Here is a 141,434-nt window from a genome sequence, read left to right as displayed (position 1 = left end):
AAAATGTATTTACTAAATAAAAAATGTCAGTACACTGGGGTTTAGTATCACTGTAATAGTCTCAGTGTGAGGAGCACAAGGGTCTCAGTTGTATAACAATAGGATGGGTTTTTATAAAGTTTTTAGAAACCTGGGAGAATATTGTCTCTACTTCAGTCTGGAGACACAAAAGGCGAACTCAGGATCGGATCATTTCTCCTTCCTAAGGTCCTCAGATGTGTTAATGCGCCATCCATGCAAATTTCCATAAGGCCAGTAACTTCTTTGTTTTGGATGGGTATTTAAGGGAGAGAGTCAAAGTTGTGTACTGAGCTTTTTCTGTATACAGAACTCCCACACATATCCCTGTGTGTAGTCACTCTTGCCAGGCAAGATAAATCTTTAACTTTTGGTTTTACTTTGTATTATCGTTACTTGCATTAAATCTTTATGCTTTTATTTCTAATTTTTTCTAGTGTTTTGTGGTTTGAATATTTCATTGGATTTATACAGTAATTTGTTTATTCCTGGCATTATAATAAATTGTTCACTGTTAATCCATAGTATTGCCTCTTTTGAAGTTACTAATTTCATTCGCCACAAGGAGTTTGAGTATCAGGCAACAGGTAAACAGGATTAATCCTACATCTCAGCAGAGCTCGGTGATGGTCTAAAACACACAAGCCTCTGACCATGCTAGACTAATCACCTGGTTAGTATAACTAGTATAGTTATACTGAACAGGTTACTCCCCCGGTCTCTGACCTAAACTAGTATAGTTATACTGAACAGGTTATTCCCAAAAGTCTCTGACCTAAACTAGTATAGTTATACTGAACAGGTTATTCCCAAAAGTCTCTGACCTAAACTAGTATAGTTATACTGAACAGGTTATTCCCCCGGTCTCTGACCTAAACTAGTATAGTTATACTGAACAGGTTACTCCCCCGGTTTCTGACCTAAACTACTATAGTTATACTGAACAGGTTATTCCCAAAAGTCTCTGACCTAAACTAGTATAGTTATACTGAAGAGATTATTCCCAAAAGTCTCTGACCTAAACTAGTATAGTTATACTGAACAGGTTACTCCCCCGGTTTCTGACCTAAACTACTATAGTTATACTGAACAGGTTATTCCCAAAAGTCTCTGACCTAAACTAGTATAGTTATACTGAACAGTTTACTCCCCCAGTCTCTGACCTAAACTAGTATAGTTATACTGAACAGGTTACTCCCCCGGTCTCTGACCTAAACTACTATAGTTATACTGAACAGGTTATTCCCCTGGTCTCTGACCTAAACTAGTATAGTTATACTGAACAGGTTATTCCCCCGGTCTCTGACCTAAACTAGTATAGTTATACTGAACAGGTTATTCCCAAAAGTCTCTGACCTAAACTAGTATAGTTATACTGAACAGGTTATTCCCAAAAGTCTCTGACCTAAACTAGTATAGTTATACTGAACAGGTTATTCCCAAAAGTCTCTGACCTAAACTAGTATAGTTATACTGAACAGGTTATTCCCAAAAGTCTCTGACCTAAACTAGTATAGTTATACTGAACAGGTTACTCCCCCGGTCTCTGACCTAAACTAGTATAGTTATACTGAACAGGTTATTCCCAGAAGTCTCTGACCTAAACTAGTATAGTTATACTGAACAGGTTATTCCCAAAAGTCTCTGACCTAAACTAGTATAGTTATACTGAACAGGTTACTCCCCCGGTCCCTGAACTAAACTGATTGGCCATCCTTCAGTCTCTCAACTAAACAGACTACTGGCAGGTTGCATAAATGCAGACCAGTCCTTGGCGAACAAGTAGTAAATTGACAAAGAGGCATAACATTATTTATATTGCTTTGATCAGTTTTAGCTGATAAATAATACTAAATGGAGTCAGATTAGTTGAGAGGTTGTTATAAGCATTCTCAGCAGGACGCTGGATAAGGCAGTCACACATTAAACCTTCGGCCGTAAGATTGGCTACCGTCTTCGGGCCAGCAGCGCTTTCCCTACACGAGTATTTTAAGTAAGAGCGATTTAGAGATAAGTTGAGAACAATATGAGTGCATAAAGGAGCTGAAGCAGTGAGATCATATGAGGAGAAAGAACATATGAAGCAAATTTGTTAGATTAAGGACACTGAGAATACAGTATTGTTAGAATAGATTTAAATGATATATACAGCAATGAGGTGAATGTGTCTATGAAAGCTAGTGGAGTTTTTTCAGTGTTTCTGTGACTATGTGATGCTTGGTCTTAGGGTTAGACTTGGACTCCTTACTGACAGCTGTGATTTGGTGAGACATTATGAATGAGTTTTGTCCTTTCATACCTTACAAAAACAATGAAAGATTATCTGTTTATTAACAAAATTTTGACTTTCATGTCAGTCTCCATTACTTGTTGTCAAATAACTCACAATCTTTCTGTTATTGTTTTTTTGTTTGTTTTTGTTTTGAGAAAACACTCTCGTGCATTCTTTCAGTAATGAGAGACAGGCATACATACAGTGTGCCGTCAGTACTACTAACCCTATGAGAACTAAAGAAGTTTTTCTTTTCTCACATATATACATATGTGTGTGTGTGTGTGTGTGTGTGTGCGTGTGTGTGTGTGTGTGTTTGCCATAATGCAAGCAGCATTGTCTCTGCAGCTCACAGAAACACACACACAGGCCTTTTAACTGAACTATCTGTCCTAAATATAGCAGCAGCTTGGCTTGGATGACAGGAGTCTGGAGTCTGGAGTGTGGAGTCTGGAGTGTGGAATCTGGAGTGTGGAGTCTGGAGTGTGGAGTCTGGAGTGTGGAGTGTGGAATCTGGAGTGTGGAGTCTGGAGTGTGGAGTCTGTAGTGTGGAATCTGGAGTGTGGAGTCTGGAGTGTGGAGTCTGGAGTGTGGAGTGTGGAATCTGGAGTGTGGAGTCTGGAGTGTGGAATCTGGAGTGTGGAATCTGGAGTGTGGAGTCTGGAGTGTGGAGTCTGTAGTGTGGAGTCTGGAGTGTGGAATCTGGAGTGTGGAGTCTGGAGTGTGGAGTCTGTAGTGTGGAGTCTGGAGTGTGGAATCTGGAGTGTGGAGTCTGGAGTGTGGAGTCTGGAGTGTGGAGTCTGGAGTGTGGAGTCTGGAGTGTGGAATCTGGAGTGTGGAGTCTGGAGTGTGGAGTCTGGAGTGTGGAATCTGGAGTCTGGAGTGTGGAGTGTGGAGTCTGGAGTGTGGAATCTGGAGTGTGGAGTCTGGAGTCTGGAGTCTGGAGTGTGGAGTCTGGAGTGTGGAATCTGTGAGGATTCAAACAGGATGAAAGGCCTTTGATCTCAAGCAGGTGTGCACAACAGCCCAGCCCAGCTCACAGATCTGTTACATCATCACATGAGGAAAGGCAGATATCTCAACAAGCATAGAGGCACCATGTACAGGGACTGGGTTTCACTTTTCACCTCAATTTCACCATGCAAAGTGCGTGCAGGCATGCATATGATGTGTGTGTGTGTGTGTGTGTGTGTGTATGTGTTTGTGTGTGCTTGAGTGTATGAACAGAGCAAAGAATATACTCTCTCTCTCTCTACAATTATATCTCCGATTTGTGCTATGTTTCTTATCTGGTGCATGTAGTCCAGCTGCGGGTGACTCTGCAGTGTCTGTGAACCCCGTAACCAGCCACCTGCTCCAGGCCAGTGGAGTGCTAAGGCCCTGCTGATGGGCTATACAGGCAGCACCCAGATAAGACCAGTAACATGATCTCTTTCTCTCCTTTTGATGTGTCCCACAACAAGGACCAAGGGGATTCTTTTGTATTGCACTCTGAGTTTTGAAAGACAAGCAGAAAAAAAAAGAATGGAAAAGACTTCAGTTTTACAGGGCGTAAACTTTTCTCCAGTAATCAGGCTATTTTATGAGTGCAGTTTTGGCCAACCCAGTTGATTATAATGCTTAGAATACTTACCGTTGGTCTCACTCAGTCAAATGCAAAAGTGAAAAAATGTTTGCGATACATCTTGTGCTATTAATCATATCAATCCAAACTCTGAGCACAGCCCAGGTTTTCCCTTAAACGCGAACAAACTGCATAAATAATTGTCTTTAATATAAAGAGCTTTTTCCTGTGGTAACAGCTGGGGAGGTGCAGATGACATTTGTTCAGATATAAGCCTCCTGGCAGTGGCTGAGTGGTTGAAAGGAGGGTTCTGTCATGATGAGGAAAATGACTCAGATAGAGGCCGTGGGCTGTGGATCATTTCTCTGGCTCTTGCCTCAGGGTTATTAAACACTAGCCTGCGGTGCTGACGGCTGCTGCTGACAGAACAGATCAACAGCCCTACAACCACTGCATAATGTAGCTCTGCCACATGCTTACTGTAGAGACAGCGCTGAGCGTCTGCTTCCCCCTGCTGATCTGTCTGGGTAATGCAGTCCGATAGAAAAAAAACACACACACACATTTACTCTCTGGCGTTTCCACATGCAGCCATCCCAGTCATACTCTGATTTGTTTTCAGGATTATTGTCTTGTTTCATAAAGTTTAGAATAGAACAATGTTTTCCCCAGGCATATTCATCTTATTCTCTGCATTTACTGAAAGATGGGCCTTTCCCCTTTATTCAGGACTGGCACATACTTGAATTCTTCAGTAAACTGGGGAGTATAGAAGATTCATGTCATTAACAGAACTGAACTAAACACTGCAGCTGAAGTAAAATCTTAGGATTCATAGAGTCCATGTGAACTCCATTCCCTGGGGATTTTTTCTGTCCAAATTGTTATTTATTTCATGATATATCAAAGATACCTCCAAAAGCAGCTTCTTAATAAAACCGTCCCTTTCTACTGATAATTAAAGCCCCTCAGCGGTGCAGTCTGCAGAGGTGGACAAAGTAAACAACTCCATTACTTGAGTCAAAGTATAGATACTCCTGGTCAAATATAACTCCACTACAAGTAAAAGTTGTTCATTTCAATTTTTACTTGAGTTAAAGTACTGGAGTACTTGCTTTTAAAAATACTTAAGTATTCAAAAGTACATTTTCTTTTTAATGTCATCGCATTGTTGCAACAATGCATTTACAGAGCCTAATGACTCTGAAACAACCTACTGAATGCACTGACTTGCTTGTAGAACCTGTGGAATAAAAAGCTTGTGGAATATGCTACAAAGCCTATAGAAACACAGTTGAACCAAATGCTTCCTCTATGAAAGACAGTGTATTGCTTCAGTTAAACAGGCACTAGGTTAACTCAGATTGGCCTTAAAAGGATAAACACGTCATAATGTTGCAGGCTAGGTTAATTTTACTTCTACTACATTGCATTGTCTGAAATGTGAAACAGCTGGATGACCATCATCACCGCTTGATTCCCGCCCCCCTCATCTTATTGGGACCGGGTCCTACGTGAATCCGCTGACCTTACAAATATTACTGTGTTTACCTGACAAGATTAAAACATATCTTTCTGAAAGGATTTTTGTCAGTAACGTTAACTCGGCATTTTCACTAGATAACTATTAGTAAGCGTCAGCAGTGGATTCACACAGGACCCGGTGTTATGCCCCAAATGGTTTTCAAGCCAACTGGTTTCCATACGTGTTCACAGACTGTGTTAACAGTAGAAGTTGTGGTCTGCCTCTATCACCAGATTCGTCACACATTCACAAACATATAAATCGCAATTTTCAGGTCACACCTCATATCTACTGTGGCAAATGACTGTAAGTTTTAGGCGAACACAGCGCGTGAAACACATACGGGAAGCAATTAGCTTTGAAACCAGTTGATTTCAAAAATCTCAGACATGGACTTAAGATATGGCCATGGCTGCTCTGGTGAGGAACCTTTATCTTCATCATCTTTATCTTCTATTGTAGTAGCCATCAGTAAAACCGCCAAGTTCAGCTATTAATAAAAATGCAGCACGCACTTGACTGACAGCATTGGAGCAGTTTACTGTGATTGGTTTTTCCCCTGTGATAAACACAATATGGCCTATCGCATTTTAGAAAAGAAAATTCGTCCGCTGACAAGCTATGCGTTAAAGTAACGAGTAACGAGAACCTTCATAGAAATGTAGTGGAGTGAAAAGTACAATATTTGTATTTCAAATGTAGTGGAGTAAAAGTCATAAGTTTCCAAAAAAAATAACACTCAAGTAAAGTACAGATACTTGAAAAATGTACTTAAGTACAGTACTCAAGTAAATGTACTTCGTTACTGGCCACCCCTGGCAGTCGGTCATGATCATTTTGACTGGAATACATGTCTTTTGAATGATGGATTCAATCAGAGATTTACTGGTACAATTCATGATCTTAAGCTTACACTGAACAGTTTTACCCAGATTTGTATCCTACTGTGACCAGACGTCACAGTGTACTTTGCAAAATTCATCTTTCAGAACTAAGTAGTCAGTCTAGTCAAGTGGTACAATGGGATTCACTCTTTCAACCACTAGGTGGCAAGCTCTCCCTGGCAGTGATTTATCCCCTCTGTCAACAGGCTCGGAATGCTTTAGAACAGGCGGCTGATAAGGTGCAGGAGAAGAGGGCAGTTTAATTTGGATAACATAATGCAGTGGACATATTTTTGTCCTCTATGTATTCTGGGTCTTTCCTGACGTACATATTTACGGTCCATGGTTTAAATACAAGCATGTTTAAATAAGACTAAAATAAAGTGTAGACAAATGGCACCACTGGATCAGACATAATTAAACTAAAAACTGCCACACACACAGAGCCATCAGGTCAGGTTTGTTCCCATTTCAGACGCTATGGGATGTTAGTTTCTCCCTCTGTGGCTACAAGAGATTCTGTCAGTGTTCAGCTCCTAATGAGATGAATACACAGAGAGACCACTCAGAATATTCTACAGAGGAAAATAACATGTTCTGTCTGAGGTCAGTCTAGCATGTCACACTGCACATTTCATATTGTAGAGGCATGTGTCTGACTTTGTTATACTAATGTTTTGAGAGGTAGAATGCTTTAATAAAACAGTGCTGAACATTTCAGTTTGAGTATGTTTTTCTCTGAGAGAATGTAGTGGGAGTCAGTTCTGTTTTAATCCCCCATTTTAACTGGGGAGAAAGTAGAAGAGAAAACTCTTCTTTGTTGTTGATAGCATGTTTCTTTTTTCTTTTTTTGTGTCTGGTGTATCAGGCACTTGTGCACCTAGTTCTGATTAAAGTTGTATTGCTGTCTAGCATTATGCTCAAAGAAAGCTTTAATTTGTAAATTTCTGAAACCTGGGGGAGGTTGTGAGAGTGTCAGTTGTGTGGTGGTTGTGAGAGTGTCAGTTGTGTGGTGGTTGTGAGAGTGTCAGTTGTGTGACGGTTGTGAGAGTGTCAGTTGTGTGACAGTTGTGATAGTGTCAGTTGTGTGGTGGTTGTGAGAGTGTCAGTTGTGTGACGGTTGTGAGAGTGTCAGTTGTGTGACGGTTGTGAGAGTGTCAGTTATGTGACGGTTGTGAGAGTGTCAGTTGTGTTACAGTTGTGAGAGTGTCAGTTGTGTTACAGTTGTGAGAGTGTCAGTTGTGTTACGGTTGTGAGAGTGTCAGTTGTGTGACGGTTGTGAGAGTGTCAGTTGTGTGACAGTTGTGAGAGTGTCAGTTGTGTGATCCAGAGTGCCAGCACACCGATGAAGTGTACCTCTCAGAGTCTTCATGTCTCTTGTAAACTTCTCCTGTTATATAGATCAAAATGGGATTTACCTCCCTCTGCCAGCCCTGTTTAAAGCAATCAGGGTCATGCAAAGAAATGGTTCAAAGGTTTTTAACTTTAGCCCTAAATTTAGTTCTCCATTACAGTCATTGCAAAGCTCATTTTGGTGTCACTGTGATCCCAAAATCAAGTAACTGTCAATCTGATTTGATAAGCTGTGAATACAGAGCATCTCAATCCTGGACCTCACGGATGGAAACTTTAATCGTTAGTCATGTAACTTCTTCTGCCACAGCCAAACCAGACCAGTCTTTTCTCAGTGGAATCCAATTAGCAGGATCCCCTATATGTGCTCTGTTCAAAGGCAGTATTTTTATAGCTGTTCCTTGACTTATTGAACCGAACAGAACATATTAGTGGAATGGGGGTCAGCGGTTCAGCTCAAATTATCCACAGATTGTGCAGTTTAGCTGATTAAATGTAGCATGATGTGAAATGACTTTGACCCTAATTATTTCTACTCTAACCTGTGAATGGTCGTCTAATTCTTACTTTGTTACTTTCGTGATAGTCGGTGTTTTGTGATAGCCAGTATTTTGCGATAGCCGGTGTTTTGGAGACAGCAGGCCTCTGACCACCAAACAGATACTATCAGTTACCGTAGAAAACACTGTGACTGTGTCCATCAGGGCTGTCTTTGATCATCACTAGCGTTTTGAGCTTTTTTTCTGATCATATTTAACATGTTCCAGTACTTTGGGGTACTTAAAATGCATAAAAGAGGAATATAGGGACACTTCCTATATCATGTTTTTATTGCTTTAAGAATACTCTCAATAATATTTCCGGTTCTCTTTCATGTAAACGACTGGTTGCCGTTGAGACACAATGTGGAGCACGTATTTTTATCTCTTCAGGAATGAGTCGAATGTGTGATGCAGGGACGTTTTGGGAAAAGGAGGGCTATACATGGCTACTTCATTCTAAAAATGAAATCCGTCAGATCATCGGTGGTCATCAGGCTTCCTATCTATTGGTCCACGGGGATGCCATTCCACTTTTCTCCGCTCGGGGTTGGCTAATTATTCAGACAAGATAAACTAATCCCTGTTTACAGCGAGTGACTCCCGCTCACTTTTCTTGACCGCAAATCCTGTGGCTCAAGACACAGCTAAGGGCTTTCAAGACTGCATGCTCCGTCTGTATTTCCGACAGGGGTTACCGAAAGTGAACCGCCTCCCAGAATCTATCCACTACTGTCAGCGCATCTGTTCCTACCAACCCGTCCCATCTGCATCGCAAATGGAGTTGCAACCCTGATTTGATTCATTTACGCTACAGCGGGATCTTCCACCCCGGACGTGAAAGACAGCTTGCACAGCCTGTGGCGTTTAGGTAGCTAACAGCAGATATGGGGACAGTGCTGTCTATATCCCCTACATCAAGAAAGGGGGCTATTTTGGACGAAGGAGCAGAATGTAGACATGAGAACAGCGGGAAGATAGAGAAAGGCCTTAAGAAACAGTCGGTGGTGGTATCGACACTTACATGGAGGAGGCTAGTAACTGCATCAGCAAAGAAGAAGAGTGCCAAGAAAGTTAACCCGAATCCTCCAGTGCCTCAGACCAGGGACAGCCGTGTTGACCAGCTGAATAATGAAAATCTGAAGAAATCTCTGCTGCCGACTGCAGACCGGAAAGCAAAAGCGGTACCTCTCGCTGTTCCAATACCTACAGTTCCAGCACAGAGCCTTCAGCCTGATAAAACACGGACAGCTTCACCAGACGCAAAGCAGCTCGTATCTGTCCAAAGGCAGTCAAGCAGCAGATCACTGATCTCTCCGAGGCGCGTTATTGTTCAGGCTTCAACCGGAGAGCTGTTGCGTTGCCTCGGGGAATTCATTTGTCGGCGATGCTTCAAACTGAAAGAGCTCAGTCCTAATGAAGTTATTCTTTGGTTCCGGAACGTGGATCGGAGCCTCCTTTTGCAAGGCTGGCAGGACCAGGGTTTCATTACTCCAGCTAATTTGGTGTTCGTGTACTTGCTTTGTAGGGACACAGTCACCGATGATATCGAAAATCAACGTGAACTCCATGGCATCTTCCTGACCTGCCTCTATTTGGCTTACTCTTACATGGGTAACGAAATTTCGTATCCGCTGAAGCCTTTCATGGTAGAAGCAAATAAGGAAGTGTTTTGGGAGCAGTCCTTAGATGTGATTGATAAAATGAGTTGTAAAATGTTGCAGATTAATACTGATCCACACTTTTTCACCGAGGTTTTCCAGGACCTCAAAAATGAAGGACAATCGAAGAAAGATGCAAATGATGTGGAGCGTTAAATCAATAGCACTCCCTGAATGGTGGTCTGAATGTAAAAAGCTCATTGCACGGAGATACCCACTGATGCTGGTTTATCTGTTTAGATGTTATTCGCTTTTCAATGGGTTATAGTCATTGTAGCAGTATTAAACACGTATTGCTATACTGTGAATCACAGTAGGTTATATGGGATTACGGGTATTGAGGCAGTAACAATGCATGCTGAATGTAATGTATTTGTACATTCACTTGAACTCTGAAGCATATCGTGGTCATACTGAAACTGTCAGTATTTATTTGACGGTCTTTTACGTGTAGAATTTACAAATTTTGATTGTCCTGGATGTTTTCAAGATACAGTGAATGGAACTATCCAAGGTGCTGACTGTTCGCTGGACGCTTTTGCACAAAGACTTCTATGGGCCTCGAATGCAAATCCCTTGAACAAATTCAGTATTTAAGAAGTTTCGTGCCAATCGACGTGTGATAATAGGCTAATACGTAGAGTTTTATATGTGATTACAGCAAATCGGACGTTTTGTATATGTGTCGTAGGCTTCTTTGACTTTTTCTAAGCCAAAAAAAAGCTAAAGTTAAAACGAGCCAATCGTATTTTCTTCAGAGTAAAGTTTCAGTCACTGGCACTGTATTTTTTCAACGACCCAGATAAGTTATTTCATATTCTAAAATGCAGCAAATACATTTTAACTTGAAGCCAAACTAGTTTCCCTAAAATAGGGAACTATGTTGTTTAAAAGTTGCCTTTTGGCCCGGGAACCTGGAACCAGTGTTTGACTGCATTGCTTGTTTGCATTGCTTGTTTTTTGGCATACACAATCTCAGACCTCTTTGGTTCCCCAGTGAAAAAAAAAAGTTTATGACACTTTATAAGACACTACAGATGAATGATACGTTTTGATTGTATTTATATTCAAATAGTGGATAATGAGACAAAATGTGATTCTAATCTTACTGTGTGAACTGCTCTGTTTAGAGAAATAAAATGTCACTGCCCAGCTTACTTCATTTTGGAGATCAAATGACACAGCATATAGGACAGTGTCATTCAGCCTTCCAGGCAGAGTGCTAAGACTACACTGATCAAGTTGAAACATTATTTCAGGCACAAGGATTTTTCTACTAGCATACTCCCAGGCACTGCAGACAACATGAGTCATCAGTGTGCTTTTGCCTGAATACAACAATGAGAGGGAACCATCGAATTTATGAATAAAACAAATTGCATGAATGATCTTACAGTTGATTGGACAGAATTTGCTGCAGTCTGAGACAAGTGTAGCTCTGACGGAAGACTGCAGGGCTCAGATGCTGGGTCAGAGAACTGGGTAATTCACATCTGTTTGTGCTTGTCTTCTCCTCTCTACAGTAACTCTGGGATCACTGAATCCATTCACTTTACCTGCAGCACAGGAGACTGCTCTGCAGAGCCAACCCAGACTACAGACAAACAAACAAAGCCAATGATAGCAAAATAGTCATTATAAGGCTGTCTCCTTAAACAAACATACCAAAAGTTGAAGGGATTTGTTCTCAAAAGGCTTTTAGTGCTGTGACAAGTCACTGTAATTAGTCTGTCTTTCCATCTGTCTGTCCATGCATCTGTCCATCTTAAGCCAATCAGAAATCATTTCAATTTGAGATCAAGAGTGGCCAAATCTTAAAATGTAATTAACAATCTAATGTGCTTCAAAAATTGCAGTTATTTTTTAGGAAACAAAATGCTTACAACTTTATATACCTTTCATAATTTTTGATTGTACAATATTTACTGACTACTCATGGTAGGTTTTGGCATGATAAATTGCACAACACCTCAACTGTCTTGTGTTTCAAGAATGAAATATGGAATAAAGTGTGTACCATCTGAGATAGAGCAAACAGGGCTTCATATACTTTGTAAACAAACTAAAATGACAAAAATATATGGGTAATCACTTTTATTTTTAGTGTAACCTCTCCTTAATCTGTCAGCAGGATTACTGTAGAATGAAGCCGTAGCTCTATTAGACACTCAACCTCTGCTATATCTAGGAGATCTTACCTAACTCATCACATGAGTTTTCTCAGGACAAAGGTCAAACACTCTGGAGCCTGGACAGTGAAAGGAGGCAAATGGGTCCCCTCCTATGGCTGAGGTCTGACTAATCCTCTGAGAATGAGATCAGAACTCCATCACACTGTCATCTGTTTACAAGTCTCAGTTCTCACACTGGGAAACAAGTAGAAAGTATGGCTTCATACATGAACATCTGACTTTCACCAGGTAAAAAATGAGTGAAGACAAATGACATTATGCCTTTACAGGAGGTGTCAGATATGATTTGTCATATCGAACAATCAGGTTGACTTTTCACCAGGTCACACACTGTAATTTACTGTGGGTGTTTAAAATAAAGGCTGACACAGTCCGCTATATCAAACTGAGTCGTCACTAACAGTCTGATCTGAATTAGCCTTATGTAACTGACCTATATATAGTAATCTAATCATATGTGTTTGTTAACATGTTCCGAGTTAGGTATATACAGAACATGGACACAAAGGAACTTAAAAAGACAAATACACAAACACTCAAATGTTAGAGATATTTAAAACAGGAATGCTGTGTTCCACCGGCATAGTCCTTGTTATGTAATTTAACACAAACTGAATCCAGCTCATTGTTCCCAAAAACTATGTTTGAAAGTAGGCCAGTGGCATCGCTTCCCTCTCCCTGCGTTCATGTTTGAGGCAGCAGGATTGGAGTGAGTTATAAATAGAGTGGAGGTGGGTGTTGTGTGACTGGCTTAGTTTCACCCACTCATTTAGAGTTACTCACTGGATCCCTCTGACAGTTACTCACTGGATCCCTCTGACAGTTACTCGCTGGATCCCTCTGACAGTTACTCACTGGATCCCTCTGACAGTTACTCACTGGATCCCTCTGACAGTTACTCACTGGATCCCTCTGACAGATTCAGTGGAGCACTTCTCCTTCAGTCAGGATTTTTGGAGAGAAAACCTTTCCCTGGATATATAAAGCCCAGAGGCCCTATCATTTGCATTTGCATTTGCATTTGGAGACAAGCCAAACTTTACCCTGGATACATACAGCTCACAGTCTGTGTCATTTGCATTCAGATCCTCCCTCAAATTCTGTATCACTATTCAAAATTTCTATCTGTAGCCAGACAGGTGTGCATGTGCGCGTGCATGCGTGCGTGCATGCCTGCATGTGTGTGTGTGGTGTGTGTGTGTGTGTGTGTGTGTGTGTGCTGTGTGTGTGTGTGTGTGTGTGCGTGTGTGTGTGGAGCAGTGGAGCTGTAATGCTTCAGTGAGTCCATTTCTTAAATGCTTGTGAATTTCATTTGAGTCTTTACCATGCGGAGGCACTGACCCAAGAAGAAAATCCCCTCCCACCTGTGTGTTATGTAAGGGATGAAGAATTGTTCTTAGCACAAATAACAGTCAGATTAACTTGAATACTCACCCTCCATAGAACTCTCCATAAAGATTACAGCAAAGAGCCTTCAAAGTAGATATTAGGTTTGTCTAACACAAAACGTTGTTGTGTTTATGTGTTTACGTTTTTGCATACCTCTCTTGGTTCTCTCATATTTAGTGAATTGTAAACAACTGTTTTCCCTGTGATTAAGGGAACACACAGCAGCAGTAAACTGGGAGGTTGCAACTCGTTGGACTCACAGGATCTTTTTTAGTTTGTTCCTTCATTTTACTGAGAACATGATGTCAAGAGACAGTTTTCCAACAGTTTCATTTTGACTTTACTTGTTTTGGTTTGTCTTTTATACAGTCATCTTAAACTCAACACGCATATTCCAAAGAGATTTTCTGTGCATGTGCCAGGGTAGTGTTTATACAGTCATCTTAAACTCAACATGCATATTCCAAAGAGATTTTCTGTGCATGTGCCAGGGTAGTGTTGCCAAAAGCAGGACCCATCCTTTGACATGCTCTTGATATGCAGATCACATACACACTGCTGTTTTTTCTCAGTCTCCACACAATGTTCAACCAGTTACAGCTAGCCTGAAGCCAATACCAGGTTTCATACAGAATATTACACACTCTTTAGAAATGAAGAAACTTTAGTGTAACTGATGCTTCTGTATTCATCATGGGTGAACTGATCATGGGTACATAGCTTGGGAATGGGTAACTACTGAAGCATTTGCTTTCATGTACTGCTATGCATTCAGCTAAAGTGATGGATAGCAATGGCTGAAGTGATTATCCTTGGGTTATGATGCTCCCATGTGGTAGAAACTAAACATTGCACTTAAGTGATCCTCATATTGAAAAACAGCTTATTTGCCAAACAGTGACACTGTTAAATACAGTTATACTGAACGCTGGGTACTGTTTACTTTTCTAAGACTGGCAGATGGTTTTTTGCCAAGTATCAAACTGTTTGACTGTAAAGCTGAAAGACTGATTAAATAAATAAGACAATTAAAGAATTCTACTTTCGGAAAAAGCACTATTTTGAAAAACAGATATCATAGAAAATTTAGTCGATGCAATTGACCAGACATTTAAATAAGGCAAAAAAACATTTTTACATAAAGCTGAATTTTAAAAGCAATATTATATGGTCTATGTCGTTTTTTTTCTGACGTTATCCACCTGCTTTTTTTCATGTATCCTACACGTTTTTCAGAATCTACATGGATTCCTAGTATACATGTGATCATCTCATAGGGGACGTGAAGCATTCTTAGTAAGCGCGTGACAGCATTATAGGCGAACATATAGACTGACAAATCGTTTTTTCATAAAATACTCAAAAGTCCGTTCATTTTGTTAATGGGTTGCCACAAACCACAGCCTTACTGTATACAGTACAAATGAGACAAACCAGCGCACAGATAGTTTCACTAACAAAGTAGGCCATTAGAACAGCGGGTCATTCAGAAAACATCAGCGTGAGTAAGAACGACTAGCTCATTCGCTCTGGGATTTGATTGGTGTAAGTAAATACACCCGTCGGCCTAAAGGTTTATTTGTTAGTGTGCAATCGGTTCATGCATTCACAGATTTACAAATCGGTCCTTTTGGTGGGGGGGCGGGGGCGGGGGGTTACAGTAGCCTAGCTCTGCAGGGAATTAGTGTGTCGTTCACTTTTTCGTCAAATAAATTTGAATGAGACAAAGGCCTCATGGTGTGAAACAATGGTGCGTTTAGTTACGTGGTAGAAGCTAAATTAAATGAATCGGTCATTTTGAGCTAACTCGAAATAAATTAGTGATTTCGGTCTACTTGGAACATGAAGCTTATTTTGCAAGTTTACAAGTTTACAATGGTAGAAAATAGGTCAACCAATGATCATCAAGAATATAGACCGTGTCGTCTTAGTCTAAGGCCTGTCGATTTAGAAATGCACAACTAGCCTACAGACTTTTTTCCTCTGCGCCTCAAAAATCAAATGATTAGGAGGCAGATTTTTAAAAATGCTAAGATATGGATGTTTAACATTAGCTTTATATTCACCATAATTTAATATATTTTACTGCCGTTTTATTATTTTTATTACCATTAGGGGAGACCGCGTTGCTAGTCAAAAGTGTTCAATTCCAGTGTTTGTTATAAGATTGCTTAAACATTATGGTAAAGCGTCAGTTCGTCTGTAGAGATGGCTATCACTCTCATCCTCACAGCTTGCTTCAGCTAAAAGTTCTTAACAATTAAAACACTATCCACTTATGCTGAGCTGATTTTGTTATTATTATTATTATTATTATTATTATTTCTTTTTTAGTTAACTGTAAATGATAGATTAACTGTCTCCACGAAGCTTAGTGCTCTCCGATAGTATTTTTGCTTTTTAATTTGAACAGGTTAGCCCACCATTACTATTTTCACGCTATATATTCCTTGTGCAATATTAATTTGAATAGTAAACAACGGTAGGGAAATTGGAGTGAAACAGAGAAACAGAGATTTCCTCTCATGACTATAATATCGTATAGTTCAAAATACTGAGAAATATCATTCAGACTTAAATAAGCAATATTTGGGCATATATCCTGTAAAATTCACCATCAGCCATGGAAAGTCATGGAAATCAGCCGGGTTTAAAACGGGTGAACTTCATTTCCGTTAGGAAACCATTCGTAATTAGTATAACATCAAAACTGTGTCACAGCTAAGGCCCGAAGCAATGAGACAAGCGTTCCAAGCGGACATGTTGTTGTTCATTTTTTGCTATCTACTAGTTTCTATGGCTTAAAGTAGCGACTCATCAGTAGGTTTAAATAAAACTATTCCGGTCCCATTTTCAGTCAGTGTAGACGCTTATGGTGACACTTAACATACATTTGTTGAAATAGATTTTATGCAGACATTTATTTGGGAAAAAAGAACAAATACGAAAAATTAATCTGGCCCACGAAAAACAAAAGTACTGGGGGTAAATCACTATTAACGTTTCTTCCATGAACTGACCGAATACATTCGCTGAAGACAAGAAGTTCTATAGTTCATTTGCAAATTTTTAGTGTAGACAGTGCCCCCGAGTAATAAGCAGTAACAAGCACTGAGACACGCGACCATTAGATAATCAACCCCGGTCTCCCCTTCAGTGAAATAATTCGGAATTCGGTACGTCACTTTGAATGAATAAATAAGTTAATCAATATTTAATAGTATCATTCTTTTTGTCAGTCTGCTTCTCTTATCTTGTTTATTTCGTATAATCACATATCACCGCTCTCATCCTGAACCGAATTTAACATTATTATATTACAGCCTGTTTCTGTGAGAGTTCATCCAGAGCACACACCAGTAATGCTGTTATCGTCCTTGTTAGTTTCCTAATTCTTCTGAGATGCAGACAGTGGGCTAAACATGTGTATGTTGTCGATACACATCTGAAATCCAACTGCTTTTCTTGGTGTGCGTTAATTTGTTTGTTAGTTTGTCAACCGTGTGATAGCGCTAAATGAGTATGTCAGCCGGAAATTGTCATAACCCGTGGTTAACTTGGAACGTTCAAAGATTTTAGGTACAAAAAGAGAACAGGGGAAAATAACAATAAAGCAGCTAAAACCCTACACGCTCTTTCGACTGGCACCAGCTGACACTAGTCTCGCGCATTCAATTCTATTCCCCACACTCTTTTAGCAGTCACTTTGGACAAGAGCGTCTTCCAAATGACCAAATGTTCATTTAAATCTGCGTGTAGCTGAGCTGGTCTCTTTTTCTTCCTCGTGTTTATTTATTTATGTATTTATTTATTTATTTATTTTGTTTGCTTGTTTATTTAGCATCCTGCATCTTTTGGATGCTCTCATCTCTATTTGATCTCCAAACATGTCAGTTGTAGTGATTATTAATGCTATTCAGATTACTTATGCTGTTGATATTGTTAACGCAACTGATGTGTGATGCAGAAACTGGGCCAAACGGCCCCGGTGGTTGGAGATTGTGGCTATGGTAAAGAGTTGGTGTGGATCCGGTCCAGTAAGAGAGCCCAGACGGTCCGACACCTGGAGCTACCAGATTAAGCTTGGAAATACCTGAGAATGGAATGGGTGCGAAATTACTCTGGAATTTATACAACGTCTGTTCTGTCGACGAAGGCTGACACACTTGCGCCAGTCCATGGAAATCAAACTTGTAGGCGTAGCGCTTTCCGTGCACCTTGGTCATAATGTTTTTGTCATAGTAGTACCGAAGTGCGCGGCTCAGTTTGTCATAGTTCATATTCGGTTTACTCTTCCTCTCTCCCCATCGCCTGGCCACCTCATCAGGATCAATCAGCTTGAATTCTCCGTTTGTCCCTTCCCATGCAATGCATGACATGTTCGAACTGTCTGACAGGAGCTCCAGCAGAAACTGCCACAGCTGAATTTGGCCGCTCCCTGACCAAAAACACAGGAGATATTTTTAACCGAGATAATGACGCGCATTAGTAACCAAGACAATCTATCTGTGTCTCGTTCAGGTTAATTTCAGTAAATGGAACTTGTTCATTTCAGGAAATGGATCACTTAAAATGAAAACTATTTATAGTAGTCGTACCTGTACTGACCGGACATACTGATATTTCAAAATAAAATTGAAAGGTTTCACTAGAACGCTCGGTGGTCTACTCAGATACTATGGTATAAACATGTAAAACCACTGACTAGTTGAATAAAGGGAAGAATGGGAAAAAATAAACATTAATTCGAATATAAAATACAAGTGAGCTGTAGAGTTTTCATGATTGAAGAACTAAAACAGTAGGTAGCTGACAGAACTGAACAGAGAAACAACATATACAGGGTTCAATGAACAAACGGGGGACGGTTAACAGCAGTAGAATAAATAGTCTTACCCTTTTGCACTCCCGCAGTGATGGGACTCCATGCAGAGCCTTTACTTTCTTTCAACAGATTTTCTGTGGGGTCTGAAATAAAAGTTTCCAGTTAGCATAGAAATAGCATTTTTCAATGATGATGAGTGACGCGACACGATTTTAAAACTATTAGTACGGAACAGTTTAAATGTGGCTGAGTGATGACACGCAGTGCAGATCTAACTGTATCCATAGTCATCCCCGTTCGAAATTCAAAGATCTTAAATGTCGGAGCGCTGTTCGTGGTGAAACGCCTTTTTCCGCACAAAGTTTTGAGGTCATGTACAGGGTTGATCGTTAGTTTAAAAGCATTAACGTTCTACAGCTGAGCTGGTATTCCTCTGCAGCTGTGCACGGATTTTCCTTTACTCTCATGCACTTCAGCGGCGAGGTCAGGAAACGCGTCCAGGAAAAAGGATATCCGATTTCCGACAAAAGAGGAGACGTGTTTCAGATTAAAAAGGCAGAGTGATCGGCAGCACCTAGTCTGGTACTCAAAGTCATATAACATCTCCCTTTTCTCTTAAAAATGAGACAAAGTGTGCAACTTTAAGTACAAACTGAACGTGTACCTGAGAGATACATGTTAAACATTAGGTTTTCCCCGGTGTGCTGTCTCATTCTGCCTGCAGCTCTGAAAGGGAACGCTTTCATTCGGGGAAAGATTTTTATTAAACTTTATCTCAAAACTGTGATCTGGAATAAATGTGAAACAGATTGAAGTTTCCAGGCAACTGTCACAAACCCCATCTCTGAGACAATATTCCGACAGCAATTTCCTCTGGTGCATTGCTTTAATTAAAAGAGCAATTTACCTCTGTCATCCCTCCCTGTCTCCACAATAAAAAGAGCCGATAGAAATTCGGCTTTATCAATCCACCATCAGGCTTTAATAAAGTTTCTACGTTAAGATCTGAGTTTCTATGGAGAATTGAAGTGTTTGACATAGAAACCAGTTCAGATCCTCTCTCTTTTCCGCCTTTTTACCTCTTTGCAAACAGAAAGGCCTGCTCCGTGTTAGAATAGAATATTTACTTTATAAGTAGCCTACGCCTCATTGCATTTTGGTAAACAAGAACATTTTATCCTGGACCTTGGTGCTTGGTTGTGTCATATGCGATCTAAATCAAACGCGACTGTAAATGTAGACGACCGTCGACAATTATTGTTTGAAAAATAGGACATTATTTAGTAGCAGAAATTATGGCTACAATAGCCTATAGGCTATTTTATGCGCTGCTGTCTGTCGTTAATGTCCAAAAACCAGGAATGAATACATCGAAGCCTATTATTGTCTAATAATGTTGAATTAAGCATTAAAATAAATCAAGTGTGCCATGATCTTTAAAGGCTGATACTTGGAGAAAACTCTTTCAGGCAAAAACCGAGTCCATTTCACTCAAATGTTCAAGTTTCTGCGCAGGTGGGTTTTTTTTTATTTATGTATGTATTTATTTATTTATTTTCGGTCCACTAGGATGTTCATTAAGCACGACGAGGAGACAGGGTTACATGCAGTTACTTTATGAGTCAGTACAAATGGATCATCCCACGGACCACCTTCACAATGAAAATGTGAGACCTTAACGCAAAGGCAACGGCGCAACTGGGGTTATGACCAGAAGACAAATGACTCAAGAACAAATGAGTGTACAGCGAAGCGTGTTTTAATTTTTATTTATGAGTCATATTCATGTGAAAGATATATAAAGGTTCATTCAGAATGTGATTAAATTCAAGTCGCCACCCTTTGCTTATCCGTCCTCTTCTCCGGTGTCTTTATGTGTCCAGTGGTCGTATCTCCTGCCTTTATGTGTCCAGTGGTCGTGTCTCCTGCCTTTATGTGTCCAGTGGTCGTGTCTCCTGCCTTTATGTGTCCAGTGGACGTATCTCCTGCGTTCCAGACTTGCTTTAGCTGCCTGAGTCTTTAAACAGATCGCAGGCAACTTAAAACAAGCCTCGAATGCTGGACATGAAATTCCGTTTTGCTGGATTAGAAAACGTGCCCACTCACTCGCTGACTGCATATTAGGGCAGCTAAAGAAAATTCTGTCAAGGGAAGCCTTGCAAAAGCCTATATGTTCTAGATAGTTTTATAAAATGTTACAATCTTACTGAACGGAAGAATTGCATGATACGACCCACTGAGTCTAAAAACAACATTGGAATTACAGTCAGAAATAGCCTAAAGTGTGCTTTGCTTCTTGTTATTTTGAATAATTATAAGGAAAATTCTTCTCAAATCCCCTTCAGGACAATGTCACTTTCTTTGCTTTTTCTCTGAATTATTACACTTACCCCGTTTTCGATATTTTCACCTCGAAGTCGAACAGCCTAGGAGCTTCATCCGAAAGGCTCAGCTCTCTTACTACCACAACTGAGTTTATCCCGGTTGCACGGGTTTTAATCGGCAGCAACTGAAATGTGTATTTGAGAAAGGTGTGTATGGTTGAACATTTATTAGGAGTTCCTGGACTGGGTGTGGGACCTTGTTTTTTAAACAGCAACTGTACAACTAGTTCATGTCTGAGTCAACGTGTGGGTGTGTATCACCTAGTGCAATTCGAGGCCGAACGGTTTAAATCTACAAACAAAAAGACACGGAATTCAAGCAGGATGTCGCTCAGTGTTACAAAAAAGTGATCCGGCTTAAACGAGGCATGCTGCATTTATTTCCGTCAACAGTTTCAAACTCATAGCACTGCAATAAACATAGGTTTGGGTTCGTTACATTCCTGGTATGACAGCTAAATTCTGCTCTGTGGGCTCGAATTAAAACATAACTTGCTACAGTGAGGTCATAGCCGGGGGACAGCACCTTGGACAGTTCCAGGACGACGAAGCCACGACTCCATCGGCCCTTTATTTAGAAGTAAATGGCGAGGCAGTCAGGTCTGCTACCTGCTATTTTAATGATGTATAAAGTCAAGATCATTGAGAAGGCGCAGTCATTATTAGAAAGGGCCTGTAGAGCAGATTATTCTGTGTGTATTCCCTCCTCTCAACATGCACAATCTGAGGATCATGGAGACCTTCTTAAGGGGCACTTGTATATTGCATTCTGCACAGATCAATGCTGCAAGAACAAATAGTAGAAACATTAACATCAGTGATCTGGTGCTCTTGTTTATTGGGAATGAATTTACAATCTGACATGAACATTACACATCTTAAATAAACAGAATATTCTACGTATTTTTAAATATTGTATAGAAAGAACTTGACTAAGTAAAAGCAACATGTTCTTGCAAACAGACACAGAGATTAGTCTAGTCTTACAAAATGACATCCTCATATAACTGTGGGGATTCGTTTACAAGTCCGCCACAACATGGCATTTTAATTGACAAACTAGTCCATTTCTTAAGGAGGTATATTTGATTAGAAAAAGCAAGGAACTGCCACAAGGACTCTTTTTCCTTCGTTTGAACAAAGTCTTTATTGTCTATTGTAGTACATGTATTGGCATGGTAAGTACATAAGGATCTTTCCACTTAGTGCTGAATTCTGCGAATAGACTGGATCTGATTGGAGTGGGCTTGGGTACTGTATTCATTGTAGTTTCTGTACTCTCCTTGGTGTCTGTCTCTCTCCAAGATGTACTGGTATCCACGGTAACCAGGGAACTGATAGGCTACCCAGCTGTGATAGAAGATACTGATGAGTGTTGTTTACTGATGTAAGAATGCAGAGGCATTGTTTTGTTTTTCATTTGGTTAGAGCGATATGCTTTTCAAAACAGATATGAAAACAACTAAAAAGGCCATAATTTCTTATTGGTTAAAATAAATTAAAAAAAAAAATAAAAACAAACTCTCCTATTCTTGTATAACTGCTGTTTTCACATGGACCTATGTGTTGTGCAAATTACCCCAGATTGCTGGAGAGTGGTGCTAGATTATCAGATGGTTTTATACCGGAGCTTGAATTGTTTCCCACTTGTAAGTCACTTTGGATAAAAGCATCAGCCAAATAAATGTCATGTAATGTAATGTAGTTGTGATTATGGGGGATGGATAGATACAGTGGATACGTGGAGATGTGACTTACGCTCCGGAGTTGATTTTGATTGAGGGAACCTCTTTACTGCACCAGCCCATGGCTAAGAGAGAGGGATAGTCATCACAGATCTCAAAAGTTCGTCCCTGGAAGTCTTCACACTCGTACAGAGTCACCTTACTGTCACTGTGGTTCTGTCGGGAGGAAGGGACAGAGGAAGAGCCAGTAACTAAAGGTGTCCAAAGCACTGAATGAGCATGTCATAAACTGAGGCATTACTGCTCTAAGGCATCATTTATTCAGCAGACATGCGAGTGTCGGGTATCAGGTGTGTCCTTGGGGAGAAACTTACGGCACATTTAACAGGTCTGAATGACAGCAGGTGTTCAGTTCTGTAACTGCTGTTCCCACTCCAGGCTTGGTAGCATGGGTAGTCGCCCTTTTCCAAGATAAACTGCTGCCCCTGGAACTCAGGGTACTCATAACCTACCCAGCTGAGACAAAGAGAGGGGGGGGGGGGGGGGGGAGAGAGGATATGCTGACAGGAAAAAATGGCGCCCAACACCCTAAATGCTGTTGAAAGCATTGTTGATCAGGACACAAAAGCAAGAGCAAACATCGCATGCCCTGAGCTCAATAGAGCTCCAGCTGATCCATTATCTGTCACTGTGCTGCCTGCACCTGGCTTCTCCCATACTCATTACCACTGAGCCCCGCCTCTCCCACTGACTGTCATACTCATTACCACTGAGCCCCGCCTCTCCCACTGACTGTCATACTCATTACCACTGATCCCCACCTCTCCCACTCACTGTCATACTCATTACCACTGATCCCCACCTCTCCCACTCACTGTCATACTCATTACCACTGAGCCCCGCCTCTCCCACTGACTGTCATACTCATTACCACTGAGCCCCGCCTCTCCCACTGACTGTCATACTCATTACCACTGAGCCCCGCCTCTCCCACTGACTGTCATACTCATTACCACTGAGCCCCGCCTCTCCCACTCACTGTCATATTCATTACCACTGAGCCCCGCCTCTCCCACTGACTGTCATACTCATTACCACTGAGCCCCGCCTCTCCCACTCACTGTCAAATTCATTACCACTGAGCCCCGCCTCTCCCACTGACTGTCATACTCATTACCACTGAGCCCCGCTATATGAAATTATTATATATGAAATTATTATAAAAGATTACAGAGAATATCGATATCAGTGTTTATGGCTGTTTGTAAAGCTTGGACTGATGTGGACAAGATTTCAGTTTTGAAGTTTTCTTCACCCTCTAATGGAATAGGCCTCAGACAGTTTAAACTCCAGAACCTAATAACTCTCCATGAATGGAGGTTAAATAAAGGTCAAATGTAATAAAACACACACACATGTCCACATTTACATACTATAGTGATCAGTTATGTGGCAGGAATGGCCTGTTACTTATTTCATAATAAAGCTGTAAGACACAGAACAGAGGATTGTTTTGCTCATTTAAACTATTATAGTCTGTTCAATTATCTAATTTTCAGTCACAATTTTATGAATATGCATTTATTTCATAATATGGATTTGAACATGGGAGTTTGATTTTTTGTACAATTTCAAGGTGCAGTGAGATGAATAATGAAATAAATTAGATTTTTGTATATAATTTGAGGTCCACTGAGGTAAATTAGGCATTCTAGATGTGATACATTTGTAAATCATGAAAATCTCTCTTGCAAATCTGTTTGTTCTAAATGTTTGACTTAAAAGTGCTGACAGACAGTTTCAGAAATATTTTACCAATTGAAATCGCCTTAGTGAAGATTTTAGAAATTCCACAGTCACACTTACGGCCCGTTCTCCACCTTGATGGAGCGAATCTTGCAGAAGCCTCTCTCCATGATGTTCGGACACTCCATCATAAATTCACAGCGCTTACCCTGGAAGTTCTCCTCCTCCCAGACTGTGATCCTAAACTTGCCCATCTCTTCCATCTGCTGCGTGTTCATGGCTACGGCTTTCACTGTTCTCTCTACCGGGGGCACAAGCAACACCACACATAAATCACCCTGGAGCTGTTTGTATCCACAGACCTGCCCAGCTGGGCGATGTGAAAAACCGTTCCCTGGCTGAAGTGAGTACTGCACGATGGGGCGATCTCTTTTATATCGTGTGGCATTACAGTTCAAGGTGAGTCATTGTTTTTGTGCTCTTTGCTAGGGTACAAGAACTAGATGTTTTTTTTCTTTAACTAAAACAGTGGAATACTCACGTACAGAGGTGGGACAGATCCAGTATAATCAATGTCGAGGGCCAGCCTTTGCACAGTGTTTTTATAGGACAGGCTCCCGCATTTACTGCAGAATGTGCACAAGCCTTGCTCACTCAGCAAACATAATAGAAAGAGTGCATTAGTGCACACCATTGTGGAGGCTCTGCGGGTGTCATTGTCAGGTTTGGAGAACCCTGACTCATCAAAACCGCCCCCCCCCCCCCCCCCCCCATGCCGACAGCTGCCCACAATGCTAACACACTGACATGACAGTTTGATTGGAGGGTAGGATCATGGCATCATTCTGGGAGATTAAGTTCAGTGGTGGCAGTTAAAGAAGCCCCCGTGTGTGTGTCAGCCCAGGCTGTGCACTGGGCAGGGCAGCCTGGCACACTCTGGTTAGAGGCTTTGCAACATTCTCGTGAGACTTGGTGGAGAGGAGGCTTCAGTGTGAGAAAGAATTCTCCATGTCACCGTTTCAGTTCTATCTCTGGTCCCTAATGCTTGTCGAAATAAATCGTGTTCAATCAGTAAATAGAGGAGAAGTTCTGAAAAATCTTTTCCAAAGATGAGAGGTTTCGATAACATGACATCACATGAAAGTCGTCCTCCATTTTAAATTAAATAGTACTTCATATAAAATTAAAATTTCAGTAACCAATCATTCACCACCTAAATTCTCTCTCTTTCCCTCCCTCTCACTCTCTCTCTTTCCCTCTCTCTCACTCTCTTTCACTTCCTCTCACTCTCTCTCTTTCCCTCTCTCTCATTCTCTTTCCCTCCCTCTCACTCTCTCTCTTTCCCTCTCTCTCACTCTCTTTCACTTCCTCTCACTCTCTCTCTTTCCCTCTCTCTCACTCTCTTTCACTTCCTCTCACTCTCTCTCTTTCCCTCTCTCTCATTCTCTTTCACTCCCTCTCACTCTCTCCTTTCTCTCTTTCCTCTCTATCCCTGTGCCTCTCAGTTGAGTAGGTTGTGCAGAGAATATGCAAACTTTTAAAACAATTGATATTCAAACCAAGACTGAAAAATGGCAACACTGATAGTGAATTCCATTTTTCATGTCCACTACTATTTCCTATTCATGAGCTCAGTCTCTGCTCTACACTGGAACCCAAATGCTCTATTGTTTCACATGACATCTTGTGGCTTGAGGAATTATTGCATTCTTACATGTTTTACACACACACACACACACATATATATACATACATACATACATACATACATACATACAGTGTGTGTGTGTGTGTGTGTGTATACTGCACATAAACAAATCTATGTAGCTGGATGCAGCAGTGCTGTGCTTGGTGTATTTAGCATTAAGACTGTCTGTGGTGTGGAAGCAGCTGTCCAGCTGGTGGCTCAGACAGGGACTGTATCATCAGGAGATCAGGAGTGTTAAACAGGCTGACATTCACTATTTGACTTGTGTTATTTGGGCCAATCATTCTGCAGTGAGCCTGAATTAATGTGTTTGCGTTTGTGAGTGTGCTTGCAGAAACAAAATGATAGATGCTTTGATGCCTGTGTTTTTCCTGAAATATTCGTGAATCTTCTGTGATCCTTTTTTTTTCAGGCACATTTTCAAGAGTTGCGAACATTGTTTATGTCTGAAGGTTGAGAAATTATCGTGTCCTTCCAACAGCAACTGTTTGAAAGAATATTTCGTACTCAATCAATGTCTGACATTATGTACTTTTTGAAATACAATATTCAGGTCTTTTATCGTAAGGTGAAATGTGTAAGACATTGAAACTTAGTAAAATACATGGAAATCTTTTATTCTTATTTTTGTAATTATTATTATTATTATTGTTGTTGTTGTTATTATTATTATTATACTTATTATTATTATACTTATTATTATTATTATTATTACTGAGTCAGTGCCTGTGAAAAATGGATGTTCTTTTAAAAAAACCACCAGTGCCTTTTTTCAGAATCTTTGATTGGTATATTTGATTGGTATATTTGATTGGTATCTTTGATTGGTATCTTTGATTGGTATATTTGATTGGTATATTTGATTGGTATATGTGATTGGTATATTTGATTGGTATATTTAATTGGTATCTTTGATTGGTATATTTGATTGGTATATTTGATTGGTATATGTGATTGGTATATTTGGTTGGTATATTTGATTGGTATCTTTGATTGGTATATTTGGTTGGTATATTTGATTGGTATCTTTGATTGGTATATTTGATTGGTATATTTGATTGGTGTATTTGATTGGTATATTTGATTAGTATCTTTGATTGGTATATTTGATTGGTATATTTGATTGGTATATTTGATTGGTGTATTTGATTGGTATATTTGATTGGTATCTTTGATTGGTATATTTGATTGGTATCTTTGATTGGTATATTTGATTGGTATCTTTGATTGGTATATTTGATTGGTATATTTGATTGGTATATGTGATTGGTATATTTGATTGGTATATTTGATTGGTATATTTGATTGGTGTATTTGATTGGTATATTTGATTGGTATCTTTGATTGGTATATTTGATTGGTATCTTTGATTGGTATATTTGATTGGTATCTTTGATTGGTATATTTGATTGGTATCTTTGATTGGTATATTTGATTGGTATCTTTGATTGGTATATTTGATTGGTATATTTGATTGGTATATGTGATTGGTATATTTGATTGGTATATTTGATTGGTGTATTTGATTGGTATATTTGATTGGTATATTTGATTGGTATATTTGATTGGTATATTTGGTTGGTATATTCAATTGGTATATTTGATTGGTATATTTGATTGGTATATTTGATTGGTGTATTTGATTGGTATATTTGATTGGTATCTTTGATTGGTATATTTGATTGGTATCTTTGATTGGTATATTTGATTGGTATATTTGATTGGTATATGTGATTGGTATATGTGATTGGTATATTTGATTGGTATATTTGATTGGTATATGTGATTGGTATATGTGATTGGTATCTTTGATTGGTATATTTGATTGGTATATTTGATTGGTATATTTGATTGGTATATTTGGAGCAGAGAGAGGAAAACAGTGGATTTCCTAAATTACTCCCTCACTCCTCCTCTTCTCCTCTTCTCCTCTTCTCTCAGACGGCCATATTTCTCTCTGCCACAAACAGACACTAACAATAATAGCATTTAAATGAGTCATTTACATAACAGATTAAAAACTGATACCACTAGGCTATGTTACATTTACACTAGTCATTGTTATCTGTGCTTTGCATAATACAAAAACCTAATTTCATATGAAAATATATATTCCATAGATGTGCTCTTAACTATCAAAGTTAACAAGAGATTAATCTGTAATTTTAAAGTTATTTTTCTTACTTACAAATGTAAAAGGAGGCCGTTTTATTTGTTAATTTTCATTGATGCCAGAGACGACTGTGCTGTGTAAATACTTTGGTTTCCATATTTCAGTGGGTATCACTGTTTGTATAACAAACTGGTATGCAACTGTTGTTTCTCGGGTTCAACAGGAGCTTGTGCCATTAGACCAGTCAGTGAGAAAAGTGTGACCCCTTCCCCATGTTTTTTCCAGCTGCCATGGAAACTAATCTTCCTATGGACAAATGTAAACCAGTCTACACAGTGCATGCAGGTGTCAGCTCTGTGAATGTTTTATGCTACCATGGAGTTCAACAGGCAGGATCTTCTGTGACCCACAGTGCCAGCAGTCAACCAAGGCTGTTTCTGCCTAATGCACAGCCAAGGGCCAGAAAGCCCCTCTCAGTGTTTGTATGTTTCATCAGATGTGCATAGCCTACAGGGAAGTACATGTGCTCTTTTTCCAGCAGGCAGTCTGATGAGCACACCACAAAATTACAAGTGTTTAAATGGCCCTGATCTGTTGAAGTTCTTTTTTTAAAAAAAAACAAAAAAAAAACTTACACTTCACCCCATGACAGAGGAATAGGACATTTGACACTGCTGTGACTGAAATGATCCTGTCTGTTGTCTTAATAGCCTTATTCTGTTGTCTTAATACCTTTATTCCTGAAAACATAACACAAAGCTGCTTGAAAGTCATTTCTTCACTGATATGGCCGTGTTGATGGCTGAAGGCGTAACGATGGGTTTTGACAGTTAAGAGAGTAAGCAGGATCCAGGCTGTTTGATCATTCTCCTGTGCCAAAGCAAATATTTACACTTTGGCCTTCTGTTAATGATATGACACTGGTATCAAAAAAATGCGATCGCTTCCACACTTTTTCACAACACACCATGCCCTCTCCATCTTTTGTGTGGTTGTAGGCCTACCACGGGCTTCGATTACACTATGAAAACACAGAACCTAACCTCGCTGGGTACTATTAGTTCTGATACAACCCACTAAAACTATTCATACAATTGATTTATTATAGCTTAACGAAGGAAGTAATATCAAGTTCCTCTTTTAATTCAGGAAAAAGATTCCACACAATCATGTTACAGTGAAAAGTAGAGACCTATGATGACATGGATACATGAGCTGAGCCATTAGCTTTTGTGTGTCAGCTGCTATTAATCCATCATGATTTAATTATGTTTTAAAGACATGGTTGCATATGGGCGAGTTGTGGTGAAAGCGATTGTATTGATTTCTTTATCAAATGAAAGCTGTCTATATAGTTGGTCATATCCACATGTGTCTGTTGAATTAACTGAGAAACTAAACAGCGAAGTCCATTACCACTGTGTCCTTTCATAAACCGAAAAAGACCAAATTCTGCAGTATGAAACCACGTATGTGTTATTCCATAATTACTTAAAAACCTAAGACAAGATACACGCAGAACTAGTAACACTGATTCGTTATCGTGTTCTTTTCGCACAGGTAGTTGTTAATGAATATCATCTGGCAGCCTGTATCTTACAAAGTTCTAAAAATTCTTTCAGACAAAGACACCGTTCTAGGTAAAAAGCTCTTTTGCTTTATTCTTAGGACATAGGGTAGGACTATGCTGTGTTATGAGTAAGATATTAACGGGAGATCGCTAGGTACCTCAGGAATTTGCGGTCGTCATTGAGGAGCATCTGTACCTGCATAACGCGAGCCGAACGAACAAAACTTCATCCACAGGTATTGTACGTGTGGCTCAACGTAAGGCAAATACAGAAGGCCGTGCGATTTCCAGTTCAGTGCGATCCCGTGTTGCTCTTTATCCTCCGGGATAAAATAATGACAAATGTCCGAAATGTATTTTATTCCGTTGCTGAGAATACAGATTATTAGCCTACAAATATGACACAATTTAGAGGCCGGTTCAGTGAGACCTCGAATTAGGTTACCATTGGTGTGCGTGCCAGAAGAAAACTACCTGTTCTACTGGAAGGCAGTCCATGAGGAGGCAAATTTTATGTGGTTCACACCCGTAGGCCACTTTATGCCACTCTGACCATGTCGCGCCGCGCTTGCATTTATCTGTGCGCTTGGGTTTTAATTGGAGATCGTTCTGCCGTGGGCACCTGTTGTTCGGTGTAGGCTCCTGAGCCAATATTGACACAGGAGAGAGGGGGGAGGGTAAACGTCGATTATTGTGTCAGCCGTGGTCCTCCGTGCAAACTAGCCACATGTCTCTCAATAATGTCTTAGTTAAATTCGTTACAACAGCTGGGATGGGTGGGTTTCTATGTCTGCGACAGTCCCACGCCCGAGGGGTATGAAAACCAGTTTACCTTCCAGTAAAGGTAAGGCAGTTTATGTGGCGCTCGTCTCCAACACGTTATTTTGTTTGGATACGAAGTCAGATCTACTGTCCCTTTATTTGACTTGCAGAGCACGCGCCACAATGCAGGTTCATCACTAAACTAGCCATTCTCTGAAACAAAACACATCTTGAATTCTGTTCATTATTCTGTGGAAATGCTGGGGTATTACCGTCCCAGTACGTGGATTTGAAAAGTATAATGACATGGCGGTAACATGTTTGCAGTGAGTGAGACTTCTTTCATACAAAATTCCGTTAAATTATTGTTGTTAGATGAGTCTGTGTAGTATGCGGCATAAATTATTTTCAAGAACTACTGCAGATGGAGAGCGCGAGGAAAGCCCTCGGTTAGAACTAAATGACAGGATATAAGGAAATGGACTACACTGGAAAAACGCCTGCTGGTTGGACAAAGAGCATATTGGAAACACGCTGCTACTGCCGGCCTGTATACAGGCACTGTCTCGTTTAAAGTCATCCACACTTTGTTTAGAATGGCTGTTTTAGAATACATATATCCTTAAAGTTGTGATTTATGTTATGAGTCTTTGTTGAACACATCTTGTATAGCAGCGCGATTCTGAAATTGTCCCTCAAACACGTGGTTTGAAATTCGTCAGTGCATTTGTAACGCAGCTGGTGAAAACATGTGCACACAGCTCTGAACATTGACGAGGACATACATTTGATTTATTAATGCATTAGTCAGTTGAAAGTATTAATTCGCTACAACACTAGTAGGCACAATTTTTGTTTTATTCTTATTACGGAAAGTGCAAGAGAAAGCAGACATGGATGGAATATTCAAACTGGAATTTATCCTCAAGACAAGTTAAAGGGTTAGGGTTAAAGTCATCTCCTGCAAGCTCAGTAACGGACTGGAGGGAATCATCACTCATAAAAAAAACAGTCCAGGCATGACCAGCGGATCCCCGAGAGCTGTGCTTCCAGCCGGATCTCAGCGCAGCACCATATCACCTGGATGCACACTTCACATGGAACAATCGAGAACGCAGTGTCATATCACACATCAGTAAAGGCTTGGAAAGGCTAACCGCTGAAATCAGTCATTAAACAGTTAGAATGTCCAAGAGCATGGCTGGTCAACAGTGCACCAAACTGCACAGCTCTGGAGTACAGGTCCTCAGCTCTCACTGGTTGGATTCAGACAGCCTCTTCATGTAGGCTTCCCACCCTGCACATCTGTACTCCTCTGCAGCCGCTACTCTGTCTGAACTGGACAGAATACCTCGCCCAACAATGATCACATCAGAACCTTTACAGTAGATCACGCTGTATGGACTCGAATACTGTTGCCCAAGGTCATCCCCTAATACATAAAAGAATAAATAAAAACAAGATTATACATAAAGCAGGGTTTGGCATATTAGTTGAGACACAGTGACATCTTGTGGTGAAAGATAGGTAAATATTACACTGAAAGTAAAAAGGATTTATAAACACATTCTGAATCCTTTTCAGCAGGTTCTCTCTCTTCACTTAAAGCCCACAGACAAAGTGACTCTGTATGTATATATGAATATGTGTATGTGTATGTATGTATGTATGTATGTGTGTGTGTGTGTGTGTGTGTGTGTATATATATATGTGTGTGTGTGTGTGTGTGTGTGTGTGTGTGTGTGCGCGCGCGAGTGTCTCTAAACAAATGAACATGTGGATACAAAAGAGTATGTACCTCCTGACTGCATCTGGACTCCTGGTGTCATGTGTACAAACTCAGGCTTATCACTGATCTTAGAACCACAGATGAAACCAAACACAAAGTCTGAATGATCCTCTGCCATTTTCCACTGAGAAAAAATAAAAAGAATCACAAACAAGCATCTACACTGTTCAAGTTCAAGAGAGAAAATGAAGAGAGAAAATTAGAATAACATTTCAGACTAACGGCCTGGAACAAGCCACTGTGTTGGCACTTGAAATAAACAGAAGATGATGGAACTAGTTTGTAAAAGGCAGAACACACTCTGAACAGATGATTTATAGGTGCAAAGGCTTACCACAGCTTGTGTGTAGCTTCCAGTTGCTAAGGAACCTTGTGAGCTCATTTCCGCGATGAGCAAGCAGCCCCGACCCAAAGGCTTGCCAACCGCGCCTAGCCCTTTGACGACTCCAGGCCCTGGCACTGCATGGGCGTTAATTAAGTGCGCCCAAGAGGAGATCTGATAAAGCCCTCCTGAAAGAAAACAACACAAAGCAAACCTCACAAAGTCAGTCCCTCTATTCCACGTCCACCACAATACACCAATAGCATGTTCCACACTTTACAGATAACATACCCTCATACTGGTGTTTAACTGTGTTTCCAATGTCTGCAAACTTGCGATCTTCAAAGATGAGGAAACGGTGTTTGTCGGCCAGCTCCCTCAGTTTGCTAGCCACAGATGGTGTGAAGTCCTGCAGGATGTCTACATGAGTCTTCAGGATACAGATCTTTGGGCCCAGGCAGTTGGCCAGATGCAGAAGCTCTTCAGAGTTTGTCACATCTGCTGACACACACAAGTTGGTCGTCTTTTCCTCCATGATTCGGAGAAGCCGGGCAGCCAATGGATGGACGTGAGGCAGCTCAGCACGGGCAGTATAGCTCAGTTCTTTACAAACTCTCTTCGCAGCTGAAGAACCGTTCTCCGTGGTTGGTCTAAAGGTATTGTTCTCTCGGATGAACCCATGGACTCTCTGAGCAGTGTCTGTGTCTATTCTACCTGCTTTTACCAGAACATCCAGGAGTTTTGAGATGGAGATGACAGGATGTAGAGTAATGCCGTCTTCGGCTAGCCTGGCACCCCCTCCCTGTTCCCTATCCATTAACACAACTGCATCTGTAATCCGGAGACCCTCCCTCTGAAGAACCTGGGCGGTCTCCAAAACGCTACCCCCACTGGTCACCACATCCTCCACGATTAGACATGTCTCTCCAGGCCGGACCGTACCCTCTATCAGCCTTTTGGTCCCTGTAATCAAAGGAATTTAAAAGATCTCTCTCTGATCTAAGTTCAAGAATTTGCTCATGCCTGCAGACGCCTACGGAAGTTCAAGAAAACTTAAACGACTGCAGTCAAGATAAAATACATATTAAAACTAACAAACAAACATACATTGGGGTGTAACTAAACAGAAGTACACGTGATTACAAATTACCATACTCCTTGACCTCCTTTCTTCGGATCAGCATAGGAAACCCTTTCTCTGAACACATAATCGTTGCCAGTGGCAGAGCCGTGTAAGGAACGCCACACACGCAGTCAAATTTCACTCCGGCATCTTCAGCGCGCTGACACAACAGCCTGGACACCTGACCGAAACGTTGGTAGAAACTGTTTACTATGGCAACAATCCGATAAACAACAATACTAAAACATTAGTTGCAATGAGAAAGAACTACCAAGTCCTTTCTCCAATATAAATGTTGGGTATCAATCATTTGTAGAGATTAGCAACCATGACCTATGAACATCCCTTTATTATCGAAATCTCCGTCTTTAACGTGTCCTCACAGCCTCAGCCATAGCTGAATCAGATTCCACCATGCGCATCACACGTGTTGTAGCTTACCTGATTCATAAGAGAAGGCTGGGAAACAATAACTCTAAGGTCGAAATATATTGGTGAAGATAGTCCGCTCTTCAGCGTGAACGTTCCAAACTTGACGGCCTGGATGTCATATAAATCTAAGATTAATGTGTCAAGAACACTGTTGTCCATGCCTGTGTTTTATTCAAAGTCCAACTTCGAACACAACTTCAAATCCGCGCAGTGCCTGGACTACCCCGTAGCAGTGTGTGAAACTAGCGCCAATAATGGGGAAAACCGGAAGTTAGCATTTGCGGCTAAATTTAGCATGAATTTCAAAATAAAAGACATTTCAGAGCTGTTGATTTTGGAGCACCAAAAAAAAAGTGACTGAATGGACTACTCTTCAAAATTGATTACACTTCTCATACATTAAATATATATATTTTTTTCAAGAAGAACTTAAAATAAAAAGGTTTTTTTTTTAAAAAGATTTAAAATATTTAAAAAAGAACTATAGCTGGGATATTTATCATTTGCCATGTGCTCATCATGAATTTCACATAACTCAGATGAATTAATTTCCTTTCACCACAAATGTAAAGCCTACACTACGTCTACTGGGTTATTTTCTTTTCCAAACTCAGCTGCTGGGAATTCTCTGCTGATCTCCTTTCTGATTGGTGAATTACTGACATTCCTCCCGTGTGGCCTCGCTGTTGTGGATCTGTTTGACGTGCACTAGTGTTGCTTTGAGGTCCTTTTGCTTTGGGGGATTTCACTTCTTGGATCTCGTCTGTTTTTTATTATGTTAGTATTTCGTATTAGTATTATATTAGTATTTTTTATTAGTAGTAGTATTTCGTATTGCCTTTTTTGTTTTAACTTGCCTTTTCTTTATGTGGACACAGTTTTGTATTTATTTTGTTGCTCATTTAAAATGATTATTTTTTAGTTTCAGATGAGGGTGGGGCTCATTTTTTTATTTAAATTGAGAGGCCCTTTTTTTTTAATTCTAGCGCTCTTCTGTCTATAAATTATCTCCCTTATCTATAAATTATCTCCCTTATCTATAAATTATGTACCCTGTCTATAAATTATCTACCCTGTCAATAAATTATTTACCCTGTTTATAAATTATCGACCTTATCTATAAATTATCTACCCTGTCAATAAATTATCTACCTTATCTATAAATTATCTCCCTTGTCAATAAATTATCTACCCTGTCAATAAATTATCTCCCTTATTTATAAATTATCTACCCTGTCTATAAATGATCTCCCTTATCTATAAATTATCTATCCTGTCTATAAATTATCTCCCTTATCTATAAATTATCTACCTTATCTATAAATTATCTATCCTGTCTGTAAATTATCTCCCTTATCTATAAATTATCTATCCTGTCTATAAATTATCTCCCTTATCTATAAATTATCTATCCTGTCTATAAATTATCTCCCTTATCTATAAATTATGTACCCTGTCTATAAATTATGTACCCTGTCAATAAATTATTTACCCTGTCTATAAATTATCTCCCTTATCTATAAATGATCTACCCTGTCTATAAATTATCTCCCTTATCTATAAATTATCTATCCTGTCTATAAATTATCTCCCTTATCTATAAATTATCTACCTTATCTATAAATTATCTATCCTGTCAATAAATTATCTCCCTTATCTATAAATTATGTACCCTGTCTATAAATTATCTACCCTGTCAATAAATTATCTACCCTGTCTATGAATTATCTCCCTTATCTATAAATTATCTACCCTGTCAATAAATTATCTACCCCATCAATAAATTATCTCCCTTATCTATAAATTATCTACCCTGTCAATAAATTATCTACCCTGTCTATAAATTATCTCCCTTATCTATAAATTATCTACCCTGTCTATAAATTATCTACCCTGTCAATAAATTATTTACCCTTATCTATAAATTATCTACCTTATCAATAAATTATCTCCCTTATTTATAAATTATCTACCCTGTCTATAAATTATCTCCCTTATCTATAAATTATCTACCCTGTCTATAAATTATCTCCCTTATCTATAAATTATCTCCCTTATCTATAAATTATCTACCTTATCTATAAATTATTTATCCTGTCTATAAATTATCTCCCTTATCTATAAATTATCTACCTTATCTATAAATTATTTATCCTGTCTATAAATTATCTCCCTTATCCATAAATTATCTACCCTGTCTATAAATTATCTCCCTTATCTATAAATTATCTGCCTTATCTATAAATTATCTATCCTGTCAATAAATTATTTACCATTCTCTATAAATTATCTCCCTTATCTATAAATTATCTACCCTGTCTATAAATTATCTACCTTATCTATAAATTATCTACCCTGTCTATAAATTATCTACCTTATCTATAAATTATCTACCCTGTCTATGAATTATCTCCCTTATCTATAAATTATCTGCCTTATCTATAAATTATCAATCCTGTCAATAAATTATTTACCCTTATCTATAAATTATCTACCTTATCTATAAATTATCTACCCTGTCTATAAATTATCTACCTTATCTATAAATTATCTACCCTGTCTATAAATTATCTACCTTATCTATAAATGATCTACCCTGTCTATAAATTATCTATCTTATCTATAAATTATCTACCCTGTCTATAAATTATCTCCCTTATCTATAAATTATCTGCCTTATCTATAAATTATCTATCCTGTCAATAAATTATTTACCCTTATCTATAAATTATCTACCTTATCTATAAATTATCTACCCTGTCTATAAATTATCTACCTTATCTATAAATTATCTACCCTGTCTATAAATTATCTACCTTATCTATAAATTATCTACCCTGTCTATAAATTATCTCCCTTATCTATAAATTATCTACCCTGTCTATAAATTATCTACCCTGTCAATAAATTATTTACCCCGTCTATGAATTATCTCCCTTATCTATAAATTATCTGCCCTGTCAATAAATTATCTACCCTGTCTATAAATTATCTCCCTTATCTATAAATTATCTACCCTGTCAATAAAATATCTACCCTGTCTATAAATTATCTCCCTTATCTATAAATTATCTACCCTGTCTATAAATTATCTACCCTGTCAATAAATTATTTACCCTTATCTATAAATTATCTACCTTATCTATAAATTATCTACCCTGTCTATAAATTATCTACCTTATCTATAAATTATCTACCCTGTCTATAAATTATCTACCTTATCTATAAATTATCTACCCTGTCTATAAATTATCTCCCTTATCTATAAATTATCTACCTTATCTATAAATTATCTATCCTGTCTATAAATTATCTCCCTTATCTATAAATTATCTATCCTGTCTATAAATTATCTCCCATATCTATAAATGATCTATCCTGTCTATAAATTATCTACCCTGTCTATAAATGATCTACCCTGTCAATAAATGATCTACCCTGTCAATAAATTATCTACCTTATCTATAAATTATCTGGCCTGTCTATAAATTATCTACCCTGTCAATAAATTATTTACCCTTATCTATAAATTATCTACCTTATCTATAAATTATCTACCCTGTCTATAAATTATCTACCCTGTCTATAAATTATCTACCCTGTCTATAAATTATTTACCCTTATCTATAAATTATCTCCCTTATCTATAAATTATCTACCGTGTCTATAAATGATCTACCTTATCTATAAATTATCTACCCTCTCTATAAATTATGTACCCTGTCTATAAATTATCTACCCTGTCTATAAATTATTTACCCTTATCTATAAATTATCTCCCTTATCTATAAATTATCTACCGTGTCTATAAATGATCTACCTTATCTATAAATTATCTACCCTCTCTATAAATTATCTACCCTGTCTATAAATGATCTACCCTGTCAATAAATTATTTACCCTTATCTATAAATTATCTACCTTATCTATAAATTATCTCCCTTATTTATAAATTATCTACCCTGTCTATAAATTATCTACCCTGTCTATAAATTATCTACCTTATCTATAAATTATCTACCTTGTCTATAAATGATCTACCCTGTCAATAAAGTATCTCCCTTATCTATAAATTATCTACCCTGTCTGTAAATTATCTACCTTGTCTATAAATTATCTCCCTTATCTATAAATTGTCTCCCTTATCTATAAATTATCTACCTTATCTATAAATTATCTACCCTGTCAATAAAGTATCTACCTTGTCTGTAAATGATCTACCTTGTCTGTAAATCAAGTGATTTGATGTGCCTTGTCTATAAATCAAGTGATTTGATGTGCCTTGTCTATAAATCAAGTGATTTGATGTGCCTTGTCTACTCTGTAGCTTTAGAATACGATGTTTCATGAGAGCACTTCTTTTCTTTCTTACTCGCCTACCTAAAATTACACAAACGTAGTAAAGTATGTCCCTGACATCTTCCATAAAATATGAGTCTATTAACATACTGAACATTCTTCACCCTTGTGCAAATGGACACATATTCACTCACCTGTGTCAGTTCATGACCTTTATGAGCTCTTGTAATAGAATCTGAATCTGAATCTGAATCTGAATCGGGTTGAGCCGTTCCCTTAACTATTTTCCGTAACTACAGCACCTCTGTAAACAATGGTCCACACTGTCGTTATAAAACACACACTGTGAGGCCTCCAGAGGTACACCTTATCTATCACTATTAACTTGCTGGTGCTTTGTGTGTCTTGAAAAAATGTTTTCTTTTGTTGTCTCTCATTGTGTAAAGTAACAGTTCTATGGAACTTTGCGTGCATTCTTCAGTCATCATTGGAGCTATAGGTATAAAAATATTCAGTGAAGCTCCACTACAAACTGATATTTCGTAACATAGAGCAAATTTTTTTAGTGTAATCAGATTTTATGATTCCACTCTCAAAATTCACGACTTTCCCCTGCTAATTCAGTTTGAAGTCTGTGAGCAGGCAATTACTGTATGCCAGCTGTATGTTAGAGGGTCACTGTATACAAGCCCCCTGGTTATCACAAAGGCGATTCAGGCCTCAATATCTGCACATTTTCTGAAAGGTCATTTAATGTTGATTAGAAATTCCCCCTGTATTGAGGGCTCACAAGTTTTTGCTTTCCCAGCCACACAATTTGAAGTTTGTGAATAGGTGATTACTGTGGGCCTACTGCATGTTAGAGACTTGGTATATAATAGACTCTGGTGACTACATAGGCAATACGGGCCTCAATATCTGCACATTTTCTGAAAGGCAGTTTAGTGCAGATTAGGATTAACCCCCATACTGAGGGTGTTTTACCAGCCACACAATTTAAAGTTTGTGAGTAAGTGATTATCATAAGCCAACTCTATGTTGCTGGGTCAGCAGCAGTATTTTAATGAAGATTTATAATTGTCCCCATACTGCAGATACAAAAGTTATTGTTTTTCCAAGCAAGACAGCCAAACCAACTGATTTTAGAGAATTAACAGGCATAAAGTTGGTCACTCCATTGGCACGTCTTTGCCCAGGTTACCATTCAAAGGCTATTCAGGCCTCAGTGAAGAAATATTGTTTCTGATAATATTTTGATGATTTTGGTTTAATGTTATGTACTATCATATAATACAGAATTTCATATAGACATTTCATTTAATAGGCCTAAAGCAGGTTGTTATGCTGTTGGTATTAATTGGTAAAAAAAAAAAAAAAAAAAAAAAAAAAAATCATTCTTGAAACAGAGGCAATTTTTTTGCACTACATTATTTAATAGTCTTTTGTATTTCACAGCTTCGGCACATGACAGGTGTCTTTTTTATTGTTTACTGGTTGTTTATTTATTAATTTTTGAAAATTATACTCTCATAAAGCAGAAATATATACTCTACGTGTAGGCCTATATTGTTCATGCTGTACAAGTCACTGTCGATATCATTATATTTTTCACTTGATAGAGCAACCGTAATATGTCGATGAAATTATATGTCAGTGAATACTTTAACGTACCATTGTAGTAAGGGAGTTCCAGCAAAATATTCGACGAACGCCTCACTCGGACTTTTTTCCTGACGAGATTTTTCCCAGAATTCTGAGCAACCGACAACCTTATTGTGGCAAGAAACTTTTTCGCAAGCCTAACTGTACTCCACCGTGTTAACTGGTCAGATAAGGAGTGACGTGAGAAAAGGCGTGTTCAAAAATGGCTGCCGAAAGAGCCCCCCCCCCCCCCACCACCTTTTTCCTTTAATTTAAAAGTCACTTGTTAAACCGCTAGACGAAATCGTAAGAGGCAGTATAAATTGTCACCATTACTCCATCACAGTATGTGAATTTTGTGAATTCTTTGTCTGCCCCCCAAATATCTGTACCGTCCTCTGGAATTTTATTTTATAATCTTTTTCTTTCCCGAATGTTTTCGGGAAAGTTCACACACAGCCCGGCAAACTACATTTCAATGATCGCGCTTTCTGAATGTTTTAATGGCAAGGGTTTCAACAAGTGATTCCACGATCTCACTTTTATCAGTTCCTGCACTTCGCTCCTTTTTAATTAATAGGAAGTTGTGTCGTGGGTTCAAAGGGCATTTACAGGACGTCACGAACAAACTATATAGTATTTGTCAGCAAAATGAGGTAGACCTACTTTATTGTCATGTGACATAGATAACTTCTGTAGGAGTATCGGTTTCAGCAGTTCAGTCTTCTAATCTAATTCACACTCACCAAACTCATCTCTGTCAAATATGAACCGACGGCTTCTGTTAGTGTCCAATTCTACCCTTCACGGCGGAGGATATCTTCAACACTGTCAAACGCAAATTCAAGATTTTTTTGGAAAGTGAGTAAACGAATTAATTACTGAAGCTATGCATTCCAGAGAATTATTTAACATATTGATCTGCCTGTTAAACTTAGACATTTTGATAAATATGACTTTAAAAGGCAGTGAGTGTCTTAATTTTACTCATTTTCTTGTGTGTATTCTGTAGCTTCTTTACAGAAAGTTTACCAGTCGCGTCAACTAAAGCGTTAAGTACTGTTAATCTTTAACAATCATTAAATTCGCTTGAACTTTTATCTGTACAACAGGCAAGTGAAGAGGATTCTCTTCATTCCCTATGCATTGCACGACCGGGAAGCCTACGCAAAAACTGCAAGAGAGAAACTCGGGAGCTTAGGTTTGTTTCAGTCTACTGATTATTTGATGTATGAGACCAGAACGGCTGCCGTGTTCCTGCCGTGACTGTCTGAATGTGGTCTGTCAGGTTATGAGGTGAACAGTATCCATGAAGCTGCTGACCCTGTTGATGCAGTCAGGAAGGCAGAGGGAATATTCATTGGTATGAATACACTCTGATATATATCTGCTTCTGCAAACAGAAATTCAGTTCAGTTTAAATGACAGTCAGGCTTCTCTTTTCCTGTTGAATCCATTACACATTATTGTGGTTGTTAGGCGGTGGAAACACATTTCGACTACTGAAAACTCTCTATGACAACAATTTGGTGTCTGAGATCAGGAGGAGGGTTCTAGAGGTTAGTAATATTGCTATATACTACTATTACCAAATACTGTCTATAATATCTACTGTATGATTGTCTGCCGTGTAAGTGATGCATTGTACTAGGAGCACCCTCTGATCAGAGCTGTTCACACAGGATGGTGTGCCATACATGGGATCTAGTGCTGGAACCAACGTTGCCACCATTAGTATCAACACTACTAATGACATGCCCATCGTCTACCCACCCACCTTTGCTGCCATTGGACTGGTGCCTTTCAACATCAACCCCCATTACCTGGATCCTGACCCCAACAGCAAGCACATGGGGGTTGGTACTGAAATACCCAGCATGCAATTCTTTAGTACTCTCACTTTTGCCATTTCATTTAACAATCAGTGCATGCTCTTATATGCACCGTCTAACTCAGTCATTATCTTACCTCTTGGCCCCTTGTTTTCAGATAAGCCTGTCTTTGTGGTGATTTGAACTTGGTCCATGTTGTCTTCCACAGGAGACACGAGAACAGAGAATCATCCAGTATCATGAGGAGCCAAACACCCCCTGTGTGCTGGTGCGTTTGAACTGACCAACAGTATGAACTACTCTTAGTGCTATGACTTACTGATGAGTAGTTAAAAAGATGGCCCTACCTGAAGCATAGTTTTTTTCTGTTGTTTTCTTTTGTTTTAACAGGGCCTGAGAGAGGGCTCCATGCTCCTTGTGGAGGGAAACAAAGCCACACTATTAGGCAGCACCAAGGCACGGCTATTCCAAAGGTAATATCAGCAAAGACACACACACACACACACACACACACACACAGCAGGTAATATCAGCAAAGACACACACACACACACACAGCAGGTAATATCAGCAAAGACACACACACACACACACACACACACACACACACAGCAGGTAATATCAGCAAAGACACACACACACACACACAGCAGGTAATATCAGCAAAGACACACACACACACACACAGCAGGTAATATCAGCAAAGACACACACACACACACACACACAGCAGGTAATATCAGCAAAGACACACACACACACACACACACAGCAGGTAATATCAGCAAAGAGACACACACACACACACACACACACACACACACACACACACACACAGCAGGTAATATCAGCAAAGACACACACACACACACACAGCAGGTAATATCAGCAAAGACACACACACACACACACAGCAGGTAATATCAGCAAAGACACACACACACACACACACACAGCAGGTAATATCAGCAAAGAGACACACACACACACACACACACACACACAGCAGGTAATATCAGCAAAGAGACACACACACACACACACACACAGCAGGTAATATCAGCAAAGACACACACACACACACACACACACAGCAGGTAATATCAGCAAAGAGACACACACACACACACACACACACACACACAGCAGGTAATATCAGCAAAGAGACACACACACACACACACACTCACACAGCAGGTAATATCAGCAAAGAGACACACACACACACACAAACACACACACACACACACACAGCAGGTAATATCAGCAAAGACACACACACACACACACACACACAGCAGGTAATATCAGCAAAGAGACACACACACACACACACACACACACACACACACACAGCAGGTAATATCAGCAAAGAGACACACACACACACACACAGCAGGTAATATCAGCAAAGACACACACACACACACAGAAGTAATATCAGCAAAGACACACACACACAAACACACACACACAGCAGGTAATATCAGCAAAGACACACACACACACACAGCAGGTAATATCAGCAAAGAGACACACACACACACACACACACACACACAGCAGGTAATATCAGCAAAGAGACACACACACACACACACAGCAGGTAATATCAGCAAAGACACACACACACACAGAAGTAATATCAGCAAAGACACACACACACACACAGAAGTAATATCAGCAAAGACACACACACACACACACAAAGCAGGTAATATCAGCAAAGACACACGCACACACACACGCACACACACACACACACACACACAACAGGTAATATCAGCAAAGAGACACACACACACACACACACACACACAGCAGGTAATATCAGCAAAGACACACACACACACAGAAGTAATATCAGCAAAGACACACACACACACACACAGAAGTAATATCAGCAAAGACACACACACACACACACAAAGCAGGTAATATCAGCAAAGACACACGCACACACACACGCACACACACACACACACACACACACACACACAACAGGTAATATCAGCAAAGAGACACACACACACAGAGGTAATATCAGCAAAGACACACACACACACACACAAGTAATATCAGCAAAGACACACACACACACACACACACAGGTAATATCAGCAAAGACACACACACACACACACACAACAGGTAATATCAGCAAAGACACACACACACACACACACACACACACAGCAGGTAATATCAGCAAAGACACACACACACACACAGGTAATATCAGCAAAGACACACACACACACACAGGTAATATCAGCAAAGACACACACACACACACAGGTAATATCAGCAAAGATACACACACACACACAACAGGAGGTGGTGTAAGGTTTACAAAGTGTTAAACAAGCATTTTTTTTATAAGGGGGAAACAAAGCTCTGAGTATGAGCCTGGAAGTGACCTGAGTTTCTTGTTGACTGATGGACAGTGAATATCCAAGGCTTAGTGGCAGGAGGAAGGATTCGGTCTAGGTCCTGTGGAAGACTTCATTCATTTACGGTGGAAATTGGTTTATCCTTTTCTTTAATAAAGAAAAGTCGTGAGAGTTGATGATTGTGTTTGATTGTTGTTCATTATGTAGAATTTGTCACTGTGGGGGTGGCTATCCTTGTACTGGAGAAAATGACAATAAATTGTTTTGAGTGTATGTATCTGCTGCCTCTGACCAAGAAAATGACAAATGATTTATTTATTTATTTATTTTTTCAGTTTTGGATTCTGGCCCCAACTGATTTTGAAATGTCCTATATTTGAACAGAAAATTGAATTAACACAAGGTACATGGACCATAGTGACTGCTCTGTCATAGGAGTGGTCTCCCCAGCTGTGTCCCAGTAGACTGAGATGCATGATGTTTATAGCAGACTATCAGTGTTTATCTGATACAGCATGTCCAAGGTCCTCAAGTCAGACCAAAAGTCCTCCATCAAGTTGTTGTAAAATATTTGTAAAGGAATTAGAAAAAGTTTGTTAGATTTACTTACTCCTGCTTTCCAAACAGTAGAAACACAACACGATCCAAATCAATATGTCCATTTATTTCAGTAAGAGAGGGCTAAGAAACGTTAACTTACATAGCAGTGAAACCCAAAATTTACAAAGTAAATAAACTGCAAGTAATAATAAGGGTGAATGCAATAATGAAGTTGAATGCCGAACACTGGTTGGGAAAGGCAAATGACCATGCACAGTTCAGCTAGTTCAGTATGGCTGCTACAGAGACCAGTGCAAGGCATAGTTCTCCATCCTCAACACATCATAGACAATATAATGCACAGGAAAACAAACAGAAAATCTAATCTTGCATTTTATGCAAATGTGGATTGTTGACTAATTTCCAACCATTATTTACTGTGAAAAACAAACCATCTTGAGCCAATGATGGTAACCCAATATGGGTAGATTAGTTTGAGATTCTTATAATACAAAACATTGACTGTAATAACGTCCTCCAAATCAAAATGAAATCACAGCCGTCATAGTGACGTGTTTTGCAATTGCTCGAAGAGTTTTTCTCTTGGCCTCTCCTCCATTGCTAATCATCTTTAGATCCAAAGTAAATCAACCCTGCATGAATAGTGACCATAAAACTGAACTGACACAGCCAACCTGTAACTTTGAAAAGGCCGGAAATGATGCGTCTTGTTAATTAAGAGGAATTCATCTTAATTAACCAGATTAAACATCTGTGTTGAATGTGTTGGGTCTCCTGTGGAAACATAGTTTGTCATTGTGCTGGTTTTGTTAGTGACAGCACTGAGGGGAAAAGCAGGAAACTCTTAGTGGAGCCTGACAGTCCAGATGAAACAGTCTTGGGAATACTTAAGATGGCACATTCTCCACAAATCACAGCTGTCATGGTGACAACTACAGAGAAAGACGTGTGCAGGTTGGTACCTACAGCAAGAGGGCGTCTGCCCACCCAGAGGGACCACACGCATGTCCAGAGAATCGGTTTTTACACTACAATGCATTTCTCTAGTATTTCACGTGATTCCAGAAAAATGTAAATAAAGTTCATTTTTTTTCTTTTGAATACGCTGAGCTGGAAAACGAGGTTATGTACAGGTACAGGTTATGTAAAAGAAAGAGTGAAGATAAAGGTAAGAAAAAAAAAGTGGTCCAGTCAGGAATATGGTCCACGCCAACGGTTCATCCATTTATACTAACAAATTCTGTTTGTAGATTGAACACTTCACAATTTTGATCAGACTGACACTGGGTGAATTAAAACTGTAATTATGTTAGGCTTTAAGGCTTTCAGACTGAAACATGAATTAAACATGAAATGTTAATGCATATTACAATATTACTCTAATTTTTTACTTATAAACAGTACATAAAGTTACCCCACACCAGAATATTCTCTATACAGTAGAAATGGAAAAAAAAGGAATTTTTCATAATCAAAAGTTAAAACTAAAATAGCAACTCAGAGTCAAAAGTCTTACAGCGCTGGAAAAATATTGGGGGAAAAAAAGCAACAAACACCAAAAGCAATGGCAACATTTTTCACTTCAAATACTATTTTCATGCCTTGACCTAAAAGGTATGATCAACCCCTGTGCGTCTAACAGGTTGTGATGGGAGCATGGTTTTCTCTGGGTCTGAGGTGAACTGTATGGCAGTTTAATCCACAGGCCCTGTAAAGTCTCTCAGCAGAATACCACATCATATACATATTACAATATTTCATTAATGCAACAAGGACTGTAACCCTTCCTGTAATCAATTTTAATTGGACTAAATTAGAGAAGATTCAAGACTTTTACCCTCTGTGTTTTTCACACTTCTCTCAGTCTCTTTTATAGGATGTGACTTTGTAAACAACAGTTCTATAAAACAACCCTGACCCATAGTCTTCTCCTTTACGATTAGTCTCACTAAAGTCAGTGCACAAAGATGAACCAAAATTCACCAGTAGGTTTTGAAAAGTTAAAACAGTTAAAAAAGACAGGCAATAGTCCAAGAAAAATAGAGTTTAGTTCGGCAACAGAATTTCATTACGCTTTATCTGAACGTTTTCTTTGCCCCCTCCGCGGAGCTGCAGTAGTCTCTTATGTTACAGACCTCCAGACACCTCCAGTGCTAATCGTTCAACGCTTTCAGAATACGACCGAGACAGGAGAATGACTGCGTGTGAGTGTGTGTACTGACGTGATGCAAGGTGTAGAAATTCATAAGTACTGCGTGCTTTCTCTCTGTGTGGAGAAGTGCTGACATGCCCAGGAGCAGTGAGGAGAACCTCAAGCCTCTGTGTTTCTGTCTCCATTCTCCTGCGGCTGCAGCTGCTCCTTCTCTGTGTAGTCATCCTGAGGGGGGCGCACTCGCTTAAAGAAGCCCAGCTGACAGAGAGAAAGAAAGAAAAAAAAAGTGAGAGAGAGAGAGAGAGAGAGAGAGGGAGAGAGAGAAAGAGGGAGAGGGAGAGAGAGAGAGAGTGTGAGAGAGAGAGGGAGAGAAAGAATATATTCAGTCACAGTCATTATGATGTTCTGTCACACCTCAGCTAAAGCAACATGGCTGAATAGAGTCAATCTTTTCACAGTAGGAAAGGGGCTGTATTTGAACTTTTAAAATGGTTTGAGGAAAAAGAAGTGGGAGGAGACTCACCCGATACATAATAAAGACCAGCAGAGCCAGCAGCAGCAGGCCAGCCATGACAGCCAGGGCCACCACCCAACCAGGAGGAGGCTGTGTCAACTCGGAGTTCACCCAGATCACAGCAAGATTCACCTGACACACACACACACACACACACACACACACACACAGAGTTAGATACACCAGGAGGAGGCTGTGTCAACTCTGAGTTCACAGCAAGATTCACCTGACACACACACACACACACACACACACACACACGCACGCACACACACACACACACACACACACACACACGCACACACACACAAACACACACATGCAGTTAGATACACCATACACCTGACAAAAACCCACACAGTTAGATTCACCATACACCTGACACACACACATACACACACACACACACACACAGTTAGATTCACCATACACCTGACACACACACACACACACACACACAGTTACATTCACCATACACCTGACACACACACACACACACACACACACACACACAGTTAGATTCACCTGACACATGCACGCGCACACACACAGTTAGATTCACCTGACACATGCACGCGCACACACGCACACAGCATAGATCTGTGGACATGTTAAACTGAACACTGACTGATAGAAGGAATGAGACATGAAAAGTGCCAGAAACATAAGCTTATCTTCATGATGCGTAAATCTGCTGTATTTTAGAGAAAAACTACAATGATGTATGACCACATAATTAGCCAGTGTTTTGGGGTATTTCAGTCTAAGGCTATAACACACTGTATTCTTACGCTGAACTGAACTGAATTAACATCATGTCATGACAGCTGATCTGCACATTGTTGTGTTAAGTGATGGTGTAAAGTAACAGTGTTGTGCTGGTCAGTTAGGCAGAGGAGAGGTGAGCCTCACAGCAGTGCTGTTGGAGGGGAGCTCTGACACCAGGTTTTTGTAGGGCATTTCTATGACGCTGAAAGACGCCGAGGACCTCACGACATATGAGCGATTCTGACTTTCAGTCTGGAACGAAAAAAAAAACCCCACTACAGATCAAATCTGACATCATGACCCAAACCTAAGACAGCAAAACTATGCTAAACACACTTCCTGCTTAATGCTATAACATCTCAGCAAACCTACAGTCTGACAAAACATACACACAAGATCAGTTAAAATACATGGTGAAGTTGTATGATGTTTAAGATGGGGCAGGTTTGCAGTCAGGTCAAACATAAGTTATGGCATTGCTAGCATAGTTATCATCTCTGACCTTGAGGAAAGTGGCCACGCCCAGGCGGGAACGGATGAACAGGATGGCACTCTGACCCCTCTCCAGTCGGCCCACCTGACACCTTATCTTCAGGCACTGCGCTCTCTCACAGTCCTGATGCACACACACACACACACACACACACACACACACACACTTACGTCAGCGGGACAAGAGCTGTGTGTGTGGCCTACAGAAGATATGATCTAATGGCAAAAGAAAAAAGAGTCTATGCCAAGTGCCTGTGTCCTATGAGAGTTAGTGTTTAGCTGATTAGACGGATCACCATGTATTCTGTGGAAAAGTGTGGTGTTCTTTCTATGGTGATGTAATGTGAACATGAAGATGGTTTCTATGGCGATGTTTCCTGGTGATATGAGGATGGTTTCTATGGCGATGTTTCCTGGTGATATGAGGATGGTTTCTATGTGGATCTAATGGAGAAACTGAAGGCTGTTTTATCTGTGGGATGCTGGGATGTGCCATACGACAGTGTAATCTGGGCTGATCACAATACCAGAATCTCCAGGTCCTGCTCGTTTTCTTTGCTTTCCAAATCCCTGCGATGAACATGGTTCCGGTTTCTTCCCTCTGTCCTGTCGCCGCTAGATATAAACACATCTTTGTCTCCAGCCGTGGGGTTCTGGGAAAGAGAACAGAGATGTCTGCTCGTGACCACGCCCTAGCCGCACGCCTATTTCAGAGAGGAAGGCCGCGAGAGAGTCTGAATTTTCAGAGGTCGGAGCCAAAAACTCATACCGAGACGTTGAGAGGGTTGATCTCCATGTCTGTGCTGCAGTTCATGGCTCCATCCACACCATATTTGGTGATGTACAGCAGAGAGCCGTTGTTGTACCTGTACGGCCACTCAATGTCCAACATGGCCTTGCTGAAGGTGCTCGGGCCTTTGTTACGCAGCTAGAAAGCAAACAAATGCAAACATCCCAAAATCAAAATCCCATTAAGACCAGGACTGGAAACTACTCAGTGAGGAGACAAGCGGCGACGAGTCCCCACGTGGAGAGGGGTCAAGGTTAGGGTTAGGGTTAGGGTTAGCTTGGGCTGCAGCCGAGCTGACTTCACCTCATAGACGTGTAAGACGAGAGGTCCAATATCGTCCTCTGACACAGGGCTGTCTTTGGGCTGCCAGTTTGCAATGGGAAGGAAGACCTGATCAGGGGCGGAGACTCTGTAGGGAGATGGAAACAGAGTTACTCAGACAAACAAAGTTCTGAGGAGCAGAGAGAGAGAAAACGAATGAAACCACACAGCACTGAGTTCATGTGGTTAATCTTCCATCTCAATCCTATTACCCTCTTATTTCCACTTTGGCCAGAACCGCAAGGCGAGTAACACTGGACACCACACTGCTGGTATTGTTGAACTGGTTTGAGCTGGAACCCAAAATAAAAATAAGATTCAGTGGTTACAGCATATGATTATATTCATATTTAACAGATGGTGGTGCTATTGTCCAACGCTATATGTCAAAAAATAACCAAAACAAATTACAACCCCAGACCCTTGAAAAAAAACCCTCCATATATCCAATGACCACAAGTAACTGCCCTGCTCTACAACACTTATTGACACCGTGTATTAGAATCAGCAAAACACTTATTGACACCGTGTATTAGAATCAGCAAAACACTTATTGACACAGTGTATTAGAATCAGCAAAACACTTATTGACACCGTGTATTAGAATCAGCAAAACACTTATTGACACCGTGTATTAGAATCAGCAAAACACTTATTGACACCGTGTATTAGAATCAGCAAAACACTTATTGACACCGTGTATTAGAATCAGCAAAACACTTATTGACACTGTGTATTAAAATCAGCAAAACACTTATTAACACCATGTATTAGAATCAGCAAAACACTTTTTGACACCGTGTACTAAAATCAGCAAAACACTTATTGACACCGTGTATTAAAATTGACAAAACGCTTATTAACACCATGTATTAGAATCAGCAAAACACTTATTGACACTGTGTATTAAAATCAACAAAACGCTTATTAACACCATGTATTAGAATCAGCAAAACGCTTATTAACACCATGTATTAGAATCAGCCAATCACACTGCTGTGGGATTGGCCCAGTAAACATGGGAGAGGTACAGAAAGCTCAGCGGGAGAGAGAGAGAGAGTTGAGAGAGAGAGAATCTCCTCTTACATGCTTCTCCTTTAGCAGGGAGAACTTTTCTCTTTTTAAACTCGGCCAAGAGTTTACAAATTTGAACTTTACCTTATTATCTGCAGGTCAAACTTGACTGATGTGTCCTGTTCGGAGAGCTGGTGAACACTGAATCGTAGTCCAGCCAAGATCTGAAAACCATGAGATCAAAACTTCATTTCTACGTTCCTGACCCTTACATTTAAATCCCATAAAATCTTCACTTTGATGATGTTCAGGTTCTCAGAGTGATGCAGGGGCAGTACTGGGAGAGAGTGATACTGGGGCGGTATTGGGAGAGAGTGATACTAGGGCGGTACTGGGACAGAGTGATACTGGGGCAGTACTGGGAGAGAGTGATGCTGGGGCAGTACTGGGAGAGAGTGATACTGGGGCAGTACTGGGAGAGAGTGATACTAGAGCAGCACTGGGAGAGAGTGATACTGGGGCAGTACTGGGAGAGAGTGATGCTGGGGTAGTACTGGGAGAGAGTGATACTAGGGCGGTACTGGGACAGAGTGATACTGGGGCAGTACTGGGAGAGAGTGATGCTGGGGCAGTACTGGGAGAGAGTGATACTGGGGCAGTACTGGGAGAGAGTGATACTGGGGCAGTACTGGGAGAGAGTGATACTAGAGCAGCACTGGGAGAGAGTGATACTGGGGCAGTACTGGGAGAGAGTGATACTGGGGCAGTTCTGGGAGAGAGTGATACTGGGGCAGTTCTGGGAGAGAGTGATACTGGGGCAGTACTGGGAGAGAGTGATACTAGAGCAGCACTGGGAGAGAGTGATACTAGGGCAGCACTGGGAGAGAGTGATACTGGGGCAGTACTGGGAGAGAGTGATGCTGGGGTAGTACTGGGAGAGAGTGATGCTGGGGCAGTACTGGGAGAGAGTGATACTGGGGCAGTACTGGGAGAGAGTGATACTGGGGCAGTACTGGGAGAGAGTGATGCTGGGGCAGTACTGGGAGAGAGTGATACTGGGGCAGCACTGGGAGAGAGTGATACTGGGGCAGCACTGGGAGAGAGTGATACTGGGGCAGTACTGGGAGAGAGTGATACTGGGGCAGTGGTGACACCTACCCTGGTTCCTCCTTTCATTGGGTTTCCCAGATCACACACCACCATCCGGGTCTGGTTCTCCCTCTTGTAGGCACAGGAGATCTTGGACAGCGTCTAAAGAAGCAAGACAGCATTCAGTAACGAGCAAGAGGACCAGGCAAAAACAATTCCATATAAATTCTCTCTCTGTCAGACCGCTTACAAACAGGTCTATAACTCTCTATCAGACAGATTACAAACAGGTCTAAAACTCTTTCTCTGTCAGACCGATTACAAACAGGTCTAAAACTCTCTCTCTGTCAGACTGATTACAAACAGGTCTAAAACTCTCTCTCTGTCAGACCGATTACAAACAGGTCTAAAATTCTCTCTCTGTCAGACCTCTGTCAGACATGTGTTTCAGCTCTGGAAGGAAAAAGCTGTGTGGCGATTAAGGGTGTTGAGGCTGCTGACCTCACTGTTACGAACGACTCCGATAAAGTCCGCCTGCTGGGGCATGGTCAGGTGGAGCTCAGCTTCGTAGGCACCTTCACCGCTGTTCTCAGCCGTCACCTCCAAGGTCAGGGGGTTATCATCCCCAATGTAGATCTGCTTCTGGTCACTGAATCATATCAGAGTGTCAGAAAACACCCTGTCAAACTCAGACGTTTTCAGACTAGCAGACATCAGATCACAATTCTGAGCTGGAGTTGGCATCTGACTCACCTAACGACGGACAGTTTCAAGTCTGGCTTGCAGATATTGTCATCACCACAATCCAGTAATATATGAGCCTGAAAAATCACATTTCAGAGTCAATACAGTTATTAGCAGTTTCAACATGACACTGACTCAGAAGAGCGGCCAAGACCAAATACATCTTCATTTTAAAATAAATCAAAGTAACATGCGTGTTGCGGTCCTTGGGTCTAAGATCAAATCAAATGTATTAATGGAACTACCACTGAATTAATTCAGTTTATTCAGCAGAGAGTTCGCAAACAATGACTTCAGCTCTGAAGTATCCACCCTTCACATGCCCAACCCATAACCTGCAAAATCAACTGGTTTATGTCCTCAGGCGTCAGGGCAAAATCAACTGGATTATGTCCTCTTTGGGGAACTGTACCTGCTTGGTGACATTGGCAGGAGTGAACTGGTCGAGAATGGGCAGCAGGCCGGTTTTGTCAGCAGCCTTTTTGTAATCCAGACTGTACTCCATGAAAATGGCAATGGGTGTGATTTTATCCCGGAACTCTGACTCATCCTGCAGAGAGGGAGGGAACGCAGGAAAAGCTCCAGAGCTGCTCACTCTCACAACACAAAAACCACGCTGACTGTTCAGGGAGCAGAACCAAGCTCGTCTTTTACAGGAGAACTTGCTCAGAAGAGCTTTACCAAAGAATTTATTCTGTTTTTGGACATTTTTAAAAGACAGTGTAAAACCAGCATTAAACCCCCATCTCACAGGCTTCCGGAGCAGTGTCTGTGTTAGACTGCAGTAAACAGTAAATACTTAGGTTTTGAGTGCCCTTGATGAGAAAACAAAGATAAACTGGAATAAAGCTAAAAGTATCTTCTAATGCAATATTTAATGTACTCAAATTCATTTGTTGTCCTATATTCTGGACCTTGGTATGCACAGGGCTTACAGGGACTGATAATCTGGGACACTCACGATGAGGAAGGCTTCCAGCTCCTCACAGGCTGGACCTTTGCCATTGGACACAGTCATGTTCTTAGAGTACACCGAGGTCCTGCTGTGGAGGAACTGAACTCGCTTCGTTGCTCCCTTGTGTTTTAGTCTGTCCAGGGTCAGATCCACCTTAAAAACTAATGAGACAAGCATTTCAAATGCATTTCAACTACATTTCAAATGCTGGTTATTAATTTGCAAATAGCATTTTGATATCACAGAGAGACCAAGCTGAAGCAATCTATCATGAGAAAGAAACTTAAAGATTTTCTCTGTACATGTCTACGCTGCGTGCATCCTTAGCAATCCTGCCAAAAGCAGCGAGATAATTGTCAGGGTTGTTGTTATGAACACTAAAACTTGTAGCCTGTCCAGAAGTGCTGTAACAGTGTACCATGTGCACGCTCAGGCTATGTGTCCTTAGGTGCAGCTTTGCTTTTTACTTTTCCAAATTTTAAACAGTGTCACCCTGAGAGAACATCTAGCTCTTCTACACTTCAGGTGACAACAGGCTGGGCCAAGGTCGGACGCCCATCCTCGCCCAACATCAAAACCACGTTTAAAATTCCTCATGTAGACCACGTTTAAAATTCCTCATGTAGACCACGTTTAAAATTCCTCATGTAGACCACGTTTAAAATTCCTCATATAGACCACGTTTAAAATTCCTCATGTAGACCACGTTTAAAATTCCTCATATAGACCACGTTTAAAATTCCTCATATAGACCACGTTTAAAATTCCTCATATAGACCACGTTTAAAATTCCTCATACAGACCACGTTTAAAATTCCTCATATAGACCATGAACACAGTAAATCTGTGCCCTCAGGCTGAATCTTTTCAACAGCAGAAAGCATCACCAACAGACACCCCAACACCCCTCCCCCCCCACTCCCACCTGTGAGCTTGGTGGCCAATAGCAAACGGTGGCCAATAGCAAAAACTGGGGAAGTGAAGACATCAAAGCTGTGTGGTGAAATAATGAATTGGAGGCATAGTCTGCGGGCCGTGGGCAGGAGCGCGGGTGTCTGGGAGTCATTAGGCCCAGCCTGTGAGGGCCACAGCAGGCAGGACATCTTATAAAAAGCTCTGGACCACAGCGTCTCTCTCTCTCTCTCACACTGCGCTTTAACAGCCGTCCTGGAGCCTCTTAAACAGGAACAGCTCTATGCACAAGTACCAGTACGCTGCACCTCTTTACAAATGATCTCTTTCTCCCTGGACTAGACCGGCTTTTTAAAGGAATGAGGGACAGACAGCGATGTACTCACGGAGATCGTTCGGAGCTCCTCTCCCACTCGCCTTCAGACAATATTTTACTCTGAAGCTAAAGGGAGAAAAAAGACAAGAAGAAAAAGAAGACTAATGGAGAAAAGGATGGAGAAAAGAACTGAATGTAAATCACACTTGACTGCATCTCTAAAATAACACATCAGTAACACTGTCTACAGTTTAAAGTCCTGAGGTGTTTCACCATTAGAAACCTAAGGTTTTATCACACTCCACTATTACGCATTAATGCTGTTACATGTGACATCTACCTTTACCACCGAGTGATTAAGTGCAATTCTACCATTATTCATCTGTGCTTTAAAAGCAGCCAATAGCCGGGAGATGAGCTGAGCGAAGACCCAGTGGCTGTGCTGCTCCATGGGGTGATTGTGTGAAACTCCTCCTGCCTGGGGAAATACTCACCAGGACACCGTGCCGGAGCCCAGGGCGCACTTCTTCTCCTCTGGGTTGAGGATTTGGGGGCTTATGTCCAGAGTGGTATTAACACTGATGACTGGACGAGCCCTGGAACAGATCGCACAGAGTGTGAACAATGTCCCGAGAACACGTTCAGACAGACCAAGGCCAGCCAGGTTTTACACATTTCATATGCTGTTATGAAACAAGCTTGTCTGTGACCAAACTATTTATAGCATCCTATAAAAACACGCCATGTTTTCATACCTACAGCCGACATGTCACAGAGGACACGTTGCACTTTCTTTCTTAAGGTCATGTGCATTATGTGTGTGTGTGTGTGTGTGAATGTACTTGTGTGTGTGAGTCCGCTTCACTAGAGTTTCCACAGTGATTCAGTCAGCAAATCAATAGCTTCTGTTTTTCAGCAGCTCAGTCAATGACAGTAAAACAGCAGCACGCAATGTCTGTCAGTCAGCTGATGCTTTCAATGTCTGAGTGATTTGAGTGAAATGATGGAGGTATTTTATTGTGGCTGGATGTGTTTTTCAACACAAGCAGCCACTTCACTAATTGGGCATAAAAACACATTTAAATACCACTGAATTAAACTAAAACACCTTTAATGGCTTTTCCCGTCTTGATCATAAAAGTCTATCAAATGCATGTGTGACTTCAAAGTAACATAGGCCTGTACCATACCTGTACAAAACAGCTTTGTCAGCTCCAAACACCCCAACAATCAGGTCTGTGTTACATGGAGGAGAGAGAAAGAGAGAATGGGGGGGAGGGGGTGTTTAAGCTTCTTCAAGATTAAAAATGAGTAAATGCAGTTTATTGTCCAACTGGCCTTAGGAAGCCAATTACAATAGGGTTTCTACACTTACAGAAACTACAGCTGTAACTACACCATATATTCACTCTAAGGACCTCATTATAAAATATTATTTTTACACAAAACAAATGCCAAACAATGACTGAATATGCATTATACAATAGCTTCACTGTCATGAGAAAATTCAGTTCTTACCTGGATATCCGTTGAGATCGATGTCGGTGGCTCCGCTCATGGAGTAGCCAAAGCTGGGTGGCATGGAGGTGGATGCCCACTTCCCCTCCAGAACCTGAGAGGCCAAAAGGTCAGGCCCTGAACTCCGCCCGTTATGGATATACACCAGTCCCTGATGGTCTGGCCCACCGTAGGGGGCAGCAATGGCCACGTCTGAGCCACGGCAGGATCACAAAGCACATCACAGTTAAAGTTTTGTCTCCTCTAAACAGCACATTCACTGCACACTCACTAACTGCATTTTAAAGAGTCACAGCACACTCACTAACTGCATTTTAAAGAGTCACAGCACACTCACTAACTGCATTTTAAAGAGTCACTGCACACTCACTAACTGCATTTTAAAGAGTCACAGCACACTCACTAACTGCATTTTAAAGAGTCACTGCACACTCACTAACTGCATTTTAAAGAGTCACAGCACACTCACTAACTGCATTTTAAAGAGTCACTGCACACTCACTAACTGCATTTTAAAGAGTCACAGCACACTCACTAACTGCATTTTAAAGAGTCACTGCACACTCACTAACTGCATTTTAAAGAGTCACTGCACACTCACTAACTGCATTTTAAAGAGTCACAGCACACTCACTAACTGCATTTTAAAGAGTCACAGCACACTCACTAACTGCATTTTAAAGAGTCACTGCACACTCACTAACTGCATTTTAAAGAGTCACTGCACACTCACTAACTGCATTTTAAAGAGTCACTGCACACTCACTAACTGCATTTTAAAGAGTCACTGCACACTCACTAACTGCATTTTAAAGAGTCACAGCACACTCACTAACTGCATTTTAAAGAGTCACTGCACACTCACTAACTGCATTTTAAAGAGTCACTGCACACTCACTAACTGCATTTTAAAGAGTCACTGCACACTCACTAACTGCATTTTAAAGAGTCACTGCACACTCACTAACTGCATTTTAAAGAGTCACAGCACACTCACTAACTGCATTTTAAAGAGTCACTGCACACTCACTAACTGCATTTTAAAGAGTCACAGCACACTCACTAACTGCATTTTAAAGAGTCACTGCACACTCACTAACTGCATTTTAAAGAGTCACTGCACACTCACTAACTGCATTTTAAAGAGTCACTGCACACTCACTAACTGCATTTTAAAGAGTCACTGCACACTCACTAACTGCATTTTAAAGAGTCACAGCACACTCACTAACTGCATTTTAAAGAGTCACTGCACACTCACTAACTGCATTTTGAACCTGAAAACATCAGGATAGAGTCACAGCACACTCAAGAACTATTTTAAACCTGAAAACATCAGGATAGCTCAGAAAACGCACACTACGAAAATCCATAAACAAAATTTAAAATTTTCAAAGAACATTACCATTATAGCCATCCATGTCCAAGTCTCCCAGAGCAGAAATGGCGCTGCCAAAACGAGCGTAAACCTCGGAGCCAGTGAGCTTGATGGCCGTGTGGAACGAGAATCCTCCCTTTCCCAGGTACACGTACACCTGACCCACTTCCCTCAACTTTCCGTCAGACCCTCTGTCCATGAAGAGAGGGGCTCCCACAAACAGATCCACCATCCTAACACAACCGCACACACGCACACACCCCACAAGAGCACAAATCAGGAGTGAAATATTTTACATGCCATAACACAGCCTAGACTGCAGAACTCTGGGTAAAACTCAGCAGCCAGTGGCTAGAGCATTCCTGCTAAAACAAGGAGCCTCATCCCTCTCTTTACACAGAGTCTTTTAAATCACCAAGTTCAAACTGCCACTCACCCGTCATTGTTAATGTCGGTGGCCGCCACCGCGTGGCCAAAGTATGCAGCCATCTGTGAGGAGAGAGGAGCAATGTTTTACCTACCACTCAGTAAAACATCCACATAGTTATATCAATACAGAGTCAGGACAGGAAAACAACTGTCATGACTCATTAAACATTGTCTACCCCAAACTGGGCATTTTTACAATAAATGAAGACGTCAGCGGTGGTGTTGCCTTCTTCTAGCTGACGATTCTATATGAATGTCGTAACAGCGGTGACCTACTGACCATGCAGGGGCCTGTGACCCCAGCAGCTCTTAACTAACAGTCTCTCTCTTTGCCCTGGGTTTTACAGGACATTTACAGACACGCACAGGATTTACACAGTCTTGGCTGTGCAGGTTTCCTGTGAGTCCGAGAGAGCGTGTGAACGGAGCAGATGCACAGTGTCGGGTCATTCTCGTAAAACAGACCTTTCATTCCAATGAGATGCCCTAAATTAGCACGAAGTAAACTGTACGAAATAAAGCACTAAAAGCAGACCTTTCATTCAGTGAATTCAAACATCGGATCTGAGATGAAATCAGCTGAAAATTTAACTTGCACACATGTGGGGTCACTGTCTTTAGCCAGGAGATCTTTGGCTTTCAACATAAGAGGGCTTGAGATGAGCCAGCCTTTGCACATGGAATTATATTGCAACACTGGAGCCAGACAGACAGCGAGTCACAGCACCCTGTCTCACTCTCATGCTGACTGTGCACTCCTCCTCTTCCTCTTTCTCCACCCTCTTCACTCCTTCAAACCCCTAAACACCACTGTCAACTGTTTCCAGATGTGGGAGTGGATTTAGGACACGAACTCCTGGCTCGTAAACAAATACCAAACAAAACTAGGCCGTGACCACAGGGGACGTTCCATAACACATACAAGTCAATGCTCGTTCACTGAAACTTGAAGGCTACATTCTGGCAAGCCCAATCACGCTCAGTTCATCCTGATCACATGACAGTAACGCAGGCCTTTGGTTGGACAAATCATAAGAATTTTGGCCCTGAGGGACAAAGGTAATTCGGTTTTGTAATGTTCAGTAATATTTACCTGTAGCCCTGTGAAGTTAACCATAGACTCCATATTTCTCCCATTGAAAATGTTAACCTAAGAACACAAGACATGAATCACATTTACACCAGGAACCTCTGGTATTCCTTTCCACACACAGTACATTTCATCAAAAAGTAAAAAAGAGCTTTATTCTCACATAGCCCAGTGCCTTCTCCCCTCTGGGAACACCTGTGATGTAATCTGGAGAGGGAACAAAAATTCAAAAAGATTTTCTTGAGCTGGTGATTCTTGTCCCTGACATAAGACATAAGCTGCTCATGTAGTGAGGCACGCCTGAGGAAAACCAGACTTCCGTGTTTGGAGCCGGCCAATATCTCACAATGAAATACTGCCAAAAAACAGTGTTACAAATCACAGCCATGCTGTGAGGGCTACTATCATGTTCACCTTCCAACTAACAGTTCTCATTCTGTTCTGCAAAATTTACCAAATACAAAGAGAGGGAAACAGAGTCCCGTAAAGTCATCTGATTACGAAATGGAGATGACCGTACGTCGGGTTTAAACACTTTGGTTACCCTATAACACTAAATGAAAAAGAGGAATTAAATGTGCCCTCTTTCGGTTACTGCTTTGGTAAATGACAGTTTCACGTAAGGCTTTTGCTTAAGCACCAGTGTAGAGTGTCTAAATCTCATCTAGGGAATAGAGACACTTTCTTACCGTCCTTCCCGTCATCATTGAAATCACCAACTGTCACTGAATAACCTAGAAAAGGACAGAATGTGAGAGGAAGCTATGCTGTAACACATTACACCTCTCTCACCATGCACTGAAACACACTTAGATAGCAGCACAGGAGAGCAGGAGACATGAGCACTCCTCTAATGATGCAATCTTACTGATTTCTTCAGATGCAAAAGGAAGAGCATAACTGGTACTCTGAAACATACCCAAAGTAAAGCAAACACACACACAGCCGTACCAAAATAGCTATCATCATACCTAAATAACTATCACCGTACTAAAAATAACTATCGCCGTACCTAAATAACTATCATGGTACTAAAAATAACTATCATCATACCTAAATAACTATCATTTTACCTAAATAACTATCACCATACCTAAATAACTATCATTGTACCTACATAACTATCACCGTACTAAAAATAACTATCGCCGTACCAAAATAACTATCGTAGTACCAAAATAACTATCACCGTACTAAAAATAACTATCGCCGTACCTAAATGACTATCATCATACCTAAATAACTATCACCATACCTAAATAACTATCACGGTACTAAAAATAACTATCACCATACCTAAATAACTATCACCGTACCTAAATAACTATCGTTGTACCAAAATAACTATCACCGTACCTAAATAACTATCACCGTACTAAACTATCATCGTACCTAAATAACTATCACCATACTAATAATAACTATCACCGTACCTACATAACTATCACCATACTAAAAATAACTATCGCCGTACCTAAATAACTATCGTAGTACCAAAATAACTATCACCGTACCTAAATAACTATCACCGTACTAAACTATCACCGTACCTAAATAACTATCATCGTACCTAAATAACTATCGCTGTACCTAAATAACTATCATCATACCTAAATAACTATCACCGTACTAATAATAACTATCATCATACCTAAATAACTATCACCGTACTAATAATAACTATCATCATACCTAAATAACTATCACCGTACTAATAATAACTATCATCATACCTAAATAACTATCATCGTACCTAAATAACTATCACCGTACTAATAATAACTATCACCGTACTAATAATAACTATCATCATACCTAAATAACTATCATCGTACTGGGCGCTGGCTGACTTGGTTGTGAGCTGGTTGCTGTATGGAGTGTAGAAGTCTTTATTGAATCTGCTTTCAATTTCCGATATGTCATCAGAGATCAGCTGGCCTGGAAGAAAAACACAAACACAGAGAAAATAAGTGTCTGTGGACAAAAAAGAAAAGCAGAGTTTTTTCTCTTTCAGAGTTTTTTTCTTAGCTCTGGGAAATGAGACAAATGACAAAAGCATGTCTCTGGATGATGAATCCAGTCATTCTGCGGCGAGGCCACACGGAGAGTGATGAGAGGAGAAAGGGAGAATAAGGGACAACAGCCCCCCCCCACCCCCTCACACCAACCCCCATGCTGTGCATGGACCAGTCGACACAGCCACAAACTGACACTCTGACATGATGCAAAGCAGCCCCGCAAGTCGCTCCCCATGACAGGACAGAGTAATGATGTCACCGACAGGAAAATGACACAAAAAGCATTCTCAGCAGGGACAAAACGGACTTACTGACTTGCAGATGAACTATTGCAGTGAATCATCGCTAAACAATGCGTTTTTCACAGATCTAACAGTTCCGCTCTAAACACTTTTAACCAGACTTAAACATGCAATATACTCTTAATAACAGGACTACACGTCTGCAGATAACGGTTTCACAGATAGAATAGCTCATATACAACTTTATAACCACTGAGTTTCAGAGAATGTGCCAACAAGACAAGGCTGTTGGTGGGTCCTAATGTTATTATCGAGATTCTCAGTGCATTCAGAGGAATGGTTCTTGTGGTAGTTCCTCCAGTCTGAGACAACTGCAGATTCTCAGTGCATTCAGAGGAATGGTTCTTGTGGTAGTTCCTCCAGTCTGAGACAACTGCAGATTCTCAGTGCATTCAGAGGAATGGTTCTTGTGGTAGTTCCTCTAGTCTGAGACAACTGCAGATTCTCAGTGCCTTCAGAGGAATGGTTCTTGTGGTAGTTCCTCCAGTCTGAGACAACTGCAGATTCTCAGTGCATTCAGAGGAATGGTTCTTGTGGTAGTTCCTCCAGTCTGAGACAACTGCAGATTCTCAGTGCATTCAGAGGAATGGTTCTTGTGGTAGTTCCTCTAGTCTGAGACAACTGCAGATTCTCAGTGCCTTCAGAGGAATGGTTCTTGTGGTAGTTCCTCCAGTCTGAGACAACTGCAGATTCTCAGTGCATTCAGAGGAATGGTTCTTGTGGTAGTTCCTCTAGTCTGAGACAACTGCAGATTCTCAGTGCATTCAGAGGAATGGTTCTTGTGGTAGTTCCTCCAGTCTGAGACAACTGCAGATTCTCAGTGCATTCAGAGGAATGGTTCTTGTGGTAGTTCCTCTAGTCTGAGACAACTGCAGATTCTCAGTGCATTCAGAGGAATGGTTCTTGTGGTAGTTCCTCCAGTCTGAGACAACTGCAGATTCTCAGTGCATTCAGAGGAATGGTTCTTGTGGTAGTTCCTCTAGTCTGAGACAACTGCAGATTCTCAGTGCATTCAGAGGAATGGTTCTTGTGGTAGTTCCTCTAGTCTGAGACAACTGCAGATTCTCAGTGCATTCAGAGGAATGGTTCTTGAGGTAGTTCCTCTAGTCTGAGACAACTGCAGAGCTGACAATACATGTGTGAGAAAGGCCTGAGCCAGTGAAGCGTAGAGAGAGAGAGAGAGAGAGAGAGAGAGAGGGAGAGAGAGAGAGAGAGAGCGCTCTGTGTCCTGCTGGTGTGAGGGACACAGCTGGTTACATGGTTACATGGCCACACCGTTACATGGTTACACGGTAACACGGCCACACCGTTACATGGTTACACGGTTACACGGCCACACCGTTACATGGTTACACGGTTACACGGCCACACCGTTACATGGTTACATGGTTACATGGCCACACCGTTACATGGTTACATGGTTACATGGCCACACCGTTACATGGTTACATGGTTACATGGCCACACCGTTACATGGTTACATGGTTACACGGCCACACCGTTACATGGTTACATGGTTACACGGCCACACCGTTACATGGTTACATGGTTACATGGCCACACCGTTACATGGTTACATGGTTACACGGCCACACCGTTACATGGTTACATGGTTACATGGCCACACCGTTACATGGTTACATGGTTACATGGCCACACCGTTACATGGTCACATGATTACACGGCCACACTGTTACATGGTTACACAGCCACACTGTTACATGGTTACACGGCCACACTTTTACATGGTTACATGGTTAGCCAAGCATAGCACAGATTCCAGGATTCAATACCTACAGCCCTGCTGAAGTCCACGCAGACCATGCATTTGTTTGTTTTTTTTTCCAAAAATGTCTCAAAATACCAAGAACATTAAGCATGTTAATAGCACCGGTTACCTTGCCAATAAAAGCTCCCAGGTCCTCCAACAACAACTCTGTCATCCTACAGGAGGAAAGAAAAACTCTGTTGAAACATTTGGAGTCTTGTTAAGATTCCAAACAAACAGCAACTGTGGAATGAGAGCAGAGCTGCGAACATTTACTTTGAGAGACAACGGTACAAAAAAGCACGTCTCAAAAAACACAACATCGATACCTTCACAAAGTCAGCACTGAAACCTGCTTGGCAAAAACCTTGACCCTCTGGTGAGACTGAATCTGCACAGAGAAAACACACACACACACACACACACACACACACACACAAACACACACACACAAACACACACACACACACACACACAAAATTTCATCGTAAACATAAACACAAAGTAGGCAAATACAATGAGCAGAGACAAAATAAAGGAAATAGGTCACAAAACAACTACTCATGACCAAGGCCAGCGAATAAATATGCATATACTGGGGTGATGAGCAGGAAAAAGTCAGAACATGTTCAACCAACACTGGCTTTTGTCAGCTGTTAAAGATGGTCATGAATCTGCTACCACCATTTACTGGGTCTCTCTACCTGTCAGTGTTTCATTTACTGTGTTCCTCTATCTGCCAGTGTTTCATTTACTGTGTTCCTCTATCTGTCAGTGTTTCATTTACTGTGTCTCTCTACCTGTCAGTGTTTCATTTACTGTGTTCCTCTATCTGTCAGTGTTTCATTTACTGTGTTCCTCTATCTGTCAGTGTTTCATTTACTGTGTTCCTCTATCTGTCAGTGTTTCATTTACTGTGTCTCTCTATCTGCCAGTGTTTCATTTACTGTGTCTCTCTATCTGCCAGTGTTTCATTTACTGTGTTCCTCTATCTGCCAGTGTTTCATTTACTGTGTCTCTCTATCTGTCAGTGTTTCATTTACTGTGTCTCTCTATCTGTCAGTGTTTCATTTACTGTGTCCCTCTATCTGCCAGTGTTTCATTTACTGTGTTCCTCTATCTGTCAGTGTTTCATTTACTGTGTCTCTCTATCTGCCAGTGTTTCATTTACTGTGTTCCTCTATCTGTCAGTGTTTCATTTACTGTGTTCCTCTATCTGCCAGTGTTTCATTTACTGTGTCTCTCTATCTGTCAGTGTTTCATTTACTGTGTCTCTCTATCTGTCAGTGTTTCATTTACTGTGTCTCTCTATCTGCCAGTGTTTCATTTACTGTGTTCCTCTATCTGTCAGTGTTTCATTTACTGTGTTCCTCTATCTGTCAGTGTTTCATTTACTGTGTTCCTCTATCTGTCAGTGTTTCATTTACTGTGTCTCTCTATCTGCCAGTGTTTCATTTACTGTGTTCCTCTATCTGCCAGTGTTTCATTTACTGTGTCTCTCTATCTGCCAGTGTTTCATTTACTGTGTCTCTCTATCTGTCAGTGTTTCATTTACTGTGTCTCTCTATCTGTCAGTGTTTCATTTACTGTGTCTCTCTATCTGTCAGTGTTTCATTTACTGTGTCTCTCTATCTGTCAGTGATTCATTTACTGTATTCCTCTATCTGTCAGTGTTTCATTTACTGTGTCTCTCTATCTGTCAGTGTTTCATTTACTGTGTCCCTCTATCTGCCAGTGTTTCATTTACTGTGTTCCTCTATCTGTCAGTGTTTCATTTACTGTATTCCTCTATCTGTTAGTGATTCATTTACTGTGTATCTCTACCTGTGCATCTCTATCTGTCAGTGCTTCATGCTTTTACTTCCCTCGGCTGTTATTTGAACTTTTCTCTCATACTGAACTTAGCTGTGACGCTTCTGACACAGACAGACTAACAGCAACATGCTTGGTCTGGATTTTCCTCACTGGGCAGTTGCTTTGGATAAAAGTGTGTGCAAAATAAAAAATGTAATGTACATGTAATGTACTATGGTATGAAGGTAACCATGTGGAATCTTCTGGTCTGATAATTGCTCTGATTGTAGAATAATGGCCAGTAAAGCCATTTTAGGCAAACCAGGTGCAAACACTGTTTCCCAATGATAGTCCTAAAGTCTAAGAAAATAAACCCTCCATTTTTGAGAGTAAATGGATTCAGAATGGTTTCACAGAGATCAGAGTGAAGTCGAATGTCTTCTGTGACATCAGGCAACAGCTAAGAGCAGTTCTGGAACCCACTTCCTTCATGCCTAAATATCTGGAGACTCTTCTCCATCAAGAGTGGTCTAGCATTATGCTAGACACAGCTCAGAGCTTGTACAATGGGCAATGTTAAGTCCTCATGTTGTCCACCCATGTAAATATTTATAATACGACCAGCGTTTCCATGCTCAATGGTCTCACGTTAAAGGCAGACAAAGTAACCGCAGACAGAGGAAGTGAGTCATAGTCAACACAGACTCACAGTCAACAGCATTAGCAGTGATGTGCTCAGCCACCGGAGACCATGAAAACATGAAATGAAACGCCGATGAAGATATCTGCAGGATATCAGACCACAGAGTGGTGCAAGGGGAGGTATGACACAAAAATATACTACGCAAGGCAGGAGTGTTGCCACATCACCAAGCTAATGCACTTACTTGAACGACAGGGTGAGTATTCCACGACCGTTCCTCCTTTCTTCAGAAAGCATGTTCCGACAGGCTCCCTCTCAGACAGGCCGTATGTGCTCCACTGGTACAGCGGGGCGCAGGCCTGGGGCGAACAAAATCAACATTTAACCGCACGTCCAGACACAGACTGAGCCGTGTGGAAAGATACTCTGAGGTACTCTGGGTTAGGCTTAGGGTTAGGGTTAGGGTTTGGGTTAGGGTTAGGGTACTTTGTCTGACGTGCAGAACAGTGAATTTTTACGCAGTTTGACACTGAAAGGAAGCCCACACTGAAAAGGTTATCAGTCATCAGACACACAAGACTGACCAGGATGTGTTCTCCTCTGGATCGCACTGTAGCTCCAAACCACTGACTGGATTTGAACTCCATTTGAACTCCATCTAGGTTCCTCCTGTCATCTGAGGGATGGAGAGAAATGACAACAGATGGATGTTAAGCTTAATCAGAGCACACACTCTTCACCACACTGTCCATGCATTTACAAAGGCCTAAAGCAAAGGGCTTATTTTCCCTTATCTGATTATTTCAGAAAGAACAGCCAAAACAGGAGAAAGCAGAAATCTAATGGCCTTTTTCCTGATTGGGAACAGCAGTGAAGAGCTGATATGCTGGGCTTTTGAGTGAAATTCATATCCATGAACATAGACAGGAGAACATAATAAGAACCGTTTAAGGTTTTCCAAAGATCTTACGAATCGATGCTGTCTGTTAGGCACTAGAACCTTCTGCTCTGGCCCTAAGGAGCTGGGTAAGGGACAAGCCTTTCATTATAATATAAGTGAAACTACACCACTGTTGCTAAAATCCATATAAAATCCGCACTGCCTTCATTCTTTAAAAGGTCTGGAGAAATCCGTACTTATTTGAAGTTACAGAGAATCTCACTTCAAATCAAGCAGATGGTAACAACCTGTGGAATTCAGTTTTTTGAGGTGTTGCCCCTTGTGTAGCAACGTCAATACATGTTTCAGCAAATTCAAAGAAAACACCCCACAATCCTCTGCACAAAATGAAGCAACTTCAGACCGACCTCAACTCACTGCAGCATTTTAATGCAGCCATAAAAGGAAGTCATAAAATCACTGCAGGCTTGTCTGTCTTAACACAGGCTGGGACTGACTGACTTGACTCAACCAGCTAAATATCTCTCAGACTAGACATCCACTGACAAACACTGTGACCTGGCACTGAGCCAAGCCAACCCAAGGTGTGGCTGCAGCACCCATCACAGCGTCAAACACTTTATTAGACTGATTAGGACCACATGAACCAAAAATATGTTTTCCAGATAACAAGTTGATATGTAATTATTGGGCTTGCTAAAAATAGAGGGATTTGATAAAATGCTGTGCGTGTCCAGTCCAAAACTTCATAAACATATCTGAGTTTGACTCCCTGCCACAGATGCCATCTAATCTCCAAACAGGAACAGTGAACACTAGCCGGCTGCCTGCCTGTCTCATCTGTTCAGCAGGGAATTTCCCCAGGCTCTGTCAGTCTGCTCTGTCGGTCTGCTCTGTCGGTCTGCCCTGTCAGGCCATGGCTTAAACATTACACCTCATCTCCCCTAAAGTTAACACATAACTAAAATGACATAAGATGCAATTCTAAGCCATTTCTCCTCATCTGCACTGGCAGGCGTTACCTTACAGTATAGTCACTCTGCTTGTTCCTGTCCTCTGCCTCCTTCTGCTCTAAACCCAGGCTAACTCCCATAGTGCTAGCAGGTCAGCCCAGCACAAAGGCTTCTATTGTGAGCATGTGTTCTACAGAACAAGGGCAACAAGGCATGAAAGGACAGATTCACAGTGAAATGAAAAGTAGGCCTACAGCTTGAACAGAAAACCCTACATCATTTTACTTCATTCTTGCTTATTCTCAGTAATAAAGAGGAACAAAATTTAAACTGGTACAAGAGCTTTGTCAGTCTGACTTGACAGCCGAACTCACTGACTTAGGGCTGTTTCAGTAAAGTGTGTTACAGAGAAACAAGGCATTCGACTGACAATGAGAGAGGAACATGGTGGCAGGCAATAATATCTGTTTGGTGGGAACCGGGTGTACACAGAGATAATCCACATGGCTGCTTTTGTGGGAGGCAGGGTTCTGTATACTGTCTGGCATGGATCATAGCGCGGCCTGGGCTGGGGCAGTCACAGAAGGCCACAGAATGCCAATGAGATCTGGGAGAGCAGCAGAGACATGTTTCATATAATAACAATAGGTGCCTAAATGAAGCCCCATAATTATGTTTTAATTTGTTTGTTTTTGCAAGAGCACAAGCCAGGCCAGTGGAGTGAAGCTGCTCATATTACAAACCCCAGTGCTCTTCCCCGGCAGGCTGAGCTTCTGCAGCAGGAGTAGAACAGAAACACCAACCCTAGGCCCTTATTTATCCGGGTCTGAGTCGTTTGATCCCATCACGAGGTGTGGAGTGACAAAATGTCTGTGCTCGGAGTGAAACATGACCCTGATATTACTGGTCATGGCTTTCACAGTGTGGACACATTGTTGCTCAGTGCTATAAAACCCTCACTGAAATCATTTTACAAACAGGCTACAGCAGACACCACCCTCTCCTTATATAGAGGATATATAGGCCTGTGTTTGGAATGAGGTGGGCCGCATCTTCAATGTACAGAAAAACAAACAAACAGATCATACATTTCACCCAGCAGTTTACAGATTAATTTACTTTATTCAGAGACAGCATGGAGGTTCTTACCAGTGTTGTCAAACTGTAACTGTGTGCAGTCGCCGCTTGTTTGCCAAGGACAACTGTAAACAGCCCCTCTCTCTGACACCGCAGACTGGTCAGATGTGTTCGCTTTGGGAGCGCCTACCAGAACACTTAATCTACAAATGAAGAGAAGCTGGCCACGTTAAGAAACAGAACGTTGCTAACGTAGCTCTATAAAAGAATATTTCAAAAGGGCTCAAATTTACGTGTGACCCTAATAATAATAATGGTATGTCTCAACGAAACTTGCGTTTCATGTCATTTGTTAACACCGCAGTAAATAAAACTGCATTTTTGAAAACAGCTCGGCCTCATTTACATTCCTGAAGATAGTGACAATCTCAGATATACGACTACTTAAAAACTCGATGTATCTTGTAATGTAGTCTTTTAAAGTCTGATGTTCCTCAGTGGAGATCTGCCATGTGAAAAGAATTTCTATAAAACACTGTATCGTAAGATAGTTCTACGCAGTGGGCTGCTTCACTCGGATAAGGGAATTGAGAGCCACAAAGTAAACTGAGACTTACTGTTTGTCATTAGGTTTGAAGAAATCTACAGAAAATCCAAAGTAACTTCCTTGAGGTCCAGAAAAAATGGAAGGTTTTTCGATGTCCAGGTTAAAAGGCACACCGTGTTTGACATATAGTAGAATTAGAGCAAAATTTAAACAACTGTTCAGCATCCTGGCTCCGATGTTTCAAAAGTCCTCTGGACTTAGACTGGCAAATACACACAAGGGCGAGGAGTTGCGATCCGAATATAGTCTCTCTCTCTGTACTCACAAACACATATGATCTGCAGTGACTCCACACTCCATGTCATGGGGTAAATAATTAGGCAACGCCGCATCGGTAAATCTGTATCCAGATTTTCATTTGAAGTGATACTGTAATCGATCACAGATTATAATACACACGATCCTCCGTCTCGGACTATATCAAAACCTAAGATTGTCAGTCGTACTTTAGGTGTTGATGTAGCGGGATCCCCCACTGTACAGGAAGTGGAGAATTACCAACTAAAACGTAGCGATGTCTACGTAACGTAAACTTCCGCAACAGTCGTCACTGGACGGCCCATGCGAGTGCTGTATATTAGGCAAAATATCCACGCTCTCTGCTTAAAACATACAAGGAGGATCCTTGTACGGTTTGCAAACGATCACACAGACGAGCTAAATCTCCATGGAAGTTTTAGGCTAGTGGTGCCGACTTTAAGTTTGGAAATGGCGCCGCCATATGTTTGAAACCGAGATGAAACAGTTTTTAATGGAAACTTAGCGTACGAGAGAAGAAAGGAAAAAGAGGACAGAAAGTACACATTTAGAGGTCAAAACAATGCACCCAATTTTGCAATGAAGACAAACAAAATTCATGCGGTGACGTCATTATTTAAGCAAGTTTTGTGCACCGTTTTAATTGCACGGTCGATTCCGCTGGCATCGCGGGATGCATTTATTGTTTATCGGTACAAGGATTCGCTGGAACCACAATTTATCCAGAAGATTGACAACTAAACTGACTAATTGGGGGTTGGAATACTTTGGTCATATTTGGATATGTGTGTGATTCACAGCGTTTGGAGCTACAATGAAGTATGCTCCAAAGAATGCACTCTGTAAATCCCCAGGGCCCAGTGCTGAGGGCTAACATGCCCTTAACATTAAGAGGAAGCAGTGATTTCATGTTGTGTTTGGATTGGCTAGCAAGAAGAAAAAATAACCTTACTTGAAATAGATCTGGGCCTACTTTAAAAACTTTAAACACTACAATCTTTGAATCTCAAGAGGGTTTTTTTCTCCCACAACACAGGGAGACAGAGAGGTGAGAGAGCTGGACCTTCCACTCTGAGCTGGGATTGCTGATCGTTGTCTTAAAAAATAAAAATCTCAAAGCCTCCTAAAGAAACTTGTCACTACTTTACCAAGGATGAAGAATTAAAACTGCTAAATTTTAATGTCTTTTTGTTTTCACACGAACCTTGTTTTTGTCAAGCTGAGAGACAGAGTTGGAACACCTTCTCTGTTTTCTTTGATTTGTCTTATTACTCAGCTGCACAGATAATAAGTGACTCCCCCATCCTCTTCAAAGAAATAAAGACACAAATAAAGAGACCAGTGATTATTTCTGTGGGCAGGGAAATTTCCCGCCTGAGCGGAAACAATCTCTCTTTTGTATCACCGCTTACCAACAGGGCGTGAGGTCCCAGAGGCTTTTGGAGCCATGTGATCTTGACTGGCTGCGTATTTGTTCTTGTCTAATGAGAACTGGACAAACAAAACCGTAGGTGGTTTGGAAAGTGACTTACTATGGTGAATGTCCCTAGAGATGAACATTAGCTGAACAAACGCCTGTGTTTGGCCTGAACATGACTCAAACAAAACTGAAGAGCAAATCAATTCAAAGCAAATATGGTGTTTAATTAGACCTAATACAGCATAAATCAGTATTTCAAAACAGAGTTAGTAGAGAGTGGCATGTTGGCCTAATGAGTGTTACTGCAGGAAGTGGGTGCAGTCCTCTTGTTTGGAGTGAGCATGAAATCAGAGGGTTGATGACTGAGGATGTAAGTACTGAATGTGAAAATAACTTTTGTGTGAAAGATTAACCCTGTGACTGTGTGAAAGACAAGCTTCTGACTGTGTGAAAGATTAACCCTGTGACTGTGTGAAAGACAACCGTCTGACTGTGTGAAAGATTAACCCTCTGACTGTGAAAGACAACCCTGTGACTGTGTGAAAGATTAACCCTGTGACTGCTTGATGGGAATCACTTGGTGAACATGGTTATAAACTGTTTTTATACAGACATTTGGAAAAAGGTTATGTAATTCTTAGAATAGCATGCTGTTCTTCAACATCATGCACAGAGCTTTCAGAAATAAGCAGTTGTGTTTGTCAAACAAGCAGAGTTTATGATGGACAGATAAAGGATGAGTGATCTGACCTTCCTATAACCCTGCAGTCAGGACAGCTGTTTTTACTCTGCAGGAAGTGCCCAAGGTGAAAACACCATGAAGACATTTTTCTGGATACTCCAAGCAGAGGGTCAGTCAAAGCTGGAACTTTCTCACGCTGGGCATCTGACAGTATCATCCTCACTGTAACCCAAAGTTCTAAGGTGTGTGATGAATCATATGGAAAGTAAGAATAGAAAGGACAGTGAGCAGCGCTCCGAGAGTCTGCTCACTGAAAGGTGGGTGAGATGGGGCTCTGTAGTTAATACACATATATAAAAACTTATTTAGTTAATACACACACATACAAGCCTCATATTCATGTGTAGGCTGAGCCTCCATTCCACAGCATCCTGTTTAGAACAGCCCTGAATCCTTGTCCTATTTACTCCCTGGCAAAGTGCACACGGACTCTATACCACTATAGCATTATGGTCCACAGTCAAAAGCTTCAGAGAATGTCCATGCATGGCTCTCTTATTAGGACAATACGCACAAGTGGTTTGTATAGATAGGGCCAGTGTTCTGCAGCCTAGTATAATGGTAGAACAGAACCAGTGGTGGTATAATGGTAGGAGAACAGAACCAGTGGTGGTATAATGGTAGGAGAACAGAACCAGTGGTGGTATAATGGTAGGAGAACAGAGCCAGTGGTGGTATAATGGTAGGAGAACAGAGCCAGTGGTGGTATAATGGTAGGAGGACAGAGCCAGTGGTGGTATAATGGTAGGAGAACAGAGCCAGTGGTGGTATAATGGTAGGAGAACAGAACCAGTGGTGGTATAATGGTAGGAGAACAGAGCCAGTGGTGGTATAATGGTAGGAGAACAGAGCCAGTGGTGGTATAATGGTAGGAGGACAGAGCCAGTGGTGGTATAATGGTAGGAGAACAGAGCCAGTGGTGGTATAATGGTAGGAGAACAGAGCCAGTGGTGGTATAATGGTAGGAGAACAGAGCCAGTGGTGGTATAATGGTAGGAGAACAGAACCAGTGGTGGCATAATGGTAGGAGAACAGAACCAGTGGTGGTATAATGGTAGGAGGACAGAGCCAGTGGTGGTATAATGGTAGGAGGACAGAGCCAGTGGTGGTATAATGGTAGAACAGAACCAGTGGTGGTATAATGGTAGGAGAACAGAGCCAGTGGTGGTATAATGGTAGTCTAGTAAGCAAATGGACCTTCTATCTGTGCAGATGAGGAGAAAAGACAGCAGCCTGTTACACATCAACCCACTGGCCCAATGCCACATCTGTTTATAAGGACTTCATCTTGTTACAATGGGCAAAACAAATTTTACATAAACATAAACATGACATTGTCACTCTCTACAGTACCTGCATAAATCTGAGAGTAAAGGTTGTCCTCTGAGGGCACAGCTTATAAATCCCATAGACTTACCTGAATTCTGCTTTTTAGGAAATGTCCCTTAAAGAAGCCTGGTTTGAAATAAAAGGCAGCGTGGGTGTAGTTCTTCATCATGCAAAATATTTCATTCTGGTCTCAGAATGTCCACTGTCACATGGACAGAACCACCTCAAGTACCCACACAGACTGACTTTTACGTTAGTATCCCATATCCTTTTATTTACAATTTCTCTTGGCATGTTGGTGCGAAGGAATTTCAATCAACTGAAAACACAAGGACAGAAAAATAACACATTCCACTTACCAGTTCATCCTTCTCTCATGAACACTCCCACTAAGTGGTTCAAAACACAAACCTGAGCGACTCGTGCTTAACCCTTTGTTGGCTTCAGATGGACCAGAGCTGTTTAAGTCATCCAATCAGTGTGTGAACTGATCTGGAGTTACAATGTCAGTGTCACACATATTCACCATCAACTCCTCATACAGACATGCTGCAAGTCAAAGTGCACAAACTCACAGAATATGGACTGAAACAATGGTTTGCATTCATTAAACTGGATCTAAGCTGGTATTCATTAATCTGGGTCTAAATTGGTATTCATTAAACTGGGTCTAAATTGGTATTCATTAAACTGGGTCTAAATTGGTATTCATTAAACCGGTTCTTGCACATTGGTGGAAAACAGGATGGGGCAGGCCATACCAAATTCCAAACAGTGCTTTAAAATTCAAAGGATTAACTGGGTTAACTGCATTAATTAAACCTTACAGCAGACAATATGGGAAAAATCCTGATGGACCAATAAATATTTTATTTAGAATACATTCCCATTTCAGATTTTTGAAGAAAGCCGTGACTAAAACCAGCTGAAAATGCCCGGCCTGGTCCCACGTTCAGGGCAGACTGCTGGAAAAAACAACCTCACGGAATAAAATGAAAGCAAAGAAAAGGCATTGTTAGACATCCTCTCTCTCTCTGTCAGATGGGATGAGGGGAACCACAGGCAGACACACTCTGACACGCTGGTTGCAGCTGTTGGTGAAACACTGTCATTCACTTGAAGCCTTGTGTAGTTCTTAGACTTGTGTAGTTCTTAGACTTGTGTAGTTCTTAGACATGCCAACGGTTCCAGTCTTACTCGTCCAGCTCCAGTGTGTTCAGCTCCTCCTCCAGTTCATCCAGGTCCTCCCCTGTGAAGAGGTTCTCATCCACTGGCACCGCCTCTGACTCCTCCTCCTCCTCCTCTCCTTGCTCCTCCTCTAGGGTGTGGTCCTCATCATGTTCTCCATTCTCCTCAGCTCCGCCTGACGCCTCGCTCAGTTTATTGTCTGTCAGAGAAATGGGCAGAAGTGAAATCAGAAGGTCCCACATGACTCTTCTCAGCCAAGGACCAAGCTCACGTTTCTCATCTGGTCAGAAACGAGGCTGGCAAGGTTACAGGACTCTGGGGCATCATGAAGGAGTGGTTGCATCACTAAATTAAACTGCAAAAGGCGACAGCTACAGCACTCACTTCCCTCCAAGTATAAACACTTCATTATGGAAGACATCATATGCAAACTTTCAAGCTAAGTCACAGAACACTAAATGATACAACAGAATTTGGACACTGTAATCAGTGCAGAGAGAAAAAGACTTAAAACTGCAGTGACTCACCATCTGTTTAGTAACAAGGTGACTCACTGTCTGTCTGCTGATGAGTACTACAGTGACTCACTGTCTGTCTGTCTGCTGATGAGTACTACAGTGACTCACTGTCTGTCTGTCTGCTGATAAATACTACAGTGACTCACTGTCTGTCTGTCTGCTGATAAATACTACAGTGACTCACTGTCTGTCTGTCTGCTGATAAATACTACAGTGACTCACTGTCTGTCTGCTGATGAGTACTACAGTGACTCACTGTCTGTCTGTCTGCTGATGAGTACTACAGTGACTCACTGTCTGTCTGCTGATAAATACTACAGTGACTCACTGTCTGTCTGCTGATGAGTACTACAGTGACTCACTGTCTGTCTGTCTGCAGATAAATACTACAGTGACTCACTGTCTGTCTGTCTGCTGATAAATACTACAGTGACTCACTGTCTGTCTGCTGATAAATACTACAGTGACTCACTGTCTGCAGATAAATACTACAGTGACTCACCGTCTGTCTGGTTTGTTGGCTGGGCCTTGGCTGTGAATCTGTCTGCTGAGGCCACAGTAATCCCTGCGTTATCCACCTCTTTAGGAATAAATCTAGCGATGTCAATATCCTGGAACTCTTCAGGCTCCTGCACCTGTGAGCAAACAAGAGGATGTGGTAGTTGTTCAGAAACACAATAAATCTGGTTTTAAAGACAAAAAACCAACAATAAATTTGTTTTTAAAGACAAAAAACCCACAATAAACCTGTTTTTAAAGACAGGCTGAGAAAACAATGCTGAGGTGCTGAGCATAGCCTACCTCCTCAACATCCTCTTCACTGTCAGACTTCTCATATTTAGTGTCGTCAGCCTCCTCATCATCATCATCCACAAGTTCAGGGCGGAACTCAAACACCTCACGTCCACTGACCTACAAACCAAACATATCCAAACCAATACCCCTCACACATCAGGGTTTTCACAGACCAGCACATCACAAAGGCACAAACAAAGAAGAAGAAGCTAAAATGCAGCACCTGGGTGAAGTTTATGAAACTAATGAGTATACTATAATGATAAAAGCAAATGAACCCCACACAGCGAGTGGAGAAACTAAACTGTAATTTGGAGCGGTTTTCCCCTGGCCCTTCGGAGAGTCAGAGGAAAAGGCTAGAGTGCTGTTCTCAGGAGAAACCTCTGCGTGTGAGACTCGGGACCGTGTGAAGGGTGCGAGTCCTGCGGAGGGGAACTGCTCGGAGCTTTTCCCGCACAAATGAGTCCTGACTGGCTGGACTCACCCCGAGTGCTTTGCCCGCTTTAAAATCAGCCTTTTTCTTCTCCATGTCCTGCTCTGCTTTTGTGATCTTCTCTTGCCTTTTCCTTTTCTTCCATGCCAAGAACGTAGCCAGAGTGATACGTGTCACGTTTGGTCCCAGGGCAGCGCGCTACAAGGAGAGAACGGAGACAAACAAGAGCAGAACATTTAAACACACTTTAAACTAGGTCTCACCATGCGCAAAGTAAAGACCAAAGTAATTCAGTGCCTTGAGACAAAGTTTATTCATACTACAGTTTCAGTTCGTTAAACTGTCCATTTGGGATGTCACAGCTTTGTACAGAAACAGAATACTGACTGGTTCTGCAGTCCTCGGTGCACCTGTACTGAACCATGAATTTTATTTCACTTCAGCTCTACTAAGTGAAGGTTTTTCACATATTTTTTTCCAAATGTGATGGCTAATCACAGGGAACACAAATTCTTAGTACAGAACATCCCATGCCGTGCTTTTGATGGTTAAGAGTAACGCTAATCGTTCTTTGGGGCTGATATGCCCTTTACTTTGGTTTTACCATCATTTTCACTGAAATCACTGGTGTGGCTTTGGTTTTACCATCATTTTCACTGAAATTGCGGGCGTGGCTTTGGTTTTACCATCATTTTCACTGAAATTACGGGTGTGGCTTTGGTTTTATCATCATTTTCACTGAAATCACTGGTGTGGCTTTGGTTTTATCATCATTTTCACTGAAATTGCGGGCGTGGCTTTGGTTTTACCATCATTTTCACTGAAATCACTGGTGTGGCTTTGGTTTTATCATCATTTTCACTGAAATCACTGGTGTGGCTTTGGTTTTATCATCATTTTCACTGAAATCGCGGGTGTGGCTTTGGTTTTATCATCATTTTCACTGAAATTGTGGGCGTGGCTTTGGTTTTACCACATTTTCCAGAGCAGAGATCACGTTGTGGACACACAACGATGTTTATTTATTTCACTCACATTTTGGATTTGTTTGTGTTCATGTTGTTATTTCGGTACGAGACTGTGCTCAGACATTAAGACGACTGGAGACCGTCATATCCTTTGTTTTCTGTGCTTTGTACATCGCATCACATGGAACTTTAGACTGGAACTGTGAGAGGACCTTTTCCCTCAGTCGCTCTGGTGCACATCACATCATTTCCTCATGAAGAATATTCTTAATATATCTTTCTTTCTTTGGAATTCACCTTATGTCAGCATCTCAGGGCATCAGAAATTACATTTGTACATGTTTACACTAAAAACAAACAAAAACAGTAGTTCTAAGTTGGCTCAATTTCCTCTCAAACCAATCTATGATACAAACCAATCTATGATACAAATCGAACCATGACCCAAAAACCATGTTGCGAGCCGAACCAGAGTAAACAGATGTAACCTCTACTCTGTGCTGGAAACATTACAGTAATTCTCTCTACTGTCAGTGAGCTTAGCTGACTTCTATAGCAGCACCAGAACACTCTGTCCTGGACAGTGAGGCATGTAATGAAACAGCAACACAAACACTCCACACTGAGCACCCCCACGACCACGCTTCACTCTTACTGCTGCTGATCTTAACATGAATCAGCCTGCTGCTGATCTTAACATGAATCAGCCTGCTGCTGATCTTAACATGAATCAGCCTGCTGCTGATCTTAACATGAATCAGCCTGCTGCTGATCTTAACATGAATCAGTCTGCTGCTGATCTAAACATGAATCAGCCTGCTGCTGATCTAAACATGAACGAATCTGCTACTGATCTTAACATGAACGCAATACGAAGGGTAAATTAACGCACAGTCCTATTGTGATCTCTGTTTATGAGGCAATAGGATCTGACTGATGCACTTATTGTAAGTCGCTTTGGCTAAAAGCATCTGCCAAACACAAAATTGTAAATTGAGTCTGCTACTGATCTTAACATGTACGAGTCTGCTACTGATCTTAACATCAACGAATCTGTTACTTAACATGAATGAATCAACACCCGCATAACCACGCTTCACCCATGCCACTACTGATCTAAACATGAATGAATCTGTACAAACACCCAAGGGCTGTGGAGTCGAAGGTTTTGTGTAGGATTTTGTGTAGGGTTTTGTGTGGGGTTTTGTGTGGGGTTTTGTGTGGGGTTTTGTGTAGGGTTTTGTGTGGGGTTTTGAGTAGGGTTTTGTGTAGGGTTTTGTGTGGGGTTTTGTGTAGTGACTCCGCGGCCCTGGGGTGTTTACTGAGTTATACAGTTGGTTTTGTGTGGGGTTTTGTGTAGGGTTTTGTGTAGGGTTTTGTGTAGGGTTTTGTGTAGGGTTTTGTGTAGGGTTTTGTGTGGGGTTTTGTGTAGGGTTTTGTGTAGGGTTTTGTGTGGGGTTTTGTGTAGTGACTCCGCGGCCCTGGGGTGTTTACTGAGTTATACAGTTGGTTTTGTGTGGGGTTTTGCGTAGGGTTTTGTGTGGGGTTTTGTGTAGGGTTTTGTGTGGGGTTTTGTGTGGGGTTTTGTGTAGGGTTTTGTGTAGGGTTTTGTGTAGGGTTTTGTGTAGGGTTTTGTGTAGTGACTCCGCGGCCCTGGGGTGTTTACTGAGTTATACAGTTGGTTTTGTGTGGGGTTTTGTGTGGGGTTTTGTGTAGGGACTCTACAGCCCTGGGGTGTTTACTGAGTTATGCAGTTGGTTTTGTGTAGGGTTTTGTGTAGGGTTTTGTGTGGGGTTTTGTGTGGGGTTTTGTGTGGGGTTTTGTGTAGGGTTTTGTGTAGGGTTTTGTGTAGGGTTTTGTGCAGGGTTTTGTGTAGTAACTCCGCGGCCCTGGGGTGTTTACTGAGTTATACAGTTGGTTTTGTGTAGGGTTTTGTGTGGGGTTGTGTGTGGGGTTTTGTGTGGGGTTTTGTGTAGTGACTCCGCGGCCCTGGGGTGTTTACTGAGTTATGCAGTTGGTTTTGTGTAGGGTTTTGTGTAGGGTTTTGTGTGGGGTTTTGTGTAGGGTTTTGTGTGGGGTTTTGTGTAGGGTTTTGTGTAGGGTTTTGTGTAGGGTTTTGTGTGGGGTTTTGTGTAGGGTTTTGTGCGGGGTTTTGTGTGGGGTTTTGTGTAGGGTTTTGTGTGGGGTTTTGTGTGGGGTTTTGTGTAGTGACTCCGCGGCCCTGGGGTGTTTACTGAGTTATACAGTTGGTTGTGTGTAGGGTTTTGTGTAGGGTTTTGTGTGGGGTTTTGTGTGGGGTTGTGTGTAGGGTTTTGTGTGGGGTTTTGTGTGGGGTTTTGTGTAGTGACTCCGCGGCCCTGGGGTGTTTACTGAGTTATACAGTTGGTTGTGTGTAGGGTTTTGTGTAGGGTTTTGTGTGGGTTTTGTGTAGGGTTTTGTGTAGGGTTTTGTGTAGGGTTTTGTGTAGTAACTCCGCGGCCCTGGGGTGTTTACTGAGTTATGCAGTTGGTTTTGTGTAGGGTTTTGTGTAGGGTTTTGTGTGGGGTTTTGTGTAGGGTTTTGTGTAGGGTTTTGTGTAGGGTTTTGTGTAGTAACTCCGCGGCCCTGGGGTGTTTACTGAGTTATGCAGTTGGTTTTGTGTAGGGTTTTGTGTAGGGTTTTGTGTGGGGTTGTGTGTAGGGTTTTGTGTAGGGTTTTGTGTGGGGTTGTGTGTAGGGTTTTGTGTAGGGTTTTGTGTAGGGTTTTGTGTAGTAACTCCGCGGCCCTGGGGTGTTTACTGAGTTATGCAGTTGGTTTTGTGTAGGGTTTTGTGTGGGGTTTTGTGTAGGGTTTTGTGTAGGGTTTTGTGTAGTAACTCCGCGGCCCTGGGGTGTTTACTGAGTTATGCAGTTGGTTTTGTGTAGGGTTTTGCGTAGGGTTTTGTGTAGGGTTTTGTGTGGGGTTTTGTGTGGGGTTTTGTGTAGGGTTTTGTGTGGGGTTTTGTGTAGGGTTTTGTGTGGGGTTTTGTGTAGGGTTTTGTGTAGGGTTTTGTGTAGGGTTTTGTGTAGTAACTCCGCGGCCCTGGGGTGTTTACTGAGTTATGCAGTTGGTTTTGTGTAGGGTTTTGTGTAGGGTTTTGTGTGGGGTTTTGTGTAGGGTTTTGTGTGGGGTTTTGTGTAGGGTTTTGTGTAGGGTTTTGTGTAGGGTTTTGTGTAGGGTTTTGTGTAGTAACTCCGCGGCCCTGGGGTGTTTACTGAGTTATGCAGTTGGTTTTGTGTAGGGTTTTGTGTAGGGTTTTGTGTAGGGTTTTGTGTGGGGTTGTGTGTAGGGTTTTGTGTGGGGTTTTGTGTAGTGACTCCGCGGCCCTGGGGTGTTTGATGCATACAGTCTCACCTCATTCTCTATCAGTTCTTCCAGAGAGATCTCCTCCTCCTCTTTCTCCTCTTTCTTCTTGTCTTTCTTCAGGACGAATCCCACGGGAAGGGCGTGACGATACATGCAGTTGTCGCCTCCACCAGGGCAAACCCAGAACCAGCCGTATTTGTTATTTTCAATGGCATCCAGGAAATATTTACACACCTAGGAAAAGCCCATCACATCCGTAAGAATAACATTACACGCAGCATTCAGCTTCAAAGAATGTGTAATTCACACTAAGGTAATGCAAGGATAATTCACATTAGGGTAATGTATGTGTAATGCATGCAAAGTGATTCCAACAGAGATAGAGGCTCTCTGATGTCATTTTGGAAGGAAATAATACCATATAATTTCAAATATACACATTAAACATGAAAAGACATAACAGCACAATACTGGCATCTGAGACGTTTCTCAAATACCACCTCATGAACTGCTGCTCCTTGAGATAAAAATGACCCGTTTTTAAAGGAGCAGTAATATTATTGTGCCTGTCACCTGATAACGTCTCAGTCATTTTAAAACACTCTCTCTTTATATATGCATGTGTATATATATGTATGTATATCCTCCTGAGACCCAGCAAAAAATTTTTTTTTCAATTTTGATTTTTTACATAAATGAAGGAAGAAGAAGTTGGCAAGGTCACACCCCCTCACATGTGATATCATTTTAAAGCCTCAGTAGTCCTCTTTGAGAATCAACAGGACTTAATAGACCGACATGTATAGTATGAGGGATATGAGCAGAAACATGATGTCCACTGCAGTGGACAAAAATGAATTGCTGGGTCTCAGGGGGATATATGTCTGTGTGTGAGAGTGTATATATACACACTGATAATATCTCAATCATTTTAAAACACTGTCTCTCTCTCTCAATCTCTCGCTCTTTATAAATAAATATATGCACACTGATAATGTCTCAGTCGTTTTAAAATTCTCTCTCTATATATGTATGTATACACTGCCTGGCCAAAAAAAAGTCTCACACTAATACTTCATTGTTCCGCCTTTAGCTTTGATTATGGCGTACATTTGCCGTGGTGTTCTTTCAATAACCTTATGCAACGTCACAACATTTACTGCCGCCCCAAGCTGCATTCATTTTTGGGTGAGATCTTGTTGGCGTCATAAAGTCTTCTCCAGCACATCCCAAAGGCTTTCAGTGGGGTTAAGGTCAGGACTCTGTGGTGGCCAATTCATGTGTGAAAATGATTCTTCATGCTCCCTGAACCACTCTTTCACAATTTGAGCCTGATGAATCTTGGCATTGTCATTCTGGAATATGCCCGTGCCATCAGGGAAGAAAAAATCCATTGATGGGATAACCTGGTCATTCAGGTACTCGGCTGACTTCATTTTATTGCCACATAATGTTACTGAGCCTAGACCTGACCAACCGCATCAACCCCAGATCACAACACTGTCTCCAGATGCTCCAAATCCAAATGGCGACAAGTTTTGGGCCAGGCAGTGTATATACATACATATATATATATATATATATATACACACAGATATACAGTGACCTTTTCCATGATTTACAAATGTCTTGGATCAAAACCTACAATCTGAGTCTTTGCTTTCTTCTTCTCGGCCTCTCCATGTTTCTTATTAACAACTTCTTCCAGCTTCTTCTCGTCCCAGTTTTCCATGGTATCTGTACGTCCACGTTATAACAAGAGTTAGAGAACACTTCACAAAGACCCTCATTTGAGGAGACAGAGTCAGGCATGAGTACAGTAGTTTTAGACAGATCGAAACGCACTACATTCCTTATCATGACTAAACGAGTGGGGTCTAATCAGACAGGAGAATGATGAATAGTGTGACTATTACTCGCCTTTTTCAAGGTCCTCATCTCTGCCATCCACATACACACTGCGCTTCTCACACTTCCGCTCCAGGGTCAGATCATGGGAGAACTTACACTTGTCTCCCTTGGTACACTGTCCTTGCTTGAAGAACACACAGAGCACTGATTTGGGATCCACACCTACACAACACACACACACAGATACAGTTAAACACAAACACACACACCTTCACGAAACACGGTGTCACACTAAATATGCTTCTCTGTGACGTAAAGGCCGATTGATACTTCTGCATTGAATCTCTGCCATACGTACAGCGTAGGTTCTGTGTAGCCGCGTACCCTACGCCGTAGCCTGGCGCGCACCTCCTAAGAAATGCAACTACATGTCGTGGCGACGCAGGCCGCAACAACCGTGATTGGACCAAATCGAGGAGGGGTTAACTGAGTCCGTACATATGAACATCTCGCCACATGACAAAGGCTGCTAGATGACCGCAAATTCCTGGAAAGAGATTTCTACAAATGTCGGTTTGGACGTCACGGAATGTACAAAGAGATGGAAGACCTTGAGGGACAAGTATGTTCACCTCCGAAAAAGAGTCACTGCGTCTCAGTCGTTTCAGTAATAGTACCTATTGTTCAACATTTATTAGTTCCAACTCCAACATGATCCGCTCAGTTTCAGTCACCATTGTTTGAAGTACAGACAGAAACTCAACACAGTGGCATAGCGTTTTGGCGGCGTAATTGCAGAGCAACGCAGACACACCAGCGCACGGGTATCAGTGCTGACAACAGCATAGGGCACCTGTGTAGGCTCTGTGTAGAGCCTGCACAGAAGTATAAATCAGCCTTAAGTCACTACATAACAACTCATGTCCACATAACAACTCATGTCCACATAACAACTCATGTCCACATTAACTCATGTCCACATTAACTCATGTCCACATTAACTCATGTCTACATTAGGCGCTTTCGGACCGAACAGTTCTAGGGTCTAATTCGATAGGAACTACCCCCTGTGGAGCTTCCCCTAGAACTACATTCGTTCTAGGGCCTTTTTTCTGTTTGCTTTCGCACCGCCAGTAGGAACGCTGAAGTGACGTAAGCTGGCCGACGGTATAGCAGCTAAGAGCTGTTGTTTACGACTAACCAGGATAGCTGCACATTTTGAAGTACAAATTTAATGACTTTTAAGACCTTTTAAATACCTCCAAAAGGAAAAAAAGAACCATTACTGCGGCAAAAGAAATCGACAAACTAGACTACAGTATACGCAATGAGTTTTATTGAATTTGAATGACAGAAATATTGATTGCACATGAGATAACCTATAACTGCCCTCTCATTAACGAAAATAAAACTGTATGGCGATAGACCCAGTCCAATGGAAAAAATAATTTCCCAATGCATTTATGCATTTACCACCGCAGTAGCAGTGAATGACTTGATGGGCATAGTACTTTTCGGGTGCTAGCATAGCGCTTGTGCCTGACCCTTGCCCGCGGCATCGTGTTTTTGTTTTTTTTTCCTTTTTCCCCGCCGCAGCCCTAAAATCGTAAGCTGGATAAACACATTCTTATTTTAGGTTAAAATGCGGATCACAGCCACACAAGCGGACACACAAGCACCTACCGAAGCGGAGTGTACGCTACCTCTTCAATGTACAAATATACATTGGACGTTGCAAAATGGTCATTGTTGGGGGATATAAAATACCTGTAAAATAAAACATAAAAACTATGTGCCCCCTGCGACAATGCCAGACATTTTGAGACATGAATATCAAAAGCTAAATGAAATACGTTCTAAGACTTTATATTTTGCATGGATCTTTAAAAATGGCGGTTGCAATCATCGTATACCTGCGTCTGGACCAATGGCTGTACACCTACGTCACAAGGTTCCTACTGCACTGAGAAAGTACCTACCCTGAAGTAGGAGCTAAAAAAGCCCCTCAAAACAGCGTTCTAAGAACTATAATCGTTCTAAGTTCCTGCGGTGCGAACACGCGAAAAAGGGGGTACTTTCTCCAACAGTTCTAAGAACTATGGAAAAGTTCCTCCGGTGCGAAAGCGCCTATAAACTCATGTCCACATTAACTCATGTCCACATTAACTCATGTCCACATTGGACATCACGGAGGTTCTCAGCATCACACTTACCTTTACTAACACTGCATACAATGAAATATTCTCATATTTAAAAGGCACTGTTTACATTCCATTATGCTCCATACTAACCAAATTAGCAGGTTACTATATTAATACTGCATACTTATGACGTGTATAAGGAATCTGAGGGAAATTTTTGATAATGTCAGTACTTCACAATACTCTTGGCCACACCAGACCTAAAAATGTGTAACATCCTTCACTCAGAGAAACGCATTTTCAGCCATATAGCAGTATCTCATCCAGACTATAGCTTCTAACACTATAGCGTCTGTCTGCCTGAGTGTTGCTTGTGTTTTCACTCTGGTCTCTGGTTACCTTTGCTAACTTTTTGGGCGGCCACAACAGGTCGGAAAAGCTCGTTCAACTCAGACAGCTCTTTCTTCTTGTCTTGCTTTTTATTCTTCTCACCTTCAGCTGCAGCAATCTAAAGGGTTTTCAAAGGAACACACTTGATAACATGGTTTCCTACAGATTGAGTACTACAGGACAGTTAAGACACTTTAAACAAAGTAATGCATTGAACAAAGACCCACTTGGCGAGCGCTTTGTTGTCCATACTTGACTTGCTGTGTGACAGTTTTGATGAACTTCTGCTGTTTAGCTCCTTTCTTGTTCTTCAGTCCAAATGTCTTATCCTCAAAACAGAAAGCAGATCAAAAATCAATAACTCTGACATTCATAATTAAACAACAACGTAACTGAACAACAACGTAATTAAACAACGACGTAACAATGAAAGTACAGAAGAGACAACATGTAAATAAAGACGCAACATTATCTGGTGTAGTGCGTAAAACAGCTGGAAAACATCGGAACCATAGCTATCGTATCCCTGTTTCACCGTGTAACCGGCATGATGGTCAGTCTAGATACGAAAAACAGTTATCCGACTCAGTTACCCAGCTCCCACCGGGAGAGGGAAAGTTGCAACATAAACAGCCAAATATATAGGGTGACTACATGATCGGGCTACCATTAACGCAGACAACTATCAAGCTAACACAGACTGCAATATAGAATCAAGGCGACAGCTACCACGCTGAGGCAACGATAGTTGAAAATTAACTGAGACATAACTATTATTAACTAACATGTGACACCTGTCTACCTTGGACTAACCACGAAGTGAAAAGCTGAGCATCGAACTGCAGGTCTATAAGGTAACCGACAAGCATTACAGGTGGTTATCAAGCAGTCAGATATGAATGGGCAAAATCTGATGAAGGCACCAGACTAACAAGGCACAGTTTGACTGCGTTCGGCCACGACATGGTAGCAACCGCTGCAGAACATACACTGTTCCTGTCACCAAACAAGGCTGGCTAACGGTTAGCTCAAAAGCTAATATTGGCATTACCATCTAATGATTCTTACTCGTTCAAAATCAAAAGAATCAGTTTGGCATTTGCCAGAACAACACATAAACCATCTTCCTATCGGGTAAAACAACAAACATATAATTTGCGAAAAGTGTAAATGATGTGACGTGTGTTTCCCGCTACCTAATTTAAGATAGCAGCTAACTTTTGCTTGTAAGCTGTATAGCAGATTGCTAGGCCCAAAACTCAGCATGGTTGAAGACTGAGCTAACTAATGTTAGCCGACATCACGTTGATGTAGTTGACTCACTTCAATGATCTTTTCTTTTTTCTTCTCTTGCGTTTTCTTACTACCTGTGGCTTGAGCTGGTTTCTTCGGAGGCATATCGGCCAAAATATACTACCGTAAAAACCCAAATTCGACCCTTTTTAGTGAATATTCGCGAGCTAGTAAGCCAGTCTCAACCACGGCATCCGGCTGATAGGAAAAAGCACACAGAGCAAGTACTGCTGGACGTATGGAATTATGGGTAACGAGCATTAAACGTGCAACAAAACCCGGCGTGCTCTTGCTGCGTAAAGGGTGAAAATCTGTTTAATGAGGAATTACTCTGTTCACTCTTTACCGCACATAGTGTCAGGAGCATTTTGTAAGGGACGCACAACAAGCTCTCTCGTCACAGCACCCTTTTGTGTTTTGACAAGTGAATTTTAATTTTGTTCAATTTACATTCATGGTTTCAAAGTATTTGTTATTGTCTTTTAAAACAAAACTCAGTCTCGTTTTGGCAGTTTCCGAAGCAGGAAGCTACGCAAGTTTCATATTGTTCTGTGGGAGAGAATTCTCATCCTGGGCCAGATATGGCTAAGATTCTAACCAGACTGTTCACTTACTTTTAAAATAAATAATCAAAGTCTTAAGAGTCTGATGCAGTATACGTTCATTGCATGAACTCAATGCACCATACAACAAACGGAGCTGGTCCCGGGAGTAGCTGAAGCAATTCTCAAAAAGCACCGATTCTTGTACATATTCTTATCGATCCCTCAAAAAAAAGGATGTGTATTGCCTTGCAGATTCCCCATCTACTCTGCAACACGTCATTATTTCATATTCTCCACTTACAACAAGCATAAGCTGTCACCAATATTCACTGCCCCTCTCATTAGTGGAATAAGACACACCATGGAATCTTGAAAGTTTCACTGTCTGCATGCTTTGTTAATGACCACAACACACCAGCAGAGGCCCCTATCTCACATGCAGCCCCTAAAGGGCCTCACAGACCTCTTCTCTTTGAGCACAAAGAGCTTGATATTTCTTGTAATACAAAAGACTGTACAGTTACAACTTTTAATACAAATGATTACATTGATTCACATTTATAACAATGATTACATATTGTTACAGTGTTTATCATGATTGTTACAATGATTATCTTAAGGGAACATATTATTTCTCCAACAGTTTGTCTTTAACAATAATATTATTTGGTTTGTTTGTTTTGTGATATGACAATATCCTAATGCAACACTTTCTGTCTATGTTAAATCACTGTTGCCTGCGATGTTAACACAACCACACATTCATAGCTAGAGATGACGGCATCAGCAGATGAAAAGTGACTAAGGTAAACTCCAAACATATGTTAATTAAGTCTCAAAACCATGTGACACAGGGTGGGGTGGAGGGGAGGCGGGTGTTACATGCCCTCAATAGATTTGTGTCAGATTTATGAGGAGATAAACACATCTATAAATGAAAAGGAAAGGTAGGCCCAAAAGGCCATCATTAGAAAGTGATTTGATTTATCAGCATCAGCCAAATGTGTTCCCCTTGTCAGAGTGATGGATAGCATCTAATCACAAATGGACACCCTGCCGTGGATAGCCGTCATTAGCCTTACGCAAATGGCTGCTCTCTCTCCTCTCGCTCGAACAGTGTGGCAGCTCCTCCCATCCGAAGCAAATGGAAGACGGAGTTGATGACTCTTCTCTTAGTTAACTTTGCCTGTGGGGCTGGGAATGATTTGTGTCTTACTATGAATATTGGGGGAGTAAAGCCCTTTAGTTATGCACTATAATGTATAAACAGAACATTCTAAGCAGTTATTGTTTTGTGATACGTATAACAGAGATCATGACGTTATTATTATGGATCATTTCAGCAGAGCACATCCCATCTTGTTATTCTACATCAAATCTATTAAAGTGTTCATCTATTAAAGTGTGCGTTTATTGAATGTGCTGTGTGTGTGTGTGTGTTTGGGAGAGCATTCAAATCTTAGCAGACACCTCATATGGAAAACTGTTGGTTATTCTATGTATTGCCCTAATGTTGGAATTCCATGAGCAATTGGATGATTCCACAACATTCCAAAACAAGCACCTATTAGTGAAACAATTTTCCTTTAGCTCAAAAGTTCATTCAAAAAGAAATCAGCTATGATAAAGACATGCCTTACTGATAAAGACATGCTTTACTGACACACTGAGTTGCAGAATGGAGTGAAATAAAAACCCTTAAGGTGAAGGTTCTGATTCAAATGCGCTGAGAACATGAGGCATTCACAGTAACTAAACAGTGGTGTCTTATCTCTTCCTGTGTCTTTGTGCTGTTTTCAGACAAACTGTTCTGAGGTGTGAAAGAGGAGAGAAATGTCCTGTAAAAGTCATTGTGAGTGATGTCATTCTGTGCACTGACTGTGATCAGGGCATTAGTCATGTATCCCTTAAGCAGCTGTTATAAAGAAATCAGCGCTTTTTTTACCTTGCTCTTTAGATTTCCCAGATCTAAACAAATTTAGCCACAACTTAAGCAATAATAAGAGAAAAGTAACAGCACAGACATAGTCAGGTGCAAATTAGAGTCATAGCTCATAGATATATAAGGTATATAAAAATAGTAGAAGAGACTTGAAGCTGTCTTAGCATTCAGAAGGAAGGACTGGCATACTTGCAAATCAAATGAATTAAGAGGACATGGTGTATGGTGTATATAAGCCTTCTTTAGTATTGAATGACAGCAGCCTTCTGTGTTATTTTGTCTTTGGTCACTAGAGGGCAATCGTGTTCCAAGCACAAAGAACTGACCGTTCCCAGATCTTGAGTTCTGGATGACGCAAGATCAAACCTTCTCACAGTATTGAATTTAGAGATATTTTATTGGGTTCCTGATTATATCTCTGGTTATTCTGTCATTTAATAAATATCTGACAAGCTCTAATATTCCTATATTTCTTCCTTCCTTCCTGCCTTCCACTTATTCATCCATGAAGTCACTCACTGAGATGGGTTTTCACATAGCTCGTCATGCATTTATATTTGTTAATTCTCTTATTTTACTGAAGATCTTGTTATGAATTTACTACAAAGTAAAACGACATATTGACAGCCAGTTACACGTACAAAAGGTAATGCCATAACACAGAGACAAATGAGGTGATTGTCTTGTTATTTTGCTTTGAGCTCTGCATTTTTTTTTTGTCCTGCATTTTAATTCTTTCTCTGTGTCCCAGCAGATGTGGGTTCTTCCTCCGCTGCAGTTGTCTGTGTGACTGCTCACCATGTTAGGAATTAAGACTTGCTGTGAGGAAGCACTTGGCTGACTTATCTCCGAACCCCTTTAATCACCCATTACCTATAAACACATCAGTCAGCTCCAGCATCTGGGATGTTAATGAGAAAACAGGAATATCAGAAAAATGAAATGGCCTCTTTGAAATAAGTTCCTCTGAGGAGAGTTTGTGCAAAAGTTACTACTCACATTTTACTTTATTAGAGAGAACAACTGTTTTATAATCACATACCAACACAGTGTTGTTTTTAGAATAAGCAATGCAAGTAATGAATCTGTCACCAGAAATCGTCCGTCTCAGACCACTGTGGATTTTTTCCTCACTTTGAGATGTGGAGGACATTAGACTTTTCTTATTCACTTTTATACAAATGGTATATTTTCACTTGAATTTTTTCATGATGTGTTAGATTACTGTGCATTCAAATATTGCAAAGCATTTCCCCAAACAGGCAATCAGTTAAGTCATCAAATCAACAGACAATCAAAGAAATACACAAAGAGAATATAATTAAAGTTTTGTGCATCAACATAAAACTGTAAACTCTATGAAACAGTGGCTCCGTTCACTCAGAGGAGGCAGTAAATTCAAAGACAAATCAGTCTTAGTGTTTTTATGACACAGTAAATCATCAGTGGGTCTTGGCTCATTTACACAACAGTACACTATTCAGTCAGCATGCCAGCCTGCAGGAATATTTAATACAACCACTGCAAATCCACACAGATAAACTCAGCACTATTTGTGGAAGAGTGCCTATGCAGAAACCGAGGATATATTTGATTTTAAATTTAAATTGAAAATTTAACCAGTTCCAGCTGTACCTTTTTTTCTGTAATATTCATTTTCTACTATCAACTGAATTGCAAGAACTGAGTTTTAAGTGTTATTTTCCAGTGAAAGACCTCTTGACCTCTTGACTGATGGGCGATCTCATGCCACGTCTGTCTTTTCTTCGCAAAGCCAAAAAGAAGTAAAACTTTACACGGTGTAATCGTTCTGTCATTTTGTGTCATAAAATTGTGGTCATGACTCATTTTTCAGTGCATCCGTGGTCTGTGTTGGCATTTGAATGCAATCCTAATGATAGATATAGTTCACAAAAGACAAGCTGCCTTCCATTGTGAGTCATTAGCAGAGAGGCTTACACAGTGGAGAGTGTTCCATCCACATAATGTGAGGACATACTATGTGAACGTTGTGTTGAGTTTGGAGTGTGTGGTCTATGAAATGCTCTTGTTTTCTAGAAGCCCAAGTATTTTAGAGCTGTTCTTTACTCGTTGTGATTCCCGTGGACAGCAAAGTGCTGCAAAGTGTACTACTCTTAAGCATACATTTGTTGAGATCTATCAGATACTTTCAGGGAAAACATTTATAATTAGTGCTTCATGTGAAAAAATCCAAAACAGTCTGTGTACATTAAACGAAAAGCTGGGGAACAGCTCATTTTAAAAGGAACAGTTTTATCTGGCTTTTCAGCAGGAGTGTTAGTTGATTCACTGCAATAATACAGCTCTATGCTTCTCCACCTTAGTGCACTGATGTTTCTGTGGCTGTTCACCCAGGCATGACCATGAGCATCTGTGAGAGAAAAGGCAAGATTCACTGCTCTGGATCTGAGTGGTTCATGTCTAATTTGCTCCTGACCTGTGTGGGCACTGAGCTGGTTGAGGTCACTAGACAGTGCTACACACACAGTGAAGTTAAGGACTTATGGAGGACTGGACTTTATTTAACATGCAGAGAAGTAGGGTGTCGAGTCTTACATTTCATCAGATTAGCTGAACTTTGAGAGTTTTACCTCTGAGTTTTCAGCACAGATCAGTCAATGTCTGTGTTAAACAAAATTTGCCTGCAGCTGTATCTGATGTGGGACGCGGCCACGGGCTGGTCTGGACACCTGGAGGTTCTGGTGGACCAATAATTGTCCCCAGACTTAAGTAAATATTCACCTCACAGTCAAGTTCGCATAAAACTTGCACAAATTTATGAGGACCCTAAATCTTTATTGAAACTGATAATACAAGTAATTACAGACATGGACAGGGCCTGCTTCAAATTTGACACCAAGCAAATGCAAGTCACTGCAATTATATTTCATATTTGGAAAAACTGACCACAACAGTGGAAGCCCGCAGATCCAAATGAATGATTTATGCTCTTTAAACAAAGTGGTGAAGCTACATTTGAACGTGGAAGCTATTGATCATTTGAGCCTCTGGAGAACAGCAGGGTCTGGATAATATGGCATTTAATAGCAGGTGGTTCCCCCTGGCTGCCAATCATCTTGGGCATTTCGATTTTAAAATGTTTGCAATAACTTGCAGCCCAAGGCAGAGAACATGTTTTCTTGTGAGACACGGATGCACTTGTACTGTGTCATTACCTTAACAGAATTCCTCTGAGGGAAAGACGGGTCTACAAACAGGCAGCCTGAAGGCCATCTGTCAGACAAGGAAAATATCAAAGGATTTCATCCAAAGAAGTCTGGGAACCCAATAAAAATCAACAGAGCTTCACCTGAGAGCAGCAGCCAAGCAGACTCTGTCTGTTTCTGGTCTGTGTGCAGGCCTCACTCTGGTTCTGCAGTAAGACTGCCGGAGTGGAACCGCGGCTCACGGGTCCGCTGGTGTTTCACCGAGAAAAGGCAATTGGGTTACTGCCCTCCTCTCTGCTTTATCAAACTGGATTCCTCTTTAAGGCAGTTATTACCTCACAAACAGTTAATGGGGTTTACAAACCTGACACCCCGGTCCTCCTGGGTATGTCACATGTGCTGTACCCTGAGATCTCTTCCAGTACCTAATTTACCCACAAAAGTCTGTGACAGGAACATGTAGCAGACACATGGCTTTTAGCCTGCTGTGCACACATGAAAAATGTCAACATTGTCATGATGAAGAGGGCAGATACTGTTCTTTTCCTATTGGGACATGTTCTGTGTTGTTATTACAGCCCATTACCTTGTGTTTGTGCATTTGTATGTATGTTAAGCTAATGGAGTGACAAAGTTTTTAATAAGCCTACAGAGAGCTCCCTCATTATCAGCTCTCTGGATACTACTACTGAAACTTCCTCTGAGTCACGGGCTCCTAAAGGGATAACATGAATAGGGTTTCCACTTCCCACAGCACAAAAACCCAATAAAACCAACTCGCTAATTCAGTTTTAGCAAGTCTTGGGATTAAGATACACCAGAGGAGGAGAGAGAGAGAGCCAGCAGTGCACTGTGCTCTGAGCACTCATGCATGGCACTTAGCAATTATGCTGGAAAAGAATCTGCTGAAAATGTCTGTATATCATTTCAGAGTTTCAGGCTGTCGGAGGGGGCGGTACAGAAAAGCATGAGATATTAGCTGTACTTCAGCAGACTGCCTACTGCCACAGGAACAGGTGACACCTGCAGTGACTCAGCTGAATGAATGAATGCTCACAGTCTCCCCGTACACTGGCCGAGGCCCCAGTCAGTAGAGTTGTTCCCTGCTCACAGTAAAGGCAGCATTTTGGCCCAGGGGTGGTCTGAAGGTGCTCTGCCAAGGCAAGGTGGGTATCCTGAGGCGGAGGAGCCAAAAGCAGCCCAGCCGTTTGCCTGCTCGGGTCCTATCTGCCGCAGTCCTGTTCTATTTGCAGTGCTGAGCGAGAGGGCAGGAGAGGAGGGAAGGTTTCTGCAGCGTCCGCCTTTCTGCTCATCGAGCACATTGGGCCTGACAGGCATCCCTGCAGTGGGCTGGGAAGCAGATGGCTGGGGACGCGTTTCCCATCAGCAGAAAAAAAATACAAGTGTGCACTCGGTGAGTGCGTTCAGCAGCGTTAGAAGTGTAAGCAGTAATGTCAGTAGTGTGTTCAGTAGTGTTAGAAGCGTAAGCGGTAATGTCAGTAGTGCGTTCAGTAGTGTTAGAAGTGTAAGCGGTAATGTCAGTAGTGTATTCAGTAGTGTTAGAAGTGTAAGCGGTAATGTCAGTAGTGTGTTCAGCAGTGTTAGAAGTGTAAGCAGTAATGTCAGTAGTGTGTTCAGTAGTGTTAGAAGTGTAAGCGTTAATGTCAGTAGTGTATTCAGTAGTGTTAGAAGTGTAAGCAGTAATGTCAGTAGTGTTAGAAGTGTAAGCGGTAATGTCAGTGGTGTATTCAGTAGTGTAAGAAGTGTAAGCAGTAATGTCAGTAGTGCGTTCAGCAGCGTTAGAAGTGTAAGCGGCAATGTCAATAGTGTATTCAGTAGTGTTAGAAGTGTAAGCGGTAATGTCAGTAGTGTGTTCAGTAGTGTTAGAAGTGTAAGCGGTAATGTCAGTAGTGCGTTCAGTAGTGTTAGAAATGTAAGCAGTAATGTCAGTAGTGCGTTCAGTAGCGTTAGAAGTGTAAGCGGCAATGTCAATAGTGTATTCAGTAGTGTTAGAAGTGTAAGCGGTAATGTCAGTAGTGTGTTCAGTAGTGTTAGAAATGTAAGCAGTAATGTCAGTAGTGTATTCAGTAGTGTTAGAATTGTAAGCGGTAATGTCAGTAGTGTGTTCTGTAGTGTTAGAAGTGTAAGCGGTAATGTCAGTAGTGTGTTCAGTAGTGTTAGAAGTGTAAGTGGTAATGTCAGTAGTGTATTCAGTAGTGTTAGAAGTGTAAGCGGTAATGTCAGTAGTGTGTTCAGTAGTGTTAGAAGTGTAAGCGGTAATGTCAGTAGTGTATTCAGTAGTGTTAGAAGTGTAAGCGGTAATGTCAGTAGTGTGTTCAGTAGTGTTAGAAATGTGTGCAGTAGTATTAGTAGTGTGTTCAGTAATGTTAGAAGTCTATGTAGTAACGTCAGCAGTGTGTTCAGTAGTGTTAGAAATGTATGCAGTAATATTAGCAGTGTGTGCAGAGCACTATTAGAAGTGTGTTCAGTAGTGTTAGAAATGTGTGCAGCAGTATTAATAGTGTGTTCAGTAATGTTAGGAGTCCATGCAGTAACGTCAGTAGTGTGTTCAGCAGTGTTAGAATTGTGTTCAGTAATGTTAGAAGTGTGTTCAGTAGTGTTAATAGTGTGTTCAGTAGTGTTAGAAGTGTGTTCAGTAGTGTTAGAAGTGTGTGCAGTAGTGTTAAAAGGGTGCTAAGTAGTGTTAGTAGCATGTTCAGTAGTGTTAGAAGTATGTTCAGTAGTGTTAGTAGTGTGTGCAGTAGTGTTAGAAGTGTGTGCAGTAATGATAGTAGTGTGTTCAGTAGTGATGGAAGTGTATGCCGTAATGTTAGAAGACACCCATTTTCAGCTGCACTGTATTATATTACCCTCTGTACACTGTATTATATTACCCTCTATACACTGTATTATATTACCCTCTGTACACTGTATTATATTACCCTCTATACACTGTATTATATTACCCTCTGTACACTCTACCATATTACCCTCTGTACACTCTACCATATTACCCTCTGTACACCGTACCATATTACCCTCTGTACACTATATTATATTACCCTCTGTACACTGTACCATATTACCCTCTGTACACCGTACCATATTACCCTCTGTACACTGTATTATATTACCCTCTGTACACTGTACCATATTACCCTCTGTACACTGTATTATATTACCCTCTATACACTGTACCATATTACCCTCTGTACACTGTATTATATTACCCTCTGTACACTGTATTATATTACCCCCTGTACACTGTATTATATTACCCTCTGTACACTGTATTATATTACCCTCTATACACTGTATTATATTACCCTCTATACACTGTATTATATTACCCTCTGTACACTCTACCATATTACCCTCTATACACTGTATTATATTACCCTCTGTACACTCTACCATATTACCCTCTGTACACTGTATTATATTACCCTCTGTACACTCTACCATATTACCCTCTGTACACTATATTATATTACCCTCTGTACACTCTACCATATTACCCTCTGTACACTCTACCATATTACCCTCTATACACTGTATTATATTACCCTCTGTACACTGTACCATATTACCCTCTGTACACTGTATTATATTACCCTCTGTACACTGTACCATATTACCCTCTGTACACTGTATTATATTACCCTCTATACACTGTACCATATTACCCTCTGTACACTGTATTATATTACCCTCTGTACACTGTATTATATTACCCTCTGTACACTGTATTATATTACCCTCTGTACACTGTATTATATTACCCTCTATACACTGTACCATATTACCCTCTGTACACTGTACCATATTACCCTCTGTACACTGTATTATATTACCCTCTGTACACCGTACCATATTACCCTCTGTACACTGTATTATATTACCCTCTGTACACTGTATTATATTACCCCCTGTACACTGTATTATATTACCCTCTGTACACTGTATTATATTACCCTCTATACACTGTATTATATTACCCTCTGTACACTCTACCATATTACCCTCTGTACACTGTATTATATTACCCTCTGTACACTCTACCATATTACCCTCTGTACACCGTACCATATTACCCTCTGTACACTATATTATATTACCCTCTGTACACTGTATTATATTACCCTCTGTACACCGTACCATATTACCCTCTGTACACTGTATTATATTACCCTCTATACACTGTACCATATTACCCTCTGTACACTGTATTATATTACCCTCTGTACACTGTATTATATTACCCCCTGTACACTGTATTATATTACCCTCTGTACACTGTATTATATTACCCTCTGTACACCGTACCATATTACCCTCTGTACACTGTATTATATTACCCTCTATACACTGTACCATATTACCCTCTGTACACTGTATTATATTACCCTCTGTACACTGTATTATATTACCCTCTGTACACTGTATTATATTACCCTCTGTACACTCTACCATATTACCCTCTGTACACCGTACCATATTACCCTCTGTACACTATATTATATTACCCTCTGTACACTGTATTATATTACCCTCTGTACACCGTACCATATTACCCTCTGTACACTGTATTATATTACCCTCTGTTCTCTCATTTGTCGTTTTAAAGATTTGCCTGAGGATATTCTGCCGCTTATTGATGTCTCTCCTCCCCCCGGGCTCCACAGCCGCTCTCCGAACAGGTGTCTCTGTGTCTCCCTTCTGTTCTGGTTTAGGACTGGTTAAGTAATGCAGACAACACTACCACCATGTGCAGTGTAGTCTCTTCAAACAGGTAGCTGTGTGTGTGTGCGTGCGTGTGTGTGTGTGTAGGTGCCTGTCAGCGAGTCAAGTATAGGACTGGTTATGTATTATATTATACCCATTACATTTCCATACATTAGATGAACAAACAGATGAACATTATCCAAGATTTATGAAAATTTTGTACAAACTGATGTTTTTGTCAAAGCATCAGGTGTTTCTGGCAAAGAGGCAGAATAGATCCTAATCCATCACTTCATTTAATCAATTAGTTTATTTATCTTTGTTTATTATGAAAAGCACCTCACCACTACATGCGCCTGATTTAAATTTATATTCTACAGATAACACAGCGTTAAAATGACATTTTGCTGTAAGTGGCACATGTTGGCCTGAAAGCTGATGGAACCATTCACACATAAGCTGCAGGCTACAGCCCAATTGAGATTACAGCAAAATTTCTCCCACACTGTCTAAAGATGCTATTGTCCAGCCAACATGTTGTCAACTGAAGCATATGCTTCCAGGCACATAATGTTCTTTGGTTAAAAAAATCTATGGAAACTCTCCAAACGGAGCCCGGGATACCCTGGTTCAGTCAAATGTCATTTTTCAGAGGAGAACACATTCCAGTGTCAGAGTGGAAAGATAGACAGGATGAGAAATACGCTTCAGTGGTTTTACTCCTTAATAATATGAGTGGAAATGCTGATGAGGCAAGCACTGTTTGGAAGACATCTTTTCCAAGCAAATTAACCTTTGCTGGTGGTGTGATGCCTGAGGAAAATGTATAATTATATCATCCCATTGTCACATCACCCTCAGAGATCATTAAATAACTTTTATGCTTCATGTTTAAATACTGGCAGAGTTTCAGGATGGGAAATAACAAGCCATCAGAACTGAAGAGCCATGTTTGGTGCAAATGGCAGCGGAGGGGTGCATTTGACTGTGTTTGTGTAGCTCTGAAAACACACACTTGAATAGAATCTCTGCACACCAAACATCAGTATTACTCTAGACAACGGCTGCATTATGAAGATGCCACTGAGACATATGGACCAAACGTAAAACAGCATTGCACATCTGCAGGAGTGTCTCCAGATGTTGGTTTTCAGCTCTACAGTAAAAGCCAAATTTCAGTCTTCTTTCCAGATCTCTTTTCTATTATGCTTTCCTGTTAATGCTTAACCAGTGAACTTTCCTCTTGTACTAATTGCTTTGATTGAAATGCATGGCATTAGATCTGTCTAAAAATTACTGGGGGCTCCAACAAGACTGATTACAGATTATAAAATATGCATATGCATTCATTAATGTGCTGTTCACAAAGCTGATTCCAGGTCCATTTTCCATCATCAGTAATGTGTTTCATATGCTACAGTAAGACATATGATCTTTGTAAAAATATGAATCACAAGCAGTTAAACTGCAAAACTCCAACAAATGGCTCCTGAAGCAAGAGGTGTTTTCATTTGTGAGGGGACAATGAGAGCGTCTCAGTTATAACACAAGGAGCTCTCAGTTATAAGACAGGGAACTGTGTCCCTGTGAGAAGCACCCGCTCCTTGGTCAATTCTCAGTTCTAACACAAGGAACACACTGTATTTATGGGACTGGTCTAACATTCGCAGTTTGGTTTAGAGATAGCTAACATTTGCTTACACTTGGTGTACATGTATGGGACACACATTAGTCATGACTCAAAGACAGCTCTGTCGCTTGATTGTTCTTCAAATCTACCACAGCTTGACGGTGATGTTTATCAGCATATGCCTCATGATAATCATGCTTTCATATCTGTGTACTGATCATAAACACAGTACACTAGGAGACACTCAGCAGCTGAGGCTGAGGTAGTATGTCCGATGAGTTTGTCCAGACATGACAGGGGGATTATCAGATGTGTGAGCTGTCTGACAGTTTGGGGACCAGGGGCAGAGCAGGTAGTTTGTGTACTCCTAATTAAAGTTTGTTCCTCTCAGCGCAGTAATCACCGTCTTTAATCTCGTCAGCTGCGTTGGTTTAAGGCCTCTGATTTATCAAACGGACCACTAGTGGCACTTCCGCAATTTCCCCTGAGGCAACGGTTCAGAGGAGTTGTCAGCTATGTGACACCTTGCTCTGCCAACAGTTCTCAGAACCTTCAAACCATCAGGATCAATACTCAGCACTTAACCCACAACATCTCGAGTGCCGGCCCATTAAAGCCCCTTCAGAGCCGGCTGGGGAACAGGAGAGGAACGCGCACGGAGCCCGCGTCTATCTGGGGATAGACATGGATTTCAAATAAACATCTGCTCCTCTGACTCAGTGCTGCCAAAGCTCTCATTGGTTTTCAGCGTAGACATCTTTATACAATGTACCATTCAAGAGCTAACTAGAAACACTAACTCTAAGGGTTGTACTTTAAGAGTGGTAAAGGTGGAGCCGTCGGCCAGTATTATACAGGATGTTTGTGATTTTCTGAAAACCAGGACAATATCCTGCAAACACCAGGTGATCCTACTGAGTCTTCCTCAGACACATTCTGCTGATCCTTACAAATATTGTGCTAACATGTATGGAAAACCCTCTGCTCAATTGCTTCAAAGTAGTCTAAGAATGTTTTTCAAGAAAACTAGCTTTTAGGGTTATCAAGTGCAGGGTGCAACTCTGTTAGTTGTGTAAGGAGCTGCCTTGATTCTTAACTGTAAGTAACTTAAAACTTAAACTCTAAAACTTAACTGTAAGATGTGTGTTTTTAATAATGTAAAATACCACATTCTTTGAATACATCCAGAAGTACGCCAAGAAGTCACAGTTTTTAAAGGGGGAAACATAGCCTAGCATAGCAACCAGAAGCTAATTAACCGACAATATGTCCATCTTTTCAGCAATTATTACCAGCCCTGTTGATACTGATGTCATGTGAAAATAGCATATTAAAACTTGACATGGCCAAATCAATAGTGCAAAACAATGAAACTTTACTGATATCAATTTAGAGCCCTATGGGTGCTTGTATAAATCACAATGATGAGTGTAGCTTCATAAGTTTACACTGTTAATGTCAGTCAGTCTTCATCAGGGTAAATGCAATTATGAGACAATTCAAAAACAAAACAAAACAAAACAAAAGCACACTGACAAATACCACTGACTGTTTGTTTTAATGGATGTAAAGTATATAGTGGACGATGTACTGAACACAAATCTAACATTTTTATTTTATTTTGTTTTTATTTTATTTTATTTTTATTTCATGTGACCCCCTCTTCCTCACCACACCCCTTCTTCCCCACCACACCCCCTCTTCCTCACCACACCCCCTCTTCCCCACCACACCCCCCCTTCCTCACCACACCCCCTCTTTCCCACCACACCCCCCCTTCCTCACCACACCCCCTCTTCCCCACCACACCCCCCCTTCCTCACCACACCCCCCCTTCCTCACCACACCCCCCTTCCTCACCACACCCCCTCTTCCCCACCACACCCCCCCTTCCTCACCACACCCCCTCTTCCTCACCACACCCCCCCTTCCTCACCACACCCCCTCTTCCCCACCACACCCCCCCTTCCTCACCACACCCCCTCTTCCTCATCACACCCCCTCTTCCCCACCACACCCCCTGTTCCTCACCACACCCCCCCTTCCCCACCACACCCCCCCCCCCTTCCTCACCACACCCCCTCTTCCTCACCACACCCCCCCTTCCCCACCACACCCGCCCTTCCTCACCACACCCCCTCTTCCTCACCACACCCCCCCTTCCTCACCACACCCCCCCTTCGGAGGACAACGTTCTTTTTTATTTCAAGTGTGGATTTAATTTTCCTTTAGTGAAGCTGCTCCATGCCGAAACATCCAACATTTTTAAAAACACTGTCAAAAGGTTTTGCATGTGGAAATTTTTCTTTCTTTCTTTCTTTCTTTCTTTCTTTCTTTCTTTCTTTCTTTCTTTCTTTCTTTCTGTCTTTCTTTCTTTTCACTGAGAAACAGTCTTTGAACAATTAGACCTGGGACAAAATGAACTGATGAATGCATATGGTGGATGTGATTGAGTGAATTCGGCAGCAAGAAGCTAAGCTCCGACATGAAGAGTAATCAATTACAAAAGAAAGAGAACATTTCAACATTGTATCTGAGGGAGATTTTTATGTGTAATGATTCATCACAAGTGTTTTGCTGGCTGAAGGTGTTTCTAGTGTTAAAATGGAGGTTTGCTGCTGAGACAGAACAAGACAGACACCCAGCCATCCCATGGCTTTGCACCATGAATTAAAGAGGAGGTCCTATCCAACAGGGAAGATTATTTCTGCGCTCAGAGATCCATGTTGATTCTGCATGGCAGTGAGAAAAAAGAGAGCCCTGCTTAATAGGAGCACACTGGTCGTCACGGGGAAAGAAAAGCCCGATTGTGGCTAATTAAGGCTCTGAGATTTTAAATGAGCACTGGAGCCCAAACTTTGGTGAAAACAAAAAAGATCAAACCTTCTCTTTGTGAAAGATATTCAGACAGTTGTCAGACAGAAGAGCTGGAACACATTAAATGTGAATGGATGCTTGTGATGTGATGCTGAGAATACTATGCCTTATGGAGTTCATTTGTCACTCACTCGTGAAGTAACATTCTCAGAGTCCTCAGAGTGAAGTAACAATCTCAGAGTCCTCAGAGTGTGGAGTACAATCAGGTTTCACAACATCCTTTACACAGTTCTCAATAAGCACTGTCTGCACTGGCTGGGCTGTGCACTGGCTGGGCTGTGCATTGGCTGGGCTGTGCGCTGGCTGGGCTGTGTATTGGCTGGGCTGTGCGCTGGCTGGGCTGTGTATTGGCTGGGCTGTGCGCTGGCTGGGCTGTGTATTGGCTGGGCTGAGTATTGGCTGGGCTGTGTATTGGCTGGGCTGTGTATTGGCTGGGCTGTGTATTGGCTGGGCTGTGCGCTGGCTGGGCTGTGTATTGGCTGGGCTGTGTATTGGCTGGGCTGTGCATTGGCTGGGCTGTGCACTGGCTGGGATGTGCACTGGCTGGGCTGTGTATTGGCTGGGCTGTGCACTGGCTGGGCTGTGTATTGGCTGGGTTGTGTATTGGCTGGGCTGTGTATTGGCTGGGCTGTGTATTGGCTGGGCTGTGTATTGGCTGGGCTGTGCACTGGCTGTGCTGTGCGTTGGCTGTGCATTGGCTGGGCTGTGCATTGGCTGGGCTGTGTATTGGTTGGGCTGTGTATTGGCTGGGCTGTGCATTGGCTGGGCTGTGTATTGGCTGGGCTGTGCGCTGGCCGTGCATTGGCTGGGCTGAGTATTGGCTGGGCTGTGCATTGGTTGGGCTGTGCATTGGTTGGGCTGTGTATTGGCTGGGCTGTGTATTGGCTGGGCTGTGTATTGGCTGGGCTGTGCATTGGCTGGGCTGTGCACTGGCTGGGATGTGCGCTGGCTGGGCTGTGTATTGGCTGGGCTGTGTATTGGCTGGGCTGTGCGTTGGCTGTGCACTGGCTGGGCTGTGTATTGGCTGGGCTGTGTATTGGCTGGGCTGTGCGTTGGCTGTGCACTGGCTGGGCTGTGCACTGGCTGGGCTGTGCGCTGGCTGGGCTGTGTATTGGCTGGGCTGTGCACTGGCTGGGCTGTGCGCTGGCTGGGCTGTGCGCTGGCTGGGCTGTGCATTGGCTGGGCTGTGTATTGGCTGGGCTGTGCGTTGGCTGTGCACTGGCTGGGCTGTGCACTGGCTGGGCTGTGCACTGGCTGGGCTGTGCGCTGGCTGGGCTGTGTATTGGCTGGGCTGAGCATTGGCTGGGCTGTGCATTGGCTGAGCTGTGCATTGGCTGGGCTATGCACTGGCTGGGCTGTGCGCTGGCTGGGCTGTGTATTGGCTGGGCTGTGCACTGGCTGGGCTGTGCGCTGGCTGGGCTGTGCGCTGGCTGGGCTGTGCGCTGGCTGGGTTGTGCGCTGGCTGGGCTGTGCATTGGTTGGGCTGTGTATTGGCTGGGCTGTGCGCTGGCCATGCATTGGCTGGGCTGAGTATTGGCTGTGCTGTGCATTGGTTGGGCTGTGCATTGGCTGAGCTGTGCATTGGCTGGGCTATGCACTGGCTGGGCTGTGCGCTGGCTGGGCTGTGTATTGGCTGGGCTGTGCACTGGCTGGGTTGTGCGCTGGCTGGGTTGTGCGCTGGCTGGGCTGTGCATTAGTTGGGCTGTGTATTGGCTGGGCTGTGCATTGGTTGGGCTGTGTATTGGCTGGGCTGTGCGCTGGCTGGGCTGTGCGCTGGCTAGGCTGTGCATTGGTTGGGCTGTGCATTGGCTGGGCTGTGTATTGGCTGGGCTGTGCATTGGTTGGGCTGTGTATTGGCTGGGCTGTGCAGTGTATTGGCTGGGCTGTGCGCTGGCTGGGCTGTGCGCTGGCTGGGCTGTGCGCTGGCTGGGTTGTGCGCTGGCTGGGTTGTGCGCTGGCTGGGCTGTGCATTGGTTGGGCTGTGTATTGGCTGGGCTGTGCGCTGGCCGTGCATTGGCTGGGCTGAGTATTGGCTGTGCTGTGCATTGGTTGGGCTGTGCATTGGTTGGGCTGTGTATTGGCTGGGCTGTGTATTGGCTGGGCTGTGCATTGGCTGGGCTGTGCATTGGCTGGGCTGTGCACTGGCTGGGATGTGCGCTGGCTGGGCTGTGTATCGGCTGGGCTGTGTATTGGCTGGGCTGTGCGTTGGCTGTGCACTGGCTGGGGTGTGCACTGGCTGGGCTGTGCGCTGGCTGGGCTGTGCATTGGCTGAGCTGTGCATTGGCTGGGCTATGCACTGGCTGGGCTGTGCGCTGGCTGGGCTGTGTATTGGCTGGGCTGTGCACTGGCTGGGTTGTGCGCTGGCTGGGTTGTGCGCTGGCTGGGCTGTGCATTAGTTGGGCTGTGTATTGGCTGGGCTGTGCATTGGTTGGGCTGTGTATTGGCTGGGCTGTGCGCTGGCTGGGCTGTGCGCTGGCTAGGCTGTGCATTGGTTGGGCTGTGCATTGGCTGGGCTGTGTATTGGCTGGGCTGTGCATTGGTTGGGCTGTGTATTGGCTGGGCTGTGCAGTGTATTGGCTGGGCTGTGCATTGGCTGGGCTGTGCGCTGGCTGGGCTGTGTGTTGGCTGTGCATTGGCTGGGCTGTGTATTGGTTGGGCTGTGCATTGGTTGGGCTGTGTATTGGCTGGGCTGTGCGCTGGCTGGGCTGTGCATTGGCTGGGCTGTGTATTGGCTGGGCTGTGCATTGGTTGGGCTGTGTATTGGCTGGGCTGTGCATTGGTTGGGCTGTGTATTGGCTGGGCTGTGCGCTGGCCGTGCATTGGCTGGGCTGAGTATTGGCTGGGCTGTGCATTGGTTGGGCTGTGCATTGGTTGGGCTGTGTATTGGCTGGGCTGTGCGCTGGCTGGGCTGAGTATTGGCTGGGCTGTGCGCTGGCTGGGTTGTGCGCTGGCTGGGCTGTGCGTTGGCTGTGCATTGGTTGGGCTATGCATTGGTTGGGCTGTGTATTGGCTGGGCTGTGCGCTGGCTGGGCTGAGTATTGGCTGGGCTGTGCGCTGGCTGGGTTGTGCGCTGGCTGGGCTGTGTGGCTGTTGCCACAGTCTCTGCTCATCCCTCGACGTGTTTCTGGAGAGAATCAGGGATGATTAAATACTGGGGATTTAGTTTCCCTCTGAGTGCAGGAACTGAAGCCTCATAATAGGGGCTTACAAGAACTCTGGGTCTCTGGGTAGGACTGAAACTAGGGTACCTCTTATCATCTAAAAGTTTACTGTCAAGCAAATCTGTCATTGCTTTTGAAACCACTGTCAGAGTATATGACATAGTTTCTGCATTAGACAAAAGTTGTTTGAGAGAAACAGACTAATATTTAATCATATATTCATTGGGTATTGTGTTCTTTAAATGTATTCTCAACATTGCAGAAACAAAAACTATCAACAGTATCTCTAATTTCATTGGGAGAAAAAGAGATGCTATGTATTAACAGCATCTGTAATTTCATTGGGAGAAAAGGACTTGCTATGTAGTGTCAAATTGTTCTATCTACATAAAACCGGAAGTAAAAGTAAAAAGGGTGACATAATAAAATATTGAGGTAAATTTACGTGTAAATAGTAATAGTTCTATAGCATAATAATTCATTTTGAAACTAAACAAGCTCCCAACCCAACTCATGTGGGTTAATTCCTTCTTCTTAAGACAGAACTCACTCTTTCATTTCTCACAATCACAATATGTAGGGTTTTACACAGGAAACTCTGAATTTCACATATTTCAAATACAAGTCAGCACGTCTTTCTGTGCAAAAGTGAAATAACAATGCAAACTGTTCTTAACTATATTTCTTTCTTTATTTCGTCTGAGAAATACATTAGGATTGCATGTGATTACCCATAGCCTGTAGCTGTGCGGTGATATGTGAAGCCGCATCATTAAACTCTACAGCAGAGAACTGAAGTTTAAGAGCAGCCATTAGGAGGTTTTTTCATCCAAATCAAGGGACACTTAGTGGCTATGTTTATCCTCTTCTGTTCTCCAGGCATCTTTTCTAATTTCATGAGCGGACGACCTGCAGTGTTTCAGAAACGCTCTGGATAATGGCTCTTTCTGTCTGACGCCCCCCCACCCCCCTGCCTTTCGCCATTGATCATGATTGGTAATAGAATGCACTCATGCACATCACAAATCTCAAGATATGGAGAATGGATGGCATTCAAAAGCACAATAAAGCTATCTAAAATAAGGCTATCTGAAATAAAGCTATCTAAAACAAGGCTATCTAAAATGTACACGCTCTCGGAAAATACCTGTCAGCCTTTGACATCCTATACTATTCCCGCTTGTCATTCTGTTATTGTTTTTTGTCTGAATCTAAATTGCCTTCAGAGTTGAACTAGGGCGGCTTCACTCTCCTTTACAGGCGTGTATGCTCAGACATAACTGCATGGAAAGAGAAAGACAAAGTATTCATCAATGTACTGGGCAAGATGCACTGTGTTTCCTCTGAAAAACCCAGAGAAGGAACAAATGAGATGAGGCCGGGCTGATCCACGCCGTTCAAAGGTTCACTCTGACCGTTCACTCTGACCGTTCACGTAACCTGTGGACCACAGACTCAGTGCTCTAAACTCTGGACAAATTCAGTCACAACATTTGAACTCATTTGCTTTTATTGTATTGTGTCTTTATTTAAAAATGTTCTCAGCTGTTAGCTAATTACCTTAGAGGACTGGGGGAAACACTGCCATGATATACAGACAGTTACACACAATCGCCCACATGCACGCGTACACAGACTGACAGACAGACAGACAGAGATGTATTAGTGTGTGTGTACTTGTACTCCTATGAGGCACCTGTGAGTGTCAACACTTAATAGTCAATGAGTTTATATTAGACTCTCCCCCTCTGAAATAAAAGTTAAACTGGAGTAATAAATCTGTAGTGGTTAAACTGGAGTAATAAATCTGTAGTGGTTAAACTGGAGTAATAAGTCTGTGGTGAAAGATTATGACCGAAGCTAGGCCTGTTTCTGTTTCTTTCCCTTTTGAAGAGGGTCGAGAATCATTTAAACAACACTTCTGTCCCTGCATGTGTCTCACTAAGTGACTTTGTCAGCTGACATGGACATGTACACACTTGGGCATTTCCTCTTATGGAAAACATTTTAATGGTAGTCTATTATCAAGTGCCTGACTAAATAAATGGAAATTGTAAATGAAACTCATGTTACGCACGATCTTTTTTGAACTGTAAATCTACTGCATGACAGTGTGCTGACAAAAGCATTCTGGGATATCTCGGGTTTCAATGAAAAAGAGAAGCACTGTCATGCAGGGCGTGAGTGACTACAGAACAAACGGTGAAACCAAAGCCTCTGTTTTTGCACACTGGGCTTCATTGCTATCTGAAGTACAGTGAGGGTTGCTTTGCAACTTGCTTTAACAGGACTCCATTCATTAGACCATGAGAGGAGATTGGATGTGATTTGTGTTTTATGCATTATGTTAGATAGACTGATTGAAATTCAAATGCGAGTGATATTCTTGAAGCAACTGGTGTATTGCGGTGCTTGACATTCATGAAATGAACACAAACATGCACATCGCTGCCACTCAACCTCTCCCTCCAAATGAAAGTTCATTATTATGGGGAATATGAAAAAAGTCAATAAATCCACCACACAGCAGCGCTGAAAATCACATTTTCTCTTCTAATCAGAGTATCCACGCCCGAGCACATGCTAGCATCTGGATGAGAGAGCACTTGATGAAAAACCTTGAGTGAGAATCCTCAGAAAGGTTATTTAGCTCACTGTGAAGATATGTTGGGAAATATATACTGGGTGTATCTGGCTAATACACTTAATGTTTTCTTCATCTTCTGAATCCAGCCAGGACTTGGCAGGCCGCATCCATCGCGAACCCAGATCAATAAAAATAGGAGGAAGAGACACTTCTTGTCTTGAGCCAGTGAAGAGCCAATAACCAATTGAGGTATCCCACAAATCAGTGTGAGTCACATGACAGGCAGAGGGAGGCCCTGCCTGCTGGTCTGGACTGCTGCCAGAGACTGTGATCTGGTCTGTCCATCAAAGGACCGGTAATAACTTGGCTTCACGACAGACAATATTTCAGAAAGCTACAGCATTGCTTTTATAACTCCAGCAGCTGAACTGGAACTGAGCACTTAGCATTGACAAAATAGAATTTTGTACCATAAACAGAGAAACCTTTTCCCCTTTTGATGGCCTATGTTTTACCTTATATGACCAACAGAGGGCAGTGTAATCTGTATTACTGCGAATTACCTTGACTTCCTGTGCAGCATCCCTTTTATTTTCCTACCTTCATCTTGGTCAAGAGTACAATATCACAATATCACATCAGCATTAACAAGTAAGTTTCATATGGGAAAATGAATTTACAGAATGAAATCAGCAGAAAGCAAAATGAGAAAAGCTGACTCTCACTGACTCATATTCTTATTTTTGTCAAAAATATAACCCCAGACATAAAAATATGACCCCAGAAATAAAATTCCATGAGATAGTTGCTTCAGAAAGGCATGGAAAGAAAATTTTCTAAAAAATGTGTGTGTGTGTGTATGTGTGCGTGCGTTCGTGTGTTTGTGTGTGTGTGTCTGTGTGTTTAGGAGGGTTTTATGAGAAGGGGAAGAAATGGTTGTTGTTGCCTAGTAATCTCTTGCCGCCTGATCAATTTGGGGATCCCTTGATGATGTCCTGACAGCTGGGCTTCCAAAGCGGCTTGGAGAGGCTGTGAAGGCAAAGCCTGTTATTGAGACGCTGCAGCAGAAAAAAACGCAGCCTTATCTTCAGCGAGCTCAGGCCTCTGCTTTCTTCTGGAACTTTCAGTGGCTCTTTGTGTGCTGCAAGCAGTGCTGTTTCTGTCTGCGTTTGTTGGCTGGGAAGAGTCGAGCCACTAAACTTAAAGGGTCAACTTAATCATCAAAACAACATGAATAAAAGGAATGAACCAGACAGAAACAATCCAGAACTCCTCCTCCAAACATCTCAAACACTTTTTCAATCTCCAGTCACATCACTGATCACAGTGGGACCTGCTGGAAAGGAATGTGATTTGAATTTACGGTCATACCTCAGAGAAAATGGCAAATTGTGTTGGGTTTCAGATATTAAATACAGTAGACAGTGTAATATTCTAGCTTTGTTGGATTTCAGACATGAAATACAGTGGAATGTTCTAGATAAAATCCTATTTATTAATGAATGCTCTGATACAATGCCATGTAGTGTGTTTGTTGTCAGGATTAGGGTTAGGCCAGTGTTTCTGAGGTCTACAGTCACTACCACATTGCTGCCAAGCACAAATTACACAAATCATAATGTGGGCAAACGAAGGAGGCTGGTTGGGGGGGGGGGGGACTGACAGTCCAAGGATGGGGGGGGGGGTATATGTTCTTGATACAGGGATCAGAACACATCTAATGTGTGTGTAGAATTTAATGTGCATGTAGAATCTATTGTGTGTATGGAATCTAATGTGTGTGTAGACAGTGGTCAGTTGTAATGCATCCTTGGACTGTCGGTTTCTCTACACCCCCCCCCCCCCCCTTCTCTACCCCACTCCTCCTCTCTCTCTCTGTCTCAGGAAAAGTTGAGTACAACATGTGTCACTTCCTGTGACCGCCCTCCTCGCTCACAGTGGAGGTTTGTAATCCTCGTGTCCAGTCCAGACGGTTAGACTGGAGCCCTACGGCCAGTGCGCTGAAGGCCAGATCAGACGAACACCTTCTCCTGAAGCAGAATCATGTAACCATTGTAACTATGCATTTTATTACTCCACTTTTAGCATAGCACCAGACACACTTTACTGTTCTCACTACCATACTCCTTTAGGCTTTTCCAGGCACCTTTGGTATTTTACATTCATAACCGGAAGGGAAGTGTGTGTGTAAGTTATTCTTATTCAAGGTAGTGTTTGTGGTGTGTGAACGGAGGGCTCTGCTAACTGAAGAAGTGAGAGGGATCAGAGCCGTGTGACTGTGCAGTAATTTCTAATGACATGCTTTGCATGGCTGGGCTCTGGGGCTCTCCGGGCTGGGACCAGAGGACGGTAATGGCGACTGAATTATTCTGCTGCGTGACGAAGCGGTTATGGCACGCTGGCTAATGTGGCCACATTTTCCCTGTGAAGTGCTGATGACAGAGGCCGCTCCATCGGTCAGCGCAAACACTCCCGCAACTCTTGGTCACGCCCTCTCAACCAAAGCTACTTTCGCCCAGCCGCTCGGACATTAATAACACATCGTGTCAAGGTCTGAAAAGTTCCCTGTATACCTCTTCAGCACATTCCCTTCCATTTACTTCTCTGCAGTGTGTCCCAAACTGGCCTTTGAGAAACCCTGCGCTCAGCAGAGCACTGTGGTGTTTGGTATACACACAGCACGAGAAATCCTGTACTAGCCTACGCCACACACTGCTCAGATAGAGTTTAACGTCGCATCGGAAACATGTTCATATTGCACATGTCAGCTCAGCTCCTGAGACATGAAATGTGTGTCTGCCTTGGAAAAGTTGAGATATGAACGCTTCCATCAGGGCAGGGACTGGATGACTGGTTTATGATTAGCACACTGCGGTAATTAACACTGCTCCACGTGGACTATTAAGTAGTACTTAGCAGAAGTTAATTAATTGCACTGTTCTAATTGCAATGTAAATTAAAACAGAAAAAAAAAAACCAAAACCAAGAACACTTCCCACAGTGTAATCAGTCTACAGCAAAAAAAGTGTGTTATAAAGGATGGCATTCTCTATAGTGTGTAAATCACTCTCTTGATAGATTTATGTGGGTATTTACATCCTGTGCTCATAACTGAAAGGTCGTCCTACAGTCCCAATGATCTGATTGTATTTCTTTATTTAAGGTCCTGCCCATGTGACCCATGTGCCATTTCATCCTCTTCCCTTTTAAAAGGATTCAACTTCGACACAGTGATGCATTTATTCTACACAGAGTTGTATTTATTCTATACAGTGTTGTATTTATACAGTGTTGTATTTATTCTACACAGAGTTGTATTTATTCTATACAGTGTTGTATTTATACAGTGTTGTATTTATTCTACACAGAGTTGTATTTATTCTATACAGTGTTGTATTTATACAGTGTTGTATTTATTCTACACAGAGTTGTATTTATTCTATACAGTGTTGTATTTATACAGTGATGTATTTGTTGCCCAGTGTGTGTTGGCGCTGGTGTGAGCAAGTGGCGGTTCTGTGGACAGTTCTGTGGATGATTCTGTGGATGGTTCTGTGGACAGCTGCCTTGGCTGCCTATGAGGCTAATTCTGGACCCATACAGGGTTTCATCAGGTACATCAGAGGAGCTGAAACAGTGATGATAGAGCTGTAAACCACATCCTTCGCAGGCCTGTTCTGATCCTCATTAGCTGAAAGGTTCACCAGGTCCTCAGGGCTGTTACAGGCCCTGGTCATGAGAGATAGAGCAGGATCCGGTCTCAAAGGGCCCTCGCTGGGTTTAGGTTTATCCACCCTGTCACTGAGCATTCACTACCTGTGATTCCCAACCAGTGCATGGCAATATGTACTGAAATATCATGAGAGAAGTCCATGAAAGTCAGCAGGTTAGATAAAAGGGTTTTGATGAGGGTCTTGGCTGAGACAAAGTGCCCCCCCCCCACCTCTCTCCCTCTCTCTCTCTCGCTCTCTCTCTCTCTCTGTTGTTTGGGGGAGTGTCATTGCTCTAATGAGTTATGGAACCTTGTGGTCCATTCTGAGTCATGAGACGCAGTCTCCAGAAGCACAGCTTCCCCCTGCTCAGAGGACACTGGGGGCAATCTGACACACATCCATCACTCATCCTCAATTTGGACTAAATTATCCATTATCAAAAAATGAGTTGGGTTTTATCAGGATAATTATGGTCATTTGCCCTCCTGATTGTATTCATTTAGATGAAATGATAGTTTATAAGTAATCTGTCCATTTTACAGCATATTAAAATTTCAGCTATGGATCTTTCCTAATTTGTTTATCTGCCATATGTTGTTCAGTTGACATTTAAGTCTGCAAATGATTTGAGGTAATTAGGATGGACGTTGTCCAGGGATGAATCCATGTCGTTTATCAGTGCCTGCGTCCGGCAGCACTTCGGCCATTTAAACCAATAAAATCTCCATGATGGGACAGAATTACCAACAGGTTGTGATGTGTCACCCTGTCACAAGCTTGAATTTAAGCCTTTTCTCTAATTTATGCAAATGAATGAAATACCTAATGGCATTACCACGCTCTCTCATTGGTCCAGAGCTATCGTCCTGTGGGCAGAGCCTGCTGACCCTGTGTGGAGAGTGTGCCAGCGGATGTCTCAGACTGTATTTTTTTCCTTTGTCTTTTGGTGTTGGTGTAGAGGGCATATGTCCGCTGAGGCCTGTCGTCAGGAAAGAGCTGTCTTTGTTTGGTCGTTTGGCCCACCTGCTGAGCCTGTGTCCTCAATGCTGACATGGCTTTTTAATATTTCACCACACGCAGTGAGGACCATATGTCCCTTCCCCCTCAATTCACCCCTCATGAATTATGAATTGAAATAGACCTCTAATATTTAAAGTGGAAAACATGCCTGTTAAAGTATACCTGTCTGATTTTAACCAATCTCTGCCTGGCCTCAGAGCAGTACCATTACACTCATACATGTGCTGCTGTGTTTATTTCATTATTGTTCCAGTGCAACGTGCTTCATTTCCATCCTAAACAAACACCCCGCTCCTTCAAAACGAGATGTTGTCTTAACCATCGCCATCTCAGTGAATATTCTCTGCAAAATCCACCGTAGACAGATTCTCTGATTAGAGCCTGCTGTATTGAATTGCTTTCAATAATTCATGACATAATTTTCCTTTATCTCAGGAACGTGATACATGACTCAAAGGCCTGCATTTTTCAGCCTGCCTTTTATAACCTTTTATAACCTTTTATAAGCCAAATGAATTGGACCTGGAGGATTTGTTGGAGTTAAAAGGGCATTGGAAGCTTCAGTGCTACAGAGCTGTCTTTTAATTCTGTAATATAGCATTAGCAACAGGCCCAAACTACTACAGAACTGTGTTTTATTTCTGTAATATAGCATTAGCAACAGGCCAAAACTGCTACAGAACTGTGTTTTATTTCTGTAATATAGCATTAGCAACAGGCCCAAACTGCTACAGAGCTGTGTTTTATTTCTGTAATATAGCATTAGCAACAGGCCCAAACTGCTACAGAGCTGTGTTTTATTTCTGTAATATAGCATTAGCAACAGGCCCAAACTGCTACAGAGCTGTGTTTTATTTCTGTGATATAGCATTAGCAACAGACCCAACCTGCTATAGAGCTGTTTTATTTCTGTAATATAGCATTAGCTGCTGCAGAGCTGTTTTATTTCTGTAATATAACATTAGCAACAGGCTGAAATTGGTATTTAAGTGGATCAGAAGACTCAGTTTTTCTTGAATTACCTATATCTGAGACTGTAGGCTAAAGTGCTGCATTAACAGACTTTGTTTCGGCCACTGACTGAACAGCAGTTACACACAAGGCTCTGGCACTGCCCCCCTATTTAACATACAGCAGAATCTTATGGGGTAGAAACCTGATCTCAGGTTACGGCTGTCTGCCATGGACTCCGGCTTGCAGGACAAACTAAGGTTTGTGCCTAGTGTGGTGGGTGGAGGTCTTACCCACTGTATCCTCTTGTCTTACTCAGTTTTACTGTCATGAGAAATGTGTGTGGTTTCATTTCGGGCGGAGGATGGGCTGGAGGGAGGGATGGACAGGCCTGTTATCGGCGATGATTCAATGGGTCTGTGTTAGATTCACAAGTCTGGGTACCAAGAACATGGTGTAGCCCTGCTGCTCTCTCTGAGTCTGCCACACTGTAGATAAGAGTCATACAAACACACACACGCACACACACACATGCCCACATAAACACACACATATACACATATACAAACATGCTCACAAACACACACGCACACACACACACACGCACACACACACACACGCACGCGCACGCGCACACACACACACACACATACACACACACACACACACACACAAACACACTCGCACACGCACTCTCACACACACACACACACACAGAGGCAGGAACGGGAGCTGAAATATGATTCTCACTGTGCGGTAGGCCCAGCATTTGGCAGAAGGGCATAATGACAGGGAGAGAGTGAATGTGTCAAACACAAGGCCTCTTTAATATTTCACCATCTTGAAACCAATCCTTTGGCAGCCAGTTCGCGGCCACACGGCTCTTTATGCAGTGCAAACTGTTGATTATGTTTTGCCTGAAATCAGTTTATTAGACTTTTGATGAGGATTTCACAAACCTTAAAGACATTAAAGTGAAAATTGAACAAAAGAACAGAAAAAAGAATTTAAATGGTTGTTCATTTGTGAACATACAAAAACCACGTTTTCTTGATGGCAATTTTGCAATTTGGAATCAGTTTTGCTGCTTTCTTAGGTCATTTACCTTAAATCACTTTAACAGTGAAAATGAAAGGAATAAAATCTGTTTGAGATATAAAGATAAGGTAAATTATGGAAATACATTATACAGAAGATGAATATTTCTCAGCATTTTTAATTACTTGTTTGATAACAAAATAGTTTTCCATTGCATCAGAAAATGAAAGCTTTAGCTCTCCATTTATAAACCAAAGAATGAGAAAGAAAAGAGAAAGGTCAAACACTGAGAGAGAAAAGAGAAAGGTCAGTATCGTAGGTTGGAGTAGGTGGCTGATCTACTAAATAAAAATGTGCAGTGGGTTTTAAAGGAATTTATACTACTGCACAGAAATAGCCAGTGTCTGAGCAGAACCTGCAAGAAATGATTGTTTCTTCGCAGCAGAAATAATGATCATGTCTGAAATCGCAGAGGGGTTTCTTTTCCCAATTTAATAACCAGCCCAGGGTGCAATTGATTTACTCTACAGACGTCTGTGTCGTTTCTGAGATAAATTGTAAAGTTGCATCTGAACTGCAAAAAGTGTTGACTTAGTAAACCATACACTTATTTTTGAGGCATTACAAGCAAGTTTACTGTGACATGAACTCAGATCAATACTGTGTCCTCCACGAGAACAAAGTCCAAGGCTCTGACTCAGAAACGGCCACTGTTTCTCTCATGACTGCCTCTGTATTTCCTCCAAACTGCTCTCCAATGAGACCTCACCACTCAGACTTTGCACTGGAGACTGTGCTTGAGGCTGTAGTCATCTTGATTGGCTGTAACGATGTTATTAAAACACAGTGATGCTTCAACTCACGTATGTTTGAAAAGGTGGGACTCACATGCTGGGTCTGGGAGAATGTATTAAAGTAAAGAAAGTATTAGCACAGTGGCTGTCTGCTGGGATTCACACAGCTGTTAGCCGAGGGGCAGAATCAAAGAGCTCATGAAATATGGAAATGACTGGCCAGTGCTATACTGGAGAATTTAGTTGAAGGAGAAGAAGAAGAAGAGGAGGAAGAAGAAGTATTTTATTGGTCACACACACACTGAGCAGAAAGCAGTGAAATTCAGCCTCTGCATTTCACCCATCCTAACACCAGTGAGCGCACACACACTAGGGCAGTGAGCAGCCGCTGGCACCCGGGGACTAGCTCCAGGTCTTTTTGCCAGCGCCTTGGTCAAGGTCACTGACAGGAGTACTAATCCTAGCACACATGTCTTTGTGGTGGGAGGAAACCGGAGCACCTGGAGGAAACCCACACAAACACGGGGAGAACACGCAAACTCCACACAGAAAGGACCTGGGCCGGTCGGCATTCGAACCCAGGGCAGTGCTAACCACTGAGCCACTGCAGAACCCAAAACGGGACAGTCACACACTGCAGAACCCTAAACAGGACAGTCACACACTGCAGAACCCGAAACAGGACAGTCACACACTGCAGAACCCAAAACAGGACAGTCACACACTGCAGAACCCAAAACGGGACAGTCACACACTGCAGAACCCAAAACGGGACAGTCAAACAGCATCTGGCCCTGTTGTGTGTATAACCCTGCCAAGAAAAAAAAACAAACAGGGAAGCTCAGGGCCTAGTCAGTACAATTGCAGGAAACCTTCGTGATGTCACCTCAACGAAACTTAACCAAATCATTAATGTGCTAGTTGGGCTGTAATGATTTTTCTGCAGGCTACACACATTCTCATGATGAAACCGGGTGAAATTATGTCCAATGTTATGTAAGCTAGTTGGACAGAAAACAGAATGTTGTCGTCCTATGTGTAATAGCATAGCAAGCAACATAGCAACATAGGCTAACAAACATAAGTGTTAGAGCCTACTAGCCCATTTCATTACATGCATAACACTCATGAAGACACAGCATTACCATGGAGCATTGTGGCCACACTGAGGAGGAAAAAAAGTCTGAGATTTTGAGAATAAAGTCATAATTCTACATGAAAAGGTCATAATATTACGAGAATAAATTTATAATTTTACGAGGAAAAAGTCCCAAAATTACAAGAAGTGATCAATTACAAGTCGTAATTTTAGGCTACGTGTTATTTTAGAGGGGAAATATTTGAAGAGCAGCCTGCCGCGTGGAGCATCTTGTGAAGTTTAGTATAGGTCTCACAAATAACGAAATACTTCATCTTTTGGCACATCAGCATCACATTATCATAAGTATAAGGGCTTTAATAAGATTGTTGACTGATGTGTGTGGTACAACGCCTGAGACAAACAGCAGTTGCCAGAAGCTCAGGCTGCCATTGGCTGTCCTCTTGCCCGTTATGTTGGTAGCTGGTAATATATTTTCCTAAAAATGATGTTTTCTTCTCAATTTTTTATGATTTTACTCTCGTAATATTATGATTTTCTCGTAAAATTATGACTTTATTCTTGTAATACTACGACTTTTTTCTTGAAATATTATGACTTTATTCTTGTAATATTATGACTCTTTTTCTCAACTACAACTTTATTCTCATGATATTAAGACCCTATTCTCGAGATGTCTTAATCACAACCCCCCCCCCCCCCCCCCCATGTGGCCCTAATACATATTATTCCTAAAGATTTCGCTCAAACCAGAGAAAAATGCAACAATATGTCTTTGAAACTATATATTCACAGTATTATGAATGAATTGTGGTTTATTAGGTAGCATTTCGTAGTGTGACTGATTTTACTAATTGCATGAGTACTGTACAAAGTTAGAGATGCACTATTAGATAGATTTCCCTGCCCCCGCCCGCCCCCATGATATCACTGATGAGATGATATCACTGTGACATGATATCACTGATGAGATGATATCACTGATGAGATGACATCACTGATGAGATGATATCACTGTGACATGATATCACTGATGAGATGATATCACTGTGACATGATGTCACTGATGAGATGATATCACTGTGACATGATATCACTGATGAGATGACATCACTGATGAGATGATATCACTGATGAGATGACATCACTGATGAGATGATATCACTGATGACATGATATCACTGATGAGATGATATCACTGTGACATGATGTCACTGATGAGATGATGTCACTGTGACATGATATCACTGATGAGATGACATCACTGATGAGATGATATCACTGATGAGATGTGCAAATGAAAGACAAAAATAGAAAACCAATCGCGCAAATGTGAATCATTCCAAATTGTTTTGTGCGGGTGCCCCATGCCGCCCCCGCCAAGATGCCGCCCTGAGCCCGTGTCTCCCTTACCTAAATCCGCCACTGGACACGGCACTTTACAAATCGAGAAACTTCCATTCTGACATCAAGATCTATCAAACATTATCGTCTTGTTCTACATCTTTTGCAGTTAAAAATACTGAAGATAAATGATTCAGCGTTGGGTTTTACACATCAAATGGGCAAAAACATTCCAGAGGTCTTCTTCCCAACGCTCGTTCTACATGAGGAAGTTCACTGCAAATGAAAAGTGACCACACTTTCACCTCAGAGACTGAACAAAAGCTTAGAGTGGAACCGCCTCCGCCCAAATGTAATCAAAAAACAATTTCCCTGTATGTCCCTCGTGTCCCGAATAGTGCCAGTTGAAAAAGTTTGACTGGATGGGACCGTAGGTGGTAAAGGAAGGATTGTTTTGGCCTTTGTGAAGCACTACCAGGGGAATGGGTGAGACTGCGCACTGAAGGTGGCAGGTGCTTTTTTTAGAGGATGACAATTTCTCTAGCCCCTCCTCTTTGGAATCAACAGTATTCTAATTGCATGCACTGTGTCAAACTTAATCAGAATTCTGATTGTGGAATCCAACTTAGACCCCAAACCAATTCTAATTCTGCACAGCAAGGATTCTAGGAGCATAATTAGCAATAATTACAGACTGCCGCAGTAGTGGATCAGTCACTCTAAAAAACAGTGCATGTGCATGGTGACAAACTCTTTTCTTTTCTGCTTCCTCTTTTGATTTCATTGTGTATTGTAGCATACATTCAAGCTAGATGTGCTTCACAGAACAATCAAAATAAAAATAACAAGACATTAATTTTACAGCAGCACAGGTTCATTATTTTCTCAAGATTAATTAGATGACGTTATGTGATTATTACAATCTGTGAGAGACACATTAAGCTAAATGCACGTATCACTGTCACGGGTCTGATGCTGTCTACTTGATTGCACTGCAGCATCGACGACGGAATGAAAATGCCTTGAATAATTAAGTCGGTAATTAAACATTAATAGTAACGATAATCATCTTGGTGTTTTCTCTCTGGGGTTTCCTTCATCATGCATGTGAATTAACCGCACTTTGCAGAAAGAGAAATAGAGGAAAACTTCTTTGTATGGATTGTCAAACAGACTGAGAAAAAGCCATCATCTTGCTCCCTTTTTTATTCTGAAAGTTTGAGGTTGACATATTCTTTGTATTGCTGCATTCATACAGGTTATGAAAATGCAATATTTTTAAAGACCGATTAAAAAAAACTTGTTTAGTTCTCGACTGTGTTCCGTTGTTTTCCTTCTATTAAAATAACCTTTGAAGATAAAGCTATTTTTACTTTTTTACTTTAAACTGTTCAAATGACTTTCGTATTTACTGCAAAATGTATAGATGACTACTCTTTCTCTCTCTCTTTCTCTCTCTCTCTCTCTCTCTCTCTCTCTCTGTGTTCGTGTGTGTGTGTGTTTTGTGTCTGTGTGTATGCAGTACACTAGACCAGGAAGTGTTAGTATGGATTTTGATTGACAAGAATTAGGCATAGTCTTGGTGATAGCTTTAGCACAGAAACCAAGGAAACAGATACTTTACCTGGCATGGAGGGAGACAGTGGAGGAAGTGTTTTTGGGTGAGAGAGGTGAACCTGAGGTTTTGGGAATGAATGGGAAACAGAACTGGTGGCTTACTGCACTCCGTATCCCCAAGGCCTGCGTGGCCACGATAAGGGCTGATTTAGACAGCGCTATGAAAACCTCCACAAGACAGAGAGTAATGAATAGTTACAATATTGTCCAATTGTGTCTGACTGTGCCTTGCTGTGCCTGAGTTGTGTTAATCTTCTTAAACTGTGTTTCCCTTTCATGCTGAAATTCATGCCTTTACAGCATTACTCTAAGAGAGATCATTAGTCATCGTTCACTTATTTCTCGTAATTGTGTCTTATCTAAGAACTAAACTCTGAACTGTGAATGCATTAGTAGTAAATGAACTAAACTCTGAACTGTGAATGCATTAGTAGTAAATGAATTCAATTTGGAGTGAATGTTTCTGGGGTCCAATCATGGCACACCCTCATTCCAAATCGAGTTGATCAGTGACACATACATACTTCGCATTATGGTTTTCACTCATGCCATCACGCTCTCTTTTCTCATTCCAAAACGTCAACTACCGATGATTTTATTTGGAGAATGTCTTTTTTCCTGTATTACTGCTGTATTAAATGAGGCCAGGGTGTGATGCATTGGCTGGGATTGGCAGACCTCCAAGGGCAGGAGAAAACAGGTTGTGTGTAGAGCAGAGCTGGCAGGCCGGGCACAGTCGGATCCTCCTCAGGACTCATCTGTCTTCCTCACCAAGCAGATGCTCAATGGAATCAGACCCCTGTGACAGGGCTGGCCAGCGCTGAAATATGGCTCTAGCCATGCTGGAGATTAACAGCATCTGTAAGTTCAAACTGACTTACCTGGGCTATTAATGGCTGTGCCCGTGTTCCTGCACTCACTGACATGAGTGTCACATTCTTCTCTACTGTTAATATCTCTAAGTTAGAACTTAACCTCTTAAAATGAGGTGAGTTGATTACTTCGCTAAATAAGAGCGCTATCTTTTTGCCCATTGTTCTGCTCACGGGTTTAAACAGAGACCAGAAGCTCCGTTCTGTCTCTGCTTCTCCCAGCTCACAACTAGCTCAAGTCTTGGCTTCCTCATACCAGCTGGCATGAGCCACTGCTTTCACGGTGCTAGCAATGATTAAGGAACGGCAGAGACCGCAGCCTCCAGGATAACAATCTCATTAAGAGAGTCATCCATGGAAACAGTGTTATTGGTGCCCAATCCATTCTCCTAATTGCTTAAGCCTGCACTAGGCTATTTTATCTGGTCCAGCTGAAATGCTGAGAATGTTAATGGGTGTTATTATGTTATTATGGTAATGGACATTACTCTTACACACAAACATGGATTGACATCAGGCCGTTCACCACATTTGCCTGAGTTACAAACAAGGAGCAGACAAATTATGACTGGCAACAGCCCAGACTGGAATATCAGTCAGCCACTGTGAGATGTGTAATTAACAGGTATGCATGATTTGTAGCTGTCACATCAGAGACACTTAAACACTCCAATCATGACTTTCCCAGCTATCCCTTTGTGTGCCATGTAAGGCTGTGGTTCCTATAAAGAATATGCTCCCCCCCCCCCCCCCCCCACACACACACACACACACACACACACACCATAATCTGACCTGATTATCACTGCAGCTCAATTACCCAGTCACTTGCAGAGTGTGTAACTGCTGGAGTTTAATGAGCTCACCTGTAAGGCGCCACCTCCGTTAAATATGTCTTCATGTTATGATCCTCACTCTCAGCAGCACAGAAAAAAAAAGAAAGAAAAAACCTGGAGTGAACTTCAGGCACAATCCAAGACCTGAACTGTTCTAATGCGTCAGATCTTTGTTGGTTTGAACTGAAATAGCTCACAGCTATATTCATATATGTTCAGTCAGTAATTTAATTAAACTGATGGAGATTTCCAAAATTCTGATTATATATTCGTATTTGTTTTTATATACTTAATATGTTTATATTCACACATGTATGTGTTGGATCTTCAGTATTTCCTGATGGTCTATGTTAAGATGCGAAGGTGCTTTTGTGAAGCAAGGCAAACAGCGGGTTCTCTCTCACTCCTCCATCCGCCCTCCCTCTCTTTCCTCTTCATCTCTTTGCCTTGATCACAACACATGAATAATATCACTGAGTGAGTGACAAGTCACTTCCAGCAGCCATGTTTAATAGTGCTTTCAATCGGAAGACAGGCAACGACTTGGAATGAGGTGTGATTTCTGCACACAGTGAGTTGAATTCATATGACTCATATTTCCAATAAAGCTCTGCATTTTACACGTTTGAAAGGAAAGAACACTAGCAGAGCATTCAGGTTTGACATCACCTGTATGGATGTCTGCCTCTCTATCCATTGCTTTAATGAAGTGTATTGATATCTGATCGGCCCTTTGGTAATTAATGGTTAAGATAAAAATTGCTCTGATGTACGGATGTGTTTCACTGTTGACTGGTTTCCTTTCAATATCTTACCACAGTGCTGCAGATATATAAGCATCAGTAGATGCTGATGCATCAACCCAGTGTCTCCGGCCTGATGTTACATTAGTTAAGATTGCAGAGCGTATTACATTACTGAAGACTACAGAACACATTACATCACTTAAGAATACAGAACACATTACATTACTTAAGACTACAGAATGCATTACACATCACATCACTTAAGACAACAGAAGGCATCGTTACATTACTGAGGACTAGAGAATGTCTTGCATTACTTAACACTACAGAACTTGTTACATTAATTGAGACTACAGAACACTTTACATTACTTAAGACTACAGAACACAGGCACAGATGGGACCCATTAAGACAGAGTGATACTGGAGCACACTGAGATGGTGAGAAGACACGCCACTGTGACTCTGAGCCCCAGCCAGTCACAGTTCCAGCTTTTCTATTCAAAGCTGATAGTCTGTAAGATGACCTAGAATCAGGAACTAGAACCGGGAACCAGAGCTCTGGATTTACAAAGACCAGTGACGTGACTCTTTTTCACTCTGTAATGTTTTAGAAAGACTTTTAATGAATTTTAATGATATTAATTTGAAAAAGAGTCAGTAATGGTTAAGATACACTTACATTCAAGTATGGTTGTCTTATTGTTTTGGCCTGGCCCATTTAGTAAGAGGAGTATCAGATAACTATATGAATATTATTTAAAAAAAACTATAACATAGTAATATTTTAACACGTCTGTGTTCTACCTGCCTATTAAGTCATTCATTTAGGACAAACAAAATCTTCTCTGTAAACGTATAGCTATTAACACAGGAAGTAGGAGCAATCTGTCTCAGCGGTTCATGCCTGTTATGGATTTCTGGTTGAAATTCTAAATTTGGACTGAATTGAAAGTCTCAGTAACTGTGAGAGGTGAACTTCAGATGTTCTCTGTGGGGAGAGCAGCAGAGTCATGGAGACATGAGTGGAGTCTGACAGTTTGTCTTCTGAGAACCTGCTCTGAATAGTCACAGCACCTCCAGTCAGAAGCCCTCATCGTTTTATCATTCACTGCATGATGAAATGCAATGCTGCATTTAAACAATGATCTGTGAAATGGAAGCTTCTTCAAACTTGTACAATTTAAACTTCATTTAGTACATCTGGGAACAGTTCCATACATATTTTAAAAGAAGCAGAGAAACCCATCACCTGCGTTCAGGGAGAACCCACACTCGCGTGTCAGGGGAGAAAAATAGAACACACATGGAGAGGGAATGCAAGTTACAGACTCATAGTCCTCTGAAGCAAATAATGTCCTGGCAGCACACCAAACTGGAACACCACACACCAAACTGGAACACCGGACACCCAACTGGAATGTTCCAATTAGTCTGATAGCATGATGATTTTGGATTAGTCTGATAGTGTGATGATTTTGGATTAATCTAATAGCGTGATGATTTTGGATTAATCTGATAGTATGATGATTTTGGATTAGTCTGATAGTGTGATGATTTTGGATTAATCTGATAGTGTGATGATTTTGAATTAATATGATAGTGTGATGACTTTAGATTAATCTAATAGCGTGATGATTTTGGATTAATCTGATAGTATGATGATTTTGGATTAGTCTGATAGTGTGATGATTTTGGATTAATCTGATAGCGTGATGATTTTGGATTAATCTGATTGTGTGATGATTTTGGATTAATCTGATAGTGTGATGATTTTGGATTAATCTGATAGTGTGATGATTTTGGATTGACTTGATAGCGTGATGATTTTGGATTAATCTGATAGTATGATGATTTTGGATTAATCTGATAGTGTAATGATTTTGGATTAATCTGATAGTGTGATAACTTTGGATTAATCTGATAGTGTGATAATTTTGGATTAATCTGATAGTGTGATAATTTTGGATTAATCTGATAGTGTGATAATTTTGGATTAATCTGATAGTGTGATGACTTTGGATATGCATTTGTCAGTTTTTTGTGTGATCTGCAGTGTTCAGAATCCCAGTCACTGTACAAAGGTATCAAACTTTATTTAAAGCTGCTTTATTTACAGCAAGTGTTTTCCTAAATGAGTCTGGATGTTTGAAGCAGCAGTTTCAGTGGCAGCAGCGTGGTCCGGGGTAGACAGTCCAATCCAGCATCTCTACAATGATGCAAAAGGCCAGCACTGATTTTGTCTTAAATTCCTGTGATGAATATTCATCAGCGAGACTGATGATGGCTCTCAGACTGAGCTGTGATGTGAGAATCTTACAGTCACACAATTCCTAACAGATGGTCAGCCTGATAGCTCCAATTTTCTCTTCTATAGGACTCACTGTGCTCAAGAAATAAGAAATATGCTCAACTGGCACAGCGGGGATCTCTTTTTTTCCTTAAAATACAACATTTCTCTCCCAAAATGTGTCTTTGTGCTACTAACCTCCCTGTCCACCCCAAGGACACCTGTGCGAGAGGCGACAGAGAAACAGGGCCATTTACCGTGATGAACCAGTATAGGCACAAAATTCAAATCACATTCTGATTTTCTTTTGTTGCTGTTCAGACAAACATAACCATTTTTTAAATCGTTGTAATGGAATTAGGATCTCACGTAACAGAGGTAAGAAACTCCGGTTCAGTCTAATTAAGGAACTTTAAATTAAAACTGACATCATGAACCCAATTCATCCATAATTTCCTCAGTGTGATTGATCTCAGTGGGCAGACCTAAGTGTGCCTGAGGGGATGCATGACAGACTGTGAATGTCCTGCTCCAGTCGGCAGCGGTGGAGGAGAAAGACTCTCTGTGGGCCACATCATAAGATTATAAGACAGGTAGGGATAGCGGAAAGGAAGAACACATATTTAGATGAGATCTCTGCAGCCTTGATGACATTTGCTTTGGAAGAGGAACCTCTCTCTAACATTTAATTAACACGTTCTGCACACCTAGGCAGGTCTTCCACATCCTGTGCTTTGTCACCCCTCACCAACTGACAGCATAAGACAGAAAAAGGCTAACAGTTCATATTTATAAGATAGTGGCTGATTAAAGTAGAAATATGCGCTGTTTCATGACTCACATGCAGAAATGAATTTGTGGAAGAGGAGAAGTTGTAGTCAGGACAGAGGATACACTGAAATATCATTTCATTATTTAATTTAGCACTTACAGTGGCACATGGTTTTACTTTGCATATTAATCTTCCTGCATATGACTGCTTTATATGCATATGACTGCTTTGCAAAAATTGATGTAATTTCTATCATATGACTATGAATATCTCATGGAATTTTCTGTAGATCTGATATTTCAAATTTCCAGCATAATCTGACATCACCGTGGGCTGTTATTTGGACGGCTACTATCCCGCTGAAATTCTCATCCTGATTCTCATAGGCTGCGTGTTTGGCTTGTCCACTGTGTGTTTCCAGCTGAAGTTCTGGTCACTGTGATGTGAGATTTGATGCGGGTCAGGTCTGCCAGACAGCTGTCTGATAAATCCCATCTCGGATGTCCTAATGCGAGGCTGAATCAAAGCCCAAAACCGACAGGAGAAGCCAAAACATCGCCTCCGATTGCATTCATATGGTCGACAAAGGCAAATGAAAAAAGTCAGCGGCATGAATATTCAGTTATGCACAGATTTATAGTCAGTCCCTTTTCCCGGCATCTTGAAATAATCTCAGAGCATAAATAAACTGTGCAAGATTCATGAATATTTTTAAATACATCATAAACAGTAAATTTGATTATACAGAATTTATAAACATGAAAACATGCATGACGCAGCTTGAGCTCATAGAGGTCAACAATATGAAGCCATAAAAGGTCAACAATGTGAAGCCATCAATGGTCTGAGATTCAAAAAGTATTACTAATATTACCACTAATATTACCACTAATATTACCACAAATATTACCACTAATATTACCACTAATATTACCACAAATATTACCGCTAATATTACCACAAATATTGCCACTGATATTACCACTAATATTACCACAAATATTACCACTAATATTACCACAAATATTACCGCTAATATTACCACAAATATTGCCACTGATATTACCACTAATATTACCACAAATATTACCACTAATATTACCACAAATATTACCGCTAATATTACCACAAATATTGCCACTGATATTACCACTAATATTACCACTAATATTACCACTAATATTACTCCTAACACCCCCCTCCCATGTACATTTGGTTCGATAATGGAATTTTTCTGAAACAAATAACCCAAACAACATGTTTTATGTTTATTTGCGTTGGACATAGAGTGCTTATTAAACACAACACATCAAATGACTGATTAGAAACAGATTATTATACAGTAATTATCACGGTGTTACAGTGTAACTCTTCAAATAAACAAAAATAAAAATAACTAAAAGACAATCATATTTCATTTTCCATGTACATTCCATTGACACCCTCTTTCTATTGTTTGTACATTATGAAACAGATCAGTCAGCTTCCGCATCCTCTATGTAAAAAGACCATTAATGGCTTTTTAAAGAGACACACTAGGTTTTGGGGCAGCATGTGGCCTGGGGGTCAAAAGGTGGGCGGGGCTCATTAGTGCTGTGGGGACCGAGGCATGGTGGGGGTGGATGGGTGTGGAGACAGAGCTTTGGGACACTGGGGTGGTGCACATGGCTGCAGGCAGGGGCTTGTTAATTGAAGTTGCTGTTGGCCGAACGTTGACAACAACATCACTAGGGGTCATTGTAGATGTCCCAAACTGAAGTTCTCATTGTCTCATACAGGTCCTCACATCACTTTGAAGGGGACACAGAACAGACAGTCATCAGGATCATGACAAAACTGGAGATGGCCAATCCCCACACTGTGGCCAGCATGGCCAAATCTGACCAAACCTGATCCACACGCTGTCAATGGGACAGCGTCATCACCTGAGGCCTACGTTTCTGTGGGGCAAGGAGTCATGAAAGTGCTTTGGATGAAATTTTACAATTGAAATGCTGCATGTACATGCATTTTACTAAACCTTTCATTGCATTCATGAAGGTTCCAGTGTTTGTGTGTGTGTGTGTGTGTGTGTGTGTGTGTGTGTGTGTGTATGTATGTGTGTCCTTGGAGTACCAGTTTGCTTCAAAGCATCATTAACACCCAAATCCCTAGGATCACATGTTAAATCTGACAGTAGCAGATGACTGAGTCTTAAGCAGCAAATTTCTAACAACACAAAGAAAGAGAGAAAGAAAGAGAGAGTCTGTCCTTTTCCCTTCGGTCAGATGCCCCGAGGTGTTTGTGAGGCTGGAGCTCTGGTGAGATAGAAATGTCTGAGGATATCAGGCAGAACACAGGAGTGGTGCTCCCTCATTGAACAGGAAAAGAATTATGACCCAGGAAAATCTCACTGCCACACATTCCAATTCCCTTACTGAAACAAAGCAGAGGAGTAGGATGGAGCTGGTTTTAACAAAGGCTCTAAAAAAGAAAAACTGTTTCTTAGGCGTGTCAGACACTACCGTGACTTTGTCAAGATGTTTAAGAAGATCAAACTTTTTAAAAATGAGTATTATTTGTCGTGAATGAAGGGATTCATCTGTCACGTGCATGATTGTACAACAGCAGTGAGATGACATTGCAACAACGCCCACAACTGTGCAAATAGCAAACGTAAAGCTATATATCAGTATAAAAATAAAATCAATTAAAAATAAATATACAAAGCTACATACAGGGAAAAATAGCAGAGTATCAGTATAATAATATTGTAAGCCATAAACAGGGAAATAAACAATTTGCAAGTGTATAACCAGTTTGTATTCTAAATGTGCTGCAAAAAGATGCAGTGTGCAAAATAGGTGCAGGATGTGTGTTGGATGTGTGTCGGGTGTGTGTCGGGTGTGTGTTATGTAGGTTTTTATAAGTGTTTATGTGTGTTGGATGTGTGTTGGATGTGTGTTGGATGTGTGTTGGGTGTGTGTCAGATGTGTGTAAGATGTGTGTTGGATGTGTGTCGGATGTGTGTTAGATGTGTGTTACGTAGGTTTTTATAAGTGTTTATGTGTGTTGGATGTGTGTTGGGTGTGTGTTACGTAGGTTTTTATAAGTATTTATGTGTGTCGGATGTGTGTCAGATGTGTGTAGGATGTGTGTTACGTAGGTTTTTATAAGTGTTTATGTGTGTTGGATGTGTGTTAGATGTGTGTGTGTGATGTGTGTTGAATGTGTATTGGATGTGTGTTGGATGTGTGTTGAATGTGTGTTGGATGTGTGTTAGATGTGTGTGTGTGATGTGTGTTGAATGTGTGTTGGATGCGTGTCGGATGTGTGTTAGGTAGGTTTTTAGTTTTTATAAGTGTTTATGTGTGTCGGATGTGTGTCAGATGTGTGTAGGATGTGTGCAGGATGTGTGTTGCATGTGTGTTACATAGGTTTTTATAAGTGTTTATGTGTGTCGGATGTGTGTTGGATGTGTGTCGGATGTGTGTTATGTAGGTTTTTATAAGTGTTTATGTGTGTCGGATGTGTGTCGGATGTGTGTCGGATGTGTATTGGATGTGTGTTGGATGTGTGTTGAATGTGTGTTGGATGTGTGTGTGTGATGTGTGTTGAATGTGTGTTGGATGTGTGTCAGATGTGTGTTATGTAGGTTTTTATAAGTGTTTATGTGTGTGGGATGTGTGTTGGATGTGTGTTGAATGTGTGTTGGATGTGTGTTGAATGTGTGTTGGATGTGTGTGTGTGATGTGTGTTGAATGTGTGTTGGATGTGTGTCGGATGTGTGTTAGGTAGGTTTTTATAAGTGTTTATGTGTGTCGGATGTGTGTCGGGTGTGTGTAGGATGTGTGTCGGATGTGTGTTATGTAGGTTTTTATAAGTGTTTATGTGTGTTGGATGTGTGTCAGATGTGTGTTGGATGTGTGTTGGATGTGTGTCGGATGTGTGTTATGTAGGTTTTTATAAGTGTTTATGTGTGTCGGAAGTGTGTTGAATGTGTGTCGGATGTGTGTTGAATGTGTATTGGATGTGTGTTGGATGTGTGTTGAATGTGTGTTGGATGTGTGTTGAATGTGTGTGTGTGATGTGTGTTGAATGTGTGTTGAATGTGTGTCGGATGTGTGTTAGATGTGTGTGTGTGATGTGTGTTGAATGTGTGTCGGGTGTGTGTAGGATGTGTGTCGGATGTGTGTTATGTAGGTTTTTATAAGTGTTTATGTGTGTTGAATGTGTGTTGGATGTGTGTCGGATGTGTGTTGTGTAGGTTTTTATAAGTGTTTATGTGTGTTGAATGTGTGTTGGATGTGTGTCGGATGTGTGTTAGATGTGTGTGTGTGATGTGTGTTGAATGTGTGTTGGATGTGTGTTACGTAGGTTTTTATAAGTGTTTATGTGTGTCGGATGTGTGTTGAATGTGTGTCGGATGTGTGTTAGATGTGTGTGTGTGATGTGTGTTGAATGTGTGTTGGATGTGTGTTGGATGTGTGTTGAATGTGTGTTGGATGTGTGTTAGATGTGTGTGTGTGATGTGTGTTGAATGTGTGTTGGATGTGTGTTGGATGTGTGTTGAATGTGTGTTGGATGTGTGTTAGATGTGTGTGTGCGATGTGTGTTGGATGTGTGTCGGATGTGTGTTGGATGTAAGTTTTTATAAGTGTTTATGTGTGTCGGATGTGTGTCGGGTGTGTGTAGGATGTGTGTTACGTAGGTTTTTATAAGTGTTTATGTGTGTCGGATGTGTGTCGGATGCGTGTCGGATGTGTGTTATGTAGGTTTTTATAAGTGTTTATGTGTGTTGGATGTGTGTCAGATGTGTGTTGGATGTGTATTGCATGTGTGTTACATAGGTTTTTATAAGTGTTTATGTGTGTCGGATGTGTGTTGAATGTGTGTCGGATGTGTGTTGAATGTGTATTGGATGTGTGTTGGATGTGTGTTGAATGTGTGTTGGATGTGTGTTAGATGTGTGTGTGTGATGTGTGTTGAATGTGTGTTGGATGTGTGCTGGATGTGTGTTGGGTGTGTGTTGGGTGTGTGTTGGATGTGTGTTGGATATGTGCTGGATGTGTGTTATGTAGGTTTATAAGTGTTTATGGCCCATATGGCCTAGGGGAAGAAGCTCCTTCTCAGCCTCTCAGCCTTGGCCATGATGGAGCGGAGACACTTGCCAGAGGGCAGCCACTGAAACAGTATGTGGTTGGGGTGGTGAATGTCCTTAATGATCTTGCTTGCCCTGGATCTGCACCACCTGGTGTGGATGTCCTGGAGGCAGGGCAGTGCTGTCCTGGTGATGCGTTCAGGACAGCGGATCACTCTGTGAAGAGCCTTCCTTCCCAGAGAGCTGTTGCCGTACCAGGCGGTGATGCTTCCGGAGAGCACAGACTGTACCGTGGCGGTGTATGTAGAGGGATCTCTGCAGCGCTGTGGAGATCCTGAATTTCCTCAGCCGCCTGAGATGATACAAGCGCTGCCTTGCCTTCTTCACCAGGATGGAGATGTGTGTAGTCCATGTCAGGTCCTCAGAGATGTGAACTCTCCCAAGGTACCTGTAGCTGCTCACTTTCTCCCCCCGGGTCCTGTAGATCCTGAGTGGTGTGTAGTGGATCCTCTGCTTCTCCCTCCTGAAGTCTACCACCATCTCCTTGGTCTTGGAAACATTCAGGTCCAAGTTGTTGCCCTTACACCATGATGACGGCACCTCCACCTCGTCCAGATCGGCTGTCTCATTGTTGATGAAGATCAGGCCTACCACCACTGTGTCATCTGCGACTTTCACAGCGATGTTGGTGCTGTGTGTGGCTGTGCAGTCATAGGTGTAAAGGGAGTAGAGCAGAGGACTCAGGACAAAGCCTTGGTGGGCGCCGGTGTTGAGGGTTTGGGCGCCGGTGTTGAGGGTTTGGGCGCCGGTGTTGAGGGTTTGGGCAAAGGTGTTGAAGGTTCGGATGCTGGAGGAGCAGTTTCCAATCTTCACCACCTGTGGTGAGTCAGTCAGAAAGCTCTGGACCCAGGAGCAGAGTGAGGAGCTCAACCCCAGGTCCCTGAGCTTGGTGACCAGTCTGAGGGGGACTACAGTGTATAGATGGGGAGGTCTCACCTGCACCATCTTATGCTTATGACAGAGACAGAGGAAAAAACACACAGACACACCAGAACTGACAACATTTTAAATTTTCAATCCAAATTCCATGTTAACCAGTTCTTCTCTTCCTCATCCAGCAGACTTTACTAAACCATTGCAGTGCAGCAAGCTCAGACAGATACAATTACAATCTGTCTCTTTCATGAAAGACGTTGGAACTGAGGTGAGACCTGTTTCTCCATAATCAACACTGCAGATTTAGTTGTCAGTTTTCCAAATACAGAGACAGAAAGCTTTACATGCTGTCTAGAAGACCAGCCTTTGATGTAGCTGACAATAACTATCATAAAGACTGGTAAGATTAGCTTGAACATGCTAAATGATAATTAAACCTCATTTTAATTTGAAAAGTAACAGAGCACAGCACAGAGGTCTTTTCTCACAAACATCATTATAATCTTAGTACAAACCAATGGAACAATTATCCCTATATAGTTTCTCATTGTTAAAAAGGGGTTTGTGAATTAGCCCAGACCTAAATTAGCTAGATTCAAATCATTACAAGAGAGTGACTGATATTATCTCTGTTGTTTATTCTGTTTAAGTATTATAAGTATTTAAGTATTTAAGTATTACAACATCAGTATTTTTCATGACCCAGTTTCTCACCTCAATAATAAAACACCCTGGGAAAAAAAAAGATAGTAGCAAAATGCAAAAACTGAGATTTACAATTATTCCTTGGGCACATTTTTGTGAGAGTACCAGCTGCGGTTACCGGATCACTTCATCAAATATTCAGTCATTTATACCAAATACACAAGTTTGCTGATTGAAATGATTAGATAAGAGTTCCCATCCAGCTGTGCTGGCATGTAATTAATATTAACCAGCAGGAGAGACTGAGAGGGAAGCAGCCTCTGCACATGAACAACCTTTCCTACAGAATAAAATGACTAAAATGATTCTTTTCTCCGTTGACAAGAGCATTTCGCTCCCATCTAACGGCTGCAGCTGGTTCTCTCTCTTTCTGCTGTCACGTAATCTCATCCTCACTCAGCATCCCAGAGTAATCTGCTATAGCACTCAATAAATTTGTCCTATGAAACAATGCATTCTGGCCTTTTTCATGATGACTGCAGAAATTGCAAGTTTCTGCAACATCGTTTAGCATACATTATTTTCTTGCTTTCAGCTTGTAACTAACTTATGCTAACGAGATCTTATTTTATCGCCCTCTCCATAGTTAAGATAAAATATTCCGTCGTTAGCAAACATACAGTGTCAGCGACAATCAGTCGTCAGTGGTTCATTTAGCTCCTGCTGAGCTTTAGAGATTTCGCAGTTACTTGGAGTTTTTGCGAAGTTTCCCATTGCGTTGTGCCATAGAGCAGCGTTCCAGATGACAGCGTCTCTTTGCCCTCTGTGCTCATCTGACGGCCTCTGAGGGAAAACAGCAGTGAAAGGCGGCGGAGAAATTATGTTTGTGACGCGAGCTGTCATTTGTGTTGTTCGCCACCTGTGGAGCCCAGGTGCTCCTGCACACTCATTTGCAGCACACTGTGAATCAGTCCAACAGGTCTGGCCAAGAAAGGACAGTCTCCAAGGAGCCAGAGGAGAACCAGGGCAAAATAAATTACCATTTTTAGTCACAAGAATTGAGATACAATCAAGCAGTCAATCCTATGCACATGCCACCTCCAATGAGGTGCCACCTGCAATTCAGCCTTCCACACATCTTACCGAAAAGCGGTTTGCGTTTTAGCCCAGCATTAGACCACAGCAGCCATGTAAGGTTAGTGAGAGACAGAGTGGAACAGTCATATTTCAGATGACGCACAGCTGTGTGTCCGTGCTCAGGCCCCTGACAGCAGGGTGGTGGACTCTCTGACTCCTGATGATGGCACCATAGCATACAACTGGTCCTCTGACCAAAACACACACGCTCTCGGATCGAGCAAGACTGAACTCTCAGTTATGTCTCCTTCAACCATATCAGAAATGAGGCAGTAAGATGGTTTAATTTCACTGTCTCATGTTCACAGGAGTTCATGCAAACAGACTGAAAAAAGAACAAAAAAGAAAGAAAGAAAGAAACCCTAAAACAAATTGAAAATATTTCATTCATACCACAGCTATGTTCCATAATCGTAATTTATATTCTGTGACAACATCACACTTCCATTTTCCCTTGGCCAATTTAAACAGAGCAGAATAAAAAGCTCTGTCTATGTGAGACATTTTGATAATTCTGTCTCGACTCTGTGTCCCATGGCTCATTAAACATGCCCAATTTAGAGACATTGGAGAGTGTGAGGCTTCTCTGCCCGAGGCCCTAAAAACATTAGAATCTCTCCATCTGTCCCAACTTGATCTGACTGACTTAAGGGTGACATTAAAACAAACCAATTTCATTGAATTTTCATGACTGATGTGTAAAGAATCATTCGACATCACAAGTAGAAGCCATTCAGAGAGAAAGCTCTTCACTTCACTTCTATTTCTTGTCCTCTCTTCTAGTGGAAAATCTGCTCTTGGAGAGGGAATTCCTGCAAGACTCTAAAATAAACAGAGCTTAATTTGATTAGTTTCATCCTTGACAGTGTTGAGAGCGAAGACAGGTTAAATGAAGCCTAAGTGAGTTTGGTCCACTGGGACTCCAGACGCTGACTCACCTGAGGCCTAAACACACTACATTACTGTCTAATAAAGCACAGACCCCAGTCGGGCAGATTGCGGCAACAGCATACACACACACACACACGCATGCACAAACTCTAGCGCACACACACACACACACACATACATGTACTTGTACTTCTGTCTTTATGAGGGTACTCATTGACATAATACATTCCCTAGCCCCTTATCCTAACCTCAACTATCACAACTTAATGCCTAATCCTAATTTAAACCGAATTCTAACCTGAACCCTAAAACCAAGTCTTAACCCTTAAACAGCCCTTTGAAGAACTGAGAACCAGCTAAAATGTTCTCACTTTCCCAAAATATCCTCACTCCCAAGGTCTAAAACTCAAACTGGTCTTCACAAGATAGCTTACTAGGTACACACGCACACACACACACACACACACACACACACACAAACATACTCACTTGTACAATCACAGCTACACATTACACACACACACACACGCTCTCACACACATGCTCTCACACACACAGACACTCATACAAACACAACCACACATACATACACACACACACACACACACACACACACACACACACATGCACATGTGTATATCATGTTTCATGCTGGTGTAAAACATGAATCTAAAATTCTCTTGATACATTTTGATAAATCATACATCATACTGTAGAAGAAACTTCCATTTTTATGACAATGGGTCATTGGAGAACATAAGTGCAGAGTTCATTCATTGCTTTGCACATTTGACAAAGTGAAACAATGTCATATGTGAACTGAGGTAGAGTCCAGTGGAAATGAGGTTAGCTCTGAATGCCTTATTCAGACTCCTAGGCTCAACAGAACTGACATGTTCTTAACAAGAACGATTCAACGTTCTGACAAAAACTATTTAAAATTTGTTTTACCATTTCAAATTCTTACAGGGCTAGTGAGGGGGACAGTCGAGTATGAAAGTGAAGAGGAAAAATGAGGAGGGACGCCTTGTACCATGTTCCCAGTGTTCATTAGTATTGGTGCAGCATGCAGAGGTTTGCATGGAGTGCAGATGCAGGGATATGGGGGGAGGAGAGGACAAAGCGGTGGAGGCCAGGGTGATGCTGCCCGGAGGAGATCAGTGCTCCATGCATCCATCTTTCCCTCAATCAATCGCTTTAATGAAGAACAAGCTAGAATGAAATCAAAAGCACTAATAGCACTAATGGTGTCTTTTTTCACACAGTCAGAGGTCAGGCTGTCCATCCCCAGGGCCAACATGTTTTTACCAACAGTTTACAATCAATGATCAGCTGCTGACGAGTGATTAGCTGCCTGTGTGTTTTGATCAGATCTGAGCTGAAGACAGTGCCCCTAGACTGAGACTCTGCCTTGTCTCGTGAACATGAACACGAGACATCTTTCCACTTTCATCAGCACTCTCCTGAAGGTCATTTAATACCAGCCCTCTGGCAGAAATGAAGAGACAGCAAAATAAAAAAACCCCAGAAACCCATGCACATGCACACAGCAGACAGTAATGCAATTTTTTCTCAACAGCTAATGGACTTGGGAACCGTGTTAAGCTTTGACAGACCTTTGCAAGAGTCAAAACAAGTGCTAAGAATAACTACAGAAGGCTAAGGAGCCGGTATCAGTCAATACACAAGAAAAAGGCCCTTTACCCTCTGCCGACTGTCAGTGCAGTGAGTTCACCCTCTGCCGACTGTCAGTGCAGTGAGTTTACCCTCTGCCGACTGTCAGTGCAGTGAGTTTACCCTCTGCCGACTGTCAGTGCAGTGAGTTTACCCTCTGCCGACTGTCAGTGCAGTGAGTTTACCCTCTGCCGACTGTCAGTGCAGTGAGTCATGGGTGGGTGCTCACTGTCCTTTGGGGATTCACGACATGGATAAAATTTGTGATGGGAGATGAACTTGATGGAAATTGCGATAGTGATATGAGACACAATAAAACAAAGATTAAGGCAAAATGTATGTAATACAGTTACAGACACTGAAAATTAATAGATTGTGTTGTTTCTATAATCAAATCGAAATAATTTCCAACAATTTTGAATTTACTTAATACCTGGGGACAATAATACACAACAGCAATAATTACCAACAAATATAACAACAACAACAATTACAAATGAAGCCACTTAAACATAATACAAAATAAACAAAACAATAGTGAGATAGTTATCGTACAAGTGCAAACTGGACTTTTTGAAATCCATGCTGGACATTTTTGCTTTATACAGTTTTTTATGGTTGGTTCTTTTTGCAGCTCTTTGCCTCTCTGCTTGTCCCCCTCCAATTACATCTCTAATTACATCTCTAATTACATCTCTAAGTCAGTCAGATCAGTGCAAACGTAAGGAAGCGCACTGTGTACCTGTGTGTGGTAATGCAGTAGAAGGATTTTCCTGTGTTATAAATCTCCCCATCAACGTATCGGCTTTTTTAATCTTGGTCATTCTGATATCGTAGCCCTTTGTGATGTGTATATCATGGAAATTCACATCGTGACGACAGCAAGCGGAGGATAAACTGTGTAGCCGGGCATCCGCCCCTTCACGAACAGACCGCAGTTAATGCATCCGCCCATTCACGAACAGACCGCAGTTAATGCATCCGCCCATTCACGAACAGACTGCAGTTAATGCATCCGCCCATTCACGAACAGACCGCAGTTAATGCAGGTCCAGCGGACTGGCATCGGTTTCCTCCAGCATTTCTGTCTTCCACTCATTATGGTGCCAGTCCCAGGATGCCGTTGTGGCATCACCAGTACGGGCAGGTAATTAGGGCATGCAAGGCAGCACCACACCAACTGGGACTGTCATATATCTCCACCCATTACTCCCACTCACTCTCCCTGCCTCAGACTGGGACTTCAGGACGGTAACTTTCAAAAGAACTTGCAGATTTTGATGTTTCAAACTTAGCTCCACTTTCATGTCACAAAGCAGCATCGAAAAGTTTATAGTTTAGAAGTGTCAAACACCCACCCCCACCCATCGCTAATTACAGAGTGAAGAGGCTTTCCAGGGTAGGTCATATTTTATCTTTAGCTCTTATTTATATAAATACATGGATAAATTAAGCACAGACTCCATCATCTGTGAAATGATGTCAGAATTAGAGATGCAGTGTCTATAACATGATGTCTTCTGTGGGCTGAGTTCAGAACCATGGGAAGATCAAAGCAGGAGGAGCTTAGAAAAAAGAACAGAGGGTACTTTCAAACTCTTTTAACAAATAACCAGAGAGAATCAGCAAAGCGCTTAGTGTAGTAGATATAGTAGGTTTAGAGAGACTGAAGTAAAATGCATCAACAATGTTGAGTGTGCATGATGTGGGGAGATGACTCCGGTCTCTCAGGCTGTGCTGTGGGGACAAACAGAGTTTACCTAGTGAAATAATCAGCACGTTATACAGACAGACTGACGAGATCAGCTGAAACTCTTGGCATCTGGCTATAAATGACATGAAAAGTAGCATATTACACATTTCCATCATAATTTTTCACCTACAATTACTCACACAAAAAGCTCTGTCTTCTACATGAATAATTGAAATGACAGTCCTGGCTGACACTGAAGGATTGTGCAACTTGGCAGTGTCTTTAACCGTGAGGAAATAATGATGAGGCCAATCACTTTCAGTCTGCTCATACAATAATTAACTGTAATCATATTCAGTATTCCTTTGCCCCCCCCCCCCCCCCCCCCCCCCCAACGCTTCTTTCTACACAGCTCCTACAATGGAGAGACAGCAACTCTGTGATAATGTTGGAATGAGCTATGCACGTTTGTCTGTGTACATTAAAATGACCATAGAATAAAGCCTGTGTGTGAAGCTTTGTAATGAATAACAAATACAACACAAATGTAGTATAGTCCCTGTCATGTTATTTTTAATAATGGATCTGAAGTAAGGAACACTGTGTGTATATCATCTAAATAACTGTCATTCAATTACGTGCAGCATTCATTTGATCTTTTAGCAATGTTTGAGAAAACTGATCAGTTCAGTGATCAGTCAATTACTCTCAGAGCAGACTGGGAGGGCATTAGATAGAGCCCCATAAAGAGAAGAGATTAATCAGGGCAGATGAAATATAATGGGCATAGGTGTAGCTGATTGCTCTTTATTTGAATAATTTAAGGTCCTTCTGTCACTGTGTACTGTCCTGTCACAGTGAACTGTCCTGTCACTGTGAACTGTCCTGTCACAGTGTACTGTTCTGTCACAGTGTACTGTTCTGTCACAGTGAACTGTTCTGTCACTGTGTGCTGTTCTGTCACAGTGTGCTGTCCTGTCACTGTGAACTGTCCTGTCACAGTGTACTGTTCTGTTACAGTGTGCTGTTCTGTTACAGTGAACTGTCCTGTCACAGTGTGCTGTTCTGTTACAGTGTGCTGTTCTGTTACAGTGAACTGTTCTGTCACAGTGAACTGTTCTGTCACTGTGTGCTGTTCTGTCACAGTGTGCTGTCCTGTCACTGTGAACTGTCCTGTCACAGTGTACTGTTCTGTTACAGTGTGCTGTTCTGTTACAGTGAACTGTTCTGTCACAGTGTGCTGTTCTGTCACAGTGTGCTGTCCTGTCACTGTGAACTGTCCTGTCACAGTGTACTGTTCTGTTACAGTGTGCTGTTCTGTTACGGTGTGCTGTTCTGTCACAGTGAACTGTTCTGTCACAGTGTGCTGTTCTGTCACAGTGTGCTGTCCTGTCACTGTGAACTGTCCTGTCACTGCGTGCTGTTCTGTTACAGTGTGCTGTTCTGTTACAGTGTGCTGTTCTGTCACAGTGAACTGTTCTGTCACAGTGTGCTGTTCTGTCACAGTGTGCTGTCCTGTCACTGTGAGCTGTCCTGTCACTGCGTGCTGTTCTGTTACAGTGTGCTGTTCTGTTACAGTGTGCTGTTCTGTCACAGTGAACTGTTCTGTCACAGTGTGCTGTCCTGTCACAGTGAACTGTTCTGTCACAGTGTGCTGTTCTGTCACAGTGTGCTGTCCTGTCACTGTGAACTGTCCTGTCACTGCGTGCTGTTCTGTTACAGTGTGCTGTTCTGTTACAGTGTGCTGTCCTGTCACAGTGAACTGTTCTGTCACAGTGTGCTGTCCTGTCACTGTGTGCTGTTCTGTTACAGTGTACTGTTCTGTTACAGTGTGCTGTTCTGTTACAGTGTGCTGTTCTGTTACAGTGTACTGTTCTGTCACTGTGTGCTGTTCTGTCACAGTGTACTGTTCTGTCACAGTGAACTGTTCTGTCACAGTGAACTGTTCTGTCACAATGTGATTCACCAGAGAGATGATTTTGTCATTCTACCTTCAACATTTCAAAAGCAGTTTGATAACTATCATACATATAATAGCATACAGAGGTATTTTTGTACATTTTCAGATGTAGAGTAGATATACAGATGTAAAGTATATACAGATATACAGTGTATATACAGATGTAGAGTGTGTATACAGACGTAGAGTATATATACAGATGTGTAGTGTATACAGATGTAGAGTGTGTATACAGACGTAGAGTGTGTATACAGATGTACAGTGTGCATACAGATGCAGAGTATATATACAGATGTGTAGTGTATACAGACGTAGAGTGTGTATACAGACGTAGAGTGTGTATACAGACGTAGAGTGTGTATACAGATGTACAGTGTGTATACAGATGTAGAGTGTGCATACAGATGCAGAGTATATATACAGATGTAGAGTGTGTATACAGATGTAGAGTGTGTATACAGACGTAGAGTGTGTATACAGATGTAGAGTGTGCATACAGATGCAGAGTATATATACAGATGTGTAGTGTACACAGATGTAGAGTGTGTATACAGATGTAGAGTGTATGAGCAGTTGTGCTGGGGGCTGTAGTGTTTAATCTGTTGAGTTGTGTGTATATGCTCACTAACATACATGTCAAATCATCAGGGATTCAGCAGAGGCAGAACTTAAATGCATTTCAGTGAATTTAAATAAAACAGTTTTTGACTCTTTTTTCCTTCCTATTAAACCAACACATAAGTGGCATTATGCCATGTATGCATGCTTTCTCTCTGTCAACACACTGATACTGTGGGGACGTGCTGTGTGTGAAAACAGGGAAAACAAACATTGTGTGGGGTGTTATGTCAAAGGCTTTCTGTGTATTGCAAGACAAGGGACAACAAAAGCATTTTTTCTGTAAAGAGTTTATTTGCTAAATGCATAAACACAACAATAATCTACTCTGACCTATGTTTATTGAATAAAATCTCGGATTCTCACATTTTGATAATGAATGTTAAATATCAATTGGTGTGCGCTGACAGGTTCTACCTGTACTTTCTGCGGTGAGTATTGGAACATTTTTTTTCCCCGCCTGTCTTTTAACAAACGGCTTCACAGGAACTCTCCTACTTAAGAAAAGAATTTGAATAGAAACAATATACTGTGAAACCTTTTGAGAAATGTTAAATCCACCAACCTCTTTTTTTTGCCCATGACTTTTCTTGGTGTTTTGACTTAGCACAATGGAATATCGATGATCTCTTCAGTGTCATGATACAATCCATTTTGCCCCATTTGTCTGTGGAGAATGAGAGTGTGGTGCTGTTGTCTCTCTTTGAAAACGGTTGATGCCGTGTTTCTGCTGTTGAAACTGGCGGGGGTGCTGTCACAATGAAAGGGCCTCATGCTGTTTATTCCCCCGACCTGCCTGCTATGCCGTTCCCGCTCAATCTCCACCCATTGATCTTCACCCTCAGCTGTGCTCGTGGTCTCCATAACCCTCAGACAAATGGCTTTCTCCACTGTGAAAGAGATTTAACTCATAAAAAAAAAAGCGACCTCCAAACAAAGACGTGCTATGATGATAAACAGATTATGTGAATGCTTGCCTGTAAAACTGTATCTCATCTTCTTTAAATGTGAAATGTGTCATCTTAATTTCTCTGGATTAATAGGAGCTTTGCTTGCTTTTTGAAAACATGGTGTCCTTAGAAATGGGGAGCAAACTTTCTTAGTCATCACTAGCTCTACAGAGATTTCCTGACATATTATTATGTTATTATTATTATTATATATTATTATACACTCCGGCTGTAAAATGCTAAGTTAAAGCGGTCGGTAGGTTTTAAACATAGTTGACTGTATGTACTCCTCAAGGTCAAACAGGCTGAGAGACAGTCTGAGGAGGTGGAAGATACTGATGACACAAGACTAAAAATGGTATTCAAATGGCCAGAAAAGGTTTACGTCTGAAATATAGTGTGTGTTCTTTCCTCTGGTCTGCATGATATTTGTCAGGGACGATCTGCACTATACTCACTTTTAAACTGACAGTGTGCAGTAGGTCTTGGAATAACAAGGCATTACACTGTATTTTAATAATCCTGTATTTTTATGTTCAAATATTTCTACATGCTTGTATTTCTACATCCCTGTATTTCTATAGTCCTGTATTTTATTATTCCTGTATTTTTATATTCCTGATGCAAAATGCATCACTCCATAGACCACATTGGATGGGTTTTAAATGTTACACCGTTATAAAGCCCTGAACACAGGAGCTATGTTGTCCTTCCATTTTTAGAGGGAGAGTACAGGGCAACCATCCCGATTACTCACACAGTTCATGGAAGAAACAAAACAAGTGGTGCTGAGATAGGCTTGCCACTCCTGTGACGTTGATGTAGTAAAACAGAAGTTGCCATAATGAGTGTGCTTTGGTTTACTATGAGTCAGAACCCCCTGGGAGGTGAACAGTGTGGAGGTGACTTTCTCTTCAGTGCAAATCCATGTTTACAACAGAACTGACAAGGCTTGAAATGCTGTGTTGTTGACAGCTATGTTGAATCGCTCTCTGCGCTAGTTCACAGGCAACTATCCATTTTTCAAGTGTATCTTTCCCTGACAATGGATATCATTTTCATATTCAGTATTCTAATTCCTAATAGGGTTAAGGTTAATACCCTGTTGGTGCACCAGAGAGGAAGGAGGTACACTTTCATTACCTTCCATCAAATTCATTTTTAATGATTCAACTCAAATACATGAAATAGAGAGAATGAACTTTTCTGAGCTGTGAGCATCATCTTGTGTAAAAACAATTTCTAATATCAGTGATGAGAGATGACTCTTTTTTTCTGAAGGAAATCCGTAAGTAACCCATGTTTGTGTCATCAAAGCTAACCAATGACAGCTGACAATTCCACGAGTCCACTGCCCCATTAGTAGCTTTGACAAACTGTGTGCTGCTGGCCGTCTCTGTGAGAGGCAAACATTAACATTTAGAAATCAAATCACTAAACATTTTAAATTGTGTCTATTTTTCCAATGCTTCCCTGTTTGACAGAGATTCAGCCTTTGGATTTTAAGGCAGTTTGTTCTTATGAGGAACTGGCTTTCATAAGCTGTTTGTGTTCAGTGTGACAGGAGATTGTATCTAAAAGAGAATGACTTTTTAAAGCTTGGGAGTGGAAAGAGGGAAAAACTCATGCATAAAAATAAAAACTGACTTCTGTCAGCTGTAATCTATAAACATTTTTTAAAAATGCATTATGAATAAGCCCATTGGATGTGGGCTTTTGAAGTCTGTGTTGGTGCATTATCTGGTTGCAGTGAAATGAAAGGAAAGTGACAAGGAAGGAGAAATTGCCCTTGCTGGGTGTCGGCTCAATCAGCCTGCTTTGGAGGGCAGCAGTTTGTGACACAAACATATGCTCGCTATCTCTGCTGACCACATGTGCCGCTCTTAGCAATACCTGACAGTAAAACTATAACTGCCCCAGACCCCTCTGTTTAAACAGTAAGATAGGGTATGTCTCCAGCACACACGTTACAGAATGACCACCAACAGCCAAAGTCCATAAATTACAACACGCAGCTTTCACTGCTAACATGGATTATTACTGTTGACAAAAAGCATATGGGACAGTCTGTGCGGGAGGGTTTATGATCAGGGCAACATTTACCGTTCAGAAAGTTGTGAACAGTCTGAGAAAAAAGAGAATGCATAAAAGTATGCGTATGTCAGTGGATACACTCCCACTCCATATGTAAATATGAATATGTCAGTGGTTATTCTCACACTGCATATGTCAGTATGAATATGTCAGTGGTTATGCTCACACTGCATATGTCAGTATGAATATGTCAGTGGTTATGCTCACACTGCATATGTCAGTATGAATATGTC

The 141,434-nt window shown here is 41.6% G+C and overlaps 7 protein-coding genes across 9 annotated transcripts; 2 read left to right on the top strand and 5 right to left on the bottom strand.

Moving 5' to 3' along the window:
* The first annotated feature begins 9,042 nt into the window (after window positions 1-9,042).
* cdk5r2b (cyclin dependent kinase 5, regulatory subunit 2b (p39)) lies at window positions 9,043-9,972 on the top strand. Its single transcript, XM_030787172.1, has one exon. It carries the CDS (start codon window positions 9,043-9,045, stop codon window positions 9,970-9,972), a length of 930 nt encoding a protein of 309 aa, XP_030643032.1.
* A 7,315-nt stretch (window positions 9,973-17,287) lies between these two features.
* fev (FEV transcription factor, ETS family member) lies at window positions 17,288-18,968 on the bottom strand. The gene is made up of 3 exons (XM_030787285.1): window positions 18,887-18,968; window positions 18,294-18,365; window positions 17,288-17,835 (listed from the first exon to the last, which is right to left on the bottom strand). The coding sequence occupies exons 1-3, from the start codon at window positions 18,966-18,968 to the stop codon at window positions 17,288-17,290; spliced, it is 702 nt and encodes a 233-aa protein (XP_030643145.1).
* Window positions 18,969-21,808: 2,840 nt separating this feature from the next.
* Window positions 21,809-24,315, bottom strand: cryba2b (crystallin, beta A2b). Its single transcript, XM_030786756.1, has 4 exons — window positions 24,158-24,315; window positions 22,666-22,807; window positions 22,365-22,507; window positions 21,809-21,956 (listed from the first exon to the last, which is right to left on the bottom strand). Exons 1-4 carry the CDS (start codon window positions 24,313-24,315, stop codon window positions 21,809-21,811), a joined length of 591 nt encoding a protein of 196 aa, XP_030642616.1.
* Window positions 24,316-31,067: 6,752 nt separating this feature from the next.
* umps (uridine monophosphate synthetase) lies at window positions 31,068-34,015 on the bottom strand. Its single transcript, XM_030786690.1, has 6 exons — window positions 33,866-34,015; window positions 33,452-33,605; window positions 32,593-33,264; window positions 32,314-32,489; window positions 31,989-32,103; window positions 31,068-31,622 (listed from the first exon to the last, which is right to left on the bottom strand). The coding sequence occupies exons 1-6, from the start codon at window positions 34,013-34,015 to the stop codon at window positions 31,444-31,446; spliced, it is 1,446 nt and encodes a 481-aa protein (XP_030642550.1). The 3' UTR covers window positions 31,068-31,443.
* A 6,383-nt stretch (window positions 34,016-40,398) lies between these two features.
* Window positions 40,399-44,197, top strand: si:dkey-69o16.5 (Alpha-aspartyl dipeptidase-like). Its single transcript, XM_030786664.1, has 8 exons — window positions 40,399-40,657; window positions 40,909-40,997; window positions 41,085-41,159; window positions 41,276-41,355; window positions 41,479-41,652; window positions 41,837-41,896; window positions 42,019-42,101; window positions 44,012-44,197. The coding sequence occupies exons 1-8, from the start codon at window positions 40,563-40,565 to the stop codon at window positions 44,076-44,078; spliced, it is 723 nt and encodes a 240-aa protein (XP_030642524.1). The 5' UTR covers window positions 40,399-40,562; the 3' UTR covers window positions 44,079-44,197.
* A 515-nt stretch (window positions 44,198-44,712) lies between these two features.
* Window positions 44,713-73,005, bottom strand: itgav (integrin, alpha V). 2 transcript variants are annotated; one of them, XM_030786025.1, is made up of 30 exons: window positions 69,138-69,668; window positions 68,593-68,723; window positions 66,174-66,265; window positions 65,834-65,948; window positions 63,482-63,543; window positions 63,283-63,328; window positions 60,880-61,002; window positions 59,754-59,798; window positions 59,228-59,271; window positions 59,068-59,124; window positions 57,982-58,034; window positions 57,573-57,778; window positions 56,168-56,359; window positions 55,840-55,885; window positions 55,144-55,245; window positions 54,720-54,775; window positions 53,428-53,582; window positions 52,879-53,016; window positions 52,476-52,543; window positions 52,224-52,371; window positions 51,792-51,884; window positions 50,778-50,857; window positions 49,832-49,912; window positions 49,602-49,707; window positions 49,278-49,436; window positions 49,036-49,161; window positions 48,519-48,632; window positions 48,161-48,268; window positions 47,258-47,380; window positions 44,713-46,992 (listed from the first exon to the last, which is right to left on the bottom strand). In XM_030786025.1, exons 1-30 carry the CDS (start codon window positions 69,290-69,292, stop codon window positions 46,894-46,896), a joined length of 3,123 nt encoding a protein of 1,040 aa, XP_030641885.1. In that variant the 5' UTR covers window positions 69,293-69,668; the 3' UTR covers window positions 44,713-46,893. The 2 variants fall into 2 exon arrangements, with proteins under 2 accessions (XP_030641885.1, XP_030641886.1); XM_030786026.1 differs by lacking the exons at window positions 68,593-68,723; window positions 69,138-69,668 and adding an exon at window positions 72,965-73,005.
* A 117-nt stretch (window positions 73,006-73,122) lies between these two features.
* zc3h15 (zinc finger CCCH-type containing 15) lies at window positions 73,123-85,991 on the bottom strand. Of its 2 annotated transcripts, none has more exons than XM_030787104.1 (10): window positions 85,808-85,991; window positions 84,712-84,813; window positions 84,494-84,602; window positions 82,023-82,175; window positions 81,748-81,839; window positions 80,151-80,336; window positions 75,862-76,008; window positions 75,384-75,494; window positions 75,085-75,217; window positions 73,123-74,263 (listed from the first exon to the last, which is right to left on the bottom strand). In XM_030787104.1, the coding sequence occupies exons 1-10, from the start codon at window positions 85,880-85,882 to the stop codon at window positions 74,070-74,072; spliced, it is 1,302 nt and encodes a 433-aa protein (XP_030642964.1). In that variant the 5' UTR covers window positions 85,883-85,991; the 3' UTR covers window positions 73,123-74,069. The 2 variants fall into 2 exon arrangements, with proteins under 2 accessions (XP_030642964.1, XP_030642965.1); XM_030787105.1 differs by having other exon boundaries at window positions 75,085-75,208.
* Between the last annotated feature and the right edge of the window lie 55,443 nt (window positions 85,992-141,434).

The sequence above is a fragment of the Chanos chanos genome, chromosome 10 (genome assembly GCF_902362185.1).
Source record: "Chanos chanos chromosome 10, fChaCha1.1, whole genome shotgun sequence".
Classification (NCBI taxonomy): domain Eukaryota; kingdom Metazoa; phylum Chordata; class Actinopteri; order Gonorynchiformes; family Chanidae; genus Chanos; species Chanos chanos.
The sequence above is the reverse complement of the archived record's forward strand: the minus strand, read 5'-3'. Positions and strand labels throughout refer to the sequence as shown.

Coding starts and splice junctions, on each gene's coding strand:
- cdk5r2b (XM_030787172.1), top strand. CDS start 9,043: ATGGGGACAGTGCTGTCTATATCCCCTACATCAAGAAAGGGGGCTATT.
- fev (XM_030787285.1), bottom strand. CDS start 18,968: ATGAAAGCGTTCCCTTTCAGAGCTGCAGGCAGAATGAGACAGCACACC. Junction 18,366..18,886: donor GTTTAACATGTATCTCTCAG/GTACACGTTCAG, acceptor CTTTTATTTCAG/ACCCCACAGAAAATCTGTTG. Junction 17,836..18,293: donor CACTGCGGGAGTGCAAAAGG/GTAAGACTATTT, acceptor GTTTTTGGTCAG/GGAGCGGCCAAATTCAGCTG.
- cryba2b (XM_030786756.1), bottom strand. CDS start 24,315: ATGAACACGCAGCAGATGGAAGAGATGGGCAAGTTTAGGATCACAGTC. Junction 22,808..24,157: donor ATCAAGGTGGAGAACGGGCC/GTAAGTGTGACT, acceptor TCTTTGTCTCAG/CTGGGTAGGTTATGAGTACC. Junction 21,957..22,364: donor ATCAAAATCAACTCCGGAGC/GTAAGTCACATC, acceptor CTTCTATCACAG/CTGGGTAGCCTATCAGTTCC.
- umps (XM_030786690.1), bottom strand. CDS start 34,015: ATGGACAACAGTGTTCTTGACACATTAATCTTAGATTTATATGACATC. Junction 33,606..33,865: donor AGCCTTCTCTTATGAATCAG/GTAAGCTACAAC, acceptor CGTTTCGGTCAG/GTGTCCAGGCTGTTGTGTCA. Junction 31,623..31,988: donor AGTCCAGATGCAGTCAGGAG/GTACATACTCTT, acceptor TTTATGTATTAG/GGGATGACCTTGGGCAACAG.
- si:dkey-69o16.5 (XM_030786664.1), top strand. CDS start 40,563: ATGAACCGACGGCTTCTGTTAGTGTCCAATTCTACCCTTCACGGCGGA. Junction 41,897..42,018: donor CAAACACCCCCTGTGTGCTG/GTGCGTTTGAAC, acceptor TTGTTTTAACAG/GGCCTGAGAGAGGGCTCCAT. Junction 42,102..44,011: donor AAGGCACGGCTATTCCAAAG/GTAATATCAGCA, acceptor TTTTTTTATAAG/GGGGAAACAAAGCTCTGAGT.
- itgav (XM_030786025.1), bottom strand. CDS start 69,292: ATGCTGAACAGTTGTTTAAATTTTGCTCTAATTCTACTATATGTCAAA. Junction 54,776..55,143: donor GGCTCCGGCACGGTGTCCTG/GTGAGTATTTCC, acceptor TTCTCCCTTTAG/CTTCAGAGTAAAATATTGTC. Junction 51,885..52,223: donor GAGTCGTTCGTAACAGTGAG/GTCAGCAGCCTC, acceptor TTGCTTCTTTAG/ACGCTGTCCAAGATCTCCTG.
- zc3h15 (XM_030787104.1), bottom strand. CDS start 85,882: ATGCCTCCGAAGAAACCAGCTCAAGCCACAGGTAGTAAGAAAACGCAA. Junction 80,337..81,747: donor AGAAAGCAAAGACTCAGATT/GTAGGTTTTGAT, acceptor GGCTTTTCCTAG/GTGTGTAAATATTTCCTGGA. Junction 76,009..80,150: donor AAGAACTGATAGAGAATGAG/GTGAGACTGTAT, acceptor CTCTCCTTGTAG/CGCGCTGCCCTGGGACCAAA.